At 39.8% G+C, this 144,179-nt stretch overlaps 2 protein-coding genes across 4 annotated transcripts; one reads left to right on the forward strand and one right to left on the reverse strand.

Annotated features, from left to right (window-relative positions):
* Window positions 1–27,865: 27,865 nt before the first annotated feature.
* Window positions 27,866–87,080, reverse strand: CUNH10orf143 (chromosome unknown C10orf143 homolog). Of its 2 annotated transcripts, XM_063244953.1 has the most exons (5): window positions 86,736–87,072; window positions 47,866–47,905; window positions 42,850–43,014; window positions 42,676–42,738; window positions 27,866–28,348 (listed from the first exon to the last, which is right to left on the reverse strand). In XM_063244953.1, exons 1-5 carry the CDS (start codon window positions 86,738–86,740, stop codon window positions 28,319–28,321), a joined length of 303 nt encoding a protein of 100 aa, XP_063101023.1. In that variant the 5' UTR covers window positions 86,741–87,072; the 3' UTR covers window positions 27,866–28,318. The 2 variants fall into 2 exon arrangements, with proteins under 2 accessions (XP_063101023.1, XP_063101022.1); XM_063244952.1 differs by lacking the exon at window positions 47,866–47,905 and having other exon boundaries at window positions 86,736–87,080.
* An 18,127-nt stretch (window positions 87,081–105,207) lies between these two features.
* Window positions 105,208–135,498, forward strand: Glrx3 (glutaredoxin 3). 2 transcript variants are annotated; one of them, XM_063244954.1, is made up of 11 exons: window positions 105,208–105,363; window positions 111,875–111,983; window positions 118,768–118,842; window positions 119,932–120,133; window positions 124,713–124,885; window positions 125,243–125,304; window positions 127,940–127,997; window positions 130,536–130,588; window positions 131,616–131,655; window positions 131,742–131,834; window positions 135,240–135,498. In XM_063244954.1, exons 1-11 carry the CDS (start codon window positions 105,275–105,277, stop codon window positions 135,288–135,290), a joined length of 1,005 nt encoding a protein of 334 aa, XP_063101024.1. In that variant the 5' UTR covers window positions 105,208–105,274; the 3' UTR covers window positions 135,291–135,498. The 2 variants fall into 2 exon arrangements, with proteins under 2 accessions (XP_063101024.1, XP_063101025.1); XM_063244955.1 differs by lacking the exon at window positions 105,208–105,363 and adding an exon at window positions 118,521–118,609 and having other exon boundaries at window positions 111,869–111,983.
* Window positions 135,499–144,179: the final 8,681 nt, after the last annotated feature.

Raw genomic sequence — 144,179 nt, forward strand, 5'->3', positions numbered from 1 at the left:
TTTGTTTGTAACTTTCATTTGCAAGGCGTTCAGGTCAGGTCATCTTAGCCACCATGTCTCATAAGCTTGCTTTTCACTCTTGGGTGTTTTGTCACCTGTCCCGAAGGTGGGAGGCCTGTAAGATGTGACTTAGGGGCAGGGAGAAAGGGCAAAAGAAGAGGTTAAGAAATGAAGGTCCAACTCTAGGCTGAGGGTAGAAGAAACTAGTCAAAGCGGCCTGTGCAGGCCCCTCCCCCGCCCCACACAACCACAATGATGTCATGGTTAACCAAGATAAATTTATTTTTGCACAGTTCTGTAGGCTAGACATCAAGATGAAGGTGTAAGCAGATTTGGTTTCCTCTGAGGCTTCTCTTCTTGGCTTGCAGATGGCCATCCTTCTGTATCTTCACAGAGTTATCACTTGGTATGTGTTGTATGTGTCCTGATTTCTTCTTATAAAGATACCAGTCAGAGTAAATTGGGGCCTATCCCAATGACCTCATTCAAACTGTATTACCCTTTAACATCCTATCTCCAAATAGTCACAATCTGCCTAGAACTCCAACGTGGAGGACACAATTGAGCCCACAGTTCTCCCTTTGACAGGCTGCAAGGAAAGAAGCTGCCTTGGGATCCCCATGTTGTGGACATTCAAGCAGCAACCCCCATAAGTCTGGCCTCTTCTGTCTGTGTGAAGCTCAGTGAGTCTTGTTTAATTTAACTTCCTCACTGTACAGAGTGACAGTTACCGTGACTCTCATTTTGCAGATGTGGGAATGATCCAAATGACACCTGGATGGTTGGGAGAAAGTGACTAGGTTACCATACACTGAGTGCTTCTTCCAGGGTAGCTGGTGCTTTATAATGCAGGACTTTTGTTGTAGGCTGACTCTGTCGACTTACCCAATGGTTCCCAGCTTTATCTGTTCAGGCTGTCATAAGGATGCCACACACTGGAAAGCTTAAACTTATGGTCCCCCACTTTGGGAGACTAGGAGTCTAAGGTCAAAATGTCAGCAGGGTTAGGATCAGTGAGGACTCCCTTTTTGACTTGCAGTCTTGTCACTGTGTCCTCATATTGGGGAGAGAGAAAGCAAGTAAATACTCCGGCATCTCTTCTTAGAACGTAAATCCTGTCATGTCAACACTCCAAGCTCTGTCCTCGCTTGTCTCTCATTACCTCACTATTAGTCTCTGTCTCCAAGTACAGTCCCACTTGAGATTACAACTTCCACATATGAGTTTGGGACACAATCTGATTCATAGCAGTTCCCATGTTTCTCTTGTGTTCTGATAAGGAAACTGAGGTCAGGAAAATGTAGGCACAGAGACAATGGATAGCATGGTTGAGTGTCCCCTACCCACACTGGGAATCCAACTGGGGTCTGTCTAGTCTTAAGATGGACATGGACCTCAGAATCTGCTGTCTAGAATGATGATAAGTACTAGTCAGGACAGTCCTGTCATCTGGACAGTCCTGACTAACAGTCCCCTGGTGTGTCTAAGACTCCTGCAACCCTAAAAGCCTGACCCCAAGGCAAGCAGCTCCCTCTCAGGCTCTCTAGGACCAAGGGCCGGGAACAATCCAGGTGCCCTGAGAGGAACAGCACCATTCCAACCCCTGTCAGATACTGCATAGCTGTGTGGCCCTCAAGAGCATCCTATGGCTCAAGGGTTGGTATTTAACAACCCTTGCAGACCCAGTGGGGTCTGCAAAGTGTGGCTTGTTTTGCCCTGATGCACTTCGTATCCCTTCCCACAGCTTACCCTCCCCCACTGGCATCCTGTTGGAAACGGCAGCCTCTAGGGCCTGTGTCTCATATGGAGCGAGAAGAGCTCTTCCCAGGTGCAGAGATTAGTCGGTGCTTGGAATGAGCAGAACTGGGTTTCAGACGTTTGACCTCTATGCCTTGTTAATGAGCCAATAATATCAAAGAGTGTCCTTGAAGCCACCAAAATGTCTTGGTGAGTGAGACATGAGAGGAAACTGCTTACCATGGGGCCAGGCTTTGGGGGCTGCAGGAACCTTAGAGACAGGGCAATGCCCTCTGTACACTGAAGGGTAGACAGGTAGAAAGGCTGCATGACATTAAAAATCTCCAGTACCAGGCTGCTGGCTCAGTGGCATTTATTTACATGTCAAGGGACATTTTAACTGAGTCCTGCTACTTTTTCCCAGCTGTATTCAGTCACTATTTGCCTCAGTCACACTGGAGAACAGCCTGTGGACCCATTAACCTCTGATAACGTATTCGATAAGCAAACAAGTTTAGGAAGGATCACTCAGCACCCTGCCTCTCACAGCTCCCTGTGTTGTGAGGGGACCAGGGGCTTCAGCTCCAGGGAGAGGCAACTGGCTTTGTCCTCAGCAATGTCACCCCATGAGGGAGACGCCCTCTGCAAGGTGTACACACCCTGAGAAGAAAAGAGGGGTGCATGTGCCTTTTGGCATCTGTAACTGTAACTCAGTTGCATAGCCAAGGGTAGAGTCACAACAGGGTGAGGTGCAATTATAGGGACAAAAATACCCCAAGGAAATCAACATGGGACTTATTAATATCGGACCTGTAGGTGACAACTGTCAGACAATTGGTCAACAAGGGCCCTCGTGTCTGCATGATCCCAGCTAACCCGTTATGATCTTTATGAAGTGTCCTTCTGGGGGGTCCAGATCTTCAAATATGAGGGAAGACCCTTCCCTTTTATTAGCAGCTAAGCTCTTTATACTTTTACTATATTGCGGCAGGTTAGAAGTCTAAGCTTTATTGTCTTATGTTATTGAAAATCCAGATTCCGGCAGGCTTCTCCCTCAGGTCAAGCTTTGTCTGCGAATACATTCTCATTTTTCCATGTACAGAGACCGTCTGGAGAGGGGCAGAAAAGATTATGACTGTAATATACTTAAATCCAATTTATTTGCCTGGCCAGAAACTTCCACCCTCCACTATTGCTTCCTACCCAAGATGTTGTCTTTAATTCTTTCATGACAGGGAGAAATATGCGTCAGCGACTTCCAGCAGATGCAGACACAGAGATAGGCATAGAACCTGTGGTGGCAGGGCCAGTGATGACAGGTGGTCCTGGGAGAGGGGTCCAGCCACTGATAAAAGTTTCCCATTCAGAACTTCCCATTTGTTTAGATGGCATAGCTCTTCAGCCACCTGTTGTTTACTGGAAAAGAAATATGTTAATGAGTAAAGACAGGGTGCTGTCCAGGAAAGAGTATCCTCAGCTTTTGATCCTTGCTGCAACCTCTCGGGTGTGTGTATGTGTGGATGTGTGTGTGGGGGGGGGTATTTGTACCAGAAATCAAACTCAGGACCTTGCACTTGCCAGGCAGTCACTTGTGTCACCGAGCTATATCTCCAATCTCCCTTGTGCTTTGTTTCATCTGGGAGCATCTGTCTCAGTGGCCAACTGGCTCCTGCATGCTGTCTGTATGGGTCAGGGTGGTCCCCACCAGTTATGGTCTTTCTAAGTCTGCACTGACATTTCCATCCAAGACTTATTCTGGACACAGGCTCAAAGCCTTGGAGGGAAATGATTTGGGGGATTATTTTCTTAGTTGGCATTTGCTCATTTTAAATGATGACACGCAAAGACACTCCCAGGGCAGATGGAAAACATTGGGGCAGAGCTGCCAAGAGGGTGGCTGCTTGTTGCCCAAGCTCATTCCTTACCCCACCCCAGCTGAGTAGAGTGATGCTTGGTAGTTTGACTGACTTTCAGCTACTCAGCTAATAAACTTAGGACTGCACTGCCCTCTTGAATTTTATCTAACGATCCTGCCTATGCCCATTTCAGTGAGGCAGAGAAGACAGGTATTATGCTATAATTGTGTGAATTTTTTTCTATTAGATTAGAGAGGGAGAAGGTGAAGAGGGTAACCAGACAAGAGTAATGAACTGATGGGCTCAACTCTCAGGGTCCCAGATGCCAGGAAAGGACTTGAAAACACTACGTAAAATGATCAACTCACTCCAGTTTGCCCAGGACACTACAGTACTTGCAGTGAATATTCCATATCCCCCTAGAAAACCCTCCATCTCAAAAAGTGTGGCAGTTTGTCACCATGACAACCAGGAATGGGACATAGGTCCAGGTCCATGATGTTCTCTGCTTCCTGGGTGACCTCTTTGGAGAAAAAGAAAAAGGAGACGTACAGATATAGAGAAAGAGAGGAGTTGGCTCTCATGATTATGGGGGCTGAGAAACCCCATGATCTGCCATCTGACAGCTATATAGCATGGGTGGAATGGTTCCTGTCCAAGCCCTGTGGATTAACTGGGTGGTGAGAGGCAGCAGTGCATGTATAAGCCTTAATCTGGGCAGAAAGCAGTTGACCAGGAGCAGCAATGACTTAGAAAAAAAGGGTGGAAGTCTTAGTTTATACAGAGAACATATCTGTCCCCCCCCCCAAATTTTCTCTAATCAGGCCCTCTATCAATTAGATGGCACCTACCTGTACTGGTGAGGGTGGATCTTCTAAGTCCACTGAGTTAAATCTTTTCCGGAAATACCCCTATACTCTGTGAAATGATCAGCAGCTCTGTAAAGTTGATATAAAATTCACCATCACACCCTGCAAGACAGCTCAGTCCTTATTTATTTGTTTGTACTCTGCAGACAACAGGGTGATTTCTACCTACAGGAAGTCTCTTTGGTTTGGGTACATGACCCACCCCATGGTGCTCTGGAGCCCTCTCAGAAAAGCACTGTGGGTGCCAGTGATATGCTGCCCCCAGAGAGCCAATGGACATAATCCACTTACAGATGTGGCGAATTGCACCGCCCCATATGGTTTGGGGAGTGAGATGCTGCTAGGGTGAGGAGTTGTGGAAACTCCAGTTTCTTGCATCATCGAGTGTAAAGGCCTAACAGATTGCCCTTCGTTATGTTCACTTCCATGGGTGAACATGAGAGACCACTAATCAGTGGAAAATATCAGGAGCTGGCTCAGGAAGTTTGAGGTCAGGCAAGAGGTCTGGGGTATGTGGCCCTAGTCCCCAGTCTCAACTGGGTTAAAGGACCCCATTCCACAGAGCTTGTCATCTATCAGTTCAGAAAGACTGCAGAACTATAGCATAACATCTGTGTGTCCCCACCTGAGGACAGAGAACCCTGATCCTCAGCCTAAAATGGCAGGTCTCCCTTGGTGTGCTTCAGTTTCTCCAAGGAGAGTCACAGCAAGCCTCCTCTCCTAACCAGCTGAGAATGTGGGTTATTTTGTTCATGGACTCCGAGTACTGGCATCAGGACCTTCCTCTACATTGGAGTAAGTATTCAGTGATTCTCCCCTGCCCTGCACTACCCTGCCTGCTTCTGGATGGTGGAGTGCCTTATTCAACAGAATAGGGGAAGAGCCCATCACAGGAGGGGTCGAGGGCTCCAAGGACCACTGAGCTTCAGGAGGTAATGCTGACCTCCTTGCTCAGAAAAGTGTCCCTGAGCATGAGGCAGCATGCAAAGGGATTCTTTGGCTCATGGAGAACTTCACCACCACATCCAGACCTCAGCAGATCTCAGTAGGTGGGTGGCAGATGTTGAACCGTCTTAGTTCTATCAATGTTTTCTTTTCTCCCAACGCATTCAGTGAGATTTGTTCTACTTTTACTGAGGCCAGATTCCTAAACTGACATCTTGCCTGAGATAAAATGCAAACCAGCGATCACCTCAGTATTGATGCTCTGCAGCCGTGCTGCATAATGCAGGTGGTTTCCACCAACTTAAACCTTTAAGGAGCTAATGGTTATGGCCAGCTTGACCCTAGAGGGAAGAAAACTGTGTTCCCTTCATTAGGTCTGGGAATCAAGGCTCAGAAGATGGCTCTAGGAAAACTCCAAAACAGAATCACTACTTAGGAGGGTAATGAATACATAGTCAGAAGGTACATATCAAATATTTTAATAGATTTTGCCAAATTGGCCTCCAAAGCAATTGAAGCACTTTTTTCATTGTTACCATGGTGTTGAGTGTCTATTTTCCAACATCTTCAGTAGCATACTTAAAATATTTTTGCCAATGTGAGAGTAAAATGATTTTTTATACATTTGATTTATATTTTAACATATGAGTTTTAGCATCTTTTGCTGTAGCAAAAATTTGAGAGCAACCCAAATACCTGTCAAGAGGATACCAGATATGTAAATTATTGTTTATCTATGCAATATAATACTGACTCATCCTGATAAGCTGTGTCCACAGGAAGACCTCTAGGATATATAAATGAGCGAAGTTGCAGGAAGTTACTTACTGTTTTAATAGGTTCTTCAACCACATACATGTATATACACATGCACTCATTGGGCACACTCATACATGTTACATACATATACACACATAATCACAGATGCTCATACTTATACATGTATACTGGTGTGCACATACATGTATGTGCACACATGCAGTCATATGTGTACACAGATGCGCACACTACATGTGCACACACCTACACACATCACTAGGACTAATACTGTGGGCTAGAAATAGGAAGATTTAAGATCTGCTATCCTGCATGAGAATAGCTATCACTTCCTGGGTTTGGAACTATTGTATGAGCTGTCATGTAAGCGGAGATCATTTTACAAATGTCAACTACCCTAGGACATTTTGTCTATATTTAAAAGCACCTAAGGAAATATAGCAGAAAATGAAAGAATTCTTTAATTTGATTAAATTTACATTTTTAGAAGAGTTTGTGGATGGCCAAATACATATAAGTAAGTTCCTTTAACTCATTTTTTCAGAAGAAACTGTGATTGACGTCATCACCTGTTTTATAAAATCAACCTAGACCTGGACAGCTGAGCCAGCTTGCTGGAGTCAGAGTCCTGAAGCTCCACCACGCTGCCCAGGCCCTCAGGCCAAGCCCCAGGATGAAGCCTCCTTCAGCACCTGCCCCTCTGCTCTCTTCTCTTGGCCCCATCCTGCTGCTGCTGAACAGTAGACACTGGAAACCTATTCTTTGCTGTTCACTTTGTATCTGCTTCTCAAAGCCAAGTGCTTTGCCGTCATTCCAACCAACATTTCCCAAAGTCCATGAGCAGCCCATGTGAGAAGCCTGGAAACAAAATAGGAGCAGGGAAGAAAGTTACAGGAAAGAAGGCAGACAGGGGGCATTACTTGGAGGAAAACAGAACTAAGGGTTGATAATTTTGGTAGGTATAATAATATGTAAGTGTGTTAAAACATCTTTACCTGTAAAAACACATTCTAAAGTATTTAAGGGTGAACTAAAACAATGCCATGGATTTGCCTTAATGCACTGAAGGAGAAAACTCCTACTAAAGAAAGCGAACAAGGTTGGCAATACATTATGCTGTGACTGGGTGAGGTCACACTCTCCTAGGTTGTGGCTCACTCTCTGTTATGGTTTGATAACTAGTGGTTAACTTAACGCCAGCTGGATTACATCAGCATGCATTGAGAGAAGATGCTCCACCTGAGGAGGGTTGCCAGGATAAATAGGTGGAGAAGAAGAGAGGTGTGGAGAGGGATTGAGGCGTTAAGGAGGGGTTGTGGGTTCTCCTGGAAAAGCTTTGGTCTTCACATCGAGCATTGCTTCCTGGCTCTGGAGGGGAAGACATGTGCTGCCTAGTCTCCAGGATGAACTCGTCACACTGCTTCCTGGCACATACCCGCCTGTGCTTGTCATCAGAGGAGCTCGGGGCCTCTGTGTCGCTGAGGACACCTGTGGTGCCTTTCAGGACAGCCCTGGTCTTTGTTGTGAGTGTGACTTCTCGGCTCCAGTGTAGAACCCTCATCCCACTAGCACAGCTCCTTCATCCTGCTGGCATAGACTTTCTGGCTTCCACCACTGACCCTTGGGTCTTCCCAGCACGGATCCTTAAAAGAGACTGGCATGAGTCCTTCTTGTGGGCTTGGACCTCCAGTTGGACTCGTGGGAGGCATTGTCCTGAGCTCTGGGTTTTTATCTGGACTCATGTGGGACATTGCCATGGGGGTTAGATTCTTGACTAAATAATCTATGTCGTTGGTGTTGCAGATAGATTTCCTGCATTCTCCTGTGTTAACTTCCGGTGACCATTATAAAAATATTATAAACTCCATGTCCTGATCTGAATTGTTCTCTGTGTACAACCCCTGACTACAACACTCTCCTAGTCTCTCTCCTCTCAAGAGTGTTTGAATTTCCCATAATATCTCTCCATAATGAATTTTTTTATAGTGAGAACAGTTAAAGAGTTGGTCTACTTCAAACAAAATAGATTATAAATATATATATATATATATATATATATATATATATATATAGTAGAAAAATCTAAGAATTTCTTAAAATATTAAAATAATTGAAAGAGTTATCATCTAGTGAGATAAAGGCACATCAGCTCTAAAATGCCTCCCAAATGTAGCCATAGCCCACTGAAAAATGAATGTTTAGATGCCCGTTACCAAGATGGGCTGGTATTCTGAGTGGCAGAAGCAGCCCCCGACCCACCTAGCTCACTCAGCTCTCAGTGTCCCTCAGTGGCTCTGCTCAGGACTGTACCAGAAAGTCTATCCAACCAGGTATGGTGGCTCACACCTGTAATTGCACCACTCTGGGAGGCTGAGGCAGGAGGATCACAAGTTCTAACCAAACCCGGGCAACTTAGTGACTTAGAAAAACTCTGTAGTGGATATAGGTGCTTGTGAAGGCCCTAGGTTTAATCTCCAGGACCACCCAAACTAAAAAGTCCCTCTTGGACAATTTTGTCAGTTTCTAGCTCCTTTCTTTCACCCCTGATCCTGGCAACACACCAAGACCAATGGGCAGGCTGGCAAGCACACCTAGTGTGCACTCCAAGCTGGCCACCTGCTGAACGAGGCGTGCTCTCTGGAGGCACTGTCTGGAGAGCTGGCCACTGGTCTGAGGCCTCAACATGCTCCCTACAATGGCTTGACCTTTCAGGAATGCTGTGTCAGCACATCTCTGTTCTAGAAGGTACCCTGCAGCTACCTGCGGAGAGTAAAGGGCACCTAGCCTTCTAGGGTTGAACCAAAACACAGACCCAAGGAGCTTGGCCTCTCACAAGCAGCACCTACTTGCAATGGATGAATTTCTCATTTCTTGTGAATTTGATTGGGACTTAGGCTGGGCAGGGGAAATAGATGGAAGTGGGGAGAAAGAACTTCTGCACAGCATAGAGCCAACTATGTTTTCTAGTATGATACCACACCTGGATGAAGAATGCTATGGGGTGGGGTGGTGAATCCGTTCTGAAGAGCCACCAGTGCAGGCTGTAGCAAGCAGAGACTTTATGGTAAGAAGGCCAAGGCCTTAGAGGACAGGTTGCCCAGGGTAGTGCTGAGAACTGAGCTCAGAATCAGGCCACCAACTGCAAGTGGGCAAGAGATTCCCAGTGACACAGAAATTCCAGAGGAGTGTGGCTAGAGGGGGACTGTGGAGTAGTGTTTTCCAGAGCTGGAAAGAGGTCTACAGCCCAGGATGATACCTCTATCCAATGCCCTGTGCTTTCCCTCAGTCTCTGGCTTTTTTCCCCTTCTTTTGTGCCTTTCTTACATTTCTGCCTGCCAGGTAGCCTGGCCAGGCAATGCCTGAGGACCTTGAGCAGGCTCAAAAGACTAAAAGGATTTTGTGGCAGCTTAGCTAGTACTGGGCTCCTGCTGAGGACTGGGAAAGGCTGCTGTGTGTATGTGCGGAGGTGGTTTCAGATTGCACCCAGCTGCCCACAGGCAAACAGGGAAACGGCTCTTCAAATCCAATTTGGCTTCTCAATAGAAAAGGCATATGAACGTTGCTAGCATAATCAAGAGTCCATCTTGAACCAGATGCCCAGGCTCAGATCCAGCTTTGCCACTGACTACTTGGCAAACTCCCTCTGATGATTTGCCTTTGGCCACCTCTGTTCCACAGGAAGGTTCTTTTATAGTGTGGACAGCAAAGCCGTGCTACCAAGCACTGGGAGAAAATACGAAAGCCAGAAATACTGAGCTGTATGTACAGTGCAGAAGGCAGGCAAGGTCTTCACTCAGGGGAGAGAAAGCTGAGGGGGATGCTCAGCCCACTCACCACTGTTCTATAGCAACTGATCCCAGAGCCACCTCCTCAAGGTTTGATTTTTCCTACCGTCCTGTGGACCTCCAGTCTTCATCCTCCTGTCCTTCTCCTTACAGGCCTCCAGGGGGGCCATCAAGACATCATGGAATTCCTGGAGAAGGTTCTGGCGTGGATTTGGTTTTCCTGGATGTAAAGAACAGCTGGTCCTCAGTTCTGGTCTGATCTCCGGGAATTCTGAATGGCTTTTTCCTGCAGGCCACCAGGTGGCCACTGGCTCTGGGGTAACATTTTCCAGGCACTAGGTGATCAAGGTGTTTCTCTCATGCATGCAGTCTCTGTGGAGGCTTGCTTACCTCACCTGGGAGATTCAAATCCTTCCCAATTTAAGTTGGCTTCCAAGGAGCCAGGCCCTTCTAGAAGAATCTCTAGAAACAGAAAAGGAAAACCATGCAGACCTCAGATGCCTCTAGACTGACATTAGTGTAATCAAAATTGTAGTGCCCTAATTGCCCACATCCACCTGTGTGTGGCACAGACAGAGAGAGTAACAGCCCAGCTCCTCCAGCACAGCTCCTGCATTTCTGGGGCCCCTGTTCCTCCACCTTCCTATATATGCATTCACTTGAAAACCTCTGCAGGTACTTTTGGTGGCCGCACTTAGACCTTTATTTCAGAAGCAATTTCTCCCTTTGGCATGGTCATTTGAAATGGAAGTTCCAAAACATAATGGAACCAAGAAACTGTCAGGCAGTTACCACATGGCTAGTCATACCACGCAATTGGCCATGAGGTCACAGCTCAGAAAGTTGTGTCCATAAGATGTGATATGCATGTGTATCACTTCCCAGGAGAAATGTAGTTATTATGTATTGGAAAAAAAATTAAAACCAAAGTTATATCCATGTCTAGCCCACAGGGTAGGAAACTATGGGCACAAATATAGGTAGTAGGGAGGTGGCTCATCAAGCTTCACTAGAGCTTGCAATACTATCAAACCATTTCAGCCAGTCTGAGGCCGAGAGTGGTTAGGTACTCAGCGACTATAGATTAGAGTTTGGAAAGCAGTTTGCTAGGAAATTGGGTTGCACCTGCTTTGGTTTCTGGGCTGGAATTGGTTGTTTGATGAAGTTACCTGAGGTGTGCTAAGAAGGGGTGCTCCTTTCTTCCTTGGGCCAGCACACCCTTGGGTTCCCTGCAGAGGGGACAGCCCTATCTGTCCTGCCTCTCACCTCCAATGCCGACTCTCTTGGGACCTGCTCTGGAAGCGCCAGTCACAGGTTGGCACACTGAAGGCAGTCACTTGGTGGATCTCACTGCAATTCATTTTAATTATGTGTGACATAAAAAGACCACCTACGGATGAGACAATGCTGCCGTAAGAGTCTCAAGGTTACTGTAGGGAATACTTCATAACGGAAGTGTGTTTTCCCCAAGGAGTTATACCACCATTTGATTTAATTTTTAATTTTTACATTTTAATCAAAAATAGATCAAATGGTGGTGGTCTCTCCAGGGAAACATACTTCAGATAGGAAGCCGGCCATGCTCCTCTTAAATATGTAAAGCTGCCATCTCCCTGTGAGGTACAGTGGCAGTGGCGCTGCTTCTAGCCACCCCCTGCTGCAGCTGGGCAGGTGGTTTTGAGGAGCTCAGGCCCCCGGCAGCCAAACCTGCTGCAGGCCCTCTCAGCCGCTGCACAAAGCCAACAGGAGGTTTGGTCAGTGCAGCTGCACAGTGCACTGGGCCTGTGATCACTCCAGGCGTGTGGTTACATCTCCTAGAAGGACGCCCTTTCCCCTCCAGGCAGGGTGGAAAGCTGTGCAGCTGGAATCTGCCTCTCAGGCCTGTGTGCATCTCCTCACATGCTCACTTTTTGTGACTCTGTGTCCTAACTGACAGTCAATACACACATTCAGTGGCAAGGAAAGGCACACATGTTTGTTTTGTCCAGGTGCCTGCAGGGAGCAGACATATTTTGCATCCACAGGTGGGGATCACCTGGCTGTCACACCAAGGTCAGCCTAGAGTCCTACTGATGCACAGGTGGGTTCTGAGAGCAGCCATTCACACCACTGTGTGACTTTCAGATCCTCTGGGATTTGTGTTCTCATCCTAAAGTGGAGACCAGAATGGGAGGAACCCTACCACACTGTGGCAAGAAGGAAGCATTCATCAGAGTGAAGTGTCGCAGGAGTGCCAGCTGCGCATGAGAAGTAAGTGCTCCATAAGTGCCATTTCGTTCACATTGTCACCGTTGCATGGCAAATAAAGGTGAACTGTTGTCTTGTCCTCTCATCCTGAGCATCTCCGTGAATCATCAGAAGAACTATGCAAGTCGTGGAGAGGAATGGATGCTTGATGGGGGAGCAGCTGGTCATTGGGCAGCTGCTGAGGCCCTCCTGAGGCTGCCCTAATGCCTTGTTGGTGCTCACAGCTCCCAATCTGCAGGTTCTTTCTATACCAGGAAGCTCAGGACCCTGTACTCCAGGCCCTTCAAGACCTGTTACAGAGGAAGGCAGCTCCTGACAAAACTGGTGGCGTTGAAAGATAGGGAGAGAGGGAGATCAGTGACACCTGGCCTTGTCAGACTTCCCCTGAGATGCTTTCTGTATTTACTTGCTGATAAATGACCTCAGCCTCTAGGCCATGAAGAGGCCCAAGCCAAGGATGCTCACCTATCTCCATCTTCCATCAGTGTCATTTACCTAAATAGATACCACAAGGGTTTCCTCTAACTTTTCTCTAACATAGCATGGTTTCTCCCAGAGAACATGTGTGCTTCCTAATCTCAGGACATCGAATTATACATCAGACCTTTTCTGTTTGTGTCATGGAAGCCTAGGGATAAACTGAGTGCTTAGTCTTCCAGCTTAAGTTTTGGCCAGTTACTTTCCTCCTTTGTTAAGAGTTTACAGCATTTCCTGCCTCTACCTCTGTGGATCATCATATGATCATCATAGATATGGCTTGCTGTCAGCTGGCCCACACCCCAGAGTTCTAAGATGGCACCAGGCAAAAGATGTTCTGGCATGTTTCTTTTTGTCTCTACCTTTCATTGTCAAGGTAGAGCTGGTATCTGGACATTCTGCATGCAGGTTATATGTTGGTTGGGAGAAGATACCCCTTTTTCCAAGGCTCAGCACCCTCCAGTACCACCACATCCACCCTCTTATTACATAGGTTGTGGGTGGATGGACACACTAAGTTCTCATTGCCTGTTAATGGAAGATGACCTCTTCCATTTACCCAAATTGGAACTATGAGACAGCTCTGCAAAGTCTCTCAACTCAGGAGGCAGTTTTAAGATTCCTAAGAGGCCAAAGAAGTAGAAGACTGCAGGGACCTGAGTCACTTTCAAACTCCAAGGTCCAGAAACCCTGTTTTACAGCTTGTGAGTAAGAAACCTTGTTTTAATATATTTCAGCCCTGATTTGGAGGCCCTGGAAGGCTGTACCTACCCTTGAGCCTCTAGGAATTCCCACCTTGGCTGTACAAACGATGTTCTGAGGATGTCGCCAAGGACAGCGTTGGACATAATGCTTGGCTTGTGTTCTGACGGATCCCTGCCTGGACTTCACTTGGCAACTTTGGATGTAGCATGCTCAAGCTCAAAAAATGTACCTCGCACATTTGATTTCAACCCACAGGAAAGTCACCCAGGGAAAGGATAAGGAGCAGAAGTGTCTTGCAGCAATGTGGCTTGGGCAAACTCCTCCCCTGACTCTGGAAGGAACTGCAGTGCCATGTGTGGTGGTACAGAGCCAGTGATAAAGCACAGCACATGAGGGCTTCCTTTCCACCATTATGGATCCTTTATTTGTTTTAGAGCAAGATCAGCTCATGTTTTGTTTTGTTATCAAACCTATACTTCTTTCACAGGTAACGCGCAGTAAGTGTGCCTTCCAATCCCAGGGGGAGTGCTCTGTTGGCAGGGTGGAATATGGGTTTTCAGAATTTGAGGACGTCTCAAAAACAAGTGGCAGAGTTTTGAAAGTCATAGGAGATACTGAAGGGATTAAATGAAAAAATTCAAGATACTGCATTGTATGTACAATTCCCTCAGGAATCAAAAAGAAAAAGGGGAACACAGTGACACTTGCAAAGCAGCCCTCTCTCATCATCACACGGCAGTGAGTGGCTTTAACCCTCACCTCATTGTTTCCAGAGATTCTACAGGAGAAAGTCCTCACCTACAAAAGAGAAAGTGAGGCTGTGGGGAGGATTCAGAAACAGGATCTGCCTCAATTAGACATGAAGGGAAGCCAAGCAAAGGCCAGGGAGCAGGAGGACCCTGTGCCCCTCACCCCACATGCAGCTGTCCCTGGCCAAGGCACTGCCTGCTGAGGGGGGCTGTGATTCCTGAAGTGCTGGGGCCCATTAAAAATCAGGTAACGGGCTGGGGATGTAGCTCAGTGGTAGAGCTCTTGTGTAGCGTGGACTCAATTCCCAGTATATACACAAAAAACGTACCAACCCGCTCAAATAAGCACAGAATTTTCCTAGGTGCTGGTGAACTTTGCTCAGTGCTGGGCTCTTGATTCCCACTCAAGCCCTCAAGCCCAGCACCTCAAGCTCTACAAACCTCACTTAGCACTGGTTTAGATCCTCATCCCCAAAACTGATGGCCACGCCTTTGCCAGAGACCTGGGGTGGCAGAGGGCCTCTCGGAATTTCTGTAGGTAAAACACTCAGGACAATGCTTCTAGGACCACTGCCAGTGTAGAGCAGCCTCCCCAGGAGTGTGGAAAGAGAGGAGGGAGCCTCAGCCCTGTGTAGACAACAGGTCCTAGGCTGACCAGGCTGAGGGCAGAGCCAGCATGTCCGAATGGGAGGCCATGCAATAGTGATTTTATCACTATCTCATGTGTGTTACTGTTACCAAAGAGAAACCCTTTGGTTTTGCTTGCTGTTGGTGAACTAAAAAGTCACTAAGTTACACAGCTTGGTTATAGATAAAACCTATGAAGTGTGAGTTAAGATAATAACGGTCACCTAGGTTACTTTTTGGGCTTGACGTTGGCTTTTACTGAAAACAGTGATTCTGCACTTAAGCCTGCATCTGTGTGATGGAACCAGAACAGAATGGAAAGATGTGTAACTCTGTCTTCATACTGTGTCTGAGTGCTTTGCTGCCTTAATCTTTGATCAGAACCTACTTAGTTCTGCATGTAGATGCATTGGTCATTTGAGAAATGTTTTGTCCTGACTAGGCCCTACCTTTACCTAGACTTGTCTTGCATCTCAGTAGACCATGAAGGAGGGAAACGAAGTAACACCCAAGTTCCTGGTGGATCTCTGCCAATTTCATGGAAAGACATAAACATTTCTTCTCCTTTATTACCTCTCTCCCACATTATTTCTATCCTATACCTCCAACTCCTCCACCCACCTGGAGCTGAGAAGTTGATTTGCAAGCAAAGTTCCCATTTCTCCATTCTCCAGCTATTGCCTTTCTCCCCAGCACTCACATCTTACATGTTAGTTTTTCTACAGCATGAGCCTCCAGACCTGGGTTCATAATACAGTATTACATTATTCAAGTATAAACATGACTATGGTCATAAGAGCAGAATAAAAATGAAAACAAAGTCCACTTATAGGAAAATTTTAAAAGATAAATTGTTTTATGGAGCATGGTGGCACATGACTATAATCCTAGCACTTGGGAGGCTGAGGTAGGAGGTTTGTTATGAGTTCAAGGCCAACCTGGACTGTATAATGAGTTCAAGGCCAGCCTGAACTGCACAGAGAGACTATGTCTCAAAATAACCAAAAAAATAAAAAAATAAATAAAATGTAAGCTTTTTTTAAAAATGAAAAATTACACATGACAACTATCTGCCACTATCTCAAATAAGATAAAAGTCATTGGAATTAATTTCACATAGTCAAAAGAAATATGAGTCAGCTCTCAAGTCCTATTTTGGAAAATGTTCCAAGAAATTGTTTCAAATATAGAATATACAGCAACCACAAAATTTTGGAACATAGACCCCAAACTCTGGAGCCTCTTGGTCAAGGGTCAGCCTGTCATCTCCCAAATGGATGATGATGTCTGTCTCAGGGGACATCCTGAGCTATGTGCAAAACTGCAGGACACTGCATAGACAGAGCCCAGACTGGCTACAGAGACAAGCCTTAGATTGTATTGTCACACCAAGTTGCCTGTTATTCAAAGCTGATTTTTGAAAAGAACAGTTTAAGAAACACACAAACAGCAAAATACTAACCAACTTTCAAAACTCTGCCACTTGTTTTTGAGATGTCCTTAAATTCTGAAAACCCATATTCCAGCAAAATACTAATCAGCATCTACTTTCTCACCACAATGAACTGTTAACACTTGGTCATACTTGTTATTTTAAGGAGTAGATCATAACAGCTGCCACTGAGGGTCTTACAACTTGAGCATTGCACACCATCATGGGGCCTATAATTAGCCTTCTCTACAAAAGAAACAGAAGGGGCTGGAGATTTAGCTCAGTGATATAAGCTCCTGCCTGGCAAGTGCAAGGTCCTGAGCGCAAGAAGCAGAAGCCAGGGTGACCCACACTCCTTTACAGAGGCTGAATTCATCAAAGAAAGAGCTATGTGTATGTGGATGGGGTGTCTACCCAGCCAGCAGCCGGGTGCTGCAGTCACTATGGTAATCTCTGGAGAAGGTCTTGTTAGGGCGGGGAGCAGCTCTCTGGCACTCAGAATTTCCCCGTGATATTTACCCTTCTTTTCTATGCCCACAGGAAAGCAGGATGTGGAACCAGGTCCGATACCCAGACTACTGCAGGGAAATGGACCAGCACATGCAACCCTACAACAGTAATGCTTTGAGTTACACAATGGAATCTCTGCATCTCTCATTGTCATGGAATTTTTTATGCCTATCTAATCACAAATATTAGGAGCTGTAATTTTAATACAAATACAGGATTAACATAAGAACTTAGATCAAGATGCATTGGATGGCCAACAAATCTTTCTTGTTCTTTTGTGTACCTCAACAGCCTGATAGATAAATAAAGTTATTAGTACACCGTTAACTTTGAGGTGAAGAAATACACTAAAAATGTTTTCCAGACATTGTCCGCTGAATGTAGTTGACTGTTGGCATAGGAAATCTTTGCAACCAAACACAAATGCCACATCTGGGGTATGATCTTACCACTTATATGAACTGTGTAAACAGAGAAAATACGTGGAGGTGGTGATAAAGTCTTGGGATCTTTGTTATTCTGGAACTTAAACTTTCTAAGACAGATGGGAAGCATGCAAGAAAATAAGTAATAGTCTAGCTGCTCTAGGAATTCTTTAATCTGTTAAGACTAGTCAGATCTCCTGGCTCTCACCTCTGTGTCTGTTGTGCTGCTTTCCTGAATGAAACTCGGCCTATAAAGGTCTCCCAGGAGTTACTCCAAGTTGTGTTAGGAGTTTGCTTTTGAACATGGGAATTGAGGGGACAAACGGTTTACCGTGGGTTTCAGTGCAGCTTGGAAGGAACCCAGCAGCCAGTGAAGCCTTCCCTAAAGCCTCAACTTTCAGAAGAGAGATCCTGAGTACATCTATCAATTACTCTGCATGCCAGTGAAACCACGTTGTAAGTGGAACCATCTGGGGAGACAAGGCCCCTTTGTCAAGGTCTCCTCCCACTGTCGCAGGATGCTGCCCCAACACCCATTCTAGAGGGAACTGCAGGCTCCAGGAGAGGGAGAAAAGACTTCAGCAGTTACTATGGGGTGGGAGTTCTCATGGCAGAGCAGTAGAACTGAACCTAGATGGAAAGAACTAGGGACAGTATGATCTCTGAGTGTGTTTTCTGGTTTTAATTTTGTAGTAAGAAACCAAGCTGGGATACAGCTCAGTGGTAACTTGAGGTCCCAAGTTCAGTTCCTGGACCAAGGGAAAAAGAATATACTTTTGGCTCAAGAAATCTTGCCATGAGATCTACCTTTTCCCTGATTTTTAAGTGTAAAATATGGTATTGTTATTTACAGGCATAATGTAAGGCACTATGAGGCTTTGGGGGAACATTTAGACACAAACCATAGCAACCATATATGTATGGACTTGTTGCTATGCTCTCTGTTCTGTTCTACTGGTCTATATGTCTATCTTTATGCTAGTACCATGCTGTTTTTTAGTACAGCAGCATTGTGATTTGTTTTGAAATTAGGAAGTGTGATACCTTCGATAGATATATTAAAAGATGCTCAACCAGTAATCATCAGGGAAATGCAAATCAAAACCACAATGAGTTTATTTCCTTTCACCTAATAGGATGTTGATTATTGAGAATATAACAAGGGTAAGAATATGGAGAAACATTGTGAAAATGGCCATTATCCCAAAACAATTATAAAGATTCAATGCAATCCCAATAAAAATACCATCAACATACCTCATAGATCTAGAGAAATCACTCCTAAAATTCATCTGGAGCAACAAGAGACCTAGAATAGCAGAGATGGTTCTAAGCAACAAAGGCAAGGCAGGAGGCATCACAATCCCTGACTTGAAGTTATACTACAAAGCAACTGTAGTAAAATCAACATGGTACTGGAATCAAAACACAGCTGAAGATCAGTGGAATAGATTAGAAGATACAACCACAGCTACAAACACACTCAACCACCTTATCTTTGATAAAGGGGCCAAACATGTTCACTGGAAGAATGACATCTCTTTAATAAATGGTGTCGGAGGGGGCTGGGGATTTAGCTCAGCGGCATAAGTGCCTGCCTTGCAAGCGGACAGTCGTGAGTTCGGTCCCCAGTACCGATAAAAAGGAAAAAAGACAAAATAATAATAATAATAAAAAAATGGTATTGGAAAAACTGGCTCTCCGTTTGCTGAAAACTAAAACTAGACCCATGCCTATCACCATGTACTGAATTAAAATCTAAATGGATTAAAGATCTGAGTATTAAAACAGAAACACTAAATCTTTTGGAAGACAAATTGGGTAGAAACCTTGAAGACATAGGAGTAGGTAGAGAATACATGAACAGGACTCAAACTGCATGGGAAATACTTTCCAGAATCAATAACTGGGGCCACCTCTTATTAAAAAATTTCTGCATGTCAAAAGAAATATCCAGCATAGTGAAAAGAAAAACCTACAAGCTGGGAAAAAATCTTAGTGAACTGTCCCTGAGACAAAGGACTTCTGTCTAAAACATATAAAGAATTAAAAAAAATCAGATCCCCAAACTTCAAAGATCCAATCCAAAAATGGGCATCTGAGATGAATACACACTTCTCAGATGAAGAAATACAAATGGCAAATAAATACATGAAAAAATATTCATTATCATTGGTCATTAGAGAAAAGCAAATTAAAACCACACTGGGATTCCATCTCACTCCTGAAAGAATGGCCAGGATCAAGAAAACCAACAACAACAAATGCTGGAGAGGCTGTGGGGGAAAAAGGAACTCTCCTACACTGTTGGTGGGAGTGTAGACTGGTGCAACCATTGTGGAAGTCAGTCTGGAGATTTCTCAAAAAGCTGGGATTGGAAGTCCCATTTGTTCCAGCTATTTCACTTCTAGGCATATTCCCAGAAGAACTGAAAGCATCATACCACAGTGATATATGTGCACCCATGTTTATAGCAACACAATTTGTAATCGCTAGATCTTGGAAACAACCCAAGTGTCCATCAACTGAGGAATGGATAAAAATGTTGTGGAATTTTTATACAATGGAGTACTACTCAGCTATAAAGCAGGATCACATTGAGATATTTATAAATAAATGGACGCAGCTTGAGACCATACTCATAAGTGAAATAAATCAAACTCACATGTATGAATACTGAATAGTTTCCCTATTATAAGAAATGATTCAAATATATAAAAGAATGTGGTAATCATGATTTCCCATTATGTGGCTTTGAAGCCTTATGAAGTTTTCACTCCTTAATTGGAATGACTTTATTCTGGGCTGTTTGATATTATTGCCTGTGATGAAACAAACAGCTATTTCGAAGAAAACAAGACATCATAATAGCTAGTGCTGATTTAATATCATCTGGTTTTGAAGTCCCACCAAACTGTTGCTTTTCTGTCTCCATTGGTATTATCATGTTGTATCTTACTGGATTTTATTATATGTGATAGTATAAACAAAAATTTTTATAGGCAAAGAGATAATATAGAAACCATTGTTTGTTTTCCATTAGCTGGTTCTAAATACCCTGTAATACTTTCATCCACTTGAATGGTTTCACACTGTCTTGATATGCTTGATGCTATAGTATATGAAGTTATATTCAAATATTTCAAGGAAAGAGACACCATGGAACTACTATTAAGTCAGGTTATCTTGTGGTGAAGCACTAGGTTGCTGAAATTGTCATGTTTTGACCTGTATTGTTATGTTGTTATGTCCTCTTTTATCTCAAACTCCCCCTTATTCATAAAAAAATTATTTATTTTTTTAATTAAGGGAAAAAATAAAAAAATTATTTATTTTTTATTTTTTTAATTAAGGGAAAAAATAAAAAAATTAGCAGGATATGTTATAGTAACTTTTTTGATTTCCTATTAACTTGATTTGAAGCCCTGTATGATTCCCACTATCTTGTTTTGACTGATTAAACTCTGTTCCGTTCTGTTTGATAGTATCAAGTTTGAGGGTATAGGCAACTACTTTGAAGGCAATAAGATTCACTATGATTCCCATTCTGGTTTGACTGTTATCTTCTTTTGAAGTCCTATAATGTTTCCAATGTTTAGGTTTTATTGGTCTTGTTCTGTACTGTTCTGTTCAATTTTATTATACCTAATGATATAGGCAATTCTTTTTAAGGAAGCAAGAGGCATTATGGTAACCATTGTTGATAACCTTTATTCTGTTTTTACATCATGTGCTATGTCTATCCTTTGTTTTGACTGATGCTTTGTTTTGTCATATTTGGTTTTATTCTCTTCCAAAAAAAAGTAATAAGAACTAAGGAGTAATAAAACCTAAAATGTGTAAATTTTGTTGTAAAAAAGAGAGGGAAAAAAGTGCTCTGAAGGATACAACTGCAAGTGTGTTTAGGTGTGTTAAGATAGATGACCATATTACTGAGTTTTTGTTAGATCATTGAACACAACTGTTTTTAGTCTCACTGTTTGAGTGTCCACTTTGTATGCTTTAATCCTGTAACTTGAACAACTATTTCTAAGATGACAATATGTAATCTATTAACTAGTGATTTCTTACCTTTTTTTTTTTTGTAATTCTGTATTACTTGTACCCTTATACTGTTTTGGTTTTTTTCCTTTAAATAAAAAAAAAAAGAATATGGAGAAACAGGATCTTTTGCACACTGAAGATGGGAATACAAAATGGTGTTTCCACTATTGAAAACAGTATGGAAGTTGCTGCAAACATTAAAAATAGAACTATTATTTCCACCAATCCTACTTCTGGATATTTATTCAAAAGAATTGTAATGAGCATCTTGAAGATATGTTAGCACTTCTATCATTGCAGTACTATCTACAATAGCCAAGTTTTGGGAACAACCTGAATACCATAAAAAAGAGGAATCAATAAAGAAAATGCAGTATATACACATGATGGAATACTAGTCTGCCTTTAAAAAGGGGAAATTCTGACATTTCAATAGCAGAGATAAATCTGAAGAACATTATTGCTGAGTGAAATAAATAAGTCACAGGAAGACAGATACTGTACTATGTCATGCGCATGTGGAACCCACAAAGTTTGAGCTCAGAGAAGCAGAGAATTGAGCAATAGTTGTCAAGGAAAGTGGGGAGGTGTAAATGAACAGGTACCAAATAGCAGTTTTGCAAAATGAGTGAGTTGTAGAGATATGATGTGCAACATCGGAAGTGGCTGAGTCTAGACTGTGAGACTGACTCGTAGTGCAGTGCTGGAATTAAGGGTGGGTGAGTGATCAGTCCACTGATTTGGATTGGCACCACCTTCATCCCAGTAGACTGCATTTGCTGTCTTCCGTGACCGTGAACTGTTGCACCTCTGCCATGTGCCACCCTACTTTGGAGCCAGTCAATTATGGATTGAAACCTCTACAAACCTTTCTTTCTTTAACTTGGGATATCGGGTATTCTGTCTCAGCTATAAGAAAAGTAAGAAAGATGATGACCAACTTACTTTTGACAAAGGTGCCAAGATAATTAAATGGAGGAAGACTTGTCTGTTCAGTTGTGATACTGGGAAAACTGGATATCCACATGAAAAAAGAAACTGGATCCTTATCCTACCCATGAAGCTAGAAAGTCTGTGCCAGCAGGATGAAGGATATGTGCCAGTAGACTGCAGGTTCTGCACTGGAGCCAGGAAGCAATCTCAAAGAACCACAGCTCGCCTGAAAAGTACCACAGCCATCCTCAGTGATGATGAGATCCTGAGCTCCTTCAATGATGAGAACAGTCAGGAGGGGGCTGGGTGTTTAGCTTAACAGCACAAGTGCCTGCCTGGCAAGCACAAGGTCGTGAGATTGAGCCTTAATACCAAAAGAAAAGAGAGAGAGAAACAGAGACAGAACAGAGAGAGAGACAGAGAGAGAACAGCTGAATTTGTATCAGGAAGCCAGTGTGACAAAACTTGTAGAGATTAACCAGCACACCATCTTCCCCTCTGGAGCTAGGAAGCAATGCTCCCTAAGGACCAAAGCTTCCCCAAAGTGAACCACAGGGGGTCATGCTCAGCAACAAAGTCCTGAGCTCCTCTAAAGACAGCAACCGAGTTCCTGCAGGGGAGCCAGCATGACAAGCTCCTCCAGAAAAACCAGCAGCTCCAAACAACACTTCGGAAAACCCACAACTCTACTCTTCCTCTCCAGGTCGACTTTTTATGCGGCAACTTTCCTCAGCACCACACTGGGGCCTCTACATTCAGCACTGCACTGATTCAATTTAGCTGGTGTTTAAGTTGACCATCCATTTTCAATCCACAGTAAGAACCAAAACAACTTTCATGTGTACCAAAATGCTCTGAGCTTAAAAAAATGAAAGACTGACTCTGCTCAATGCTAACGAAGGGCCTTGGATTCTTGGTATCTTTCCATAGGGCCCGAACCCATAAAGTTTCCTTAGGCAATTCAACTTCTGAAACTCACAAAAATGTATATAAGGGTGTCTATGCAGCAATTTTTCTAATAGCAAGTAAGCAGATAAATAAATATAACCCTATATGCTCATTGAGTGGAATACTGTGGTTTCCATTGAGTGGAATACTGTGTGACCATTTAAAATGATAATTTAATATATATTTATTGCCATAAAACATTTGTATATGACAGTAGTAAAGTCTATGCTTATGGGTATGTATGTTTGGGCAGAAAAAGTTATAAGGATCAAGTTATGATCTGAAAATATGGTGAAAGTTTAAATTTTTAAAAATTTATGATACTAAGAGACACATTGACATTAATCCCCCTAAAAACACTCCCCCAACTTTGAACACACTTATTATCCCATTGTTCCTGCCACTTTCTGAAGCAGTCCTGGCATTCTTCTTTCATGTCTTTAGTTGTTATGTTTTGGCTACTTCAATGTCCCGAATTGATATAAAACATTTACCTCGCATGATCATTTTGACTTTGGGGAAGAGCCAGAAGTTGTATGTTACTGCATCTGGTGACTATGTGGATGAGAACACACCACAAAGTTTTTATTTGACAGAAATGGCCACAAACATCTGATCAAAGAGGAGAGATCCAGAAACACAGTATATGTTTAAATTTAAAGTTTTATTACAGTAAGTGGTATTGCCATTACTCTCCCTCAAAATACTTCCCCTAGCTTCAAATACACTTGTCCTATTATTCTTGAGAATGTGTCTTACTGTAATAAATTTAAAAAAATGTATTGCTGGGTGTGGTGTACACCTATAATTTCAGTACTCAGGAGGCTGAAGCAGAAGGATTTCTGTGAGTTTTAGATCAGCCTGGGCTACAAAGTGAGTTCAGTACTATTTTGAACTGCATAGGGAAACCCTGTCTCTAAAAGATGAAAAAAAATTAGCTAATTTTGAGTAATGAGCTATGGCTGATTGTTATGGCTTGTGTCTAGATATCCCTTCAAAGTCTCATGTGGACTTTACAGAGGTGGCTGAATCTAGAATGTGTGATGGCTGGGTGTGGGGGCTAGAGTGTGTGATTCCAGCATTCGGGACACTAAGCTAGGAGGATTGTTTAAAATTTGAGATCAGCCTGGGCACAAGGAACCTGAACTGCATAATAAGATCTGTCTCAAAAAGACAAAAAATCAATCAATCAATCAATCAGTCAGTCAGTCAGTCAATAGAACGTATTGTGATGCTGGGCCTAACTGTGTGATGCTGGGATCAAGTTTACTAAATTAGTCCATTGATTGGTTTGGTATAGTTCGGGGTGGCATTAAGGGTGCCCCACCCTAGATGTGAGTGCTACCTGCCCTAGGGTAGGCTGTGTAAAATATAAGGGACAGAAAGAGGACCAGTGTCACTGCTTGTTGCTTGATGCTGCTTGTCTCCTGTCGGCCATGCACTATTTCCCCCTTGTCATACTGCCCTGTTTTGAAGCTAGTCAACTATGAACTGAAACTTCCATAAATTGTGAGACAAATAAACTTTCCTCACTTAACTTTGGGTATTTTATCTCCGTTAACAAGAAAAGTAACCAAGATAGTGATTTTTCATTTATACTTCACTTTTAAATTTTTCTTTAATAAATAATCAGCCTGCAATATAAGCTTTAATGTTTTAAAACAAATTTAGAAATAAACAATTTTAAAAGGAGGCAAAATATTTTGAATGTATGTCTTTTTTTCTTAACAATTTCACATGCTTTTGAATTTTCTGAAAAAAGTCATAATTTGTTAGTTTAGAAGCCACTTAAATACTTACTTTGTGAAATCAGTAGAAGGTATGTATGCTTCAATATTTTTAGCCCCTACACAAAGAAATGGTGGCAGCTTATAAAGAGAAAATTGAAATTTTGTGTAATAGACATGTGTACAATACTGTTTAGTCTGTTTCCTCAGGGTATAAGAAAATATCTTTTTCTTCCTCTTTTGACAAGAAAACAAAGAGGAAGCACTTTAAAAGGATAATCCCATTTCATGCTCATCACAGCGTGTGCCAAAATCCGGTTTAGCAAAATCTACGAGGGTTTTGCTGATGAGCTAATCTGTTTCAGCACCTCTGGTCAATCTGGCAGGGAAAACGGGTCCTGCAGAGGACAGCTGACTTGGTCCTGTGAGCAGGTGCACCCACCTGGCCTTTGCCAGCCTGCTCCAAGTTAGAGACGTCTCCACAGCTCCCTCTGCGACACACAGCCTGGTGAGAAGAGGCACACTCAGGGCTGCCCAAGAAGGGCCATCCCAATGATTATTACCAGGCGGAAGCTGCTGTTGCCTTTATGATGGCATTTGCTTATGATGATGGGGGAGGACATTCGCAAAAACCAAAAAAGTTTGATTTCTGGAAGAGCACCTGCAGCAGGCCAGTGGAGCTCATCGGGATGAATAAGTATGTGTTCCTTCCTGTATTTTCCATGTTCTTCTACATGAACAACGATCACTTTTATAATCATGAAAAGGCTGCTTAAGATCAGTCCTAAATGTTCATATTCTTCCTAACTTCTCAGCTATTGGGGCTAGAAGGACTGGGGTGAAAGGGTGTGCTTGTGGCTAGGGATGGCTCTGGAGCTGGAGAGATGCGGAGAGAGGCAGCAGTGGGGGGACATCTGAGATAGTGGGGAAGGTAAGCGTGGGCTGGAGTAGGGGTCCCTATCCCCTGGATCTGGGACTGGCCCGGGTCTGTTAGTAAACGGGTCACACAGCAGGAAGGAGTGGTGGGTGAGCAACCCCGCAAGGCATCATCTCTATTTACAGCTTCTCCCTGTTATAGCTTGTAGGGAAAGTGGCTGGATTAGGGTACGTGAATGTGGATTAACGGTGTGATACTGGGTGTAGATAACGAAAGCCCCACCCTGAGTATGGGTCACACCAACCAATAGGTTTGTAGCCTGGCTGGAATATAAAGAAGGCAGGCAGACTGCCACTTACTGCCCCTACTTGCTTTGAACGGATCATTTCTATTCTGTGATGTCCCTTTGCCCTGCTGTCTGGCTTTGGAACCAGCCGACCATGGTGTGAAATATGCTGAAATAAACCTTTCCTCCTTTAACTTGGGGTGTCAGGTGTTTTGTCTCAGCAATAAAAGTAACTAAGACACCCCCCATCGCTCAAGTCACTACCTGAGCTCCACCTCCTGTCAGATCAGTGGTTATATTAGATTCTTATGGTTCAAACTCTACTGTGCATTTGAGGGACCTAGTGTGAGTGCTCCCACGAATCATCCAGAAACTATATTCCCCTCCACCCACCATCCCTGCCGCTGCCTCCCCATCTGAAGAAAAATTGTCTTCCATGAACCTTGTCCCTGGTGCCAAAAAGGCTGGGGACTGCTGGGCTAGAAGACAACCGCCAGGCTGTGCCATGGTCTAGGACGGCATGACCGTGTGTGGATCCCTGATGGGCAAGAAGGTGAGACTAGGGTGGGTGCTGAGATGCGCACAGCTACAGAAAAATGGGCAGCAAGTCTGGGGTGCCCGAGCTTTCTCTTTATGATGCATTTATGACTAAACTAAAAATGCTGAGAAGTGCTGATGTCATGTCTTTGAGATGCCCGTGACAAGCTTTCTCTATTCAGTATTTTCTTAATAATTTGAAAATTTGTGCTAAAACTGCTGGTTCTCAAATTCTTGCCAGCATCACTTCACCCTTTAGGTCATGTTTACACTTTTGTGACCTTCTGCCGTTCCAGGAGAGAAGGCCTGCTCTCGATCTGGAGGGAAAGTGCAGTGAGGGGAAGGATTCCACGGAGGATCAACACTCCCCTGTGGGTGTGCCCATTGTCAATGCTGGTGACAGTCCTTGATCACTACCACTGTACAGAAGGGGAGGATAAGGCTTAAAGAAGTTAAGTATATCATCAGTGTCTCATGCAAGACATCTGGTGGCAACAAAATTGAACCTCAGTCTGCCTGATTCAAATGGGGGGCATCTTCCACAGGATAGGATCATGCCCAGGAGCTGTTCAATGCCCTCCAGATGATTCGTGTGCAGCTGAGATCACCAAAACAGCCAGCCATAAATACATGGACATCATCTCTCTCCACAAACTTTAGGGAAGAATTTATATACAAAGAGATTTGTTCGCTTAACAATTAAGGTATATATCTCATTTTGAAAAGAAAACTACAGCTTTTTTATGGTTACGAACCCTAATACTTTCCTGCTTTTGACGATTGGTTGTTTGAGCATGGGCTAGCACTAAGTTAGTCACAGACTAGCTTATTGCTTAGGCATCTTATTTGGAGTTCACTACAGTGTGCACAGTGATTCCGGTGAATCCCTATCACAGAGCGCGTTGTGCTAGTTTCCTTCCAACATCATGTCTTTCTCTGCTTGGCTTCCCTGGATAGAGCTCCCCCATATGTACATACCATGTTCATGTTTGGACCATGTGGGTCTTCTAAATGTCAGTGCTAAAGACATCCATGGCAGGGAACATGGCCCCTGTGATGTAAACAGAATACGCAGGGGACTCAGGCCTTCCTCTAGTGTTAGAAGGTTAAAGGATCTAAGATCGATTTTATGACTCTATGATTTCTTTAGAACTCTGTCTACCATAAAACAGGAGATCTTGGGAGGTCTTCAAATGCAGGGAAAATAACACATTTTCATAGTTAGACCAAACACTGAAAAACCAAGAGAAAATAAGCAGTTTCCATTTTAATTGAAAAGGGTCCAATCCCTGATGACTTCAGTTGGAGGACGACACAGAACAAACTGGACAGCAATGTTTAGTAAATTTCACTTCAAGTAATAAAGCATTCATTGTATGATATAAAAATAAGTCTTTAATTAAAAAGAATACTTGAGCAGTACAGGATACATCCATAAAGCAATATGAAAGTATAAAAACACGGCAACATCAGGACAGGATTCCACAAGCCACAGGGTTCCTAAATCTTGTAGGAAGTTTGATGCAGAATTTTTTAAACTTTCAAACAATGCAGTTGATTTTTCTCTCAGGTAAGACACACCTGAAGGGAGGCTGTAGCAAATCGTAATAACCTGGGGGCTCTTTGGAAGTGATGTGGACTCTCCTGGTTCTCCTGTGGAGGCCAGTGGGATTCCCAGAGTGACAGGACGACTCCCTAGCAGAAGGCACTGTGCTGCCCTCTGAACAGGTGGTTGCCCAAACCCATCCGTAAGGGATTTACATTTATAGTCACATTGAGGGGTCATGATCACAACTGGAATCTTCCCTTTGCACATTTCCATCTTCTAACGATTCTCAGTATGGTTAAAATGCCCCTATAAAAATAAAAGAGCACATTATATGAATTCATTTACCTTGGCCAAATTAACATACTATGAACATACTATGTTCAATAACACAAATCACTGCATTTAAAATGACACTTGTAAACACTATTAATTTCTGAGACAAATATTTCTAGATTTATTACTAAATAGCATACTGTAATTACAATATTTGAAGAATTTTCAATAGTACCTGGCACACAGAATGTTCTCATTAAATGCTATATCCCTTGTACAGGAAGAATAAAAATGGGGCTGGGGATCTAGCTCAGGGGCATAGCGTCTGCCTGGCAAACACATGGTCCTGGTTTGATCCCCAGTACCAAAAAAAAGAGGAAGAATAAAAATGAAAATATCATTTACAGTAGGCAGACAGGGTGATACAACTAAAGCCCAATATACACATATATTGAAATGTCACAGTGAAACCTATTGATCTGTATAATTAGTAGGAGTATTTATAATTAAAATAAATTAGAAATTTAAAACATTCACCTACCCATGAAACAGTTTTAAAAATAATGCTATCTAAATACTGAATTCAGATTCAAGACAAGGGGTGTAGCCTGCTCCTTATTGGGGACAACTAGAAGTAGCCCAGGCTCATAAAAATCACCACCAGAAGCCTCTGCACTCCCCACCTCCAGAAGCAGGCCTCCCATCGCTTCACCTTCCCCTGCAGAAATAGAACCAGATGGCAGGACCGACAGTGGGTCACACAGCACACTGAGAGGTCTCATTACCATCTAGAAATCTCTGTCCCATGAACACCAGCACACAGCAGGGTGGCTCTGGGTCCACGGCAGAAGCAGAATGGCACCCTTGCCCACAAGGACTACTCAGGACAGCAACAAGATTCCTGGGCTGGCAGAAGGGCTAAGAATGGTAGGACAGGCTAGATGGCATGGATCCAGTCCATATACAGCCCAGTCCACAATGAGTTTCCCAGAAGGCAGACATAGCCCTGAGTCTTGGTGACCTAACAGGGAAGACTCAGGTCTTGCCTAGAGGTCTCATGGGTGGCTGCAAACGCATTTCACATTGACGGCTCACTTAGGAGAGCAAAGTGCTACAGCAACAAGGGAAGGGAGCACCTGAACCTGATGAAGCCTGGTATCTTGGCCCGACACAGGGAGGTATCTTGGGTGGGCCACAACAGAATAAGGTCCCAGGCAGTAAGAATAGCATGAAGTCAGACCTGGAGAAGCCAGCTGTGATGACAGGGGCTAGGATGCGAGCAGCACATTGGCAAGGAGGAGGTCTGTGTCAAAGGTCAGGCTCACTGAGGCTGCAAGGACAACGTTTATCAGGTGTTGAGTTTACTTATGGAGTGTTTTCTATAACTGTCCCAGAATTATACATGGAACAGACTTCCCTTTATGGAAGGTGTTATGGTTTGTGTCTGGGTACCCCCCTCCAAGTTTCATGCAGTCATGGAGGTGGCTGAATCTAGTGTTTGTGATTGGTTTGTTGTCTAGCACTGGGATTGGCAGTGTGGGTGCTGTACTCGCTCAGGGATGGATTACTGGGCATACAATATAAGGGAGGGAAAGAGGCGTGCTATTCCCTTTTTCTTTTCTTCATTCGTTCTTGTCGCTGTGGCTGCCAATGCATGGCTGCCTTGCCTTAGAGTCAGCTGAGTATGGACTGAAACCTTAAAAAAAAACTGTAAGCTAAATAAACCTATCCATCCTAATTTTGAAGATCATATATTTTGTCTAAACAATGAAAAAAAAAGTAAGACCAAAGGAAATAAGTTTGTTTCCTGTAGTTCTTAAAATCATCCATAGTCCAATGGATATCAAGTCTCCAGAAGAGTGAGTACACACGCCCTGGCTTTCTCTGCCAGGACTCTTCTGCCATGAGGCCCCTCACATGCTGTAGGAATAGGTCAGCAGAAGCTTGGGAAGCCACTGGGGTGCTATAGCAGAGGACTGGGCAGGAGCCAAGGGGCACTCTTAGGGGAGACAAGCAAGGAGGGACAATGTTTTTTAAACCAACAATGCTATCATCACTACCTCACAGATCTATAAACAAAAAAATTAAATTACAAAGGCATTTACTGAGATACCTCCTGCTCCCTCCCTGTTCTAGGAGGAGGTACATTAGAAAAACATGCTGGAGGCAGAAAGGAAAGACGTAGGTAGGGGTCAAGACCAACAACCACATCAACAGGAAGACAGAGCCAAAGGAATGACTTTCAGAAATTACTTGTTTAAACTTTCTGTGCTCTGCTTTCTGACAAGATGCCAAGTCCCCACATCCCCTTATGCACTCTCCCCTGTACATTTCAATGTGTCACTGTCTCTCACAGCCTACAGCCTACAGTGATACCCAAAGAGGGTCCCAGTATGTCCCTGACCTATACGGCAGTAGGTCTGAAGTTCTGGGACACTGGGACTTACAGATGACACATAACAGCCACTACAGGCACATCTGACCATGACTGGGCAATGGCTCTATGATTTGATGAACTTGGGCAAAGAGCAGAGTTCTCTGTGCCTCGATTGTAAACCTTATCATAGATGAATAAAATGCCTTATTTCCTGTTTGGTTAGACTTGAAATGTGACCTGATAAGCAATAGTGGGGTAAAACACAATTCTAGTATTTTTTTTTAATAAAACAAGAGATAAATACAGTTTTGAAGGAGTTATTTGCTTCTGATATTGGGAAGGAAAGTGACTTAGGTCCAGCTGTTTCTAACTGCAAAACATATTCCTCATTGTTTTCTCAAGGGACAAGTCTTCACACACTCTTATGGTCCCTTCAACCTCTTGCTGTAACCATCCCCTCATGGGGCACTTGTCACAACTCATGTCCCTTTTGAAATTTTCCATGTTGCTTTATACAGTAGAAACCTGCCTCACTGGGCTCTACCTTACTGTCTGAAGGATCAGTAGAACCAGAGGCCCGAAAGGTACACACCTCACTCCACTTGAGGTTGTCACATGAAACACCATACTGATACTTTCATCTGCAGTAAATCTAGTTACAATGCAGCCAGTGCATAGTGGGGGAAGAAAGACTTTGGCATGTATCATTTTGCCTTTTTGTGAAAACTATTTTTTCATTAATGTGCAGAATCCTGGCTTTGTAGGTAGCTCTGTGCCTGTCCTTGAATAATTGTGACATAATAGCAGCGGCCCTTTGTGAGCTAGAGATGTCTATGATTCCTGACATTGCCTGAGGAATCATCTTTAAGAGCAGATTCATCTTTACTCCCATAAAACAGAGTCTTATCACAAAGGCTGAGTTCCTTCAAAGGCCTACCGTGAAAGCAAGGACTTCTAAGATAATCAACCTTATTTCACTTGCATGACTGTTACTCTAATGAAGTATACTTATGTATGCCCCATGCAAATTTAACATGCCTTGCACTTAGCCCACCTTCCTTCCTTTCTTCTTGGAAGTAATCACTACTCTAAGAGAGCATATAGCTTCCTGCATTAATTAGCCTCAATGGGAAGTAGGTGGTATGTGACAACAGAATTCACAAAAGTGATGACTGCAATGCTGTTCAAGGGAGCTGCAGAGGACTGTGTAAGACCAGACTACGGGATAAGAGGAGGAAGCAGTCCCAGAACCTGGGAGAAGCATATGCTATGGAGTTTTGGCTTATTGGAAGGAACAGAGGCATTGACCAAGAGTCTCAAAGAGTACCCACTTGCCCTCTCTCTCCAATCTCTTGCTGTCTGCCCCAAAGGCTAAACTCAGAGAGCCCAAGGCATATCAGAGAGCCCAAGCACCCCACAGATATAGACCATACAGCTCTGGGGAGGCAAACAGAGGGGAAAGTTCAGAAACTATAGGCTTACTAGACAAAGACTTTAAATCAGTTACTTTAATTATGTTCAAAGAACTAAAGGAAACCATGACGAAGAACTAAAGGACAGCCAAGCATGGTGGCTGTACACACCTGTAATCCTAGCACTCAGGAGACAGAGGTAGGAGGGTTGTTGTGAGTTCAAGGCCAGCCTGGATTTTAAAGGGAGTTCAAGGCCAGCCTGAACTGCATAGTGTGACCCTGTCTTAAAGACACAACAAATCAACAACAACAACAACCTAAAGGGCAGGGGCCAGGGACATAGGTCAGCGGCATAAATGCTTGCCTGACAAGGGCAAGGTCATGAGTTCAACTCCAAGTACCCCTCAAAAAGAACTAAGGGACAATATGAGAAAGATATCTTGCCAAACGGTGTATATCAGTAAAGAAATCATACATACACAACAAACAGAAAATCTAGACTTGAGAAGTATAATACTGAAAAAGTTCACCAGCACACTTAAGCAGGCTGAAGAAAGAACCAGGGAAGCTGAAGTGCTGAGATGATCTAGTTTGAAGAACAGAAAGACAAATGAGTGAAGAAAAATGAGCACAGCCTTGAACACCTGTGGAACTCCATGAAATATACCAATCCACACATAAATAAGAGTCTCAGAGGGAAATGAGAGAGAGGAAGGGGCAAAGAAATATTTGAATTATGCCCATAAACATTTTCAAATTTATTGACAAATAGTCCATATATTCAAGAAATTCAGTGAACTCAAACTAGAATAAGCTAAAAGGGTTTCATACCTAGACACATCATAATACAATGAAAGGCAAAGAATCTTGAAATCAGAAAAGGAGAAGTGATATATCATAAACAAGGATCCACAATAACACTAAGTTGATTTTTCACTGGAAATCATGTAAGTCAGGGGCAGTTAGGCGATCTAATCGAAGTGCTAAAAGGAAGACTCAAAGAATTGTGTTTACAGCACAACTGTCCTTCAAACTGACGCACAAATTAAGACCTTCTTAGGCAGAAACGCAAAACTCACCTCCACTAGACTTGCCGAAATATGGAAGTCCACAAAAGGACACTAGATAATAACTCACATCCACCTGACTGTGAATGAGATTTGTCCTGCTACAGTACATACGAGTGTATCTGTCTTTACATGTTCCTCTTCAAAACTTTGCTGAATATTAATTCAGAAGTTTTTTCAGAGATTCCATTTAGATAATAGTATCATCTGGAAACAATTTAGGCTCTTTCCCTTGCCAATTCTTATGCCATTTTTTTTCTTAAGTTGCTAGCTAGAACCCTAGTGCACAGGGCAGAAGCGGTGATAGCAAGCATTCTTGTCTCTCTCTCTTCAACATTAGAAATGCTTAGGCTGGGGATTTAGCTCAGTGGTGTAGGTGCCTGCCTGGCAAGAGCAAGGTTGTGAGTTCAATCCCCAGTGCAAAAAAAAAAAAAAAAAAAACAACCCACATATTAGAAATGCTTTTATTAATTATGAAAGTACCTTAACTGTGACCAGAATAAACCCTATTATTTCTGACTTCTTGGGGTTTTAAAATTAGGAAAAGAATTTTGATCTAACTCTATGCTATTTTTGCATCTGTTAAGATGATTATCTGGGGTTTTTTTCTCCTTTGATCAGACAATGTAGTTTTTTTCTAACACTAAATCATTTAAGAATTCTTTCACATAGTGTTTTAAACATGTAAAACACTGACAAGGATAATTTTTTTATAACTTCGCCATCTTCTCCCATTGTTATTGGTCTACTGGAGTCAATTTTGATAACCAGATTTGGGGATGGAAGTGATAACCACACTGCTTTGGCCCTCCCAGCTTTAGGGCTACAGCAGCTGTTCAGATGCTTCACACAGCTGCAGGCCCCTGTACATTACAGAGATGTTATTCCAAGGTGTTCTGGCACCTACCATTACTAATGAGAGGCCTGTTGTCAGTCAAATGATTGTTCCTTCACGGACCATCAATCATTTCTCTATAGCAGCTCTACAGAGTTTCCTCTTTGATGTATTTGAATTTAACCAAGATACATTTATGTGCAGAAACATCATGCCACAAACTCACAGTTCTTCCAGCAGACAAGAAAGGTACAGGCACCAGTGTAACAAATACTCATGAACCATCACATAATCTAAAAGATAAAACATTACAAATCTCACTGAAATAAATACCTGTTGTATCCTAAGTCTTTACTTCCAATAAAAATAGACTCATTATTCTGAATTTGGTGTTTATCACTGTTTTATCTTAATAAGAGATATGTATATTTTCTATGTTTAATATTGTATCTAAACGGTGTCATTCTACGCATATCCTTCTGTGACTTTCCTTTTTGTACATTTTACTGCCATCTGTAATACATATTGAGTAATACACCTCAATTTATTTATCCTATCTCCTACGAACATACATTTAAATTGTTTCTGGATATTTTTTACACAAATAATGTTACAATAAAATTTTGTATACATTTTCTTGGACTTCTACTGGGACATAGAACTGTATGCTCTTGGCCAACGAGAAAGCCCTCTAAAAAAACCCCTAGCGATTTGTTCTCCAAGACACTGGGTCAGTTTTCACTGTCTCCAAGGAAGTGAGCAGATCCTGTAATCCACATCCCTGCTCATGTATATCACTGGACATTTTTATTTTTGCTAATTTGATAGTTTAATTTGCCAGCCCTTAAGTTACTAGTGAGGTCGAATATCTACTAGTATTTATTGGCTACTTGGGTTTCTTCTCTGAATTGCCGGTTTGTATACTTTGTCCATTTGTCCGCTGGACACTGAATTTGGACAAAGATACTGATTTTTCTATTTTGTGCAGTGCCAATGGCTTTCCTTCTTTATGGTCTCTTCTTAAACAATGATGTAGAGATTTTGATATGCATTGCAGTCCTAATGCATGTATCTTCTGCATTTTCTGCTAAAGGTATAATAGGTTTCTATTTTCCTTTTCCATTGGCATATTTAGGCTCTTTAACCTTTCCTGTATCTCCTAGAATTGAGCTCTGTAGAAGTCTTTCTTGTCATTCCCAACGGATTTGTAAGGCCTTCAAACTTCAATACACTCATGTTTAAAGGTATCAAATTTGTTTCATTGGTCAATTTCTCTGTACCTCAGCCCATAATATATTGTTTAATTATAGCAACTCTGTAATGTATTCGATAGAGGATGTGTCACTTTGTTCTGCTTTAAAATTGCTTGGTACACATGCCATTTTTCAATTCTGGAAAATTCTCAGATATAAGCTTTCCAACTACTTTTCCTTTCTTCTGAGTTTCCCGGGGACTTCCCTATTCTTTCTCCTAGAACTCCTAATTACCTTTCTTTTCTCCCTCTTTCCCTCCCTTCTTCTTCCCTCCTTTTTTTAGAACTATCTTCTAATTCACTAACTCTATGTATAACTATGCCTAATCTGAGTTTTGTTTTAACATCAATGCCTGTATCACTGACTTCTAGGAATTTGTTTAAATCCTCCAAATCTTTTTATATTGTCTTCTTTAATTATTGCTCTATTTCTTCTTTCATGATTTTTTAAAATGTAAAGTATTTTATGGCAAATTTCAGATCATTAATTCAGACCTTGTTTAGGTTTTCTTGTTTGCTATACTTCCTGACTTCCTCCATGACATAGATTTATGTGGCTCCTATTTTTGCGGGATTACCACCTCAGTGAGGTTGTCTAGCTCTGAATCCTGTAAAAACAGGATGGTAGAAACACACCTGTAGGATAATTGCTTTCACTACTATCCAAATCTTAAAGACTACATGGCCTGAACCTATTTTTATGTTAATGCTTTGGCTTCTGTCCTATACCACTGAGATAGAAGAAGCCTACACCTGGGCACTGATTTTGACTTTTTTTTTTTTTTTTTTAGACAAGGTCTCACTATGTAGTTCAGGCTGGATGTAAACTTCCGGTGGTCCTCCTGTCTTAGCCTCCTAAATTCTGGGATTACAGCCTGTGCCACCATGACTGGCTACTGCTTGTTATTTTAATTTCTAATCTCCTTTTAAGGCACAGTCAGATCTCCAAGCATCTGAACTTTATGTAAGGGCCCAAATCTTAGCTACCACATATCTGGATATTTGAATTCCAGTCCCCAGGGCTCAGGTTCATTCTAGGGCTCAAATAAAGGCTAAGACCCTGTAATAATCACTCAGGAACATACCTACTGCTCTGTTTTTTTTTTTTTTTTTCCTCTCTCATTTATTGTATGGTTATGCTTTTTGTCTTTCAGCAGTTAACCCTACTTCTCTGTAGCAAGAGGGGGACACTTCTACATTAGCTCCTTCTAAATTTTCAGGAAACTCCAAATTGAAATTCTGGGTTTTTTTTTCTTCTAGTCACTTAATGCCCTTTAGCATCTTTGGAACCTGGAAAGGACAGTTCATTTTTAAAGTCATTTTCTGGTAGCTGTATTCCAGAGAAAGCACTCACTTCCATGTGCTGTCAGAAGCAAGATCTAACGATTTCAGTGGCCTATTCGACTCTTCTGTGGGGTTCACCTTTGGCAGCGCTGAAACAGCCAAACTCCTCTCTTGGCCAGTTTGTTCTCACAGTCTACATCAATCATCCTGTATCTTTGCCAAGAAGCTTTTGCTGGTGTAGGAATGAAGTCCACGAAGACCCAGGACATCACTGCCAGTCTTCTCAAAGGTGCATGACAGGTCCTTGCACCACTAGTGTGGTAAGGGATGCTGAGGCCGGCACACTTACTGCAAGGAACAGGCCAGCCAAAAGGACAGCTTAAGCCCTTGGCTCCCTGTGGACTACTGGCAGGCCAATCACTGCATGTCATGGGCTTCATCTTCCTTATCTGGAAACTGGTGGGCTTAGACTGATGGACTAGGGGAAAATGTGTGGAGCACAATTTGATTCTTACAAAATGATCAATGAAACTCCCGCTGATCCCTCCATGATTGTGCTTTCCGCTCTTAGTACACAAGAATAAAGGACTGACGAGAACTAGCTGTTGCTGAAATAGACACAAAGAATGAACTACTGTTCATTGATCTTTACTAATCTATGTCAGAAAGCTACGTTTTCATCTCTGGCCTCTGCCCCTGACTTGACACTCAGCCCTGCTGCACCCAATGCAGGCAGCATCTCTCTGCAGCACGGGAGGAAGGCAGGAATCACCGGTGAATGGACAGTTCTTGTTCCAGCTCAACATTTGGAGAAAATACAGCTGGAAGGTGTAATTTACAGATAGGGTTATAAACACAAGTATTTTACAGGTCACTCATTTGGAAATAAAAAGGAGTGTGAAAAAAAAAAGATACCCATTCAGAATCAAAATCATCACACTTGGTTTCTTCTCTGTACCCACGGGAAAAGCTGAAGCAATAGTAGGTTTATATCAAACACCTCCCATCCCACTGCCTGTCTTTCTCCACACATACACACCACACAAAAACACACAAACCTGCACTCACATCACACTCATGCTCTAAACCACACATGTACATCATGTGTAACACACATACACCACACACACATACACACACACCATGAATACACACAGCACACACACACATTTGTCAGACAATAGATGTCAGTGTCAAAATACAAATAATATAGAGGTTAAGACTACTTTCTTAGTATTTCCATTTAAATGAGAAAAAAAATTGATAATGCTAACGAATAGGCTGGTATCCTAATTTGACCAGGCGGTCCACAAAAAACGTCATGTTTTCATGTTGGCTTTTTTTTCTTCAGTACTGGAGATTGAACCCGGGGCCTTTGTACTGAACTACCCCAGCTCTTTTCTATCTTTTGTTCTGAGACAGAAGTCTTGCTAATTCACTAAGATGACCAGCCTGGGCTTGAACTTGAGATCTTCCTGCCTCATTTTCCTGGAGTGCTGGGATGCATGTTGGCTCTTGCATGGCAATTCACTACCAGTGTGAATAATAATTCTGATAAAAGACAGCAAAGGAGTATAGCAACCCCAACAATGCGAGCCTAACTTACCTCCCCACAACAGTATGACTCATAACTAGGATGCCAGCACTCCAAAATTACAAGCTTGCTGAACTAATGACCTAAGCTTTGAGGGTGAATGACAAAGGCCTACATTTAAAGCAATCTTTTTGTCCCCCAGGAAAGATTTAGATTTGTCCATTCACTAAGTAAAGCTTCATCAGAAAACAGAAGCCAAACCAGGTATGTTACAGGTATGTTAATTAGGATTCACTAGAAGAACAGACTATATATATATATATATATATATATATATATATATATATATATGAAAAGATTTACTAAGTAGGTTTACAATGGCTGTCAATGGAATCAGAGATGGAAGAATACAAACGGCTGCCTGCAAACTGCAGCACCTGAGGATCCAGTGGAGGCCTGGAGTTCACTGTAGTCTGGTGCGAGTCCTTGTCAGAAAGCCGAAGGGTTCCTGCTGGAAGCCTGCAGGAACTGCTGAGGAACCTCCAAAGCTAATGGCAAAGACCGGAGCGCTGAAGAGGAAGAAAGGGAGGACTTCATCTTTCCCTTTTAATTCTGTCCAGGCCATGGGTCTTTCAGCCATACGTGGGGTAGGTCTTCCCTCCTCAGCTTGTGGCCTATGTGCCAATCCCCCACGGACACACCTGGGGTGTCCCTGATGTGCTAGGTGGTTCCTACTCAAGTTGGCACACCGTAATTGGAAGTTCACACCTGCTATTTCCAACAGAAGGATATGACCACACAAATGATGGAAGGGATGAGAAGCCACACAGGGGAAGGGGTCAACCAATTCTTTATCACCCTAATAAGGGCAAGGACAAAGGGAGGTGGCAGCGCACTACAAGGCCCAGCAGCTATTGTCACCAGTCCCTCCAGTGGGACTCCCATCAGAAACGGGGTCTCTGGACGGAGAGTTGAGGGGAAGATATAGTAGAAAAAGGGAACTGCCCCAGCCTCCCCATCTTCCGCACTCTGCAGTGTTCCTAGTGGACTGAAGGGCTGAAGTCAGAAGCACAAAATGGGAAGAGAATTGAGAAAAAAAGATAATTGACCAACCTTCTTACCAATAAAATCCCAGAGTGGGTGGCACATATCGTCACCCCAGCACTCTGGGAGGCAGAGGCTGGAGGATTCCAAGTTCAAGCCTGGCCTGGGCATCTTAATAAGACTCCATCTCAAATTTAAAAAAGGCTGAGGATATAGCTCAGTGCAAAGGTCTTGGTTCAATCCTCAGTAACATACACACACACACACACACACACACACACACACACACAGAGAGAGAGAGAGAGACAGAGACAGAGAGAGAGAGAGAGAGAGAGAGAGAGAGAGAGAGAGACAGAGAGAGAGAGAGAGAGAGACAGACACATGTACTCATACATGCAAGAAGAGTACTCCCTAAGAAGGGATTCCAGTGCTGAGGTGGTATGGCACTGGAACATCAAGGATCAGATGCCCCTTGGACAACTCAGTACTTAAGTATTATCTCTCCATTCAATACACATCCAAGTCATTTCTTACTACAGTTTTCTGCCCTATAAGCAGAAATAATAATCTTTTGATTATTTTGGAGTCCATCAGCAACCTTGTTAGGTTTTGTTTAATTGGTTTGAATTTGTTATAATTTCCATAGCTCAGACAACACCAAAGAGGACATCTTCTACTCTGGCAATGGTCCACCTTCAGGGGCATTTATGAAAGGAAGGGAAGTCTGCTGGTGACAGCCTGCAGAACTGGATAGAGCGGGCAGTGAGCACATAGCCCCACCCTGTGTGGGAAGAGGAATCCAAACACTATAGACCGTGTTCCCTCACGTTCATTCTGACAGTCAGTCTCAGTTGGCACAGGGCTAAGAGGACAGGGTCCTAAACAAGCACATGTGCCATGAGTTGAACCATGATAGCAATTACTGAAGAAACCATTTCAGGGACCCCAAAATAAAAACCATTGCAACAATGAACTAGAATGTGATCACACACAAGAGACTGAAATGAAACCTTGGAAAATGGCTTGCAAAGGTCTACAGAAAAAGTCCTTGCATGGGTGAGAAATGACTCAATGATTTACAATAAGGAACAGAAAAACCACAGGAATGCAGGCATCTAGCTGAGACAACGTTATTGAGAATTCAGAGCGGACCTGATCCGATCAGCTGATATCCCCTTGAGGTTAGAGATGTGCTAGACTAAGATCAGAATAGTAAGGAACTTACTGGGAGAAAGTCCCCAAATACTCTGAGAATCACATGCGAGTCTCCTGTTAGGAATTCCACACAGACTACCACTGACATCATCTTTGCTTTTCTTGAATCCAAGGGAGCCACTCTGAGTCACCTGAGAGCTATAGGCAGGAGGGGACACATTGATGTGCAAATGGGCAAGGGATTGTGAATGGAACCTCCAATATGATAAAGTCTTCTGAAATTTGGAATTGTTGCCCATTGGTGACTTACTGTTAAAGTTCTATTCCCTGGGATCTTGCTTGCATTTCTAAAAATACTATTTGCTTTTTATTTAACACTGAACCTTTGGTGTTTTAGAATATAAAAATAGTGTCTTATTATTTTAAAAGCTTAGGAGTGAAACTAGCCATATTATTAGAAAAAGAAGATATATGCAGCTATAGTCTGTTCAAATATCAAGAAGTGTGACTTTTCAAATTCACATTTCAATCTTTATTTACATAAGACTTTTAGAAATAGTAGGTGTAAATATTAAAACGCCCAAGCCTGGGTGAAATTTTATTGAGAATAACTACAAATAAAAGGAAACTGATTTTTTAAAGTCAGTTTCTGAAATTTAGATGAAAAGAATATTGAGCATTAACAAAAAATGATATTTACATATCAATGTAGGTTTTCTGCTCATAGATTCATTTCCTGTGAAACTAACAGTGACAAGCTTGGGGAATTACAAAGGAAGGAAAAACCCTAATCAAGTAGGTACTGTTGTTCAAACAGAATATTAGCCACAATGATCCAATCAGTTGCTTGAGCTAAATATTATTTTTTTCTCTAAGCCATTCATGCCAGAACACAACTTCTCAGAACATTAGAAATTCACATTACATTTGAAGTGTCTGCCTCCGACAGAGGAGGGAATTTGGAAAGTATATTCCACTGAAATGGTGTGGGAAAAAGAAAGGGTACCACAGCCAGGTTTGGTTGCATATGCCTGTTTCCCAGCACTCTCGGAGGCTGAGGCAAGAGGATCACAAGTTCAAGCCCAGCCTGGACAACTTAGTAAAACTCTGTCCTAGAATGAGTTCCGTGCAAAACCCTAGATTCAATCCCAATACTGGGAAAAAAATAATAAGGAAGAAAAGAGAAAAGGATAGTAGTCAGTCACTAGCAAACAAGTAATTTACACCTAACAGGACCATCTTTCTCAAATTAAGTATTATTTACAGTATTTGTATTTCAGGACACAACTGGCAGGCATGTGAATCAACCTAAATATATTCAATTTAAATTGTTGGATCTTTCATTTTAGTACAGTTGAGAATTATACTGAAGAATGCAATACAACTTGTAGAAATTTTTCTGATAATAGCACACATAAAATAACAAGGTATAGTTTTGTGGAGCATTCAATTTTGTTTTCATATTTATCTGATGACTTTAGATAATGAGATTCACATGAATGACAGATGTCATGGTATTAGTCTTTATTTAGGACAGAATCAGTGCCTATCATAGTAAAATCACAATAGCCTGCAATATGTCAACTGAATGTCTCTGTAAATTATGGACTTAATCTTCTACTTATCAAAAACAGCAATATTCTTTGCTGAATACCTTTAGGGGGCACTCTCAGAAACACATATACATATACGCACACCAATTCTTGGTTTCTATGTGGAATTTAAATACAATTCGATTTTATTGCAATATCAAGATTTCAGCTTTAACATAAAAAAAACCCCAAGAATTACAGAGGTTATCAAAAAAATATTAACTTGTTCTTAGAGTAAGTTCAAAATTAATAACAAAGGTATTATTATGCTAATATATACTTTATGATATTCTGCCCCATGCAGCAGACTGAGAATTGACTCTGGTGGGGTTTTTTTTTAACCTCCCTTTCCAGTGAATTGACAATGTGAATACCGTGCTTCCTTCTGAAATCTAATGTTTATGTGACATTTGTGGAAACATGCAAGGAAAACTTAAATGGGAAAAATACAAAAATAATGTGGATTCCCAGTTAAGTAATTAAATAAGATCTGGTCTTTTCCCTAAGATGTCTTTAAAGCAGTTCTCTTTCTTCCCCAAGTAAAGTGTTCTCTTCCTTTCCTAAAAATCACTTTTTAGGAAGAATATTTGATGTATTTATTTACAATTTCTATTTCTGATCTGAAGCTGGAAACAAATTAATGTGTACTCCCACAGAATGCTAAGCAAAGCTCAAATCAATCTTTACCTTTATTTATGTTACTCATTCTTTAGAAATGTAATTGCAGTTTTTATTAACTTTGGTTTATGGATCTAATATTTAAGAAGAAGTCTATCTTTTATGTCACAGCAAGACAGAATGCACTTACAGATTCCCCAGCAACACATCTTGGGCAAGGCTGAATCGAGCTCCTTCCGCCGTTTTGAGGAATCTAACAAACCACAGGCACAGATGTATTAGAACAAAGATTATTTATTCCTAGTATTTTAAAAATATGTAAATAAGTTCACAACTGCTTTGGCAGCAACAGGAACTTACGCACCACTGAGCTGGGCCTTCCCTGGCTGCCCAGTGGCCACGCTGCAGGAGAGCCACCTCTTGGCAGAGGCTCCATGTCCTCTGTGCCCCAGGACCCCAGAACAGTGGTGTTCACCTGAGGGCTGCCTCTCTCCTGTCCACTGGCTTCTGCTATCCTGCATGCCCGTTTCTGAGGGAAACACAGTATCACATTAGATGTCTCATAAAGCGCACAATACTCTAATTGAATCTGCTTTCAGAATACTCAAGCTCCAAATACAAACCCCTGTGGAGCAGGAAAACTTTATAGGACTTTTGAGTAGATGACTTTAAACTTATCTGTTCAGGAATAACGACCATCAATTACATTTAACCTCATTATTTCTAGCACTGTCTGATAGTTACTTAACTTTGTAGATTTAAAATAGTCATTTTAAACAATTTTGGCTGAAACTCTATAATAAACTACTGTGACTGGTTTATTGAAAATGTACAAATCTATAAATTTTGTTCAAGAAAGTAGTTATATATTTCAACATATTTTGCTCAGTATTGAGTTACATACTTTCTTAACACAATATGAGTAATTCACATGTGAATAATTCTCTGTCTTACTGGCACTGACGAGCAAATTAATTTTATTGATTTCAAATCTGCACGGTCCATAATGGGTAACTTCAGGGAAAGCCAGCATTTGGTTTTTGCTTCCACTAGAACTAAAGAAAGTAATTATAAAAGTAATCCTCCAAAATGTGAAAGAAAAAAGTATTCTGTCCCCAAATCCCAAGACTTAGTGTATTTCTAGAGTTACAATGAATTGACTGACACAGGGTTCTGGTGGCAGACCAACCTTTGGAAAGGGTCACCCAGCCCCTCTCTGGTATGGTGGCACCATATCCCTGGAAACGTTGTGCTGCTCACCACAACGTCTGCTGCTATTTAATTCCCAAGGTGAAAACTCCTCTGCCACAATCTGTTGACATCACCTTACCTTCTAGAGTCATTTGCCACTATCTTGGCCAAACTCGACTTTTAACAATTTCATTTATTATCTGTATTATTTATTTAATATTTTCTCAGTTGAATTTTTACCATAATGGATTTATTCAATGTTGAGATCTTTTATCACGGATTTACAGTACTAGTTTTATCGTTCTCTAACACAACTTAAAATAGACACTTAAAGATTAAAATAAAATGTGTTAAACACTGGACCATTTGGAAATCACTTATAATAATTTCTTGGGGTAGAGCCTGGCTTCCAGGAAGTTGAGACAAGGGTAGTTGTGTCGCTGGCTGACCTCCCTACAGTCCTTACCAAAGGACATTAAGCAAAGCATTCAGCCACATTCTTGTGATAATTTAATGACAGGGTATGCTGGAACTTAAATATACATTAAGCAAACGAGACCATCATCAAATTCAGCATGAGAATCCCCTCAAGCTCCTGCAACAGCACAGGCTGAAGGAGAGCCCAGAAAAGGGGCCTCTAGCCTGAGAGTGGCCTAACGTGGCCCCCATAGGTGAAAACTATGAAAAGTGCCTGCACTCACCAGGCTATGGGTGTGGGGAAGGGACATCTAAGTCCACACAATGAAGCAGACAGACACAAGTTACATAGGCACTCTTCAAAACTGACTGCTTCTGGAGAAGAAAAAGATGAAAAGGGAGAAGCACCCTGTGGCAATTGAGCGGTGCAGGTAAAAAGAAAAAGAGAAACACCCGGGCTAAGTCACAGGAGGCCCACAGCAGCAGAGGACTGTCCCTCCCCATCAGTCACCCCAAATGGACAAACTGCTGCCTGCACTCTTCCCACTAACAGAAGATGCCCCTAGACCAGTGTTGGTGAACCTTTTAGAGTTTCCAGTGATAACAAACATCCAGCCACGGCACACATGCCTAAGTTTACCACTGCTGCCCTCGACTAAGAATCTTTAAAAATACCTCATGCCACAACCGTAAATTAAACCATAATACTCCAAACATAATTAAACATATTATCCAAGTGTTTGAGGATGTGAGAAAAAATACCCCAAATCAGAAATTTTTACAACAAATACTGAAAAGGGCACAAACAAGGAGAAAGGAAAGGAAGGCTGAATAAGCTCCAGAAAGCAATGGAAAGCTGAGTAAACTCAGAAATGAGAAAGCCATTAAGTGCCCAAAGGAGAAAGAGTTAAATGGAAATAGAGAGCAGTGGAGAAAAACACACACAACAAAGAAAGAAATGACATTAGAGAAGAAAAGAGGAGGGGTCAGGAATACAGGTCAGCAGCCTAAGTGTCCCTCTGGCAAGCAGAAGATCCTGAGTTCTATTCCCAGTAACCCACCACCCAAACAGAAGGCAAGCAGTAAGAATAGAAGACAAAGAAATAACATTTGTACAACTATAGTCTCTGAAAAAGGAAAACAGACCAATGCAACAGAGCTAATGTCTGAAATTACAATCAGCTAGGTGCAGTGAAGCAAGTTTGTAAGTCCAGCACTCGGGAGGCGGAGCTGGGAGGGTCTCTATGGGTTTGAGACCAGCCTGGACTCCACAGCGAGTTTAAGGCCAGCCTGAACTACACAGCAAGACAGAAAGACAGAAAGACAGACAGACAGACAGACAGAAAGAAAGAAAGAAAGAAAGAAATTAATTACAACCTATGAAAACTTTCTGGAAACAGAAAAAAAAATGGGGTCAGGGATGGAGCTCAGAGGCACAGCGTCTATCTGGCACAAGTGAGATCCTGAGTTTGGTTCTGGTACCTCCTCTACCCCAAAAAAGAACAAAATGAATCTTAAAATGAATGGCACCTTGGAAAACTAACCTAGACGCTCAACTGAGACACATTCTAGTAAACTGCTAATTTCAAAAATCAAATCTTCAAGGCCTTGGTATACAAAGATCAATGAACTTACAAAGGTAAAGAAATTAGACCAGTGGTATGCTTTTATGCTTTTCAAAGTCATAAATAAAACTATGGAGAAATATTTTAATAAACTCAATGAAAGAAATTTTGAGTCAAGATTTTAAGAACTAGCCTAGCACTCTTTTAAATATCAATGCTATAGAAAAACGATTTTCAAGATGCAAGAATTGTTCTACATTCATTAATTATACTGGAGGACTCTATGAAGCATAAACTTTAATTTAACTAGGAAATAACTGGGAAAATTCCAGCAAAGAGCTTAGAGCAAGCATTTAGATATATATCTGACTAAAACAAAGTAATCAGGCTGGAAGGTTAATTAACATACAGTATTACATACTGTGACAAGCCAGAAATGATGCATCTAAAATGGGAAACTAAGAGAAAAAAGGAAATTTTTCATTATTTTATAAGTAATAGGTGAATATTAAATGGTACTAAAAGAAAGTAAAAATCAGAAAGTGAAGGGTTAATACAAGAGGGTGCAAAGAACATTAAATAGGTTTATATACAACTAACAACTAGGAAATATCTTTCTAAATCTAAAATTTTTAAAAAGTGTATAAAAGAGCAAAAAATATACATTATAGAGAAATAAACAGCAAAATAACTAAATATAGCTATAAAATATTACAGCAGAGTTGTAAGTCAATAAGTAAGTCATGTCAATAAATTGAAATGGGCTTAACATGAAAAAAGTCTTCCATTTGGCTCCCATACCAAAACCCAAATAAATGCTATGTCCAAAGGGATACCCAAAATGCATTGATTCTAAAAGGCTAGAAATTAATAGGAAGACAAAGATTTACCAATTAATGAACAAAGAAAGGGTAGCATCAGCTCAAAAAGAATTCAAACCACAAACCATTAAACACCAATAAGGACTTCTTTAATGCTAAAACTATGATTCACATGAAGATCTAATAACAATCACAACCTTTATGAAACGAAGACTGTAAAGAAATAAAAAGAGACAGAAACACACTAATAACAAGACATTTAATACACCATTTTCATATAAGGCAGATAAATATACAGAAAATAAGGCTGGATGTAGCTCAACAGTAGAGTGCTTGCCTAGCATATGTAAGACCCTAGGTCAAGCTTCAGGATTACAGTAGCAACACCGACCAAAAGAAAAACAAAATAAGTAAAGAAAGTTTAAACAACAGGTTCAATCAACCTTACATATCTGTTGAACTTTATACGGTGGCAATAGAGAAACACTTGGATATATGTTGAACTTTATACCCTGAGTCTTCAGCACATTCACAACTGATCACATTAAAAAAAAATCAATAGTTGCCCTAATGTAGAAATATTGCAAAACACACTTTCTGATTATAGGAAAAGTGTCAATTATTAACAAAAATAATAAATGGAAGGGTATTTCCACCTGGAAATTTAATATCCTTATTATTAACTCTTAAGTCAAAGAGGAAATACAAACTGAAGTGTGCAGAATAAAAAACAAATAATTACAATGAAAACATTGCATATCAGACTCTCTGAGATGCATTTAAAGCACTACTCAGAAAAATTCATTACACTAACTTTTTAGGGGGATGGGGGGCAGGGGTATGTAGTTCAGGCTGGTATTGAACTCATTATTAAGTCATTAAGCCCAGGCTGGCCTCAAACTTGCAATGATCCTCCTGTCTCAGCCTTCTGAGTATTGGGATTACAGGCATGTGCCACCATGCCTGGGTACTCTAATATTTTATCAGTAAAAATGAAGAAAAACTAGTAAAGTAATAATCCCCAACACACAAAAACTAAAAACAGGGGGAAAAAGTAAATATAAGAACAAAGATAACAAAGAGACAAACTTAAACTAATGAAGTAGGCAATAGAAAAACAGTAAATCTAATGAATATAAATTCTGATTTTGAGGGAATTAACAAAATGGACAAATCACTAGCTGATCAAGAAAAAGGACTCAAAAATAAAAATACAGAAAATAAGAACTGCCATGGAGAAAATAATGAAACAGAAAAAAATGTAAAAATCACAAGAGAATACTTGGCAGAACTATGCAAACAAATCTGGAAATGTAGATGAAATGCACAATTTCTACACAGAAAGCATCAGAACAGACAGAGGGCTAGAAGAGGCAACACACTAACCTTCAGAGAGACCCACTCTGTACAAACCATTCCGGAGCACCTAGAAGAAAAGAAAACGTCTTACATCCTGCCATGAAGCAATATGACATGGAAACTACAAATAAATTATTGTTCTCGAGTATTAGTGCAAAAATATTAAATGAAATATGAGACTGAATCTAATATCACCTTAAGAAAAACATCCCACGACCAAGTAGGACAGCTTCCACAAATGAAAGAGTAGTTCAGTATTAGGAAACCCATTAAAATAATTTACCATGTTAGTATACATAAGGAAAAAATGCAATTATCTATATAGATGCTAAAACTTTGTCAAAACTTAAAATCTAGGACAAAAATTTTTAAAAATTAGACTTGAGGGTTATATTCTTTGACATGATAAAATACATATATCTTAATCCTAAAAAGCTAGTATGTCATTAAATAGGGAAAGACTAGTGGAATTTTTACTAAGACCAGGGAAAAAGAAAGATATCTGCTGTCTGCATTTTTGTTTGGCATTTTACTAGGGTATTACAGATATAATGAGACAAGGGAAATCAATAAGAGGCATAAGAAGGAGTAAAGTACTAACACTATTTCTATTTGCAGATGATATCATAATACATATCTGGAAACCCCAGAGACTGGTGATAAAACAAACTCAAACCATAAAGGAATTTACTAATACAAAATTAATATATAAAAATCAATAGCTTTCAAATACAAACAATATGGCATTAGAGAAAGCTCCGTTTAAAATAATTTTAATAAAGATCAAATATTTTAAAATAAGTTTAACAAGAATTGCACAAAAACTATACAAGAAGAATTTAAAACATTCCTGAAAGACAAAAAAGTAGATGTGAATGAATGAAAAGACATCTTTTATTCTTGGATATGATGACTTAACATTAAAAGATGATGGTTCTCCCTAAGGTAATTTGTAAATTCATTGTAGTCCTAGTGGGAAAAAAAAACTATTTTAGAGTTATACAAATTGATACTAAGGTATACATGTAAAAACAAACTAGAATAGCCAGGAAAACTCTAGAGAAAAAACACTAATTGATATTAAAATATACCATAAACACTCTATAATTACACAGCGTGGTACTTATGCACAGACAAATAACAGACCAATAGGAGAATATTAGGAGTCCAGATGTAAGCCTGTCAATGGAAATTTAGCACCTCAAATCTCTAGGTTAAAGAAGTACATTTAATACAGTATATTACCCTGTGACAATAGGGTAACCCCTAGGAAAGGTAAAAACTTAGGTCTGTATCTCAAACCATATGCAAAAATAAACCTAACAGATCAGAGAACAGACTACTTTAATCTAAGAATATATATATATATATATATATATATATATATATATTACATATATATATATATATATTTGTTAGAAAAAAGCATGAGTGAATTCCCTTCTAACCTGGGTATAGGGAAATATTTTCTGTGGCTGAAAATCCAGAAAAAATAAAGCAAACACTGACAAATTTGACTACATAAAAACTTCTGCAGTACAAAGCAAAACAGACAAACAAAATTTTTTAAAATTCTAAATAAATATAAGAGATACCTGAAAAGGTCAGAGGAAACTATTTAGAACATATGCCACAAGAAAAAAGCTAATAACTAGTAAATGAAACTCTCATAAAAATTGAACATAGGATAAAAATGTGAAAAAAATGGAGAAGACAAAATGGTTCACAAAAAGTTATTAAAATTTTCCTCAAACATAAGAAAAAGTGTTCAAAATTGCATTTAGAGAAATGCAAATTAAGACATCATCAAGATATCCCCTGGCACCCATCAGACTGGTGAAAGTTTAGCAATGTGTCACAGCCACTGTTGACATCGCCACAGGAACACAGGCATCCCTTTCACTGCTATGGGAAGGAAATTATCTAACAGGGCTCTGTACATTATTTTTTAACCTAGTCCCTTCCAACAATGTGAAAAAAATTGCATGAGTTTAACCACTGGAGCATTAAACTGCAATACATTAGAAATAACCTGTGTGCCTCTGTACAGAGGATGGTTGGTAAACTAGGGTACACCTGAGCAGTAGGGTACTGTGCTGCTATAAAAGGGGGAAGAAAGTTTCTATGGGCTTGTCCAGAGTGACTTCCAGAATGTATTGTTAAATGAAAGGAACCAAGTATAAAAGAGCATCCAAAATATGCTATCCTTCATGTGAGAAAGAAAAAGTACACATGTTCCTACTTATGTATGCAAAAGAGATTATGGTAACAATATTTTAGAAATTAGAGTGAGTGCTTTTCTATAGGTAGTGGGTAAGGAAAGGGACACGGAAACAGGTATGAAGAAGGAGCACATAGCTCTGTAATCTTAGCACCATAGTAGTGTTTTATATACCCAAACAATAAAAAAAATTTTGGAATTAACCAGGATGTCAGGGAAAAGGGACCCCAAAAGGAATCTAAGCAGTAACAAATGAATCTAGCTACATTACAAATGGGTAAGTCAGCCGCACTGAAGAAAAGAATTACCTTTAGTAACTTTGGAAAGTACTGCTTTCACTGGAAATGCTAAATGTGAAAAAGGCTAAATATGAAAAAAATTGCATAGACTGTAACTTAGTAAATCTGTTTTCTATAGGGTCAGCAAATTTAAAGCTAGCTTACTATAGGCACTGAACAAGTAAATATATCGTAAGTAATGAGGGCCAAGTTTCTCACATATACTCGTGTAGCAAGAAGGCTACAATGAGCTCAGTGGCGGCAAATGTGAATTGCAAGTATTGGTCTGAATTCACGTTTTTCATACATATTGACACACAGCTATAGAAACACATGCATAGATGAGTGTGCCCATGTGGATTAGAGTGTGTGTGCTCCTGCATGTCTACCTCTGGTAACAATGGCACCTTAGTGGCAACATGACTCCCAGGACCTAGACATTAACTTCTAAATACAGTGGTACCCCGTTCATCAACTTAATTAACTTAATTTGTTCTATGATTTTAGAAAAGAAAGCCACTTTTGTGTTTGTGTGGGAAAGATGGCTGTGGTTGTGCTTGTCATCACCACAGAGCTTGCAAATGAAATCATTTGCAATCAAAAGCATTTATGAACCAAAAATTTCAAAAGCATTTATGTACCGTATTCCCATAAAAGGAATCCAGGCTCTGTGGAATCAGCTGATTCAGGGATAGAGGAGGAAAAATACATGACCAGCGTGAGACATTCTCCAAAATCAAAAACATAGGAATTCTTTATAAAGTCAAAGACACAGGAAAGGGACATAAGTACCAACCTGAAGGATTTCCTAATGGCCAAAGCTGGAACAACTTAAGCAATAATGTAAATAACAGTACAGACTGTACTCTACAGAATAAAACATATACTTATGATTCTACCCAAAATAAAAACACTAAATAAAAGGGGACAGGATTTTTATTAATAATTATTAAAGATATGAATGAAATACAAAATTACCGCTAAGTAAATACTACACTGAAAATTATTTCAGACAAGATGTACTAATAGATGCTAAAATCTATAGGTAGAAGATTAAGGAAAAAACTAGATTATATGCCATCTCAAAGATATGTATTAATTACACAGTTACTTTACAGCAGATAAAACCATCTTAACCAAATTCAAGGTTAATACCACCAATAACAAGACACACTGACATCATGCACTGCCAACAGTTACACAATGAGAACGCATTACAGATGTAATATTTGTGCCAAGAATGTGTGACTTTACTTGAATTTATGAGAAAATGCTAGACAACAAAAAACCTGACTCATACTCATGACAAGTGTCAAGGTACTGACAAAAATACTACAGATTGGAAGAGACAAAGAAAACACAACAAATACATGCAATGTGGGATCCTAAAGTATATCCTGTAGATTTTAGTGAGAAAAGTGGAATAAGGTCTATAATTGATAGAGTATTGGACCAATGTCAATTTCAAGGCTAATGATGATACTATAATTACTAGCATGTTTAGGGAAGATGCACATGAGGTGTCTATACTATTCTTTTGCAGCATTTGTGTTAGTCTAAAACAATTTTATCAGAAAAAAAATAAAATTTCAAAACAATAAGAGGGTAACAACAGTTAATATGTTGTGTATTGTTATCTTTAAACTAGTTACTCAGAGTACAAGCTATTGGCATTTAACTGTCCAAGCAGTATTAATACAAACTTTTGTTTTTGATGAACTAAATACTGTAAATATATATATATATATAACTTGTGTTACACATGTGCATCTGTTTTATTTCACTTATGAGTGTGGTTTTGAGTTGCATCATTTACCTATAAAAGGCACCAGTTTATTCCTTAGAGCTGAGTAGTACTTCATTGTATAAAAATACCACATCTTTTTTGTCCATTCCTCAGTTGATGGGCATTTGAGTTGTTTCCAAGATCTCACTATTACAAATTGTGCTGCTATAAACATGAGTACACATACATCACTATGATATGATGTTTTTAATGCTTCTGGAAAGATGCCCAAAAGGAATAGGTGGGTCAAATGGGACCTCCAATCCTAGTTTTTTGAGGAATCTCCACACTGATTTCCACAGTGGCTGACCAGTCTACATTTCCACCAACAGTGGAGAAGGATTCCTTTTTCTCATACTCCCTCCAGCATTTGTTACTGGTTGACTTCTAGATAACAGTCATTCTTTCTGGGATGAGATGGTATCTCAGTGCTGTTTTAATTTGCATTTCTTGAATGACCAGTGATGTTGAACTTTTTCATGTATGTATTTGCCATTTGTATTTCTTTATCTGAGAAGTGTACATTCATCTCAGATACACATTTTTGGATTGGATCTTTAAATTTGGGAGCTTAGGTTTTTTTGAGTTCTTTTTATGTTCTTGATAGTAATCCTTTGTCCGGGGAAACTTTTCCCCACATTGTGTATTGTCTTGTCACTCTGTTGGTGGTTTCTCTTGCTGTCCAAAAGCTTTTTGGTAAACTCTGTTGTTGATTCTTTGTGATAGTTCCTGTGTGATTAGGGTTTTATTCATAAAGTCTTTCTCTACACCAATGTCTTCAAAAGTTCAACCTATTCTGTCTTCCAACAGACAATGTTTCTGTTTTAATATTTAGATCTTTGATTCAGTTTGAATTTAGTTCATGGTGAAAGGTATGAGGCCAAGTTTATCTTCAGCATGTGCAGAGCCAGTTTTTCCAGCACCATTTATTAAAGAGGCTATTTCTCTCTCAGTGAATGTGTTTGGCACCTTTGTCAAAGATAAGGTGGTTAAGTATGTTGGGAGTTGTTTCTGTGTCCTCTAATGTGTTCCATTGATCTTTGGGTCTGCTTTTTTGTTTTTGTTAGTACTAAGCTATTTTTTATAATAGCAGCTATATAGTACAATTTCAAGCCAGGTATCGTCCCTTGTCTTGCCTTTGTTGCCCAGAATTTTGTTTGCTATTCCGGGTCTTTGCTGAATTTTAGGATTGTTTTCTCTAATTCTGTGAGATATGCTATTGGAATTTTGATTGGAATGGGATTAAATTTCTACGAGAGGAGGAGACCTAAAATGGCAGAGTGGTAAGCAGCAGACAAAGAGCATCTCTGGTACAGCCACTGTGGAAATCAGTGTGGAGATTCCTCAATAAACTAAGATTGGAGGTCCCATTTGACCCACCTATTCCTTTTGGGCGTCTTTCCAGAAGCATTAAAAACATCATACCACAGCGATATATGTGCACCCATGTTTATAGCAGCACAATTTGTAACAGCCAGATCTTGGAAACAACCCAAATGCCCATCAACTGAGGAATGGATAAAAAAAGATGTGGTATTTTTATACAATGGAGTACTACTCAGCTCTAAAGAAGGATAAACTGGACACTTTTAAAGGTAAATGGATGCAACTTGAGACCATACTCATAAGTGAAATAAATAAGATTCACATATATAAATACTGCATTTTCTCACTAGTGTAAGAAACTGAAGGTAAATATGATCCAAAAGTTACAATAGATATAGTGAAGGGTAAAGAAACTGCTCAAAAGGAAAACATATTGTTTGATCAAATTTGCATACCTATATCTGATAACCTGAGCATATATTTTGAAGATAACAATATGGAATATAACAACATTGCTAAATTCCTATCATCTTATTTTGAAATCCTGTATCATGACTTTGTTGTTGCTGCTTTCATCATGTGGCTTTTGTGGTTATTTTTTTCTGTTTATTCATTTGATTTTTTCTGCGGTTTTTTTTCTCTTTAAAATAAAAAAATTAAAAAAGATTGACTGGAGTCAATAAAAAAGCAGGAGATAGTACAAATGATATTTTTTAAAAAAAATGTTCACAGACATCATGGTAGAAAACTTCCTTGGTAGAGAAAAAGAATTTGACATACAGATATGTAAGGTATATAGAACTCCAGTTAGCCACAATCAAATAAAGTCTACAGCCAGGCATATCATAGTCAAGATTCCAGAAATTCAATGCAAGAATAGAATCGTACAAGCTGTTAGAGAAGAGAAATAAATCTCCTATAAAGAAAGGACCATCAGAATCACAACTGACTTAGCATAAACCCTCAAGTAAAGGAGAGTTTGAAGTATTTCAACTTCTAAAAGAAAACAACCTTCAGCCCAGAATGTTATACCCACAAAACTATCTTTCAAAACTGATAGAGAAATAAGATACATGACAAAGAACATCTGAGGAAATTTATGACCACCAAACCAGCATTCCAAAAAAAATTAGAAATTAGACAGTTTTTACAATTGAATGATAATCATACTGAAACTTATAAGGCACAATGAAAGCAGTTCTTAGAGGAAAAATTTTAGTAGTAAATATCCAAATCAGGAAAACAGAGCAAGTGCAAATAAATGCATTTAATGATGAATGTCAAACTTATAGTGGAACCTCAAACTTCTAAAACAAGAAGAGCAGGCTAAGACAAATGGGAGGAAATTATAAAGATCAGAGCAGAAATTAATGCATTTGAGACTAAAAAAATACAAATAATCAATGACTCAAAAAGTTGGTTCTTTGAAAGACTAAATAATAATCGACAAATCCTTATTCAATCTTATTTTTAAAAAGGCAAGAAAAGACTCAAATCCCTGCAATTAGGAGTGAAAAGGGTGAAATCACAATGGACCTTGCAGAAATCCAGACTATCTATACCTACTTTGAAAACTTGTATTCTAATAAGAGGAAAATGCAGAAGAAATGCACAGATTCCTAGATACATTGAATTACCAAGCTGAATCAAGAAGATATAAAAATCCTAAGTAAATCGATGTGAATCAACTAAATCAAAGATGTAGTAAAAACCTACAACAAAGAAAAAGGTCCTGATGAATTCACGGCCTGGATTCTATAAAAAAATTTAGAGAAGATCTAACATCATTACTTCTCAAACTCTTTAATGAAGTTGAAAAGGATGCCGTATGCCCAAATTCATTCCTTGGAAGCACTCATTACACAGGTACCAAAACCAGACAAAGGCTAAGAAAGAGAATTACTAGCCAATCTCCCTAATTAACACAGATGGCAAAATTCCTCACTAAGATACTGGACAGCAGAATGCAGCAAAATCACAAAAAAGATTATATACCATGACAAAGTGGGGGATGCAGGGATGGTTCAACATACATAAATCAATACATGTAAAATACCATATTAAGAGAGTCAAGGACAAGAATCACCTGATCATCTCAATAGATACAGGAAAGCTTTTCACAAAGTCCAGCACCCATTCATGATAAAAAAAAAAAAAAAAATCCCTACAGCCAGGCATAGTGTAATCCCAGCACTTGGGAAGCTGAGGCAGGAAAATCATAGCAAGTTTGAAACCAGCCTGGGTTACAAAGCAAGCTCAAGGCTAGCCTGAACTACATAATGAGACCTTGTTCAAAAAGACAAAAAAAAAATACCCTACAGAAAATTGGAATAGATGATCTTTATCTCAATCTGATAGACACCATCTATGACAAACCAAGAGCCAACATCATAATAAATGGACAAAACAGAAAGCTTTCTCTTTAAAATCAGGAACAAGACAAGGATGGCTACTGTCTCCACTGTTACTCAACAAAGTCCTGGAAACTTCAGCTGGAGCAATTAGACAAGACAAAGAAAGAAAAGGAATAAAGATAGGAAAGGAAGAAGTCAAATTATCGTTATTTGCAGATGACTCGATATACCACATAAAAGACCCCAGAAACTCCACTAAAGAACTGCTGAATTTATAATCGAATTCAGTAGCATAGCTGAAGACAAAGTTAACCCTCAAAAATCAACAGCCTTCTCCTTCATGAAAAACAAACTCACTGAGAAAGAAATCAAGGAAACAACACCTTTCACAATAGCATCTAAGAAAGTGAAATACCTACAAATCAATCTAATGAAGGATATAAAAGACCTCTATATTTAAAACTGCAGTACTATGAAAAAGGAGATTGAAGAGGGTATCAGAAAGTAGAAAGATATCCTTGGCTCTTAGGTAGGAAGAACCAATAGAGTGAAAATGGCCATACTTCCAAAACTGTTATACAGATTTATTGCTAGTATTTACAACCCTTAGGTAATGACTTCTAGTCTGAGGTATCTTCCAGGTGTAGCTGGTTTTTTGATTTTGAGTCTGTTGTAAGATCCTATTTCTTAGATTTGCTGGCCATGAGAGGTTGCTGCCTATTGTGCCCAGCCTCTGGTTCTTTGCACTGTGCCACAGTGTTTTCTGTGACCCCTTAATCAGTCTCAGTCTTGGAATACCAGGAAGAGCAGCTATTTAGAACAATTATGTCACTTTTGGCTATAGTCGTACCAATGCAGTCAAACACAGCCTAGAAGACTGCAAACTGAGATAACCATTAATTTGCCACTTTTAACCATATGAACTAGATTTGTGGTCACACAACAAAATCTAAAACAATCCAGAAAATTATATGCAGTATTCAAGTCCTTAGTATGTCAATTTTGCCCTCAGGGGTTAAAATTTAAAGTGGGTTAAGAAGAAAACAGACAAATGGAAGAGGAAGACATTAGAAGTAAGGTTGGAGGACAAAGGGGGATAACACTAACTTTGGGAAACTGGTGCAGAAGACTGGAGGGAAAGAGAAGGAAAAGATAAAAAGAATACAACTACAACCACAAAGAGACTAGACCATTTTCACTTTTCAAACATTTCAAACACAGACATTTTCAAAGAGACTATAGATCATTATCATTTCATAATAAAAACATGGTCAAACTATGGAGAAAAAAAAAAAACCAACATCACAAGAAGAGTAAGAAACGAACAAGAGAAAAAGAAAAGAAAAAAGTTCACTTCCAGGTTTGTCACTGCTGTGACTGGTAGTCTATGTGTGGAGACAGAGTCCCAGTCTATCCTAGCAAGACAGCAGTAGCTTTTTGGCAGGGTAGTGGCTAACAGTGAACCTGTGCTCTCTGACGGAGACCAGACTCATGAAGCATGCAGCCATCAGTGCCCCTTAGGTGGCCTGAGCCCAGCCAGGGCTCAGAGGAAACTGGCAGCTGTCCAGAGTTCTGAGCAAGTGGGCCCTTCTCCTAGATGGGTCCTCACCAACTGCTCTGTCACGTGGGACGGCTGTGCCCTCAGCAATCACCGCCAGGTAGTGCAGTCCTTCACATCCACTGCTCCCCTCCACTGCTGTCTTTCTCCATGGAGGCCTCTTGGGTCACCAGCCATCACCATGTGTCTTTGAATCACTCCTCTTATGTAGTGAGTCCTGTTTCAGGGAGAAGGCACCACCGGTTACCTTCTTCTTTGTTGAAGTTTCTCTCTTCACTCTCTCCATGGGCTTCAATTTGCACTTCAGATTCTTCCTGGGTGCAGGGGACCCACTTCCCTTCTTGTCTTCCTCATACTGCTATATTCCAGCATCTGCATGGCGACTCTCAGAGAGGATCTTTCTCTGCTTCTTGCCACTCTGCCATCTTGGTGCTCCATCTACCACCACCTTAGTTTAATCTTTCCATTTTGTGAGGAGGAACAGATGCCCCCACATTACAGATAAGAAAGTAGAGCCCCAGAGGGAAGAAAGTTAGGTAACTTGCTTCAATCCATCATAAGGAAAAGGGCCCCACAGTGCCCCAGCAGCAGAAGCAGCCTAAAGGTCTGTCTTAGAAATGGTTGGTGATCCTTTTCTCAGGGTGATAAGAAAGAATCACATTTGTTTTCCTGTAGTGGCAAAGTACATACCACACTAACCTTGAGGCTGGTTGCTGCTGACCTCATCCTGTTGGACTAGAGGGATGTACACTTGGATTTCAGATCTTGGATGGTGGTGCCAGGCAAGATGGTTGAGCTAAACCCCAAAACTACTTTAAAATAAAAAATTTTAATGCAGCTAAATCCTTCCTGTCTTAGTGGTTTATACATACTTTGAGAAATGCTGATTTAAACCACACTGCTTCTTACAACCTCAACCCATTGATTCTAATTTTTCCCTCTTGAGCAACATAAAGTAAACACAGCTTCTCTTGTGTTCAAACATTCTGTTGGATGTCTGAAGATAGCTCTCAGGTACTTGAGAGGCTTACTTTCTCAACCAAGCATTCCTAGTTTCTCTCACTATTCCATTTACAAGATGTTTCTCAGGTCTTTCCATCCTGGACACCCTTCTTCAGAGTGTTCCTAGACTGTCCAACTGCACATAAAACAAAACACTTCCAATGCCACGAAAACACTGCAGGGTAAAGCAGAATTCATTTACCATGATGTGACCACTGCCTTTCCACAACAGCAACCTCAGTAGCTCACCTGTTTCAGCAATCACATCACACAGTGGCCCAGACCAAATTCACCTCTCCCTACAATGCCCTCTGCTCCTCCACACGAACCAACTTTCTGACTCCTGGAACTTATTAAGTCATTGTGGTCATTTTCCTTTCTTAATTAAACTGTATGCTTTTTAACCTATACTCATTAAATTTGAGTTCCATGTTGTATACTGGCATATCAAAATACATTCAAATTTTATTCTGTCATGTGTTATAATAATCATGTGAACTGTTTTCAGGATTTTTGCAAATAATGCAGCCTTCTATGTCTTCATCTAAGTTACAGGAAAGTCCAAATGAAAGACCAAAGCTGTGGGACTCTGGCTGTTTAGAATCTGTTCAGTCTTTATACTGAAAAAAAGAATTATGATATGAAAATCAGTTTGTTGTTAACTTTCAATACTAGTTGGGTTGAAGGGAAAAGAAGTGGAAATATTAGATTCTCCTCATACTATTTAATGTATGTTTTAATTTCCCTCTTTGGTAATACTGGTAAAATGGTAATATTTCCCTTACTCTCTTCTCAACATCAGACTTACTTAACAGAAGTAGAGGCTTAGATAAATACAAACTAGAACCTGTACTTTCTGAATGGAATTTCAGATACTTCTGCAACTATGTTCTAAATCATTTCTGTGGGATGAAATGACATTTGGTACAAAAATTTTAGCAGACTTGTGACTATCCATGATGAAGAGCTGACATTCTTTGGAGGTGCCACTGGCTTAAGTGACCAACGCTTCAGGGTCCTGTACCCTGGTGTAAGGTGAAGCAATGCTCTGATACCCAGGTGGTCAGGGATGCTCCCCTAGGGAACACGATTAAATGTTTGGTAGCCCTCAGACAGTAGTGCAGATTAGCTACACTTTCTACTACTTACTGTGGATTGTTGAGAGATGACAACACATGACACTTACTTATTTGGCCGATACTCCAGTTATCATGGATTGACCGAGACCAAAGGAAATGAACCACTGTAGCTGCATTTAACTCTGGGACTGCTTGTGTTAAATGCTTCATTCCCTTCCACTCCCTTCAGGAGAGGATCTGTCAGCCTTCATATAAAGGCAGATGAAGATTTACTGCCAAACTAAAGACACTTGGACTATATAAACAAAATTAAAATCCTGACTATACACAAAGACTCTATCACTTAACAATAATTGAAGCAGATCAGTGAATAGCGGCCTCACAGAGAACAGCTGAAATGGGAGGGTGGCTGAGGAGATGCCACTTTATAAAATGCATAAAATAAAAAAAGGAATGTATTCTGTTTCTCTAATAACAGGAACAAAGAGAGAGGTGTAGCTCTCAGAATGAACAGCTGCTCTGCCCTGAGGAGGCAGGACCACCCCTTTGTTGACCTGGGCTTTCTCCTTTATTGGAAGTGATAGGTCCCAGTGAGCTTAATGAGTGAGGTGTCCAAGAGGCACTTGGGTTAAACACTTAATAACTGACCAGAAATGAGACTCAAAGCTGTGGCTTCCATGCTGATGAGAGTGAGCCCTGCCTAGTTTCTACAAGAGGAGACATTTCCCTGGAACACCCCAGAGAACAGAGACTCCAGGATAAAGACAGGCACCAGCTCCATCACCTGTGGGGCACAGCCATGCCAGCCATTTCTGGAAGTCCACCTCCCCATTCTATGCTCTAGAGGGATAGAGAGAATTGTTTTTTAAATCCATGCAACCCATTAACTTCTTCAACAAAAAATCACTGTGTACTCTCTTTAATCAACAGAGCAATGAAATGGCACATTCTTAAGCACCAAACAAGCTGGATTAAGACAAGCATGCTACCACAAGTTGGCAGCTAAGAATATACACAATATACATCAGAATACTAATGTAAAGCACTAGATCTCAATAACGTAAATGATGGTTACGTCCACAATATTTTTTATAAAAAATTTAACAAAAGAAAAACAATCTCATCCTTCATATTGAATGTATTTGGAGAATTTCATTGACAAGTGAACTTTATCTTGAAGATTGTTTGAACTGCAAATGTATTGTGCTGGTTAGAGCCCTTGTTATTGGAAACAATTTCCTAAGTGAGGGTTTTTTTTTTTTAAAGTTTAGTTTCATTTTAATCCTATCATAATAAAGAAGTTTATTAAAATTGCTAGATATGGATGAGCATCAGTCTAAAACAGAAAATGCTAGGTGGATCAAGACTTATAAAGCCCTACAGACTGCCATTTAGAAAGAAAGTATAGTTTCTATCAAGCAAAGTTTACTTGTTGGTGCTATTTTCATCTAGAAAATGACCTTATAATCATGGGAGATTTGCTATAAAGGAAAAAAATGCCAGAAGTTAGGGTTTTCATTCAGCTCCTGCATTAAAAGGGCTTGCTGAGCTCCACCCACACAGACCTTAATAACCTGATGCATCCTTATTCAGCCATAACCATTGATTGGATACAAGATTCCTCAACTTACTCTGCATGACCTTTAGTCCACACTCTTGACCAAGCCTAGCTTGGCAAACAGGAGGCAAGATATGGGATGAGCAAGCCAAAAGTTAAAAGGGCCAAGTTAATGCTAGGAGAGCTACTTAAGTACATAATGTAGTAAAGCAAAAAATCCTTTCATTTCTAATTTAAAACAACAACAACAAAGACACAGCCCTTTCCTCACCTGCTTTCTTTTTTTTTTTTTGGTCTTTTTTCTTTTTATTGGTACCAGGGATCGATCGTCCTCACCTGCTTTCAAAGATACTCAGACATTCTGAGGATACACAGACCACACTGGGTTGAAGCCTTCACTTCACCTGGCACCCAGCACTACACCAAGCAGTACAGTAAAGCCTCCACTCCCCAGCTTATCTGCATCTACTCCGCCCTCATCCTATGTGATGAGGATCACAGAGATAAGATCAATGCCCTTGTTAAAGGGGACTGTGTAAATGTTGAACCTTTTCACTCTCTTGTTTGTAAAGGCCCTGGTCAGTGTCAACACTGGGAGGAGCTTCAGGGACTGCAGGCCTATGCCAGCAGCTGGTGATGCACCCGGAGGTGGTCCTGCCCCTGCTACCCCAGCTGCCCCAGCTGGAAAATAAAGGTAACAAAAATCTGAGGAGTGTAATGATGGTTCTGATGCTTTCATTAAACTTCTTTTGTAACAGATTCAAAAAAGTTGAACTCCTAAAAAAGAAAAACCATAAACATATACACTGGTCTTACTAAGGATTAAATTTAAGCTGGCAAGATTTACCAAGGACAGAACAAGCCTCAGTCATACTTCTGATAAAAACTGAAGATCTTAAAGAAAACAATTATACATATTTATTGACAACAAATCCTTCCTGAATTTATAGAAAACTATAGAGTATTTTCACATTTGTAATTTCATTTGAACCTTACAACAATTCTGTGTAGGGGTTTCTGTTTTTATTTTGGGATGAGAAAAATGAAATCCAAGGACCTTAGGCAACTTGTCTTAAGTTTAGTTATTTGAAAAGACAGACAGAGCTGGATCTTTGGTGTGCTTTCAGACATAGTTGGAGAGACAAGACAAAGTGACTGACAGGTATATGTCCATCAACAGGTGAATGGGTAAAGAAAATATGGCATTTATACTCTTCCACAAAGAAGGATAAATTTGGTCAGGCGTGGTGGTTCACACTCATAATTCTAGTACTTGGGAGGCTGAGGCAGGAGGACTGCTTCGAATTCAAGGCCAGCCTGATCCTGCACAGTGAAACCCTGTCTCAGAAAGAAAAGTTAACTTAAATCATTTGTAAGAAAATGGATGTACCCTGAGACCATAATATTAAGTGAAATAAATCAGAAATATCACATTGTTCCTTTTATATGAGAAACTCAAAATATAAATAAAGAGCAAAATAAAAGATAGATATTAGGAAGCACAGAGATAATTTTTTTACAAATGGGAAGGGGATCAAGAGATAGAGGGTGGGAGATGAAGGACAGAGAAAGGGGAAAAGGGAAAGAATCAAGATGTGTTATGTACATGTACCAGTTCTCCACAAGCAATGTAATATTTATGTAAGCAACATGAACTAATAAAAACTGAAAAAATTTTAATGTAAATTTCATATAGCTACTGTAAATTTCATACAGCTACTGTAATCAAGACAGTATACATGGTACTAATGTAAGGATAAACAAATAGATCAATGAAACAAAATTGAAAATCCAGATACAAACCATTATAGTTATGGTCAAGTGATGTTTAATAACAGTGTCAATAGAGAAAGAAGAGTCTTTATAAAAAGTTCAATAGAGAAAGAATAGTCTTTACAAAAAGGCATGCTGGGATGACTTAGTATCCATAAGTAAAAACTTAATTTAGGGCACTGGCATGATGGCACATGCCTGTAATCCCATCTATTTGGAAAGCTTAGAAAGAAGGCTCAAAATTTCAAGACCTGGGCCAGGGATTTAGCTCAGTGGTGTAAGCATCTGCCTGGCAAGTGCCAGGCTGTGAGTTCGACCCCAGTACCAAAAACAAAACAAAGCAAAAAAAATTTCAAGGCCAGACTTCCCAGAAGATGAGATAGAAGTAAGCAATAACAAATCAGCCTCTCCAAGATTTAGAATACAGAACCTGGAAAATAAATTGGGGAAAGCAAGGAGGCGGGTCCTCGGGCCTCACAAAGGATGTGAAGGGAAATTGGAGCCTACAGAGAAATTGAAGAACCAGACCATAGATACTGGGGATTTAGCTCAGCGGCACAAGCACCTGCCTTGCAAGCATGCAGTCGTGAGTTCCAACTTACAGAGATACAGTGAAAGTGTTTCAGAACAATGGACACTGTATACTGTGCAACAGTTGCTGAATGACTCCAGTCCAACTGAGTGCCATGGCCCCTGGAAAGCATGCTTGGTCAGACACCACTGGAGGGAGCGACCAGTTGAGCCTGGGACTCAGAGCAGCTGTAGATCACGTCACCTCAGGGTTCCCCACAGTCACTACCACAGTGACTGGATGAGGGACAGTCCAGAAGACATTCATGGTCAAGCAGTCATGGACAGGACCTCAAGAGACACCCAGAGTGTTATAAGCAACCAGACATCAGGGTCAGCTTGAACTTCCATGGATTTCAAAGTCTGAGAACAACACCATACCCTAATCCTGGCATGTGCTTGCTGGGATCACCCACTACAGCTTTGAGCTCTGACTACTTCCTTTGTTTATCAGCAGAGTCACAATTTGAATTGGACACTGCCACAAAACTATAGACCCCAGAAGATAACCACAGGCTTGAAATAACAGAGAAGCAATGACAACTACCACTTCCTCTTCTCCATTCTTCTCCTCCTCCTCTCCACATTTTGTTGTTATTGTTGTTTTAACTTTGTTCATTTGGTTTTTTTCCTGATTATTTCTTTTTGTATCTTTCTGAAGGTGAACATTGTTTGTGGGTCTTCTTTTCTGTTTTGCCCGTTTTTGTTTTTTCATTCTTTCCTTCCTTCTTGTCTTCTTCACAGGTTCCTGAAGCTTGGGTAATATTCTGTGTTTGATTTTGCTTCTTATTCTTTCTTCTATTTCTCTATTTTTTCCTCTTCCTTTTAATTTTCTCACCTTAGAGTAAAATTTCTCTGTTGAGTACTTACTATATATAATTTTCTATTTGTCTTAGATTTTACAACAATAAATCTTGTACATATGGCTGAAAATGACAACTTATAGTTATCATAGTCTGTCATTTTGCAGTGTTTGATGCTACTGTTACAGTTGATTATACTACTTTACAAAAGGTGATGTAGTTGCAGTGATCAACTGATCTTCCTTGTGTGCCAATACCTAGATTGTCTGGGAGATATAAATGATACTACCATCCAGTACCAAAGATCTATATGCTAGGCCAAATAGGCTGCAACCTCTGATTCCTAATAAACAGAAGATGCAGGATCCTAGGAAAGATTTGGCCAAAAGGCAGCTACCCCTAGAAGATATCTCTGGAAAATAGTCATTTCTTAACAAGGTCTCAATACTAGGAATGAAACTACCTATTATAAGCAATTTACAAGCATCAACACAGAAAACCACAAACAGACAAAAAATTAGAAAACTGAGAAAATAAAGAAGCAAGATAAAATCCCAGACCTCAAACTCATGTGAAGCAAGGCCAGGAGGCATTGTGGTAGAAGAAATCAAAATCTTCTCAGCTGAACTTTCTGGAATGATAACAGCAGAAGTAATAAAGCAGATGAATGAGTCTCTGGGATGGGGGGGACCCACAAATAATTATGCAGAAAATTAAATAGATGATACCGTAATGAAGGACACATTTAGTGGATCTAGAGTAGATACAGATGTTAAAAATAGAGGTGCTTAAGAAAATGATGGAAACTGTCAATGCCCAACATACACAACTGGATCCGATAAACCAGATACAGATATCTGGTTTATCCAGGAAATTAAAATTTCTATTAAAAATACATGCAGCAAAATCAAACAATGTGAAGATAGAACACCAGATCTATAAGACAGGATTGTGGTTAGCAATCATCCAATGAAAACTTCTTAAAAATAGCAAGGACCATGAAAAATAAATCTAATAGCTGCTAGACAATGTAAAGAAAAAGAATATAAGATTCACTGGAGTCAATAAAAAAATCAGAAGACAGCACAATGGACATTAAAAATTTGATCACAGAAATAACAGCAGAAAATTTCTCAAGCATGGAAAAAAAGGATTTGACATACAAAAAAATGAGGCACATAGAAATCTAATTAGCCATGATCAGAATAAAACTATACCAAGACATAAAATAGAAAGAGTCCAGAAATTCAAAATAAGAACTCAACATTAAAAGCTGTTAAAGAAAAGAAACAAATCATCATTAAAGGGAAATCCATCAAAATCACAGCAGACTTCTCAACACAAACCCTTAAGGCAAGAAGAGTTTAGAGTAAAGTATTACAAGCTCTAAAAGAAATCCAGATTGATGTATCTTACAAAGTTATCTTTCAAAATTGATGGAGAAATAAGATACTTCCATGATAAAGAACATCTGAAGATATTCATGACACCAAAAGAGCAGTCTAAAAAGTTATGAAGGATATTCTAGAAAAAGACAAGAAACACAACAATTCTAAGAATCTCGATAGAATGAATCCACTGGGCAAGGGAAGGAATTAAATAGAAGGGAAAGAAAAGGAATTAACAACAAGAAAATAATATGCTGACAAGGACAAGTCAATACCTATCAGTTATAGCCATCAATGTGAATGGTCGCAATCCAAAAACAAAACAAAAACAAAAACAGATCGGCAGAATGGATCAAGAAACAAAATCTAACAATATACCATATACAAGACATACATGGAAATGAAAAGGAATCTCACAGAATGAAAGTCAATAAATGAAACAACACTTCATGCAACAGGAATTGGAAAAGAGCAAGAAAACCTATGCAGGCAAAGTGCATTTTAAGGCAAGAACAAATCAGAAGAGACTAAAAAGGTCACTTTACACTTGTTAAGGGAACAATCCAAGAGAAAGTGATTTCAACCATAAGCATATACATGCCCCAAATACTGGCCCCCAAATATATTAATAAAAAAAAACTAATGGATATGAAAAATCTGATAAGTGCTAAAACAATTGCTGCAGGGACCTCAATATTCCATTGTCACAAACAGACAGATAAAAAAAAAGACCAAAACTCAACAGACACATCAGAGCAGAACCAAACCTTTGAACTGATTTAGTAGATAGCTACAGAATGTTCCACCTAATAACAGCAGAATACATATTCTTCTCAGTTGCACATGAGACTTTCTCCAAAACAGTACACATACTAACTCACAGAACATGCTTACATAAGTGGGAGGAATTGAAATTTCCCAAGCATATTAGATTATAGTGCAATAAAATTGGAAAGCAATGACGAAAGAAACCACAAAAACTACATAAACACATAAAAATTAAATGATATCCTGCTGAATAACCAATGGGTTACAGGTAAAAAAAAAAATTTTTTTTTGTATTTTTACCGGTACCAGGGATTGAACTCATGACCACATGCTTGCAAAGCAGGCGCTTATGCTGCTGAGCTAAATCCCCAGCCCTGATTACAGGTAAAATTAAAGAAGAAATTAAACAGTTTCTACAATTAAATGATAATGCCAGTATGACATACTGGAACTTATGGGACACAATGAAAGCAATGCTATGAAGGAAATTTTTAGCAGTGAATTCTCACATCAGAAAAACAGAGCAGGATCAAATAAAAAAACTAATATTAAATCTCAAGGTTCTAGAAATAGAAGAACAAGTTAAATCCAAAGCTCATACGAGAAAGAAAATTATAAAGATCAGAGCAAAATTAATGCAACTGAGAATAAGAAAACAATACAAAGAATCAATGAATCAAAGAATTGGTTCTTTGAAAGATTAAATAAAACAGACAAACCCTTAGCCAACCTTATCAAAGGAAATAAAGACCCAAATCCATGCAATTAGGGATTAAGAGGGTAAAATCACAACACATCCTGCAAAATCCAGATGATTTGAGAACCTGTACTCTAATAAGATAGAAAATTAAAAATGACAGATTCCTAGACACATATGAATACCAGAGTTGAATCAAGAAGATATAATAATTCTAAATAAGCCTGTATCAGTTAATAAAATTGAAGAAGTAATAAAAATAAATACCAACAATGAAAAGCCCAGGTTCCTGACAGATTCACTGCTGAATTCTATGAGAACTTTTGAGAATATGTCGTGCCACTTTTCCTCAATCTCTTTAATAAAACTGAGAAAGAAGCAAAACTCCCAAAGTCGTTCCTGAATGCAAGCATTACCCTAATACTAAAACCAGAGAAATATTCAACCAAAAAAGAGAGCTACAGGCCAATCTCCTCAATAAAACATAAACACAAAATAATAAGAAACTGGTGAACAAAATGCAGCAAATCATCAAGAAGATGACCATGACCAAGAAAGATTCATCCCAAGGACTCAGGAATGGTTCAACAATAAATGAAATACATCAAACAAATGGAGCCAAGGACAAAATCCACATGATTACCTCAACAGACATAGAAAAAACACTTGACAAAGTCCAAAACCTATTCATGATAAAAACCCTAAAGAAAATTGGAACTTAAGATATCTCAATCTGATAAAAACTATTTGTGACAAATCAACAGCCAACATCATATTAAATAGTCAAAACCTGAAATTAAGTGAAATAAGAAAAATGCTTAAATATCTGTCCCTCTAGTGTGAGAAATTGAAAGTGTAAATAGGAACCAAAATGTAAAATAGGGGATATTATGAAATAGGAAGAAATTGTTCAAAAGGAAAGCGGACCTACAGAAGGGGAAGAGGAAAAGGAAGGAAGAAAAAAACTGAGAAAAGAAAGATAAAATAGAAACCAAAAAAAAGCTTTGTAAATAAGGAAGGGAAGAGGCACTGAAGGGATGGGAAGGGAATGAGAAAGAAAGAGAAATCAAGATATATTAAATATAGATACAAATTCCCTTTGATGAATGTAACCATTAAGCATATCTAAATGGTACCAATAAACTTACTAATAAACACTGAAAGTTTTCATTCTAAAATCAGAAACAAAACAAGGGTGCTCACTAATTATCTCTCCTGTTCAACACAATTCTGGACATGTTAGCCAAATCATTTAGGCAACAGAAAGCAATAAAAGGACAGAAAAGGAAGAATTTAAATTATCATTATTTGTGAATAACATGATACTCTACATAGAAGATCTCAAACACTCCATCAAAAGACTCTTAGGATAAACAGAATCAGTAACACAGCAGTATACAAAGTAAACACTCAAAAATTAATAGCATTCCTGTACACAAATAACAAACTCACTGAAAAAACAGACAGGGAAACATCTCTTACAATAGGATCAAGAAAAATGAAGTACTTATGAATCAATCTAATGTAGGAAGTAAAAGACTTTTACACTGAAAACTAAAAAAAGGAGATCAAAAGTATCAGAAAATAAAACTAATAGGCAGGCCCAATATTGTGAAAAGGGTCACACTCCAAGAACAGATATATAGATTTAATGCAATCCCAACCAAAATATCAAAAGTATTACATCACAGAACTATAGAAAACAACCCTGAAATTTATATGGAACCAGAAGAGAGCCACAATAGCAAAAGCAATTCTGGACAAGGCAGGAAGCATCAAGGTTATAATACAAAGCTACCATGATTAAAAACAACATGGCATTGGAAAAACAAAAAAAGGCCTGATGATCAATAGAACACAAAGAAAATACAAAAGGAACTCTATGCACACTTTGACAAAGGGGGCAAACACATTCACTGGAAGAAAGCTTCATTAATAAACGGGGCTGCAAAACTGGCTTTCCACATGCCAAAGATTAAACCTAGCCCCATATCTTTCTTTATGCACTAACCTAAAATTAAAATGACTCAAAGTTCTAAATATAAAAACAGAAACAATCTAGTAGAAGACAGAATAGGTTGAACTCTTGAAGACACTGGTGTAGGCAAAGATTTCATGAAAAGATTTCATGAATAAAACCCTTATTGCACAGGTACTATCACAAAGAATCAACAACTGGGATCACATCAAATTAAAAAGCTTTTGCATAGCAGAAGAAATGACCAACAGAGTAGAGACACACCACAGAATGGGAAAAGTTCTTTTTTTTTTTTTTTTTACCAGATAACATCTATATAATATATAAAGAACTAAAAGAAAATCAGACTCCTCAGATTCAAAGACTCAGTCCAAAGATGGGCATCAGAAATGAACCAACACTTGTAAGATGAAGTACAAACACCAGATAAATATATATTTAAAAAATTCGGGGGCTGGAGATTTAGCTCAGCGGCACAAGCGCCTGCCTTGCAAGCAAGCAGTCGTGAGTTCAATCCCCAGTACCGATAAAAAGGAAAAAGACCAAAAAAATAAAATAAAATAAAAAATTCAGGGTGGGGGTTGAGGATTTAGCTCAGCGGCATAAGCGTCTGCCTTGCAAGTGCGTGGGACCAGTAAAAAAAAAAAAAAAAAAAAAAAATTGAGGGTGAATGATTTGGGGCTGACAATGCTCAATGCATGCACCATTGCTGCCCCAACTGATGTGGTTTTGAAATTTTTTTTTTCTCTTTGAAATAAAATGGATTTGGAAAAAAGAAAAAGAAGAGGAAAAAAAAGTTCAACATCACTGGCTGTTGAAGAAATGCAACTTAAAACCCTGAGAGTTGGTCTCACTTCAGAAACAATGGTTATCACCAAGAAATCAACCAATAACAGATAGTGGTAACACTGAGGAGAAAAGGAATCCTTCTGCACTGTTGGATGGAGTATAAACTGGTACAATCACTATGGAAATCAGTATAAAGATTCCTCAAAAAACTAAAACTAGAGGTTCCATTTGAAGCAGCTATTCTCCTTCTAGCCATCTTCCCCAAAGAATTAAAAGCTTCGTACCACTGTGACATATGAATACCCATGTTTAGAGCAACACAATTTATAATAACTAAATCTTGGAAACAGTACATATGCCCATCAACAGATCAATGGGTAAAGAAAATGTAGCTGTATACAATGAAGAACTGCCATAACAAAGGATAAACGTGAATCATTTGTAGATAAATGGTCACATCTCGGGACCATAATTTTAAGTGAAATAAATAAGATATGTAAGTTTAAATATTGCAATGTTTCTCTTGTGTGAAAAACCCTAAGGGTAAACAGGGAGCAGAATGGAGGAAAGATACTGGGAAATAGGAAGAACAGGTTCAAATGGAAAGGGGAATAAGGAAGCAAGAGAAGAAAGGGCAAAGTGATTTAAAAAAGAGACTGGAAAGAAAAACTGAGAAAAAAGCTTCTACAATGGAGAGGGGAAGAAAGGTCGAAGGAGGGGAACGGAGAAAAAAAGAAGAATTAAGATATATTGTGTACATGTACAAATTCCCTATGATCAATGTGAGCACTATATATTGCAAACTTGTACCAATAAAAAAATCTTTAAAAAATAAAGTGGAGAATCACTAAAAAAAGTTCACGGCCAGTCTGGGCAACTTAGCAGGACCCTGTTTTAAAATAAAATAAAAAGCAGGACTGGGGAAAACTCAGCACTCCCTAGGCTTATTCCCCAGTACTGCAAAATAAAATAAAATAAAATAAAATACCACCACCAACAACAACAACAACAAATCCTTACCATATGTCACATAGAAAAATTAACAAAAAGGTGGGCACATTAGCACATGCCTGTAATCCAAGCTATGTGGGAGGCTGAGGAAAGAATATCACAAATTTGAGGTCAGCCTGGGCAACTAGTGAGACCCTGTTTCAAAATAAAATTTTAGAAAAGGGTCAGAAGTATAGCTCAGTGGAAAGCACTTGTCTAAAATGTATAAGGTCCATGTTCTGGGAGAACATGGTGGATAGATAACAGCAGCTATGGAGGCTCTCTGAGATAGCCAGATTAGAATCCAGGAATGGGGTGGTGTGGGGAGTCCTAAGCAAGGGGAGATATATCCTGCCAACCCAGGAATGAACTAAGCTGAGAGAAACCAACTGGAAATGCAATCCCAATGCTATGACCAGAACAAATAAAATCTCAGTACCGAAGCTGGAATCCACGCCTGTGGAAACCACAATTTGAATTTCTTGCCACCACTGCTGCGTCTGAATCGGCACAGCAGGGACAGAGATGTGAAAGCTTTGAGAGCAGCGAACAGAGTTGAGAGTGGGCCTGGTGGGGAGCCCTGCATTGACCTGCGGGGAGTGAGAAAAACAGGGACCCCTACACAGATAAGGAGGCTCCAACAGAGGGCATTCTGGAACCAGGCAAACTAGCCAGAACAGGGCGCTGCAGTGACTTTAGTCACATATTCCTCTCTCAAGCGGGTTTGGTGGGGACTGCCTGACCTGGGTGAAGCTGTGGATTAAGATCCAGTAGGCTAGCCCAAACCAGGTCCCTACGCCTGGCAGTGCACCCTAGCAGTGAAGCCTTCAGTAGGTTGACCTGGAGGGGTGGGCCGAATATATGCTGCCCCCAGTCTGTGTCTCCCTAGTACACTACAGTGGGTGGGAACGCCTGGCTGGCGCAATTCAAACGAACTGTAACCAACAAAGAAAGAAACTGGGCCCCCTATATACACCTGTATGGAAAGAACAAAAAATATGAGAAGAGGAGGCAACAACAAAGGGTCCTCGGTCCCCAATTCTGAAAACACTGATCTAGGAAAGGTAAATGCAAAGGAGAATGATGAAAGAAAATGTGCAATATCAGACACGGCACCAACAGACATAAAGTGATATCTCTGGAACCTCATAGACGAGTTCAGAAGTGAAGTATTTAACGAAGTAAAGCAAGATATAAGTAGAACAGCTAGAGAAATGCTAAGCACCACCCAAGAAAAAAACAGATAGTGGAATGGAAGAACAGAAAAAAGGGGGACAATTGTTTGATGGAGAAAATAGAGAAAACATAGAATACGTGAAGCAGGTTCAAAGAGATTACCAGGAATCTAAAAACTCTATTGAAAGCTGGCATAACAGCTTGAAAGAAACTAAGGATAGATTATCTGAACTGGAGGACAGATTTGTAATGTGGGAGCATGAAATGAAAAATTTCTTAAAAATAACAAGAACACAAACAGCAATAATACAAAGGCTAGAAGATGATAAAAAGATCTATAACTTAAGAATTAAGAATGTAAAGGAAGAAATAGAGACACAAATAGATGAACTACAAAGACTGTTCACAGAAATAACCCAGGAGAATTTCCCTAATTTAGCAAAAAGTAAAGATACTCAGATGTATGAGGCATACAGGACCCCAGCCATCTACAACCCAAACAGAACTACACCCAGGCATATAATAATCAAAATTCCAGAAATCCAATATAAGAACAGAATATTAAAAGCCATCAGAGACAAGACACAGATCACTTACAAGGGAACACCCATCAGAATTACAGCACACTTCTCAGCACAAACCATCAAATCATGAAGACCATGGGGGGGGAAATAATTCAAGCTTTGAAAGATAATAACCACCAGCCAAGATTGAGATATCCTGCACAACTGTCCCTAGAAATTAATGGAGAAACAAGGTGCTTCCAGGATAAAGAGGAACTAGGGGAATTTGCAACCACCAATTCAACTCTACAGAGAATACTGCAGGACATTCTAAAAAAGAAAAATACCAAGATTCCAAAAACAGTGGCAGAGAGGCCACAATGAATGGAGCAGAAAGCGAAATGAAGAAGACAAACTGACAACTAATGACAGAAAAATAGCTCAACAGAAATGAGGCAGAGAAGGTTGGATGGTAGGAACAGCTACTTTGGAGAAAATAAGACATCATAATAGCTAGTGCTGATTTAATATCATCTTGTTTTGAAGTCCCATCAAGCTTTTGTTCTTCTGTCTCCATCAGTCTTAACATGTTGTATCTTATTGGATTTTATTATATGTGATAATATAAACAAAAACTTTTATAGACAAGAAGATTATACAGAAACCATTGTTCATTTTCTGTTAGTTGGTTCTAAATACCCTGTAATACTGTCATTCTCTTGAATAGTTTTACATTGTTTTGATATGTTTGATGCTACAGTATACGAAGTTATACTCAAAGATTTCAAGGAAAGAGACACTATGATAACTACTTTTATGTCGGGATATCCTGTGGTGAAACACTATTTTGCTTAAATGGTCATGTTCTGACCTGTGCTGTTTTGTTGTTATGTCCTCTTTTATCTCAATCTCCTTTTTTATTATTTACTTTTTTATTTTTACCTTTTTAATTAAGGAAAAAAATAAACAGCAGGATATATTATAGTACTACTTTGATTTCCTATTAACTTGATTTGAAACCCTGTATTGCTCTCACCATCTTGTTTTGACTGATTTTCTTCTATTCTGTTTTGCTTGATAGTACCAGGTTTGAGAGTATAGGCAACAACTGTGAAGATAATAAGATTCACTATGACGCCCATTCTGGTTTGACTATTATCTTCTTTTGATGTCCTGTAATGTCTCCAATATTTTGGTTTTATTGGTTTTGTTCTTTACTGTTTTGTTCAATTTTATTATAACTGATGATATAGGCAATTCTTTTTAAGATAGCAAGGGGCATTATGGTAACCATTGTTGATCACCTTGTATTCCGTTTTTACATTATATATTATGTTCATCCTTTTGATTTGACTGGCTCTTTTGTTATGTCACATTTGGTTTTATTCTCTTCAAAAAAAGTAATAAGAACTGTGGGAGAAATAAAACCCAAAATGTGTAATTGTCACTGTAAAAAAGAGAGGAAAAGAAAGTGCTCTAAAGGATATAACTGCATGTATATTTAAGTGTATAAGATAGATAACCATATTACTGAGTTTTGTTGGATCATTCAACAGAACTGTCTGCAGTCTCACTGTTTGAATGTCCACTTTATATGCTTTAATTTTGTAACTTGAACAACTATTTCTAAGATGACAATATGTAATCTATTAACTAGTGATTTCCTATTGTTCCATTTTTTCTGAAATTCTGTATAACTTGTAACCTTTTTCTGTTTTTTTTTTTCTTTTTCTTCTTAAATAAAATTTTTAAAAAAATGTACAAGGTCCTGAGTCCAATCCCTAACACTGCAAACACAGACACAGACAACAGACAGACAGACAAGACAGACAGACAGACACACACACACACGCCCTAAATGGAAGAACTAAAAGTAAACTGGGTCTTGTGGCACACACCTGTAATCCTGGCACTCAGGAAGGCTAATGCAGGAAGACAGAGAGTTCAAGCCCAGCCTGTGGAGCTTACTGAGGTCCTGTTCAGATGGACTGGGGATGTAGCTCAGGACGAAAATGCTAGGTTCAATTCCATGTACTACAAAAAAAAAAAATGAGAGGAAAATATAGAATAAAAACTTTAAAATCTTGGAGCAGGCAGAAGTATCTCAGCTACTGATCAACAGAATAATCCATAAAGCAACTAAGTGGAAAAAGTGCATTTCATCAATATTCAAAGCTTCTGTGCTTTAAATGATACCATAAAGTGAACAGATAAGCCACATTCATGGAAAAAATATTTACATATCTTTCATATGATAAAGGTCTTACATCCAGAATATATAAAACATTTTTCATGTTCAACTTATTTTAAAAAACACACTTTTAAAAATGGGGCTAAGGATGTGAATAGAAATTCCTCTAATGAAGATATATGAAAAGATGTTTGACAACATTGGTCACTAGAAAAACACAAATCTAAACCACAGTGGGATACCATTTCTCACTCACTAGAATGGCTGTAACCAACATGACAGATGGGGCTGAAGACACAGCTCACTGGTAGAATGCTTGCATAGCCAGACCCTGGGCTTGAGCCTCACCACCACAAAAAAACAAAACCCAGAAAACCAGTAATTAGTGATGACAAGAAGATCAAGAAACTGGAGAACAGAACCCTCGGACATTCCTGGTAGGAATATAAAATGATGCAGTTGCTATGGAAAACAGCTGGATGGTTCCTTAACACATTATATGCAGTTACCAGATAACCCTGCAACTCTAGGTAACTACCCATGAGGAATTAAAACACATGATCATATGAAAACTTGTATGTGAATGTTTGTGGCAAATAACTTGAAGAAATTCACAGTTGCAAACTATGTAAATGTCTATCAACTTCATCATCAAGTGTGAGGCGTCATCATCAAAACAGTCAACGTTAAAAAAAGTTTTAAAATTATTGTAGTAGAAGACAAATTGCTATCAATCCCCTCAAAATATTTTCCCTCACTTTGAAGACACTTATCCCATCATCCCTGCTACTTTCTGAAGCAGTTCTGAAAGTCCTCTTCACGTTTTTAGTTGTACTGTCATGGCTGCCATGATGTCCTGTTAACCTTTTACCATCACTGAGACTTTGAGAAAGAGCCAGTGTTGCCAGCTCTGGTGACTCAGGTGGATGAAAACAGTCCACAATGTTTTTACTTGAAAGAAATATTTGTAAACACTTTGAATTCAGATTCATGCAGCCACAAAAAGACACTCATAGAAGAGAACTTTCAGAGCTGCTTCACCAAGTGGCAAGAAAGATGGGGTAAGCGTGTTCAAATAGAAGGGGACTGTTTTGAGGGGAAGTAATGGCGATGTGCCTTTTACTACAAGTCAGTTTTAGGGCTCACCTTATTTTGGATTATACCAGTAGACTGGTGATGGCTTAAGGTATAGGGGTGGAGAAAGGAGGAGTAATGTTAATGGGTGCCAGATTTCTTTTTGGGGCGATAAAAATGTTCTGAAATTAGATTATGGTGATAGCTGTTCAATTAAAAACCACTAAACTGTGCACTCTAAAAGAGTGGACTTTATGGTATCTATAAACTCAGCTATTTTTTAAAACGGGCAGAAGATGGGAGATGAAGTGATGCACAGAGAGCATTGTAAGTTTGAAGCCTGTCTGTCTTCATCTCAAAATTATAAATTATTTCAGTGACAGAACACACCTGGACCACAAAAAAGAAAATAAAAGGGCTTTTGGGGAGTTTTTTGGTGGTACTGGGGAGTCAAGCCAGGTCTTCTGCACAGTTACATCCCCAGTGTGTCCCTCAACCTCTCTCTCTTTCTCTCTGTCTCTGTCTCTCTTTATTTTTGAGAAACTCTCACTCACTACATTGACCAGACTGAGTTCAAACTTGTCATCGTCCTAACTCAGCCTCCGACTGCTGGATTAAACTATGCCCAGTGGCACAATATCCAAACAATTTACCAAAACAGGTATGAATCATCAGTAAGCACATAAAATAACACTCAACATTATCAATCAGGGAAATACAAATTAAAACTTCAGTGAACTATTACTTCAGTATCCACTAGAATAACTCAAAGCAAAGAGAGAGGAGATGAAGTAGACTGAAGTCCTTATACACGGCTGACAGGGATTGTAAAATGGTGTAGCCACTTTGGAAAACAGCTTGGCGGTTTCAATAAATTTAAAGAATAATTCACCATAGAAAGCAGCAGTTTCAGTCCTAATATCTAGAAGCCATGAAAACATACAAAAGTCCACCAAAAAAATACAGTGAAAGTTTAAATTATGAAACAATTATTATAGCAAAAGCCATAGCCCAAAGTGATAGGATAAGTATGTTTGAATTGAGAGTATTTTGAGTCTTTTGAGGGGGTTAATAAAATTTTTTAATTTATTTGTTGTATTTTTTAATTCATTTGTTGTATTTTTTATTGTACCTTATAAAGGCAGGAATAGGATTTCCAAAACCACAAAGGTGACAAGAATGGTAGGATAAGTGTGCTGGAAGTGAGAGAGAATTTTCTGTAAATGAGATTAATTGCAATATGTCTTTTACTAAAATAAATGTTTAAAAATGTAAACATTCACCACACTTTGTGATCAGGCCTCATATATCCACACAATAACTTGTATATGAATTTTCAGAATGTTTGGCAGTATTCATGACAACCAAAAAGGAAAATCATTCCTAATGTCTATCATTTTATGAATGTAAGTATAAACAAAGCATAGTATATGGGATATTATTTAGCCATATAGAGAAATACCCTACAGAGATAGCCTTCATCATAGCTGAAACTCAAAAATATTATGCTCAGTAAAAGTAGCCAAAAAAAAAAAAAAACCCACCACATATTGTATGGTTCCATTTACATTACGTTTCCAGAGAAGGTGTACCTGGAGAGGTAGAAAGTGGACTATAGACTGCCTAGAGCAGTGGAGTGAACCTACAGCATACATGCTACGGTGGGCTGTTTATTATCACTGAAAACCCTAAAAGGTTTGCCATCACTGGCCTTGAGCCAAGGATGGGAATGCAGCCACAAAGATCTTTCTGAGATTAATGGAACTGGTTGCCTAGTGGTAAATTTACTATGAAGTCCTTATTTGTACATTTAAAGAGACAGTAAGCCTAAACAATATGGTCTGCAAAAGAGAAACCTAAAAAGACAAAAGCTACAGCGATGACAAGGAAGAATGATCTCACTGGCATACTGATGGCTTTCCCAACTGAATTATAATTTTCCCTAAATGATGCTTTGAAAATGCCAACATTCATAGATTTCTCCCTTCATTTATTTCCAGTTAAATATATCACATTCTCACAAGTCAGTCAACTACGAGGTATTTCCTGCGTAACTCACTGTGTGCCTCGCTTGGCTCTGAGCACTTGATAATTCAAGAAGACAAATCTCAGTCCTTCCAGGGTGGTCGCCGAAAACAGCAAACATATAAAAGAGGTAGCCAGAAGCAGGGAAAACAACCTTCCCACCGACCTTACCCTCATTTGATTTTTCTGAGTCACTTATAAAGAAATCTACAAAAACCAGGAACAATCAAAACTACATGTAGGGCCGGGGATATATTTCAGTGTCATAGCACCCGCCTGGCAAGTACAAGGTTGTGTGTTTAATTTCCAGTACCAAAAACAAACAAATAAAAAAACCCATAACAAAACAAAACAAAAACTGCATGTAGCTGTCAGGGTGGATATACACATTAGAATTTTAAACTAAAGACGAATTATTATTGATCAACTTCCCTTTTTCAAACAGGAGAATGGGGTGAAAACTGGTTTGTTTGTTAAAGGATGGGTTACAATTATTTAGAACCAAAAGAGTGATCACAAAAAGGCAAAATACAAGATTTGTTGGAGGGTGTCTGTCATTGCGTACATTAGGTTTTCACTGGGATCTCAGTCAGCACATGAGCTATAAAAAGTGCATCCAGAGACAGGGATACAGCTCCATGGCGCAGTGTCTGCCTGGCAAGTACAAAGCCCTGAGTTCAAGTCCTAGTACCAAAAAAAAAAAAAAAAACAAACCAAAAAAACCATTCAATATGATAAAATAACTCTCAGTCCTCTTACTTTATAAATTACACCCCTTAGGGCTACTTAAATGGAGTTAAAGCCATTAAATATAGCTGGTTTTGTTGAGAAGGACTAGGACTAGTAGCTTTCCTAGAGCATTTCCCAAGAATTAGCACAAGCAGGACTACAAGTTACTTACAGAGCAACATGGATATCAAATATCACCAGTCTCTACAGTTTTTCACCAATATACCAAGAACTGGTGACAACTGGCAGATTAAAAATTTATAGTTTATGCACATCAAAGTTCACCCAAAACTCAAAATTACCTGCCCTTTTAATAGGCTCGTTTATTCCCCTCTGGATGAAGGTACACCTTGTGTGGACATCAATGAAAGGGAAGGCTTGTCTGACAATAGAGTTTGTATCTGGGAGGTGACCACACAAGATTAACAACTGACCAGATAAGCTGCAGAAATAATAATCACAGTGCTAGTGGTTGTGGTTGCTCATGAAGTTGCTGCTACGGTGTACAATCTACATGACCTTTCTTTTAAGATGAATTTTAAAATATTCTAAGTCACAAGGTAAAAAAATTTAGAAAAATTCTTGATTTATTTATTTTTATATATTTATTTTTTAGTGGTACTAGAGATTGAACCAGCTTTTTAAAAAAAATAGTTGGAGACACAGCAGCTAAGCTCAGTTATCCAAGCTGGGCTCAAACTTGCGATCTTCTTGCCTAGTCTCTCTGAGTGATAGAATTACAGTACTGTGCAACCACACCAGTTTCAATCCTAAACTTTTTATGAAACCCTTCAACTGGAAATGGTGGTAACACGCCTATAATCCTAGCACTTGGAAGGCTGAGGCAGGAAGATTAGCATTCAAGGCAGCTTGGGCTACCTAGTGAGTTCAAAGGCCAGCTTGAACTACATAGTGAGATCCTGACTTAAAACAAAAAGACAAACCAACTCCCCAACATACCTTCAAACTGAAGTTTATTGAGTATATATGTATGAGTACATGTTTCATCTTCTTCTAAACTCTGAATCAAACTGTATTATCTTTGATCAAACTGAAGCAATAAGATTTACCCTCCCAAGAAACAATCAAAACCCTGAACAAAATAACAGATTTTAAGACACTGACCAGCCAGTGACAAACAGCACTAATTCTTCAGATATGGGACACCAATGAGGTGACCCCTACAGCTACTCTGTTTTACAGCCTTAAATGTTTCCAGCGAACTCCTTGAGATAAAAAAAATACTGTTGAGACCCGAGAATCAATACAACAGCTGAGAAGATACAGAAATAACTCCAACTTCTTCAGTAACCCTATCTTTGACAAATGAGCCAAACACTGAAAGAATGGTAACCTCTTCAATATGTGGCACTGGGAAAACTGCTTTCCACACACCAATCATTAAAACTAGACCCGTATCTTTCACCATGAACTAAACTAAAATCAAAAAGGATCAAAGATCTAAATATCAAAACAGAAACATTAAATCTGCTGGAAGATAGAACAGGTAGAACTCTGAAACACACTGGTATACACCAAGACTTTATGAACAAAACCCCAGTTGCACAGGAACTATCACAAAGAACCAACAAGTGAATCTCACCATATTAAAAAGCTTTTGGACAACAAGAGAAACCACCAGCAGAGTAAACAGACAATCCATAGTTTGGGAAAATATTTTTGGTGGCTGTTTCTTAGACAAAAGGCTACTATCCAGAATATATAAAAAATTTGAGAAAAATCAGACACCCAAAATTTAAAGATCCAGTCCAAAAGTGGACATCTGAGATAAATACACACTCTATAGATGAAGAAGTACAAACAGCAAATAAATATATGAAAAAAATGTTCCACATCACTAGTCATTCAAGAGATGCAAATTAAAACAATGCTGAGATTCCATCTTACCCCAGAAAGAATGGCTATTTTCAAGATACCAACCAATAACAAATGCTGGAGGGTTTATGGGGAAAAAAGTAATGCTTCTTCACTGTTGGTGGGAATACAAACTGTACAACCACTATGGAAAGCAATGTGGAGAGTCTTCAAAAAACTAAAACTAGAAGTTCCATTCAACCCAGCTATTCCCCTCTGGGTATCTTCCCAGAAGAATTAAAAACATCACACCACAGTGATATATGCACACCCATGCTTATATTGGCACATTTTAGAACAGCTAAATCTTAGCAACAACCCAAATGCCCATCAACCAGATAGAGAAAAAATTTTTTATACAATGGAGTACTACTCAGCCATAAATAAGGACAAATTTAAGACATTTCTAGGTAAATAAATGCATCTTGAGATGATACTCTTCAGTGAAATAAATCATATGCATTTGATGTGAGAAATCAAAAGTGTAAATAACGACCAAAATGTATAATAGATATTGTGAAATACGAAGAAAATGTTCAAATAGGAAGGGCAACTTTATGGGGCAGGGAGAAAGAAACAAAGGGAAAATAAAAAATGAGAAAAGTAAGAAACAGAATTTGACTTTCCTGTGAACAGTGGCAGCCATGCGGGACCCAGGTGGAAACAAGAAGCCAATCTGTACTTCCTGTGAGCCAGTGGCAGCTACTCAGGGCCTTACTGGAGAAACAAGAAACTGATTCACCCTTCCTGTCAGCCAGCCAGTACGCAGGCTGGGAGACAAGAAACCTCCTCCTACCCCATCAGCAACTGGCTGATTCAGAGGAACACAGGCTGAACTGATAGCAACTGAGGTGCAAAAACAACTTAATGCTTATATTGTTTGACTGACTTTGTAGGACTAAGGCTGGTAGTCTGAGCATCTATTTAGAGAATAACAGTATGCAATATAGCAATGATGGGGGATTTCTATCTTGTTTTTGAAATCCAATGCTATTCTCACTGTTTTATTTTGTCCTGTTTTATTGTTTTGTTTTATTCAGTGTTCTGTTTTGAATGGCTGTACTCTGTTCTGTTTGATTTTATTATGTCTGATGCTACGGGCAGTGATTTTGAAGATAACAAGACATTATTATTGTTGATTTCCTATTATCCTATTTGGAAGTCCTGCATTACTTTCACTGTTTTGTATTGATAAGTTTTATTCTGTTTTATTTTGGTTTTATTCTCTTTAAAAAAAATTTTTTTAAAAGGAAACAATGGAAACAAAGCTCTTGTAAATAAGGAGGGAAAGAGAGATTGAAAGGAGGGTAGGTGAATGGGAAAAAAAAGAATCAAAATGTATTATGGGGCTGGGCATGGTGGCCCCTTCCCATAATCCTAGCACTCAGGAGGCAGAGGCAGGAGGACTGCTGAAAGCTTGACGCCAGCCTTGCTTACAAAGTGAGTTCAAGGTCAGCCTGAACTGCATAGTGAAGCTCTCTCAAAACGACAAGAAACAAATGTGTGTGTGTGTGTGTGTGTGTGTGTGTGTGTGTGGGTTATAGGGACAAATTCCCTATGATTGATAGTAGCACAGAGAGAAAAATAAGTATTCAGCTGAATTTGTTTTCTCTTTTTGGTCTTTTTGACACAGGGTCTCACTACGCAGTTCGGGCTTGCCTTGAACTCACTTTGTAGCCCAGGCTGGACTTGAACTCATAATTGTCTTCCTGCCTCAGCCTCCTGAGTGCTGGGATTAGAGGCATATGCTACCACGTCCAGTTTATTCAGCTAAATATTGATCAGCATGTGTAACAAAATTATCCAATAAATGCCAGGGAAAGAACTACTTGGATTAACAGTAACAGAATAGCTCACTCATGGCTGGAAATACTGCCTGACCTTACAGGAAGACCTCATGATTCACAGAGCAGAAGGAAGTATATATAGGAGTCTGCCTTAGGAGTAGGGAAACCATTAAGCCTTAGACTGAGCCTTATTCCAGTACCACCTAATAAATCTTAAACACAGCCCCAAAGAGCTTAAACTGTTTCCAAGTAACTTACCTGTGTCCCAGAACAAAGTTCAAGAATATTTACAGGAACTGGAAAGTGTTGAGCACCCAGTAAATAAAAGAAACAATATCTGACATCCAATCAAAATTACCGAGCTAGCAAAGGAACAGAAAAACATGATCCATAACGAGGAAACCATCCATGATAGCTGGCCCAGAATTTATGCACTAGAATTTGCAGAGAAAGACATTAAAAGAAATGTTATGACTGCATAATTTCAAATGTTAAACAGAAGCATTATATGTGTCTGTGAACACATAAGACAAATGTTATTAGATCCAAATCAAATACTATAATGTCTGAGATGAAAAATGCACAGGATACAATTAATGGTAGATTCAACACTATAGAAGAAAAGGTTAGTGAACTGGAAAACAGCAACAGAAGCTATCAGAAATCAAACACAAAAATATTTTTAAATACATATGATGATTTCAAGAAGCTTACCAGAGTTTCAGAAGGAAAGGAGGTAAGTGAAGCCAGAAAAATCTAAAAATGTCTCAAATTTGATGAAAACTATAAAATCCTAGGTCTAAAGGTCTCAACAATTCCAAGTACAAAATCATAAGAAAACTATGACAAAGCACATATAAGCAAATTACTCAAAGCTATTGGGAGAGAGAACATTTTAAAAATAGCCAGAGACAAAAGACATCTTCTGTACTGAGAAAGCTGGAGCACTGCGGACTTCACATTGTAAACAATGTTAGCAAAACAGAAAACATCTTTATATAAAGGAAAAGCACTGTTAATTTAGAACTCTAAAAAGTATAATTATCATTCAAAAATGAGGGTGCAATAAAGTCTTTCTCAGACATATAGAAGTTGAAAAAATCATTATTAGCAGATCTCACCTGAAAGAAATTTAAAGAAGGTGCAAATCTAATCTTCAGCACACACACAAAAAAAGTTAAATTTCTTTAGGCATAAAAATATGCCAGGCATGGTGGTACATGCCTATAATCCCAGCACTCAGGAGACCAAGGCAGGACGATTGCTTCAAGGCCAGTCTGGGCTACAAAATGAGTTCAAGGCCAGCCTGAACTGCATAGCGAAATCCTATCTCAAAAAGACAAAAAAAAAAAAAAAAAAAAAAAACCTGATATTAAAAGGAATTATAGACCTACACAAAAGACAGAACTGCACTACAAATGAAAACCATAGGAATAATATACATTGTTTTTTCTTGAACCCTCCTTAAAATACGATTATTTTAAAAAATAGTATACAAAGGGTTTCCACTATATGTACAAGTAAAATGTAGTTACAATAGCACAAAGTTGAGAGAAAAGAAATGGAAGTTTCTTTATATAAGTTATATACTATCATCTGAAGATGATTACATAAAATGCACATTCTAAATCTAAAGCAAATAACAAGACTATAGTTAAAAAGCTAACAAAGGAAATAGCATACAATTATTTAAAAATCCCATTAAACCCAAAGAAGTGAGAAAAGTAGAAAAAAATAAAGAATAGAAAACAGCATGATGATGGATTATAACCTAACTATAGCAATAGTCACATTAACTAAACTAAGAAACATAAATAACCAATGCATCAAAGAAAAAAAATGGAAAATTATAATTTTGAGCTGGAAAAAAATGAAAAAAAAAACCTCAAAATCTATGTTAAATCAGTACTTAGGAGGAAATTTGTAGCACTACATCTTACATTAGAAAAGATAAAGTCTAAAACCTCAGCCTCCACCTTAAGAAATAAGAGCACGGAGTTTCCTTCAAAGTTCCATTGATTTATCTCTACTTACTATCTATATTACTTTCACTTCAATCTTCTACTCTTCTTACTTTATGTCTGTCTGTCTGTTTCTCTGTCTGTCTGTCTGTCTCTCTCTCAGTTCCAAGCACTGCTAGAGGAAGTCTAATCAGGAGCCAGAGGGTAAGTCTAACCAAGGACTTCATTCTTCTTGCCATTCGTCACATGTCCAGTGCCTATCAAAATTCCTGGGACACACAAGGTGCTCACCCAGGTTGTCTGCCCAAGGGAAATCATCGAAACTACAGATATGTAACTGCTACACCTGTTAGCACACTAGCTAACTGCACTGCAAGGAAGCTTAGTGACTGGGATCAGTGCACTCAGCATCACAGCAGGTACCTGCTGGAAGCTGACAAGCAATCAGACCCAGGTAAATGGGCCCTGGTCGCTGGGCCACTAAGCTGCAAAAGAGTTAGGAAACTATTTACAGGTCCTAAGTAACCAAATTCTGGAGACCTGTGTGTACACACACAGACGTGGGGTATGAGAAGGGCAGCCAACTTGGTACAAGAATCCAGATACTTTATTGAACTCAGTCTGGATTGCTAGATCAAAGACTAGGACACAATACAATATAACGAAGAACTTTATCAAATTAAAGGCAATACACACCATGGCAATAAGATACCCAACTCATTATTCTTTGGTAACAGGATGTATTGCAACCTCACCTTATTGCTGAATTTCAGCAGTTCCAACCTGATGCATTATTCAAGGACTCTTCCCTTAAGCCTTCTCTGTTGCCTCTAACCAACAGTGACCTCTAGCTTCCTGTCCCTGACAGCCCTCCACATCACACTTTATGATGGCAAATTTAGGACATCACTTTTCTAACTCCACAAGCCCCACATGGGAAGCTGTGCCGCACAGTGGTTAAGAGGGCAGCCTCTACAGACATCTGGGGTTTAAATCCTGATTTTACTGGCTGTGAATCTGTAAATCACTGAATTAATCTTTTTATACCTCAGTTTCCTCAAATGTAATATGGGGAACAATAAAAGATTACCCACGTTATCCAGGGGGTTAACTACCCAATAACTGGCAGTATTTTTCACATCTCTCCTAAATGTCCGAAAAGACACAAGAAACCTAACACAGCCTAACAGAACTCAATTTTCTCCCAAGTTTCACAACAACCTTCTCTCAGCAGCACTGTCCTCTCAGATGCTTATGTCATAGCCAGTGAGAGATGAAAGAGAGGAGCCATTCTGGACTCAGCCCCTCACATTACCCTGCACTTCGCTTTATTCACTACCCTCCGAAGTCTAGAGCAAGTCTGCCTGCCTACTATTCTCGCTGGTGCAAAGCTGATTGACATACCAGCCCTGCCTCTCTGCCTTCACTATCACCACCACCCTTTTCCCACTCCGCAGCCACAGCAAGCTCTTAAAATGTAATTGTGGTTATTTTGCTTCACTATGTAAGCACTACTGTGATGAGCCAGCTTTGACAATGCAGGTCTGTGGGTGACCTTTGACCTAGATGCCAGCTGCTCTACACTTCAGTTTAGGGACTGTCAGTTCCAGCTCCACAGCGCTGCTCACCGTCACACTATTACATGCAGGACCAACTCCCATCTTGTCTGAGCCAATATGGTTTAAAGTCTCTCTTCTCTCTTACCAAAGCGAAGCTGTACCCTAGTAACATAGTACTTTGAGGTACCTGGATGGAGGTGGAGTACTATTATAGAAATGTAAGGTGGCTTTATGGTAAAAAATTAGTGATGTATAAATCCTGGCACTCTTAATTTATTATTTCATGACGCTGAGGATTGAATACATGCTACACCTGTTTTACTCCTGATCTACATGTCTGGCTCTCTAGTCATTCTCCCCCCCCCCCAGGCATTTCTGCTATCTGAAAACATCGGACAAAGTTGCCCGTTGTAACTTCGGCATTTATGAAACCTAGAGCTCTACAAGAAGCTAGATAAACCAACAAAAAAAGCAAATGTAAGCAAATGTTGGGTACATTGGCTGCTCACTACTATTCTTAGCAAAATAAGTAAAGCTGATTTCGAACAGGCCAATCCATAGCAGGGGGCGGAAGAAGAGTGTTCTAAGAGGCTCTGTCTTTCGGATCCAGGAATCCAAGATTCCTTGAGTCGCCCTGCAACTGCTGAGTATTTCCCCTCGCTCCCTGCCTGCCTCCCTTAACCATCCTGCAGCCTCTCACAGACCTGCTTCATCCCTTGTCAACTCCGCTTACCCCAGCGCCCTCCACCTAAGTGACTCATTTGCCCCCAGTGACTCAAGAACCGCAGATTACGCCCGGCAGGAGCTCACTTATTGGTGACGTGGAGCACCCGAGGTGTTGGGGGAGGGTGTCTCAGGGCATATTTTAGGAACTCCTGGGCGTGGAGTTCCCAGTAGCTAGCGGGTCAGCAGCTCTGCGCAAGCGCACGCCGAGGGGCAGGACTCTGCCACGGCCCCGCTTAGGCCCCGCCCCAGTAGGTGTGCTCAGGCCGCCGGGTCAGGACACCCCTCGGTCAGGAGTTGTGCCAGGAGACGCTGGGTGGGGATCCGCCCAGGTCTATCTGCAGTCCAGTTCCTAAAGCTAGGCCCCCGGGCTCACCGCATCGCTGGAAACCAGCACTTCCTCTGGCTTCCGCCGTCGCCACCGGCCCAGCGCCAGGCTGTCCATGCGGCTACAAGTTTGAAACCGTTTGGCTTCTCTTGTCTATCTGGAGGCCGGGCCACCGCCGGCCAGCCTCGCCCCGCCACTACCCTTTCGCACGTGTCTCGAGGAAGCCAATGAGGTGGCGGAAGGGGCGTGTCCGCTGAGGAGGGCGTGCGCCGGGTACAGCCAGGCGGCAGGGACCAGCGGAGAGCAGCGTCTTCTGGGTGAAAGGTCGTTTGGGCTTATCTGACTGTCCCACCTCGCTGTTTGGCAGAGTGGTCAGTTGTTCACTTCTCGATTTGCAGAACCAATTTGAACCCTGGAAGGGCCGTTTTCTTAGGATCCGCCGCGCTTGATTGCAGTATTTAAATTCTCTGGAAAAAAGCCCGCCTCTTCTTTCTTGTAATTGGCCATTTAGTGCCGCCCTCACTTTGCTGGACCGGTAGGGTGATTGGTGGTACAGCGGGCCAATTAACAGCAGCAAAATTGGGGTGTGGCCTTTGCGACTCAAGGTCCCCAGATCCCGCCTTTTGGAGAGCGGGGCCACTCAAAAAGCCTAGAAATTGGCGCACCGCAGAGTTTCACTTAAGTTTAATGCGTTGCTGTCTCCTAAAGATGAGCTCCAGGAGCTTCCTTCTCCTCTGCAAAGCGTAGTGCTGCAGGCTCTGGTCTGCCTAGGTTCTCGGGCAAGCCCAGAAAAATGGGGCCAATGTCGGCGCAAGGGTCCTGGTGTCCCTAGCCGCCGTGGGGTACTCCTCGGTGTTCCCTCGAGGGGAGGCCCTTGGCAGCGCGGAAGACTGGGATCAATGCCGAAATCTCTTAACTGCTTTACCAAACTCCTGCCTCCCACACCCGTGCCTCCTCAGAGCTGCGGGTGATTCTCCCAAGGTTCTCCCAGAACCTGAACTCTTTTTTATTTTATTAAAATAGGTTGGCTCATGCCTGTAGTCATCACTCTGGGAGGCTGAAGCAGACTAGCAAAGTCGAGCCCAGCCTGGACAGTTTAACTTTTTAGCGAGACTCTGTCTCAGTAAATTTTCACAAGAGCTGCCAAGGTAGCACAGTGCTGAGACTTGGAGCGGGATTGAATGGGTGGGGCTGCCGCCTTTGCTGCTGTTCCTGGTGTTGCTTTCCTCTGAGCTGCTGCAACTGCAGCTTGTGGTCACCATGAAGCTTTCTGGTGGGAACCTAGGGGACAGTATTACAGGACAGCCCCATTCTGTTTCTCGAATTTGTCCTTAGCAAAACAGCTTTCACCCTCTTTTCCTAATCCTTTAATAATCCCTTCCTTTTTCCTGGCATTCTAAACTCAAGAAGAGGCCTCTAGAATGGTATAAATCCTGAGGAGGAGCCACTTTTCTTTAGACTATCAGCACGCCCTAACTCGACCTTTGTTACACTTTAGTAATTAGCAACAGGAGGTGGAAATCCACTGTGATGAGGCACACACTCTTGCCCAGCCTGCACCCTCTCAACCACCTGGCCTGCCCAGCAAAACCCTCCCCACCCCTGACTGGCGATACAGCCTACAGGAGCTACCTGGTGTCTTCAAAGTTGGCTCTCACATTGATACTCGAAGTAAATACACCTCAGTAGGGAACTGTGTTTACTAAATGAAACATTTCCATACAATGCCTGACACAAATTACTGGATAAATGAATGGTATGTTACTATTCTGTAACTATCTTAAGCTTGTAGTAACTGTTTTAAGATTACTCCCACCACTGGTTCACCAGAATCTGAGAATTTCACAGTTCTATCACCCAAGGTAAAAAAAAATCTCCCACCAAAAACCTTTGGGGCCAGATGTGGTTTTGGAATGCAGAATCTTTGAAAAGCAGTGTATAGTATATTATGAAGCTCCCCAGAGGAATCTGGTGCAATGTCTTATAATCAATATACAGCATCTTCAGCATGAATATGTAAATTTTCACGTATACCTGGTTCAAATGAGTAGTTTCAAACGTGGAGAGGGAGGGCCTAACAATTTTCAGAATAATTTAAATTTCATAGGTGAAACTAAGGTAATTGTGGACTTGTACTACTTCCTTTCCTTTCAAAGCATTTGTTTTGTTATTTAGCCTAGATGACTTACTTTGTCATCCAGTTTCACTGCCACAAGGCTTTATAGTTATGGCTACTTTTCAGATGTGTCATAGAACAAGATTTCAACAAACTTAGTTTCAGAGATCTAAGTGGCTTTTATTGCCAAGTCATGAATGAGGCCGCACCCATCTACAAAATAGATGTACCAGTGAAATAGAGTAGATCTTCTAGGCAGACATATGGTAGAGGACATCAGGAATGGTGAGCAAATGGCAGACTGATTTCTTTCAAAATTACATTCCTTATAGGGCATAAGTGAAATCTTGACAGCTTGATGGGATTTGATCTCTCAAAGTCAGATCTTACAAGTGTTGAAGTTTTTTGTCTTTTTCATTTTTATCGGTACCAGGGATCGAACTCATGACTGCCTGCTTGCAAGGCAGGCACTTATGCCGCTGAGCTAAATCTCCAGCCCCTTGTTGAAGTTCTTGTGGGTGATGTAGAACCTTGGCATGAGTGACTCCATATTGAGCTTCTGTGTTTGCCTTACCAGGTGCTTAACACAAACCCAGGGCCATTTCTCCAAGTAATGAAGGAAGAAACTCAGCCCATAAATTTGATATAGCAGTAAGTGTATTTAAAAAGATGCAATTTAGGCCAGGGACACAGCTCAGTAGTAAAGCATCTGCTTGGCATGTGCATGGCCCCAGGATGAGCCTTAGCAACACACACACACACACACACACACACACACACACATACATGCTCATGTGTGTGCATAATACAGTTCAGTTTAGTACAGTATTTACCAAACATCAGTCTTTGGAGATCTAACTGCAAGATGCATATATTAAATCTCTCCTATTAAAAAAGATAAATCGCTTCTATTAACTTACCTAGAATGTTTATTTGAATTCTCAAAATCCTCAAATTTTAAGAGGTTTAAAGTAATATTTATAAAGTAATGGCTTAAAATACTCATTAAACATGTTAAAATGAATACATTAAGTATCAGAAGAAAACACAGGAATGGCTTCATGACATCGGATTCTTATACAGGACACTATAAAGGTCAACGAGCTACATTAATTGGGTACATTAAAATTTAAAATGTTTGTGCATTGAGTGATACCGTTGGTACAGGAAAAAGGCTAACCATGAAATGGAACAAATATGTATCTGATGAGGATAAATTTATAAATAATGCCTACAAATTAACAAAAAGATTTAAAAATATACAAAATAAACTACAGTAAACATTTCTCTAAAGATACACAAGTAGCAAACAAGCAGATGAAAAGGTGATTGACTTTATTAGGTTATTAAGAAAATGTAGATCAAGACCATTTTGACATACCACTTCATATCCAAGATGGCTATCAAAAAGAGAAAATACAATTAACAAATATATAGGATATAAAGTAGTTGGAACCTCCTTTATGTATCATTGGCAGGAATTTAAACTGTTATGGTCACTATTAAAAACAGTATGTTTTTCTTTTCTTTCTTTTTTTTTTCTTTCTTTTTTTTTTTTTTTTTTTTTTTTTTTTTTTGTCTTTTTGAGACAGGGCCTTGCTATGCTCAGGCTGGCCTTGGGCTCACTTTGTAGCCCAGGCTGGTCTCAAACTTGCAACAATCCTCCTACCTCAACCTCCCGAGTTCTGGGACTTCAGGAATGCACCACCATGCCCAGCTTAAAAACAGTATGTTTTTCCTCGAAAAATTAAAATTACTAGAAGAGCCACTCATTGTCTTTCTGAGTATATACACAAAATAATTAAAACCTATGTTTATAGCAGCATTTTTCACAATATCTGAAACAGTAGAAGTAAGCCAAGCATCCATTAATGGATATATGAATTTACAAAATGTGCTTGAGTCACTGAGTTGGAATATTATTCTGCCTTCAAAAGGAAGGAAATGCTGACAAGCTACAAGGTGAGTGAACCTTGAAGACATTTATACTAAGTGAAACTGGCCATTCACAAAAAGTCAAATTTTGTGTAATGCGTATCTTACCACAATAAAAAATCTCATTTATTATTAAAATAGAAGTCATTTGTATGTGTGTCACTAACTGTACTTGCATAGCACCTTCAGGGAAAGCGGCTCACAAGAGGAAGGTGACTCAAGTTGTGGCACTCTCCATTTCCAGAAGAGGGCAAACTTGTAATTGCTGAATTGCCTTCCCCCTTTTTGCAGTATGGAAATGGAGTGATAATAATGGTGCCTACCTCAATGGGATGCTTTTAGCTCTAAGGGAGCTATATTGGGAGCAGTAAGCTGTCACCTGATGGTAGCTGCTGTGACTATCATCTCCAGCCTACTCCCGGCTGAACTTTGGTCATGAAGTATCCAGGAAATTTCCAGAGAGTTTCAGTTTGCTCATGGCTGCAGTGATGTGTTTTGGGATGGAGTATTCATTTCTGAGCCTCATTCCCTCATCTCTAAAGTAGGAATAAAACAGCTTCCTGCTATTGCTTGCTCCCAGTGAAATCCAAGCTTCAAAGGATGCCACTAATTTGCCTTGGTTAACACGTTTAGCTCTGTCTTACCAAGGGAAATGTTTCTCTCTCTACTCTCTCTCATGCACATGTGTAGAGAACTGAATAGTACTTTGATGTAGCCATTGCAAAGCCATTACTTCTATTCCCTTTCCAACTCCCAATGACTTCTTTTAAAAACTCACTACTCGTGTCCTTGTGTGTAGGCTCTAGCACAGATCCCGGTATAGACACAGGTGACTAATAATGCTCTTTCCCTTCTTTCTTGCCCTCTTGATAAAAAATGCCCAGTTCTTCTCTAGGTGCTAATGTAAGTTTATATTTGTCTTTAGAGGTCACAATTTATTTGGATATGATAATTTCTATAATGGTTATCATTTTTGCACAGAGATTCTTCCCCCTACACTGTACCTTGTTTGCTCTTTTTTATTTTTTAGATTTTGACTCCAATGACTCACCCTAGAGGAACTGTGGTCAATTAGCCTAAAGGAGCCACCCTGGTCCTCTCTCAAGCATCCCATTCTCAGTTCTCTGGCACTCATTCCCGCATGCCTAGTTTCTTTTTTTGCTGATTGATGTGCTATATCCCATCCCCTAGAATGCTGCTTCTCTACCTTCCAGGTCCAGGATCCTGTAGGCACCAGGAAACAACTGTCACAATGAGAGGCTTGCTAGTCAGTTGGTCATCATTTTTGTCTCACATTTTTATTAGTGCATATTAGTTACACAAGCCAATGACAGATTTGTACATGCAGGTAAGATACTTTATAATCATGTCCTCCCCATCATCCCTTAACTTCACTTTACCCCCTTAGTTTCATATATTTTGGGTAGTTCAATGTATCAAATATATCTTGATCATAGATAGTCATGCTCCCTACTTTCTAGTCACCTTTGATTTCACTTAATCCTCATAGTGCCATTGCAGGGCAGTCTTTATGTTCAGACAGGCACAGAGATGTTGTCAACTATATTCAGGACCACAAAAGCAATCAAGTAGCCAATCTGAACACAATCACACCGTCTGCTTTCCCACACTTCTGCTGCTCTCTGAAGTTCGGGCTCCTGTGGGATGCTTCCTTATTAAGCTTTGGATCTTCTCCAAAACAAGAAGGGTTAGATTTAAAAAAATAAATAGAAAGAGCTCCAACTCAATTACCCCAAGGGTGAGAAGTTCCAGGTGCCTTTCTGGGAGTTCAGATGAGGAGCGACTGTCTAAAGTGAGCCTCTGCTATAGACTGTGTGTTCCTCATTCTGCACACACACCTTTGATTTTGAAGTGGCTTGCACAAGACAGTGTGCAATTAGCAGCTTTCGCCTTCACAAAGGTCACGCAGGCCTCTCCTCCCTCCCTTCCACTTTTCTGGTGTTCATTTACCAGCCTGAAACTGGCCAGAGGCCACAGGGACAAAGAACTCTGCATCCCACACTTTTCCTCACTTGTGTTCATCTCAGGTTGTCGCTACCTTTTCTTTCCATCTATCCTGTTCTCATTGCTCAAAGTCTGGCTACTATCTTTTCCATAGGTGCTTCTCTTCATGGCTCAGATTTACTCTTCTGATGGCTTCTCAAACTGGATGCTTCAATGAATCTACCCACTGTCTATCATGCTGTCCAGGCTTGCACATTCGTTCTTGTTTAGGGAGCGAAATGATGTGTGTTTATTCCTCTGTCCAGGTGTCAGAAGCCCAGTGCAGGTGTTCACACAAGGTTAGGAAATGAGTGTGGTGAAAGCTCTGCCCTGCTGTCCCTTCTATGCCTGCTGGTGACTAAGGAGGCTCAGAGGCACCCTGGAGAGAACACAGATTGGATGATAAATGGAAAAACAAAACAATGAAGATGCACACACCACCCATGGTCCATTTCTTCTTGTCTTTATAATTGCATCTTAGAATTACCCGTTCAAACCAAAAGATAGCTAAAGAGTCTTCAGTGTCTCTAAGCTTTGCTGTCTCTTGTCCACATTTAACCTGGGCTTTGTGTTTTTTACTTACGTATTTATTTCTGAAGTACTGGCAGTTGAACCCAGCATTTTTGCACATAGCTACATCCCTAACTCTGCCTGTTTTTTAGGTTTTTAAAAAATGTTTATTTTGAGACAATATCTCCCTAAGTCACTAAGTTGTTCAGGCTGGGCTTGAACTTTTGATTCTCCTACTTCGATCCCAGAATTCTGGGATTATAAACATGCTCTACCATGCCTTGCTTTCAGCCTGCTCTTTAGTTCTGTCCTCTTACTGTGGACAAGCTAATTGTTCTATCCCAAGAGCAATAGACCTGAAGAACCAGTAACTTTCTCTTCAGTCCCAGGGTGCTGGTATTATAGGAGTTTGTCACAGATTCTGGCCTGGTCTTTAGCTCTGTCCTCTCACTGTGGACAGGCGGATTGACCTATCCTAAGATGATCACATCTGAAAAGGATAACTTTCTCCCTAGATCAGCTATATGCTTGTGTTAGTGAAGAACATGGTTTTGTTCCAATGTCATTTTAGTTTAGTCTGTATTTTCTCTTATGGCAAGACAGTACAAGATTGTTCTAGGCCTGGGTGTGTAGCTGAGTGACAAGGTACTTGCCTGGCGTGTGTGAGACCCAGGGTTTGAAATCTAGCACTACCAAAAATTAAAAAAAACATTTTGGTTCCCTAAAATACTTTTTGATATTATAAATGTGCTCTGTAAAGATGACCCAAACAATATATTAAATATAAATATTAATTAAATATTAATATTTAATATTGAAAGACTTTGACTCAGGCAAATTACTTATCTGATATTATTTAATGTATGTACTAATATGTATCCCATAATGTAACTGTAAATACTTGTTACATACAGAAGACAAGGATTTCGTAGTCTGTTATTTTGCATTTTCTTCAAAGGTATTGTAGATAAATAAAAACATTAATATGTCCCCAATGTACCTTCCAAAATTGATAGTTTCATGTTTGAGTGGAATACATTAATTGTATCTCATAATTTATCCCTCTTTCTGATAGTCTGATAATGTTTGCTAAATACTATACACTAATGTACTTCCTATATAACTCTTTGTTTCAACAATAGATTAAAATTTTAGCGTGATATTGTATACTTCACCATAAATTTTTTATTTTCAGGTGTATGAAATTACATTAGTTATGTCTGATAATCCATTTTTGTGGTATTTTTACATAAATTATAGGATTTTTTTGTCTTTCAGCTTTCACAGCATATTAAGAAAAGAAACCCCCAGCATGTGGAAATATGACTGATGCCACATTAGTGTATGGGTTGGAAATAATAAGGATTATAAACGGCTCACTAGGTATAGAAAATAAGAGAAAGAAGACTTATTGGGGAGAAGTAAAAAAGCTTGCTCTCTTTATGCACAGCTGAAAGAAGGCACTGTGAAAGATATATTACTACTCACCTTATTTTTATTTCCAAGGGGGTTTTATTAGCCCCCTTTTATCAATCAAAATAAATTGATTGCCAGTGAATGCAGTATTTCCTGACTATTTCAAATTATAAAACAAAAGCAAAGACATGCAAACTCATATACCACATCTTTTGGTAAATAAGAAATCAACCCCGTCCAAAGGAATTGCTAAATAGAATTAAATGTTTTATAACTATCTTTTAAAACAGAACATTTTATTTAAGGATAAAATTATACTTTGAGATTCATTAGGAATTCCACATCACCAAGCTATGTTAGTGACCAGGTATTTCAGAGCACTGTTATTTAATATTTATATCCCATCATAAAAGGACATATTTCTGTAGGGTAAATACAGTTATGTCCAATAATAAGTTGGCTCTGGTATAATAACCCAACTCAAGAGGCGAGAAAGCTAGGTGGCCAGAAATACATCTGGGAATTGCTTCCTTAGAAGGAGTCTGGTTACTTCGATGTCACTATAATGCAGTTATGTGCAATGTACAGAAACTAGAAAATAAAGATTTCCACCAGATTGGTGAGAATATGTCTCTTGGTCACCACAGGCCTGGGAAGGAGGCCAGAGAACTTGGGGCAATAGGAATAAAACAACAATTTAGAAGATGGACACCAACTGGGCTCCCATTTAGAGGGGCTGAGTTAGGTGGCAGGCCTCTGAAGAATTCTGACACTGAGGGCTCTCGGCCTCACCCCAGCAGCCTCTGGGGCAGCTGCTGTTTGCTCCAGCCCAGCTTTTGATGGGATCAGTGGCTAGCAGAGATGTCACTGTCCTGCCTGTGCAGAGTCAGCTAGACCTGCCTGAGCTCAGTGCTCTCTTTCAGCCCTATGGAGCAAAGGACTACACATTCTGGGTCTTACCATCTCGGTCTTATCCGAGGAAGATGATTGTCTCCCTGGATCATTTTGATAGATGTGAGCTGAAAAGTGAATGTTATAGAGGGGAAGTCCAAAGGTAATGGTGCCACCAATGAGCTTGAAGGCGATATTTCTTCTGATGAAAATAAATCCTATTTCATGCAAATAAGCAAGTAATAGATACTAACCCAAACATAGGCTCATCTTGGGATCATCACTGAGTTTTTGCTTTACTTTCATGAAATTAGCAACTTCATCATGATAATATTATATACTGACTCATTCATTTATTTATTGGGTCCATATATCCCTTAAAATTAGGTAGCTTACTTTTTTCCTGTCCTATTTGTTTGTTTTGTTCTAGGAGTGAGGAACTAAAAGGCAGCCATCATTGTACAGAAAAATTGTCCGTCATTTAAATCAGATGTAGAGGATCCAGTTTGGACAGCATCTGTGTTGGTTCTTTTCTCTCACTGCTGGGACAAAATGCCCAACACCCAAAATGAAGGCAGGAAAGGTTCATTTAGCTTAAACTTTTTGGAGGTTTCAGTCCATAATCAGCTGGGTCCAAGGCAGGGTGGCATGGCACTGAGGCAACACTTCAAGCAGCAGCCAGCAAAAGCAGCCAAACAAAAGTGGGCTTATGGGCTTAAGTTGTATGCAGGCCACCACCACCATCACCCCTCAAGGGCAGAGGTAAGGGGAGGATATTTACAAAGTAAGAACACTGGATCCCTGCTGGGTCTCTTAGTTAAATTTGTAAACTTCCCAAGTTGACAAGATATGTATCAATGATAACACCAGCCCATCTATGAAGAGGCAATCAAAATGCCTTCACATTATCCATTTTCCCATGCCCCTGAGCTACTCACACTGCCATGGGGGTTCCTTTGTTGGATAGGGTCGGGGGGATGCCCAGAACCACACATTTCAGCTCATTTTCCCCCCAGACTCTACAGAGGCCAATTTTAGTGGACCACCATTCACACAGCCCAGGGTGAGTACCTCTGGAATAGATGCCAGAGTACAAATCCAGCTGACAATAAAGAATTACTGTTCCTTTCTTGCACTAAAATGATAGTCTGTCATATTTTAGAAGACAGAGAATAGGAAACCCGTATAAGTTTGACAGACATTTGAGGAAATTTGGAATGTGATCGAGGCATTAATTTAATTAAACTTCAGTGACTTAGCTCTCTAAGCTGGGACAGCAATTGCCATACATAGCCAGTTACTGACCCTACTTTAGCTCCAGAGGAACTGTGTCTTTATAATATACATGTCTATGCAGCATGCACTGTACATGTGTGTGCGTATGCTCAATGTTTTCCAGACTTCTGTGAGTTCCTTCTCTAGGTAGTAGGGGCCAAGTGTACCTGGTTCCTGCTGGCCACTCCAGAGGATCACTCAGAGACATGGCTCTGCTGCCAAAGCAGCTGGTAAGAGGACATCCAGGCACAGGGCAGAGTTTCCTTGTGCTCAGAGGAGGAACCTTGTGCTCATGAGTGGGACCCTGTGTCTAGAAGGATCCTGGTAGAAATGTCAGCCCTTGGAACCACCAGCCTGAGTTTCACTTGCTAGAACTTCATAGATCCCTAAGGAATCACTTCTGATTTTACAAGCAGTCTTGCCTGTAACACAAAGCAAATGCATCTGTGCCCTTAATTTGTTAGCTGTGAAACAGGAATTACAAATAGGGCCAGAACATTAACTCCCAGTGGACTTGGAGAATACACACACACACACACACACACACACACACACACACACACAGATACACTTTACTTGTAAAATAATTTGACTACAAAAGAAGGAGCTAGGTGCCGACCTTGGATACCATAATTTCAGCTACTCAGGAGGTTGAGGCAAGAGGATGGCAAGTTTAGGGACAGACTGAAGCAACCTGGTAAAGGCCCTGCCTCAAAATAAAATAAAATAAAGAACAATGGCCTAGCACTTGCCTAGCATGCTTGAGGCTCAAGGTTCAATTCTTCATATCACACAATCGAAAATAAATACATAAGAGAGAATGTGCTATTGCATATAAACGTGGTGATTCTGTACACTCAGTGCCAATGTGGTGTCATAGAAGGTGCGTCTGGGGTGATTGCCTGGGGAACTGCCCAGGTGAGTAATGACCCACGTGGAAATGTGCAGTGCTTGCCCCAGAGAGTTCTCCCTTCCCTCCCTTTCCCTACCTCTCATGTTTTCATACGCACAGTCTCCACTTGGTGACATTTACAGGATTTCAAGTAGACAGCTGATTGGAATGAGAAAGACAGGAGAAAGTGTTGAAAGTTTGCAAGTTAAGGAAAAAGCAAGTGTTGGGGTGGATCAGCAGAGCCTCTCCAGGGACAGCACCAATTTGTGTTAATTCTCAGTAGTGCTCTCTCTACACAAGTTAAAGAAACCACTCAACAAAGACAGTGCTTCCAGCCTGGAGAGGCAGCTGATGCCACCTGCAGCCGGAAACCTGACTCTGCAGTCGCGCCCAGCTCTTGTCTGCTCCTTTGTGGGAGATTAGAATTTACAGGGGCAATAGAAAATGGTCGTTAAACTCCTATAACTAATTTTGACCTGATAAACTAGAGGCAATTAATAATATGTTTAAAATTATTTTAACTAAGAAATATTTGGAGACTATAACAATTGGAATAAGATTTATGAACTATATTTCTTTATTCTTTTTTTCCCCCAGTGCTGGGAATTGAACCCAGGACCTCATACCTGCTAGGCAAGTGCCCTGCCCATGACTGACCTACTCCCCCAGTTCCTTCTATACTTTAATTTTTTACTTTTGAGACAATCTCCCTAAATTGTCCAGGCTAGTCTGAAACTTTGAATCTCCTTGCCTCAGTTTTCCAAGTAGCTGAGGTTATAGGCCCCTCCAAACCTAGCTGAAATACCTTTCTTACAAATGCAGTCTTACTGGAGGGTGCCTTGGGGGACATGAGTACCCTCCCATTTCATAGCAGCCTGACTGTGTTCAACCCAAAGCTGGAGCTAGATTTGGTTAGCGGGTACCTTTTATCCAGCTAGTCTTATCTTCTTAAGGGAAAGCAGATTACTGCGAAGCCATGAGATACACATACTTCTGAGAAGAAATGGAATGTGTTTTTATTGGCAGAGCCAAGATGAAGTATGCCTCGAAATCTGTTTTACAAATAAACTTGCACATAAATTGTCCATTCACTGCTTGAAAATCTTTTTTTGTGTTTGAGGAGCTGTCAGAGGTCCCTAATAAACAGTGAGTCTTATTTAGTTTACTGGATATGTAATTCTTCTTTTCTTTGAAAATAATTATTTTTCAAGCAAGTGCAGCAAAAATACAACCAATAAAAATCTGGCTATGACAGAATAAACAACCTTTATAGCAAGTGTATGCATCAAGTTCTTCAATAAGCAGTTTCTGGTAAGGAAGAGAACACAGAAAATTGGCTGACGTGTCCCCGGATCAAGTTCTACTCCTAAGGATTGAGAAAGGAAACTACACAGCCCATTCCTGCTTCCCAGATTGGCCCTCAGTTATCAGAGTGACAGGAGAAAGGTCTCGATTGCCAGGGTGGCTCTAGGCTAAGAAGGCATAGGCCGATTGTATGGTTGGATCTAGTGTCTAGTTCATTTCAGCATGAGTTGTAAGACACATTTCCCAAGGTCCATTTCTGGGGCCAGAAAAATTGATGGACAGTAGGGTGAGATTCCTTGCAGGATGGCGAGGATGCAGGTGGAAGACTGGCCACCTTTGGGGTTTTCTTGCTTGTTCAGGTTGGCTTTCCCACAGGTAGGGCTATGCCAGGTGGGTGACATGGCTGGGGGATAGGACAAAAAAGTAGAGCTGAGTCAGTATATCCAGGGAGGTCAAGGACTCATAGTGAGGCACATTTTTTTCCTGGCCCTATGCCCAGACCATGATCACTGTACCCTTTGTCACTACAGGACCCAAGTGGGCAGAGTGGAGGGTTGGGTCAGGTGTGCTCCAGGCTTTTCCTAAGGAGCTCTGTGTCAGCCCATTCTCAGCAATCATGTTGGGGCTCATTTCTGCTTTTATAGTAGCTCAGAAGATGTTATCGCAGCTTGAGAACTGAAATTAAAACATGTATCCTTCAGGTGCAAATCTACTGTACTTACAGCTTTACTGTTTCTCTGCAGGGGGGCTCCATTAATCTTGAGCCAGTGAAATTCCTAAGGAAATTAATTCTCTCTAGTTGGGGTTACTCTCAAACTGATCTCTGGAGGTGGAGTAATTGGAATTTAAAAGTTTCTCTTAAAAAAAAGTGTTGGGGGGGGGAATGGCCATTTTACCTGAATAATATCACTTTTTAAGGCGTTGTTATCTCATTCCATCCCTTCCATACCCCTTTGTGTTTCTCAGCTTCTCCTAGCAGGGTTTATAGAGATCCAGTCAGGGGGAAGTTGGACCCCTAGTTTTTATTTAAGCTCACCAGGTATTCCTCTCCATGACAGGCTGTTTGTCCTTCTGGCCCCATTAGTACCCTGCACTGTCCCAGTGAGTAACAGCCACCAGAATGTAGTCTCCATGGTTAAACCTTGACTATTTAGGAGCAGTAAATATTATCTGTTGTTACACAGCAAAATAATTATCTTACACATACATAAACCTCTTTAAAACATGAGGTGAAACTTTGGCTACCAGCACCCCCATCTGGCTCCTCCCATTGCACTGGGGATTGAACCAAAGCCTACACATTGAGTTATATCCCTATCTCCTTTTTATTTTTTATTTCCAGTCAGGAAGTTTTCTGGGCCAAACTCATACTTGAGATCCTCCTGCTTCAGCCTCAAAAAGTGCTGGGATTACAAATTTGCACCCCCCCCCCCAGCAAAATCCTGCATATTGACTCCCCCACTGGGGATTTAGCTCTCCCAGGCCAGAATTTCAGACCCCAGGGTGAGATCCCCTGGTCCTGGTCCCTATGCCCTAGGCCCTTGAAATCTCATGCAGCTCTCTTGTAGCAGCTTAACTGTCCCTTCTGTAGACCACTGGAACCTGTTGCTGGGCAGAATAGCCATTCATGACCAAGAAGAGGCAGGCAGCCCTTTTTGTATTTAGATCAAGGTCAATCTCACTAAGTTGCCTGAGCTGGCCTTGAGTTTGTGATTCTCTTGTTTTAGTCTCCAGAGTTGGTAAGGCATACAAACCACCTTAGGCCATCCAGAAGTCAGAGCTTTTTAAAGCCAGGAAATCATATGCTATCCCCTCGGCCAGTTACTGTAAACAGTGATAGCTACAAAAAGAGCAGGAGGACAAGTTGGAGCTGCCGGCCTAGAGTTTCTGTAGCATCTTTCTTTACAACTGTTATTTGCTCTTTTCAGTTAATTTTATTCAAGGGAAAAAACCCCAGGATTTTTAAAGCAGCCCTGTTAGTGGAATGATGATTCCTTTTTCAGAGAAAAATTTTAATGAGACATATTTCCTCCATGTATTATAATTTCACTACTTGTAAATTACAAAGGCAGTCTGTGCTCTTTGAGAACATATAAATGATCCAAAAAGTGAATAACATGAACAGTAAAAAGACTGCTTTTAGAGTCTTCTGTTTTCACTCTTTGTGGGCAAACTCTTCTAATACTTTGGGGAGGTCTTTTTCTATAATACATTCAGCTTTGCCATTATGTTTTTTTTAAACATTCAAAAATAGGTTTATTGGAATGTTTGTAGTTATAGTCGCAAGCAGGAACATTTAGTTTTTGTTACATCCATAAACATGTGGAAACTGTTTACAAAGCAGTCATATTATAAAAAGAATATCCTATCAAACAATGGTAGAATAGTTATGGATCTCCCTTAACATAATGATTTGGTACTCTACATAGGCTATCGGATCCCTGGTTCAACTCTTATCTTTTTTTAAAATTTTTTTGTCCTTTTCATTTTTATTGGTACCAGGGATTGAACTCACAATGGTGCACTTGCAAGGCAAGCACTTATGCCGCTGAGCTAAATCCCCAGCTCCCAACCCTTATCTTGATGCAGTGATGCAAAATCTTTATGCCACTAACATATTTGTAAGAAATATTGTCACACTGTGTTCAGTGATATACACAATGAACTGGCAAGTATCTACCTTCAAATTAGATCCCTGGAATACATCAAAATGGTTACCTTTGCTTAATACAATTATTCAAAGTACATTTTGTGGGAAAAGAAGATTATTGGACATTCTCAGTGCTCCAATCTGAAGTGATACCTGCCTCTTAGTTTCTTGAAGAAGTAGTTTTGAAAGTTATATACATAGATTTCATTTAAATTATGCAGCAATCTTTTATAGTTACTAATGTCCCAGATTATGTATAATGAGGAGATCTGTCATCAGATCAAGTGTGGTCTTTCACAACTATAAGAATGACGATCATTAGCAAAAGGATAGCAGCCACCAAAGCCATGATGGCTTTTATTTTGCATCCACACCACCACATTTGCCTTTGAAGTTGTTTGGATCTATTGCTGAAAGCAGTAAGTTTTCTGATTTGTCCCATAGTTCATCTGTTCTCTTCCCTCTTTCAATTGCCTTTGTAATATTTTCTTGCATGACATCAATAATCTCATCCACTTGATTCTGAACATGCTTCATTTTATCATTTCTGGGTCCAAATCTTGGTCCAGATGGTCCTCTTAGAAAAAAGTCCTCAGGGCTGGGGATTTAGCTCAGCGGCATAAGCACCTGCCTTACAAGCAGGCGGTCGTGAGTTCGATCCCCGGTACCGATAAAAAGAAAAAAGAAAAAAAAATGTAAAAGAAAAAAGTCCTCTTCTGCATTGCAAACATCTTCCAAAAGATTACTTTTCACAGAACCAGTGACATCATCATCATTTAGGTGGTGCTTAAACTTGGGAGGCACACTTTTTATTCCTTGAGTACTTTTTTATTTGCCAGTAGAGTAAGTATTCACCACCTGAAGCTCCAGCAGAGCTCTGGTGGTTGGGTGGCTGGGGAAAGGAGCAAAGAGTGGGGAGCCAAGGAAGACACAGGGGAAGAGGGACAGTAGGTGTGCGCCTGGCCACCACCTGTGCCTGAGCTGTGCCCCTGCTCATCCATTATGTTTTATTTACATATAACTTTATGCCTTAAAGTGGTAATTGGAATAGATATCCATTTTACCGTCTGATTTTATTTTCAATTTTTATTTTCTGTGAACTAATCTTTTATTTTAAAATAGTTGTAGAGAAAATTAAGAATGGTTCTATGTATGTGAGATGATGGGTTTATTAATTTGAGTCTAATCAGTCTTACAATAGATGTCTCAAAACATGTACAACTAGATGTACATGATTTAGTCAATTTTACCTCCCAAAAAGAATTGTAGGTTTACGTGCAGTTGTTAAGAAGCAATGATATGTAGTGGTTCCCTGTATACTTTCTTTTAGGGTAACATCTTCAATACTGCAACACACTATCATAACCAGGATGTTAATATTTGCACACAATTCACCTATCTTTTTTGTATTTTCCCAGTTTTTACTTGTACTAGTGTCTTTATTTGGTGGGAAAAATTCTTGTCTGGTGGTACCAGTGATTGGACCTAGAACTTTTGCACTTAAAAACATCCCTTTTATTTTTAATTTTTAGTCAGGGCCTCACTAAGTTACTAGCCTGCTCAGGCTGGGTTAGTATAAGACTCCTGACTCCTACAATCTCAGAGTGCTGGGATTCCAAATAACCATGACATAGTTTATTTCTGTACAACTTTATCTCATGTGTAGGTGTGTGTTCCTTACTGCCACAGCCAAAGCATTTGTTTCTCCTGTTGCATTTTGAACAATATGACTTATTTTTAGTAATATCTACTCTTAAGTGAAGCACACATGTAACAGGTGTCCTAAGGTCACTTTTAATCATTGAAACAGTGCTGCCAGTAGGAAATATAAAGTGAGCCACAAATGAGAGTTGCTGGTATAATTAAATTATACAATTTAAAATGTCCTAGTAACCAAAGGTAAAAAGAAGTAAATTTGATTTTAATAATATAGTTCCCAAACTCAAATATCTAAAATATAATTTAAACATGAAATAAATATAAATTATTATTATTTTTTTTTTGTCTTTTTGAGACAGGGTCTCGCTATGCAGTTCAGGTTGGCCTTGGGCTCACTTTGTCCAACCATCCCTCTTCCTCAGCCTCTCAAGTGCTGGGGTTACAGGAGTGCGCCATCACATCAATATAAAATTATTAGTGATATGTTTCATTTTCTTTTGTGCACAGTCTTTGAAGTCTAGTGAGCCTAGTCCTGCTTGAGCAGCTGGCACAGAACATAGATCTGTGGCTGGTTCTAGTGCAGGCCTTGGAATGGAGACACAACCACTGCCTTCCCAAAATACAGCCTCTAGATGAGACTAACACAGTTTTAGGACCCGAATATATTCATAGGAGAAGCAAGCACAGGGTTCCCTGGGATAACCAACCAGCCAGTAGTTAAGCTTCGGTGAGACACAGGAGGGGGGATCTTCCATGAGGAACCTGAGTGTCCTGGAGGGAATGATTGTGCCGCAAGGTTAGAGTCACAGAGGAGAGATGCATTGGTGTGGAGGCCTGGTGTTCTTTGAGGACACCCTTCAAAATCTAGTCCCCTTCCCAAAACAGACGGATACTGGGTTCTGGGGAGCAAGGAAGGATTTGGATTTTCTAGTTGAGGTTTCCAGGGGTTGAAGAAACTGGGGCACGGGGGCAGAAGAAATTACCCAGGCCAGAAGGTATGCAGAAAGCATGAAAAGAAGGGTGCAAAAGACACCACCTGGCGAGTCAGTATTAGGTCGAGGCCAGAGGGAGCAAGGGAAGCCAAGGGAAAGTCTGAGGCAGGAGAGCCCGGGGGCTTGGAGGTCTGATTGGGAGGGAAGGGAGGTACCAGTCCTGAAAAGATGTAGGCCCTGCTGCACCCAGGTCACAACTGATGATGGGTTCCCACTGGATTGTCCCAAGGGAAGGCACTTACAGGTGTGTGTGTGTGTGTGTGTGTGTGTGTGTACACACGGGGGGGGGGGAGGAACCAGACGGGCACACAGTTGACTTAGGATTCTGATATTCCACGAAGGAACCACAAATCTCTTGGCAGTGTTGAGGCTCTGAGACTGCCACTCTCTGTTCTCAGACTTTCCAGTTCACTCCCATCTTTTTCTTTCTCCTTTTTTACTCCGCTGCCGCCCTCTTCCCCCTAGCAATGATTGAACCCAGGGTTACTTTACCATTGAGTTACATCCCCAGATCTTTTTATTATTTTTTATTTTGACACGAAGTCTGGCAGTTGCCCAGGTTGGCCCCAAACTTGTGATCCTGTGCCACCAAGTCCAGCTGCATTTTCAGTTTTGATAGATTTCAGTTTGCTAACCTGATTTTACTCACACGTCTGGTACAAACATGTATCTTTTACAGGCAGTGGGGTTGGTCCATAAAGTATAGGAGCTGCAGGGAAGCTCAGGGTCCAAGCAGCCAGAGACTCACACAGCGATCAGATCATTATCAGCTCTGAGAGCGGAGTGTAGCGAGGCTTCAAAGATTCTCGGCGTTTGCAGCTTGTTCGCAGGCAGGGCGGGGGTAGGGAGTGGGGCGGGGCTTCCGCCACGCAGCCGCTCTACGAGACAGACCCGCCCCATCGACCCTCCCGCGCTCGGCTGTTCCTGTCTGGCTGTTGCAGCATGGCGGCGGGGGCGGCTGAGGCGGTGGCAACGGTGGTGGAGGTCGGCTCGGCCCAGCAGTTTGAGGAGCATCTACGCCTCAAAGCCAAGTAAGCGGCCGGCTGCCGGCGGGAGACCGGCGAACGCGATGGAGGATTGGGCCGGCGCTTGAGGCCCGGCTGGCGTGGCGTGGCGCGGCCGATGGCCGGGCTGGACGGCTCCTCGGCCTGGGGCCGGTCTGGGCCTCGGGGACCCTCCCCGTAACACCTAGCGGTTCCCAGGAACCGGACCCAGCGTCGGAACGCGGCCAGCACCGGCAGTGAGCAAGATCGGGGGCAGCCCCCGACCGACCCCGTTGACCCACCCCGGGCGTCCTGAGCACCCAGCGGTGACTCAGCTCCGTGGGGCTGCGGCTGGAGAGACCCGGGGGTACGCCGGGGCTGGAGCTTCTTAGTCTGCCGCGCCGCTGCGGATCAGGCCGCAGCGTCCTACTGTTAGGCCTGGCCGGGTGGAGAGCCTTGGCCACCAGCCTCTGTTTCCCTCTCTGAAGAGTTTTTGGCTCTTGACTCGTTTGCCAGTAGTGCCTTCGTCTTCAGACTTAACCTGGTGTAGACAGTGTAGACAGGGGTTTCCTGTTTCGACAACAGAGGGTGTGCTGTGGTGTGAGGCACGTGCTTCTTGGCCTTGACAAGACTACAAAAGGAGATCCCTGTGAATGCACTGGGAACGATTTTGGGGGTGGGCTGGGCGTTAGAAGCTCTTGACTGCATTAAGTGCTTGGGAATCAATGCAGGTCAAATGCAATTGGACGCGCAGTGATAGTTCAACCACAACTCATGGAGTTCCTCAATACTGAGCTTTCTTAGCTGTGGTGTTAGTAGTTAAGGCAAAAGCTGTAGTTTGGGATTGCCTAGAGTCCAGTCCTCACAGCGCCACCTAAAAACATATAAACCTTGGGTAAGTTTCATAACAAAGGCTCAGGTGGATTACTGCCAACCTTCAGGTAGTTGTGAGGATTTATTGAGACGCTTCGGGTAAAGTGTCTCCTTTCTTGCTGGAGACAATACCTGTTGGCCCCTGGTACTTTTAGTAAGGAGCAGAGTGGGTGGTTGGGGAGGTGTGGGAGTTTACTGGTTGACTTCTGCTTAGTTATGCAGCATGGAGGTGATGAAGTTAAAGTGTTAATTAAAACAGCACTTTGAGGCTGGGAGTGTAGCTCAGTGGTAGAGCTAGTTAGCATGTATGAGGTTATGTTCAATCTCCAGCCCTAAAAAACAAAACAAAACAACAACAAAAAACCAATCCCAGCTCAGGTTTATCTAGGAAGAAGGTGTTTTTGTTTTTGGAGGAGGGGTGGTGTTCACTCACTGATAGCGCTGGATTCTGACTCACCCACGCTAATCCACACATCTTTAGGTAACAGAATTGTGGACAACAGGAGCGGTTTCATGACATGATTAGGACTTGTTTGGGGCTGCCCTTAATACTGGTTTTTTTTTTGTCCTTTTCCTTTTTATTGGTACCAGGGATGGAACTCACAACTGCCTGCTTACAAGGCAGGCGCTTATGCCGCTGAGCTAAATCCCCAGCGCCCCTTAATACTGTTTTGAACTTGTCATTTGAGAATTTTTTTGTGTGTTTTACTTATTTTTTTTAAATTTTTTTTATTTTTGTCTTTTTGAGACAGAGTTTCAATTCTGCAGTTGAGGTTGGCCTTGAACTCAGTTTGTAGCCAAGATTGACTGGGAAGTCATCTAATCCTCCTGCCTCAGCCTCCCTGCTAGGATTACAGGCATGTACCACCATGCCCAGCCTGACCTATTTGTTTTTGTGCTTTATGCTTTAAACAGTCCTTAATGAGTAAAAGTTTAAATTCCTTTCTTGCCACTGGCCTGTACTTGAGATAACTGGAAACATTCCCTTCCACAGTTCCTAAACTAATGAACACTTGGAAAATGATGTGTGGGACCTGGAGGAGAGAATCTGCTTTCTGTTAAAAATAGGAGTATTTAAGAATTTTAAGTAGTACTTGTGTTAATCATTGCTTCTCAGTTTTAAAATTTGATGGATTAGAATTTTTTCTTTGCTTAGGTCATTTAATCAGATATATGTATAAATTGCAGAAACCTCAGCTGGTCTATACAATGGAGATACTCATCTCCATTTTGCAGAGTAATTAAGAGGCTTTGCCCATTTGTAAAGTACTTGAAAAAGAGTCTAGTGTATGATAGTGTTTAATGAATGGTAGTGTTATCTACAGCTGAATAACTGGAGGAACAGAACACTGTCATAATAGAAAAAGTATTTATTCAGTAGTAATTATTTTACCGATGGGGAACCAAAGTTCAATTTGCTGTCTGAAATCACCTGATTGAGGATTCAACCTAGTCTTTCTCTTACAGTTTTCCACAAACAATGCACTAGTCATATTGGGATATCCCAAAAAATAAAGAGAAATGCTGCTTCATATAATCCAAAAGATCTTAGGCATCATATGTGTTTGTGTCAGATATGTTCTTACATTCAGCATTGTATGATTAATTGAAAAATGTCAGTATCTAAAATTGACTGGTGTGATAATTTAAAATAATAATGTTGCAATTATGCTTTGAAGCTGTCAAAGAACCTTTATATTTTTGTTTGGTCTTTCAAACATCCCAGGATGTTAGATATTACTATTCACAGATGTGGAGTTCAGGGGATTTAAAATTATTCTTCAGAGTCATGCTAGTGGTAATGGGAGCAGAAATGTGATTTCTAACTCTGTGTGCATATTTTCCTCTTTTGTGTTTTGTGTCTCATATTGTTTCAAAGCCTGGTAACCCGTTTTGTTTTATTTGTATGTTTTTGTGGCATTGGAGATTGAACCCAGGCATACTTTGCCATGGATCGACATTCTCAGCCCTTATTTTTTTAAGATGAGGTCTTATGTTGTCCAGGCTGGACTTGAACTTGGGATTCTCCTATCTTGACATTCCAAGTAGCTGGGATTACAGACATTGAGGTTATATCTAACAATCAAGTACACAAATCTTGATTGTCACATGAAATGTATACACACTAGTAGCCATCATTTAAAACAAGAAAATTGAACTCCAGGAGATTCCTTAGCTTCTTTCTCCAGCCACTGATTTGCTTTCTGTTAATATATGTTAGTTTTCCATGGTCTTGAACTTTATGTGAATAGAATCATATATTTCTTGTCCTCCCTTATTAGTTCATTTTTATTAAAGGAATTTCCATTTTATAATTCTTTTTTATAAAGTTTGGGTTATGATATATCTCAAGATACCCTTGCCACATTTACCTTCTTTTATTTCTTCTTGGAATTGGACATTCTGACAGTTTCAAAAAATATTTCCCAGTAAGGATATTTGGAATCTACTTTCTCAAAGCAGTTTACTTTAGGGTCATTTTTAGAGTAGGTGGATCTGCCTGTTTACCAGTTTCTGATATCCCCTCTAAACGTGAATGACCTACATGTTTGTTCCTAAATGATCACACTTAAGAGTAGTACTGTTTCATGGGATGTTCTACTAGTTGTGTTCTCAAAGCAGAAAAAATTTTTTAAAAGGTCATTTTAATCTGTGTGCCTGTAAGCCCAGCACTTGGGAAGCTGAGGCAGGAGAATTTTGGGAGTTTCAGACCAGTATGGGCTATAAAGTGAGCTCAAGGCCAGCCTTCACTGCATAATGAGAGACCCTGTTTTAAAAAGACCAAAAAAAAAAAAAAAAAAAAAAAAAAAAAAAAAAAAAAAAAAAAAAAAGGTCATCAGTATGAAAATTATACTAACTATAACTGAGGTTTTCCTGAAAGGGAGCTTATTAATTATCAACTGGTTTGTTTGAAACTAACCTTTATGGTTGTTAAAAGTCCCCATCACTTTTAGACACCTTAATTATAATGATATTCTTCTGCGTTACAAAATTCAAACAGAACAATGATTTCTGGGTTGCAGAATAGAATTGATTTTTATGTTGGTCTAGATCTTTTATGTGTAGCATTTTAGGCTCAGTATTTTTAAAGATTGTCTATGCTGGGCATGGTGGTACACTCCTGTAATCCCAGCACTAGGAAGGCTGAGGCAGGATGATGGTTGCAAGTTGCAAGTACAAGAGCAGCCTGAGCTACAAAGTGAGCCCAAGGCCAGCCTGAACTGCATAGCAAGACCCTGTCTCAAAAAAAAAAAAAAAAAAAAAAAAAAAAAAAAATGTCTATGCTGTATCTGGTGAGAGTTCCTTTTTTATTACTGAGTTGCACTTACTATTATATGAGTGTATGAAACTTTTCCCCACTTGTGGGATTTTATTATGAGTTAGACTGTGGACCCTTGTACCTGAGAGAAAATGATTCCAGGTATCTTCTGCCTGAGGACACTTCTCTCCCATGCTTTTTCAAATTATGCCTCCTTATACTAAGTAACCTTAGGTAGCTTTACTTCCTATGCTTGGGACAGTGCCTTCTCTGTTCTAGATTCCTGCTTCCTTGGTAGTCTGGCATCCTTAGTCATTTCTGAAGTCTTCAGCCTCTGTTTTCCTGTTTTTACTGTCTCTGTACAAAACAAGCATATGAAGAGTTCCTTGAATTTTTTTTTAAAAGCCCATCCCTTGATCCTGTCACTTTTTTCAAGTAGATTTTTAGCACAAGTTTCTTCGAGTAGATACCTACCAGTGTGTGCTTCCTCACCTTTAGTTCACTCTGGTGTGCTGCACAAGCCTTGACATCACTTCGACATCATTTCTCGTAGTGTTGCCCGTTTTTGCTGCTGCTGATCATCACTCCTTCCTTCTTGACACTATTCTCTTGACTTCTGTGAGACTTTGGTTTTTTTGTGTGTGGAAGTAGGGGTTGAGCTACGGGTAGTCCTCAGCCCTTTCTTATTTTTTATTTTGAGATGCGGTCTTGTTAAGTGAGTAAGTTGCCCAGGCTGGGCTTGATTCAGGCTCCCAGAGTGTGGGGAGTATAGACATGTACTACAACCCTGACTCTGAGATGCTATAAGCTTTAACCTTCCTGTTCTTGTTAGGCCCTCTTCTCTCTTCCTCCTCCATCTGACCTACTTGATGATGAGTCCCTATGGCATTGGTCACGAACCTATGGCACCCATGTTATTGTGCTTTTCTTTTATGATGAAAGATGTTAATGTATGAGGTTTTTTTTCTAAACCAAAACCTTAGTATTGAGACTTAATTGCAGTATTGGCAGGCACATTGTGGTAAGTGGGTTTAGGGTTGCAGCTTGGGCATTCTATCTCTAACAGATTTGCCATCACTAGGTACTGACCAGGTCTCTGAATGTGTAAGGTTCTGTACTTCTTGATTTTTAGATCTATAGCCATCTGTAGGCCAAGCATAGACATCTTCTCTAACCTGTAGCCATCATACTCATATTAATAGCCCACTGGACTTCTTTTCCTCCCAGGTTGACAGCTTTTGTGCTAGGATTCCAAGCTAGTGTCACTGCTAGTTACTGATCTCTAGGACAGAACATGGCACTCAGCCTTCGACTGTGCCTCCTTTGTCACCAAATTTTGGCCCTTTTATCTCTGAAACACTTCTCAGGTCCCTCTATGCTTCCATATTCCTGACATTTTATTGTAGGCTCACTCTTTTCACCTGCATTATTTTATTGGCTTTTAAGGTTTGTTACTACTTTCCTACCCCTCAGTTAGTTGTCCATTTTCTTTCCTCAGTGTAATACTTTTTTCTCTGATTTTTTTGAGGAGGGTTATGTTGAATTTAAAATTCCATAAAACTGAATTGAACTGCCAGGTGTGGTGGTGCACACCTGTAATCCTAGCACTCTGGAGGCTGAAGTAGGGGGATCGTTGCGAGTTTGAGACCAGCCAGGGCTACATAGTGAGTTCAAGGCCAGCCTAGACTATATAGTGAGACCCAGTCTCAGAAATAACAACACCGAATTGATTCATAAAATTTAGTAAAAAATTTATTACTCCATATTATTTGGCCATACTGTAAATGTTTTAAAATCATGGCATTATATGGACAGTTAAACATGTCTCTGTGAAAAGCAGTTCCATTTTTTTCTTCTAGTTTTCTATTGGTGACTTCACTTTCATTTCTTTTCCCCTTTCCTTTTTTTCTTTTCTTTTTTTAATACTGGGGGTTGAGCTCATAACCTCGTGCTTGCCAGGCAGGTACTGCTGCTGAGCCACATCCCTGGCTTCATTTTCAATGTTTTATTAGTATTTCTTTGTCACAGTTTTGCCCCTTTATCACATGCCATATTTAAAAAGTAAATACATTAATAGTAAGAGTATGTCTAATTTTTTACATTGTGCCCCTTGTATAGAAATTTAGTTTTTGTTTTCCTCAAAGGTCTGAAAGTATAGTTGGTAAACATGTGTATTATTAAGATGGTTAGATATTCAGAATCACTATACATGAGCTAAGTTTTGACTCAGGAAATTAACTTTAATTCATCATAATGAGTCTCAAGATCTTGCACAGTATTTTTGTATTTCAGGCTGCTAAAACAACAAAATTTTAGCATAAAATAGTTCAGTTCTTATAAAAAGTTTGTTGACAGTAGAATTTAATCCATGTCAGTATTTTCTTTATTTCTAAAATTAAAAAAAAAATGCACTTTATTGATTTACAGGTCCCTCCTTGTGGTTCATTTCTGGGCGCCATGGGCTCCACAGTGTGTGCAAATGAACGATGTAATGGCCGAGTTAGCCAAAGAACACCCTCAAGTTTCATTTGTGAAGGTATTGTATTTTTAGTGTTATGTATTTTATGAATTTCTGATTTGGACTAGATTTTATTAATGTAAAGAAGTGAAGTAGAACTCCACATATTTGTATTTGAAGTTGAAATCTGTTATTTATATGTTAGTCATTAAAAAATCGAGTAATTTTGTAATTTTCAGATAGTATGAAAATCACTGTTTAATGTTTATGTGGATAGGAAATACTGAGATGAGCAAAGGGCAGATAGGTTTGAGAGCAAAAGTAGACTATGGGTAATTGTGGATTTGGAACATAGTATTATCAAGACATCTCATTGAAAGGCAGAGTATGATGTAGAAGATGATTTTAGAAGAAATTTGTATAAGATTCTAGATAATGGGGGAAAAGAAGACATTGCTATAATGGACTGGGTAAATGCAAACCTATGGGGGAAACTGAAAATCTTTCTAACTGGTTTAGAATACAAAGGAAAAGGGAAGCCTGAAAATCTCTTTTGATGCTGGGAGTTGAACCCAGGGCCTTCTGCATGCTAAGCACATGCTAAGCTTAACATTGGGCTGATCCTCAGTTTCGTTTTTTACTTAGTTGGCATACGTGTATATCCAGGTGTCTTGAGTGGATAGGTATTAGGAAAGCGATGGCTGTGACTAGGGTTGGCTCACTTTGATTTAGCACTTTTAGTATTGTTATTCAAGACTTAGTACAGTGATATCTTGGTGTTCACCATTAGCTGATTCCAGGAGGTGTGTGAGAAGTCCCCCAAAGCAAAGTAGTAAACAGATTGTTTTGGCTGGAAAGGATAGCTGCTCATAAGGCAATTGACACTAACAAATTCTAGCTTGGTTTTAGAGTACCAAAAAATCATGAGTTTAGGGATAAAATTTTTATGTTAAAATGCATTGAGTACCAAATTCAAGGTTCAAAGCAGTTGAATACCAAAGCAACAAGCTTAAAATAGGAGTTGAAAATAATGAATTATTCAGAAAAGAGGTACACCCTGTATTCAGAAATCTAAATCCTATGATTTAAAACCAACAAAACCCAAAACCTTGTTTTATAAAACCAGAATTTGTGATTTAAGAGTACATGTTGACAAGTATACTTGTCATATGGGATTAGATATGTGCCATAAGTATACTTTAACATGGGGTTAAAAGTGACATGAACTGTATGTGCGTATGCCTCTTAATGTACTAACTGGAAAGCACAAAATTCTGACAAGCTAATTCATTTGTGTAGTAGGCGATAAATTTTTAAAAACAGCTGCTGTGTAAATGTTTATTTTAAATAGGTACTATACTGTGATAGCTCAAATCCAAACAATGCAGAAGGGTGCACGTCTCCTTCCCTGTCAACTCTGTTATCTTTCCTCATATATAGCTAGTCACATGAATTATGTATGAATCTTTTCAGTGTTTCTTTATGGAGATAGAGAAAATATTAATAGTTAGCTTTTTAAAATTTAAAGGCTTATTTAAGATTCTAATGAAATGTGTAATGTAACCTTAGAATGTAACCCTAAAATGTCCAATATAAATAATAGAAAGGGACATTAAAACTGCATGTTTGGTGTGTGATAAAAGATAATGATTACAAGTGAAATGAATGATTAAACATTTCAATCATAAGATTAATCAAGGTGATGGTAATTGTTTGAAGTCTACTTTATATGTATAATGTTACTGGTTTAGGTAACACATTGTTCTCAGCTGCATCTGAATGATTTATTTAAAGTGACTATAGAATTACTGTTCACACTGGTACTAGACTTGATAATGAGATTTTAAGTTGTTCAAATAGTTGTGTCTCAGTGAGCCAAGGATTGGAAGCCCTCAGTGTCGTCGGGGATATTTGACCCTGACTGCATCTGCTGTTCACTGGGATAGCAGCGGTGCTAGATTGGTTATTCTTCCAGGAGTCCTCACTTTCCAGAAATTTACTCTGTGATGTTTCAGTAGACATCATCAAAGGAAAAAGATGATTTGTGTGGAGCTTGTAAGATGGGAAATCAAAAGGCACTTGACAAACTAGAGAGCAAATGACAAAATATTTGAGAAATCATTGACCTTTTCCAGTAAGAGAGCCTTGCACTTTATTTGAAAATAACTTTTTTTTGTATGAGGGCATGTAGATACTTCCAAAGTGTAAGACTAGCATCATACTATCCTTGCCTTTTTTTTTTTTTAAAGACAAAGTCTTGCTGTGTTCTTTATGCTGCTCTCTAATTCATGGATTTAAGTGAGCCTCTATTTTAGCGCCTCAAGTAGCTGAGACTACAGTATAGGCATGTCCTACCATGTCCATCTCCCCTGTTTATGTCTCTTAATTTGATTCTTTTTAAATGATCCAGTAGTTTGTTCTTTTTGAATTATGAAGTAAAGATTTAATTTTGTGACTTGAAGTTTAGTCATTCAAATAAGGAATCTGAAGATATTTTAAGCAAATTGTAAGATGTAGTGATTACTAACAATCTTATATTGTAGGATGCAATAAAATACCAGCTTAGGAAAGTTGATCACACATTTTTGGTCTGAGTGCAGAGTCTGAGCTCATTGGAATTGAGTACGGAAAGGCAAGCGTTTTTGTATTTACTGCATCTGAGTCCTTTGCAGCTTCTCTGGGTGCTGTATCTATGATAGATGATGTCCCCACTGCCTGAATTGCTGCCACATATGATTGGATCCTGAAACAGTGGTACTTTGGTTTATGAACTTTCCACAATTGCAGTTGCAAACTGAGTTGGATGAACTGGGTCAAATTCAGTGGTAGATTCAATGTTGACCTTACGTGGAAATTTGATTTGGTTGTCATCCAATTTAGTTTGCTAGCAGAATCATGGAAAGAATTAAGTTTGTGAACCGAGGTACCACTGTACTTGGGCCCTCGGCTTGCCTACCTCCAAGGAATTAAAAGAGATAGGTGAATTATTTTTGTTGCTAAATGTTGTGTAGAGCCTGGCATGGTGATGCATGCCTGTGATTCTAGCACATGGGACTGAGGCAGAAGGATTACAATTTCCAGCCCAGGCTGGTCAACTTAGTGAATTATTGAGACTCTGTATGAAAAAATACAATATAGTACAAGTGCTGGGTGAATAACTCAGTGTAGAGGCCTGTGTTCAATCTCTAGTACTACCACGGGGGAGGGCAATGGTGTCTAGAAACCATATGTTGATTCAGAATAAAATTAAATAGCTAATAAAATGTCAAGTGCCTTTTCAAATACTATAATCCAGGGCTGGGATATAGCTCAGCAGCCTACCCATCTGCCTGGTAAGTGCAAGATTCTGAGTTTAATTCCTGGTACAAACAACAAAAACAACAACAAAAACAAACCAAATAATGTAATCTTTTTGTTAGTGATACTTAAAATGGGAATACTTATCATTTAATTATTTGATAGAATCTTTCAGAGTATGGTATCTGGTAGAGGCGATAGGAAGAAGGAAAAACACCAGTATATGGATTTTACCATGAAGAAAAAGTTGAGTACCAGTGGATAGATCTGAATCAAATGCATTCTGTATTGAGTCTGTTCTTTTTTTTGCCATTGTTGTCATTTATGTACTTCAGTACTGAAATTCTCAGTCAGACTTATCAGCCAACTGATTGGTGAGATTTCATATTCTGTATCTAGTGTTAATTTTGTTTATATAGGAGCTGCTGTACTGTCTCATGTCGTAATTTATAATAAAGGGTAAAGAGTGTAGATGATTTGTATACTTTAAATTACAATTTTTGCTTCTTATAAAATAGGAACCTATATTTTATTATTCTGAACTAGGCAACCATGTTAAAAGGTGCAGTTCATGCTGTTTAATTTTTTTCTCATTTAGTAATTCAACAAAATATTTGTTGTACATTCAGTATAAGATAGGGTTTTGGTTTTATTTTTATTTCTTACTTGAACATGTTTGCAGTCCTTAATGTTTACATTTCTTCTAGGGAGTTGGTGTATGTACATAACACATCTAAATTTTTTCACTCCCTTCCTCTTCTTCCTGCCCTTCTCCATCTGTCGATCCCCATTTGAGAAAGATCTCCTTAATTCCTATTATCTGTTACCTTTTATTTTGCTCTTTATTTTGAGACCTGACGCATGCTGTTTAATTTGTAAATGTCTCTGCAATCACCCTATATAAGGTGGGTCTAAGGACAGTACCTGTTATTGTTCTGAAATAATGGCAACAGTGTAGCCTGGAGTAAATCATAGCTGTGAGCCGTTACTGTCTTCCAGCTTTTGATGACCTTGCTAAATTGAAGTAGAGAGAATCTCTACCTCTGGATTTACTGTATGCCTCCTCCTGTCTTTAACATTTTTCATAGACACATACATGCTATGTAGTAACCACCAGAATTTAAGATTCTTGATATGAGAAGCAAGTAGTATCTATCAGAAGCATTCTGTATGGGTTCTATTCTGGAAATGTTTGTGTTTAGGTTGTATAAATCCAATCCTTAAAAATAGCCAATGGGATATATAGAATGAGGTAGAGCTGTGAGAGAGAGGATTTACTATGGAAATCAGCTCACCTGATTATGGAGACTGAAAAGCCCTGCCATCTGTTCTCCAGAAGCTAGTGGAATCATACAGTTTAACTCTGGAAGCTGGAGGACCAAGGAGCTGATGGGAGTAAGTCTTGGTCCGACACCAAACCCTGACCACCAGAGGGTGCACGTACTGGAGTTTAGAGTAGGCTTTTCATGGCTGTCATTGATCGTTTTTGTACCCTTATGAATGCTGACCATTTAAAAATATTCTTTATTTTCATTGCTAAAACTGTTATGCTGTTTTAGATCCACTATTTCCAAAGGAATCTAGTGCTGCAAAGGCGTTGGGTATTGTTTTGTTTTTGTGTGGTTGATGCTAGGGATTGAACCCAGGGCCTCACACCTGCTAGGCAAGTACACTACCAAGGAGCTATATCCTTTTTTCCTGCATAGGTCTGAGATTTCATGTATACTTGATGCTCTCTCTGGATTCTGGAGAGTCTTAGGCCATTAGTATTAATCCTGTCCCTTGTTGTAGAGAATTTGTCTGTTACCATTGCTTTTGTTTTAGAAAGATCTGTTCTGAGAGCTGAGTTCTGGCTTCATCAGGAATTGCAAGGCATCAGATTCCAAGAAAAGTTAGCTGTAAGGGACCCTGTTGGAAACCAGCAGGAATATGAGAAGAGATGAGATTTAAAAAGCATATAGGAATTTCTTTTTTTGTTTGTTAGGAATTTCTTGTACAAGTGAGGATGCTAGCTGTTCAGTTTGATTGAAGACCATTGTTACCTTGTTTCTACTTTATTGCCTGATTTTGGATTTGTATTACTTTTCTGTTAGACTCCAGTGATGCTAAAGGAAAAGATCTTTACTGAGCCTAGCACAAAACCCAGCGTGTAAAACACACTCATAGATGTTGGTCAAAAAGAAAGAAAATAATGAGCTGGAAGGTGACGTTGTGGGCTTGCTCTGGTCATAGCTTTCATGATTACTTTTGGTTTTGAGTATGGGAATTATATATGTGAAAGAAAATAGAATAATCATTTCTAAAACTTTAGAAGTCTGTTCTAAATAGTTGTCTTTTTTTTTTTTTTTTGGCCTTTTTAAAGATTATTGGACAGTTGATGTTCAATGCTGTAGTTACAGAATTTTTAAATAAATACATTTTAAAAATGGAAATAATGAAAAGCATTATTACAAATAGTCCTCTCACGAGAAAAGCAAGTTAGTAAAATAGTGCCTAAAAATACATAAGGTACCTGAAGACACAAACCAAAGACAAATGACTGCCTCCTATTGTATTGTCAAACTTAATTCCGACAGATATAACCTGACTGGGTAAGACTGTAGGTAAAAATAGTATTTCAAGCCCAGTGGAAATCTTTTGCTCTTGGAAAAATTCAGCATATATACTTAAAGTACTTTTAACAATATAATTTATCAATAAGTTTTATTTCCTATAGGTATAATGTGAATACAGATTTTTATTGGTTTCAAAAAGTTTTTATTAAATTGACATCCTGTGAGAGAAAAATATAATAAATCTTGGTCTTCTCAAAGCATATTGTTTATCAGGCTACATAAATTGCTTATAGTAATTGTGTCCTAATTATTTAGAAATTGTGTTTTTAAATATATTCTAAATCCATGTGTCAGAACTTCATATCTTATCGATGGTTTTGAGGAAAGTGTCCGGCAGAACATGGTCATCTTAAAATGGTTTACGTGTATGAATAGACCTGAAAGCAGGTAACTTAGCAAGATATCTACTTAGTGTCCAGCAGCATTGCAGGAGTTAAAAGTAAAATTTATCAGACATCAATAGTTTATTGAAGAAATACTCCTTTTTGCTTCATAATTTGCAGAAGGCTGCAACTGTCAGTCATGATGTACTGCCTCTTGAAATTAGTCAATAGAGCAAACAGCAAGAATTGCTGTGGGCAGAAAATAAGCACTGTAATCATGACATAACTGGGGTCAGTGATTTATGGATTTCAATATAGTAGTAGCTGCATATGATTGAAAATTTACTAGGTCACTAGTGCACCAAAAATTTTATTCACAGCCTCCAGGCATCTTTTGAAATGTGCAACAAAATAAAAACCTCTGAACCTGTTTTGACACTGCAGACTCCATGGATGACATGCCAGCCCAGTGAGTCTCATTTAAATGTAAATGTGTCATAAACTTTTGTGCTGTGCTCTTTGAAGACACCAGCTACTTGAAGGGATAATGCATGTGGAACTGATTTACATATTGAAATAGTTAAAATAACTTTATAATAATCAAGCTTGAATTTTTCTATTTTAAAGTTGGAAGCTGAAGCGGTTCCTGAAATATCTGAAAAATATGAAATTAGTTCTGTTCCCACCTTTCTGTTTTTCAAGGTAAGAATAATGGTGGTACAAGAGACCAACCAAATCTAGTGGGCTGATTTTGTTTCCTATACCCTTTCCTATTCCCTGAATTTGAGTCATTTGTTTGTTTTGGCTGTGTACTTTTTTTCTCTCCCTCCCTGTTTTTGTGTTTCTTGGAGAGTAAACCCAGGGCCTTTGTACTGAGCTATATCCCTAGCTCTTTTTCTAAAATTTTGAGACTAGGTCTGACTAAATTGTGTAGGCTGGGCTTGTATTTGGCAGTCCTCCCTCAGCTTCTCAGAGTGCTGGGGTTATGGTTATGTGGTACCATGTGTGGCCTTTTTTTCTTTTTCCTTTTTCTTTATTTCTTTTCTTTCTTTTTTTGCACTTTGCTCAGATTTTATTTTGTTTTGTTTTTTGGTACAGCAGTTGAACTGAAGACCTCATGCTTTTCGGGCAGGTGCTGTGCCGCTGAGCTATATCGCTGGCTCCCGGCCCCTTTTTTTCCTGCCAGTCTTATTTTTGCACTGGTGCTGGTGAGGAGGACTATGTCCATTGTTTACTGTGGATATTGGGGAACTGGCAGCTAGGTTTGGAGCTTCTTGACAAAATCAAGGTCCCTGATTGTAGACCCCAGTGTTCCCTAAGTCGAGTCGGAAGTTTTTGTTTAAGGCATGTGCCTGAACATTATGAAACATCTGGCTGGTTCTGGTTTGATTAATGACTTGTTTAGCAAGCCAGTGCAAATCTATGCTTCAAGGCATCCATGGGTGTTACCATAGTTCTCCAAATTCCTCATTTATATTCAATAATAGATTCATCCCAGCTAGTGTAGGGGAAATCTTTTTTGTTTTAGCTTAGACTTTCATCTGGATTGACTTTGAGATATTGCAATGTTTTTCTAATACGTTCTCAAGAGAAGAAAAAAGGAAATCTTGTATTTCTAAAATGAGATGCAATGTAGACAGTTGGTAATCAGGTTTTCTCCACTTCTTGAATAACACTATTGACTGCTTTAGAAATTGACTAGACCTATGTACTTTTTACAGTTTTAGAGTCTGTAATACTGAGATTATGAAGGAATGTCACCTGTATTCTAAATAACATTTTGAACTTTAGAATTCTCAGAAAATCGACCGATTAGATGGTGCACATGCCCCAGAGTTGACCAAAAAAGTTCAACGACATGCTTCTAGTGGCTCTTTCCCACCCAGTGCTAATGAGCATCTTAAAGAAGATCTTAATCTTCGCCTGAAGAAGTTAATACATGCTGCCCCCTGCATGTTGTTCATGAAAGGAACTCCTCAAGAACCACGCTGTGGTAAGAAGCTACTCTTGAGATAACATAAATCAAGTTGGGTACTCTACTAGTATGTGGTGCAGTTGAGATGGGCTTACCCTTTCCAACCTGTCCTGTGGTTCTAGATGAGGACCTCCATTTTATGTATAAATTTTCAGACTTAAAGAAAGGAAGACTGCTTGCCCAAGGTTACCTGGTAGTCGGGTTAGGACTGGATTCCAGCTATCATATTGCTGTCTCTGCTGATGGACTTTTTGCCAATGCAGTTTTGCTCTTAACACTTTTCTTTCTTGGTACCTTCCTTTTCTTCACCTCGTTCAGATTTAGTCATTTAAAAATTTGCAGAATCTTCATAGCGTTCCTGTGCCTATCCTATGCACTTTCGCCTTCTCTGTTATCATTGTCTAATGATTGCATTACTCACTCATTGCTATCATTTCCAGTTTATAGTTTCTAGTAATTTAGAGATTCTTGATTCTTGGGTTATAGTTATCCTTATTTTCTGTATACATGGATGTTTGTAATTTTGTCCTTAAGTGAGTTTTAGAGTTATTTGACCCCTCTGGTATTGAGTTTATGTTGTTTTCTTTTTACGGTTCCTAGTACAACATTATTATGCTGCATAATTGAGCATTTATGCTTTTTGATGATACTATTGAGACTGAGAATATTTGTTTCAACTATACAGGAGGGAATTTATTAAGATAGGTGGCAGTAAAATTGAATGAGCTATTGATATGATTACCACATGTCCAGTGTGGCTTTATAAAAATAGCCAAGCTTCCAATATAAATTTAATTCTAAATTCTTCCCTATATGGTTATGAAATTACATATTAACTTATGAAAAAGCCTAGTTTTTGTAGTAAAGTTTCATGATAAAGTCTATCTTTAAAAGATGAAGAAATTATTACTTTATTTCTTAATTCTGCCTGAAAAATTTCCTGGCTAGTATCTTCCGTGTCAAATAATATGCACTGCTTATGCTTTGCAGGGCTGAAAGTCTGTACTAGAGTTAACTAATGTAGCAAAAAGCAGTCCAGGTAGCTTTGTATGTGTTTGTGTTATTTGGTTTTTTATGAGGGTTTCAAGTGTTTCAAGTTTATCCTCTTATTAGGCATGAAAGTTGTTTCTGGTGCTTTATAGAGTAGCCTAATACCGTCATTCTAGTCTCTAGTAGTATAGGAAAACTGGCTATAAAATGTGGGTGAACCTTTGTGACAGGTTAAACACAGCTAACCCTTAGTAAATTCAATATGTTCTCCTTTTGGGATCTAAGAACCATATTGCCTTTATCTTTTCAAAATGATAACCTAGTGAAATTGGCAAGTAACGGAAATGAGTCTTGAGGAAGGTGTGTGGAAAGTATGGTAGATGAAATGTCTCATGAGTGAGGTTAAGCCTGGTCTGCCACTATGGTCATTCCGTGCTCAGTGACTGGGTACAATTCAGGTGTCTCCTTGTGCCTTTAGTTCCTCCTCGGGTCTTGAGTGGAGGTACATTTGGATGACCTTTTCCGTGTAGATGAATGATTATTCAAACAAATTAGAGGTAAATTTAGAAACAGTTTTTGTTATATCATTAACTGAATTTCTGATGTATTTCTAACCATTTTAATATTAACTGTCTGAATGACATTTAGAAAACTATACAAATAATGATGACTAAATAAACTAAGACATTTCAGAGCAATCCGAAGAACTTAGTGTTAGACATACAGATAATAAAGGAAATATTTTGGGATTAAAAAAGGTTTTTAAATAGATATGATCTAATAGTATCTAGTATCACTTCTTCTGTTCGAGTACTCATTTTATTTATAACTTATAACTGTATCCTAATAAGCTTTTGTTATGTTACCTGGTATTTTTTTTTTTTTTTTTTTTGTTACAACATGACTTCCTACCTAGAATAAAGAGCAGACAGATTGTTGTAGGGTGTTCTGTTTCATAAAGTATCTACTTAGAATTAATTGGAAAGTATTTTTGTTGAGACCTATCCTTGCCACTTCCCTGGTTCTCTGATTCTGTTTTCCCTTTCTTTTTGTGTGTTGTTGTATAGACTGTCTTTATCTGTAAGCTGTTCTCTTCTGGGGCATAAGTGGTTTTCCCCTTTTGCCATTCCTTTAGTTCTGCTTACTTGTTTTTGTTCCTCTATTGACACTTTAAAGAAGAAGTATACCAAGACCCCTGTATAAAAACAAAGGTCTTCTTGTGGACTCAAAAAGTGTCTACTCCTCATTTTGCACAGAATTCTCTTTGAAAACACTGGCACCAGTAACACGACTTTGCTTCCATTGGATGTCCACTGTGGAGTGTGTCTATGCTTGATGTTTGACTTGCCAGGCCATCGTGTTTTCGCTTAATCAGAGAAACATGTATAAATACCATTTAGATTTCATATCCATGAAAGCTGTGTCCAGATCCTGCAGGCCACTGGTCTACTTTCTTACCTATTTTCAAATCTTTTTTTTTGAACTCACGACCTTGCGCTTACAGGGCAAGCAGTTGAGCCACTGAGCAAAATCCCCAGCCCTGTTTTCAAACTCTTAACTACGGAATCCTACGGTGTATCATGAGTCTGACCTGTTGACAGTGTCTTAGTAGTCAGAGTTGGGTTGTCCCTATCTGTGTTACTTGTGAGGATAGGAAAAGGAGGGTGCTTATGTTTGAGGAAGTTTCTAGAGCACTGAGATGTGTAGCTTTCTAAACTGAATGTTAAGATCTCTAGCAGGTTGGTGAAGTTATTGGAATCCTTGTAACTGTTGCAGTTAGAGCTTGTAATAAAGCGGGAAGTGTTTGACCATAGACATTTCTGCTGCTGTGAGAGTCATCTTCCTGGGTTCAGAATCAAAAACACATCAAGTGTATTGTTCTTTAGGGGTTTATTATTTGTTATTAAATGTGTTAGTTAGGCTTCTTCCTCATGTCATGAGTAGAAATTATTGTGGTAGAAATGGTGATTTTTATGACAGTTAAACACAATTTTTAAACTTTTAAATAGTTTTATAGTACGCATGCATTTTTCTTCAGTAGTGTATTTTGTTATTAGAATAAAGCTTTTTACTACTTTATCCTTAAGCACAACATTTCTAGTCTGCCACTTTAACCCTTAAAAATGAAACACTACCAATCAATCTTTCTAGTCTGCATGTAATTGCCTAAAGCTAAAATCAAGCTTTTTCTCAGTAAGTTGGCGTAGAAATGAGTTAATATTGGCAGCAGAATAACCATCAGCAATCAGCCCTTAGCTGTTTACTAATGAACTCCCAGATGAATGAAAGAATTTTAGAATCAGTGTTTTACTTCAGGCTGTACATGAACTTAACACTTCAGTTGTAGGAAAAGCAACTTATATGCTATACAAATAAATGCTAGTGCTTCAGCTCAACAAATTGCAGATCTAGAAAACGTTTGGAGTTTAGTTGGATCCATGTTTTATAGTGAATGTGCTTTTGGGTGACATGAGGTAAAGCTTATTATTCTTGAAGTTGATCTGATGCTGAATTTTATGACTTGGTTTTATTTAAAAATAATTACCGATGCCGTTAAGTCTCATAGGAATTTCAAATTTGAAGAATAGGTTATTTCTGAAAATGACTGAAAAGAATTGTGAGGTGTAAGAGTGGGACAGTTCAAACTGGAAAAAATGGTTAGAGTTCTTTTAGAAAGATCTCCTTTTTCCCCCTGACTGAATAGACTTATAAAAACCATATTCACACTCTTATCCTTCAGTACTAATGTCATAATAATACGATGATGTCAGAAAAATACTGAACAGAATGTGTCACAAAGGTATAATACAATCATGGAACATAAAATTGTCACTATAGTAAAAAATCACATTATATACTTTAGGGAATGTAAATACTTTTAGAAAAGAAACTGTCAAGTGATGAGATGACAAAAGAATACTGTCAATCTATTGACAGTTCATATATAACAAAAGAGAAGATAGCTTTAAAATTGAATGTGCGCTACCCATTTTAGACTGAAACAGCACAGCCCTACTTGATTTCTCATTTATCCTCCTTTCTGATGCTAAGGACTCAGAACTACTGAAGTGGGTACCCAGAAGTAGTAAAATAGCACAATTGAGTTTTCAGTGTGGTTGAGTAATGATTAAAAATAATTGTTGTAGAGTTTTCTACCTACTCAGTTGACTTTCCTAGATTCACAGCGTAGGAGAGATGGGAGGGGCCATTCAGGGTGTCCAGATCAGTCCCATGATTGAGAGGAAACACAAGGAGATGGCCGTCCAGGGCCTCATGCCTCATCTTGTGTTCCCATCGTTCGAGGTCTTGGGGCTCTATATTTTAACCTCCCCCCACCTCCCAGTTGTCTAATACTGAAGAGCAATTTGATAAGTACACAAACACATCAGTTTTTAAAAGTTGTGTATGAATACTTACAGTCAAGATCAAATGAGAGTTTTTTGGAATTTATTTTCTGTTCATATACTTACTATTCAGCTATGGTAATTAAATTGCTGGCAAAATAGAGGCGGGCATCTGTCCACTGGATAATTTGTTCTATGAATTAATGTAGAATTGTGTGTATGAGAGAGATGCTAAGTTCTTTATTTTCTTTTTCTGTGTGCAGGTTTCAGCAAGCAGATGGTGGAAATTCTTCGCAAACATAATATTCAGTTTAGCAGTTTTGATATCTTCTCAGATGAAGAAGTTCGGCAGGGGCTAAAAACCTTTTCCAATTGGCCCACCTATCCTCAGCTTTATGTTTCTGGGGAGCTTATAGGAGGACTTGATATAATTAAGGTTAGAAGTCTGTGCCTGGTAAAGAAATTACATTTAGAGCAAAACTTAAAATGTTTCAACAAATCTAAAATACATATTTCTTGTGCAATTATACATTTAGTAAAATAAACCTGAAAAATAGCATTTCTGATCAGTATTCTACATTGTGCTGGAAGAGATTTATGTTAATAAATAAATGTTCCTTTTTTTTTTTTGATCTTTTTGAGATAGAGTTTTGCTGGGCAGTTAGGCTGGCCAGGCTGGTTATGAATTTGCAATGATCCTCCTGCCTCGGCCTCCTCAAGGCTGGAATTATAGGTGTGTACCAGTACACCTAGCAATAAATGTTTCTTAAGTTGATGTGTGTGCTTATTTCAGGAACTAGAAGCATCTCAAGAACTAGATACAATTTGTCCCAAAGCTCCCAAATTAGAAGAAAGGTAAGTATTTTAAAATTTCAAGCAGACTACCGTTTAATATTTTTATTTTATGTTTTTTGTAGTACTGGGATTTGAAACAAGAATTTTCACACTGAGCTATATTCCCAGCCCTTTTTTATTTTGAGACTGGGTCTTGATATGTAGTTTAGGCTGGTATTGAAACTCATTATGTAGTCCAAGCGAGCCTTGAAGTCATTAAGAAACTCCTGCCTCAGCCTCCTGAGTTTGTGGTTATAGACATGTGCCACCATGCTCAGGCCCCATAATGCTGTTGTATTTTAAAATAAACTCCTTTTTTAAAATCTTTTAAAGTTTTTAGGTATTGAAATAAAAGTTCCTAAAGTCTTCCTGTGCACTAAAGTCCAAAATTTCCCTATTTTTAAAAATTTATTTTTTGAGACAGGCTCTTGCTAATTTACTAAGTTGCCCAGGCAGGGCACAAACTTTTGATCCTCTTGTTTCAGCCTTGGGTTTATAGATGTGTGCCACCATTCCTGACCCATTTATTATTTTAAAAATGTTTTTGAATAGCCGAATTTTACATTGTTCTTTCTATATGTAAATCAAGGAATTGATATTTGCCTGCTGTGAGTCATAATTTTGTTCACAGGTCATGCAAACTTTTGAATCTCTAATTTGAGCTGGAGAAATTTTAGGACAAATTTAGTAGTTACATGGAGGTTATTCCTGCTTTTATGAAAATACTGTTTTAGTGGATTGACCAAGTTTTGCTTTCCCCTCTGCACTTGAGAGTGAAGAGCCCATGTTTCGGTTATTGCTCATTGGCATAAGCACAGTGCACCCATGTTTTCTTGTGTATAGCCTCGATCCCACATTAGAACCCTAAGTGTGAAAAACTGATGTTATCTCCGTGTTTCAGTTTCCAACTGCTCTGAGTACTGACCTTGTCTTTTTAAACACGGATTACTTAAAATTCAAGCAGATTTTGAAGCTGTGAAATATCTACTCTTTAGTTCTTTTATGACATAATCTCAGTGAAGTAATCTTTTCGACTTTGGTGTACAGGAAGACTTTGGAACTTTTATTGTAATACCTACAAATTCAAAGATTTTTTTATGGTACCAGGGATCGCACTTATGACCTTGCACTTGCTGGGCAGGTGCTTATACTGCTGAGCTAAATCCCCAGCCAAATTTAAAGATTTAAAAAGAATTTATTTAAGGATACATCAGAACATATCAGTCTTTCTTAGTTAAGACTTGGATTTGTAACGTAAACCTCTTTAATTTTCTTGGTATTTAACATTTTGAGGATTTCTGAAAGTGTTTAATAATGAGTACCTCATTTGTCTGTCCTTAATTAATAAAATAGTCCTAGAATGTCAGACTGACATTCAGTGACACAGTTTCTCTCATGATTCGTGCCCAGCCTGCCTTTTGAGTGAGCAAATACAGAATGAGGACTCTGTATCCTCACTTGTTCTTTTCTGTAGCCTGTGATGCCCGTGACACACAGAGGCTGTGCAGCCTGAAAGCCAGCTGTGCTTTTTGTATGCCCAGATGTGCTATTCAGTGTATTTTCTTCCTTTTTCCTGAATATATTCTTACTGCTGTTTATGTTTTTGTCTCTGTCAGACTTTATGTTTCCTTAATATGCTGTCTAATAAATCTCCTAGGTTTTTAGACACCAAAAAATAGCCAGTGCTGGAACTTGCTAGGATTATATGAATAAGAAAGCACAGTATATTTTGAGTGCTCATGTAAAAGGTTCCTGTAAGCAGTTTGTCGATGTGTGATGCTTACTTTGACAGGAGTGTGGCCTGTGGTTTTCTGGATCTGAGTAGTTGGGTCACTGGGTGAGCAGTCAGGGCCAGCGTCAGGTTTCTGTGTCTCCTGACATTTTCTGAGAACAGCTAATCATCCTCTATTGGGAGTGTAAGAGCTGTAGCCTTGTGTATGATCTCTACATTTCATTTGTGGCTACTTTATAAGGAGATTAAGACATGAATTGTCCATGACACTGGCGAAATGGGAATGTGGTGCCGTGACCTGTTGTACCTACATTGACCTGTCCTGAGATTTGTGACTAGAGGTTAAATATGGAAGATTAAAATTTCTGAGAGGAGTTAGATTGTGGTATTTGAAAATGGTAGGAAATACTGAGTATACGGTTAAAATGGGAGCTTTTGACTTCAGCAGCTAGCATTGTGAGTTGATGTTCTAAGATTTAATGCTTTAACCTTCCAGGTCTGCCTTTGTGAGCGTTAGGAGTAGAGGAGTGCAGGAGTGTAGAGCAGTGCATAGCATCATGACTGGAAATGGAACTCATGGAACTAGTTCTAGAAATTTTGGATGGGCTCGATATATAGGTCCCCTATTGAACAATTCCTTACTGAATTGGTTATTATTATTTTTTTTTTAGTACTGTGAGTTGATAGACTTAAATTGCAACTTGAAGGAACATTCGTTGCCTTAAAAGCTATATTGTGTTTTACAGTGGCTTAGGGAGAGAATGAAATAAGGAAAATGTCAATGCATTTGCTTGTTTAATACCACTCAAAGCTGTGAACCATCATCCTTGCTATCCCTCAAATATGCATGGTACTCATGAAGTGGAGCAAAAGTGGTGCTTAATAATTGAGCTGAGCCATTTTATATCAATTTTCTCTCTTTAGGCTCAAAGTGCTGACGAATAAAGCTTCTGTGATGCTCTTTATGAAAGGAAACAAACAGGTAAAGAACTCAAAAATGGTTTTATTTGTAATTTCTTTTGATGTTAACATCTGCAACAAGGGGACAGTTAAATCTTTTTTTCCTAGCTTTAGCTAATGAAGCTGTAGTGGTATCAGGAAGTTATCCAGGCCTTAATTGGTGCTTATGGAGATCAAACAAAGTAATCTGCATTTTGCTTGACTTCATCATCAACATCTCAGCAGGGTGCATTCTTTCTGCTGCCAAACTTTGTCAGCTAACATGGTCAACAGTATTAACACTTTGCTGGTTCCACAGTATTAGTTGCTGTTCCAGTACCCTTTGTTTTAGTGTGTGGACTACTGTATGATACTTTCTAAGTATAGGGGAACCTGGTACTGCTTTGGTTTTTGCCTCTCAGTCGCTGGGTAGAAGCATTCTCACTGGGATATAAACCCTGGATATGACATGTGTGCTCCCTGTGTATTCAGGGAATGAATAAAACTATCCATAATTCTCATCTGTCATTGGGTGATTCTTGTAGCTTTTTTGATGAAAGTACATATGCTGATTTTGCATCAGTTTGAGTATCAAGTTTGATAGATCACTTCCACTGATAGTTTGAATAAAACTGTCTTTCAGAGTAAGATTGGAATGGAAATTTCCCAAAACTAGCTATAGTCATTTAAATGTATTTTGTTTCATTCTCTGCTAGGTTTTGTCTGCTGGACAAAACTGGGCAGGATTTGGCTTACTTTGCAGATTAGGAAACTAATAATTTGAAAGTTGAGGCTGATGGAATGAGGAAACCTCCCTATGTTAAACAGATGCCTTGGGCAGATGACTTAACTGAAAGGAGCTTCAATTTGCTCTTTTTGTAAATGGATTTAATAATACTTCATAGGGCTGGTGCAGGAATCAGGTTGCCATAATGCGAGTGGAAGTTAATATGACTAACCTAATGAAACTCATTAATTAACATAACTGATGTAAGTAGTGTAGTGAAAGTAATAATAACAAGAAAGATAGTATAAATTTCAGCAATCACTGTTGAAATCACTGTTAGGCCCCAGATTCTTTGACTGGTTCATTGTACAGTGTTTTTTAAAAAAATCAGTAGAAGAAAGCTGAGTGTGATGGAGCACAGCTAAAATCAGTGTTCTGAGAAGCTCAGGCAGTTCACTGGGCAATTTAATGATTTAGTGAGACACCCTGTCTCAAACTGAAAAAAATAAATAAATGAAGAGCTGGGATTGTAGCTCAGTGCAGAGGTCCCAGGTTCAATCCCTAGTATCTAAAAGAAAAAAAAAACAAAAAACACGTTTCTTTATCATTACTGCAAATTATAATAAAGTATGTAATTATATATAATTATAATCTATAAATTACAAAATTTTTAGTAATGATATATATGTATATTTTTTCTTTTTTGGGAGAGGTACTGGGCATTGAACCTGGGGCTTTCACACTGAACTACATCCCCAGCCCTTTTTGAGACAGGGTCTCACTGAGTTCCTCAGGTTAGGCTCCAACTTGTGATCCTCCTCCCTCAGGCCCCCAAAGTGCTAGGATTCCAAGTGTGTGCCACCGTGCCCATCCTGTTTTTCTTCTTCATGATTGTTAAAAGCAAATTTTTATTCTCAACATTTTACTTTTTTGTGGAAGCCCAGAAAGACTTCATGTATTTTGGAAACCACATTGTTGGAACTTTTGAAATGTTTATGTGATATCAAATCATTTCCACAAGATTGTTGGAATGAGGTTTATATGGCATGAAAAAATACATTCCATAACCTCAAAAAGTTTTGCTTCATCTATAATCTAGTATACAGATAAAATATAAGAAGGAGAGTTAAAGTCCAGTTGGGGACATGAAAACTTTTAATCATTGCAAAAAGACTAAGTAGTTAAGATCATTTTGTATAAATTAGGAATGGAATTAAGTAAGTTTTTTTTTAAAATTTTTTTTTAAATTTTATTTGAGAAAAAAACAAAAAGGGTACAAGTTATACAGAATTTCAGAAAAAAACAGTAGGAAATCACTAGTTAATAGATTACATATTGTCATCTTAGAAATAGTTGTTCAAGTTACAAATTTAAAGCATATAAAGTGGACATTGAAACAGTGAGCCTGCAAACAGTTCTGTTCAGTGATCCAACAAAACTCAATAATATGGTTATCTATCTTATACACTTAAATATACATGCAGTTATATCCTTTAGAGCACTTTCTTTTCCTCTCTTTTGTAAGTAAGTTTCTATAGAAAATCTAGGTTTGATCTCAGGAACCTTTTGAACATAAAGATTATAAAGACACAAGTCATCTGAAGAGGTTACCAAGCGAGGTGAGCTGATGGTTTATGTCCGAGTTGAGGTCTATATAGGTCAGGCCTTGAAGGAAGGGGACGTGAAGAAGCATCAGGAGCAGGGTAAAGGCAGTGCAGCTGCACCACACAGGTGCTCTCGGGGTCCCCAGCAGTTGCTATGGGTGACGTTGGACAAGTGCTGTACTGCTTAACAAAGCATTAGCTGCAAACATGACAGTTGGACATACAAAATAAGAATTTTTTTTTAATTTAGGAAGCAAAATGTGGATTTAGCAAACAAATTCTGGAAATATTGAACAGTACCAGGTATGTAAATCTTGTTTTTAAATAGTGTATTTAAAAAATTTCAATACTCAGTTCTGCCACTGATTTATTTTTTTAGTTTTAATGTCTAGATTGGTTCATTATGTTAAAATACATGTTTTTGCTACAAGTTTTTTTTTTCCCCCCTTCTGTGATGTTTAGTGAATGCTTTGGTTTAGAAGATTAGAATGAAATGTAATTTTCTGGCCAGTGTTCTTGTCACACAAAGATACTGTATGAAGAATATATTATAGGTTGTTTAAAAAAATTTTTTTTAAGCACTTTTTAAAACAATATTTAAAACTGATGAGTACATATTAAGGCCCATAACCAAGATCTGAGAGGGGAGGCAAATGAATTTAAATTGTAGCAGATTTTTATTTTCACCTGCTTTTGATGTGCTTGGTGATGAAGCTGCCAGAATAGAACGTTGGTGTTGATTTTTTGTGGTTTAAAAAAAATTATTTAATTGGAGATAACATGTAATTTTGTTGTGTTTGTCAAATATTTTTCACTTATTTTTTATGTTATGATTGCTTTTTAAAACTATAATTTGCATTCTAATTGTACTTTTAACTAGATTAGATTTGCAAATCCATGAAGTGATAGGGCAAGTAATCTTCAGAGTATTTCATAATGGAGAGGATTGAAAGGAGTTGATTGAGCAAGATAGACTGAATATAGCATTAGGGATTAAAGAAAAAACAGTTAATTTCTTCAAATTATAATAATTTTATAGACAAAGGTATATTAATTGTAATTATGACCTCAAGCCTTGATCTCTTCTTACCCTTGTTGGTCTGGTGTGCTTTTGGACATTTTCATAGAGCCCTTTCTTTGTTCTTTAAGAAAAGTGTGCTAACCACCTCATTTTCACAGTATTGTGTAGGTAAAATCCAGCTGAATTTATGTCTTCAGATGATAATTAAGCAGAATTATTTCTATTGGTCCATGGTAAATTTTGTTAGCAATTGTTTACTTTTGTTGCCTATTTTAAAAACACTGTTAAAATGGCTTTTTCTTTTTGTAGTGTTGAATTTGAAACATTTGATATATTGGAAGATGAAGAAGTAAGTTCTGGATTTTGTTTTGCCTTTGTTTAGCTTTAATTGTAGGATGTGGTAGGAAGGTTTCAGCATTCCTGTGTTTTGTTCAGGTTCGGCAAGGATTGAAAGTGTACTCAAACTGGCCAACATATCCTCAGCTGTATGTGAAAGGGGAGCTCATTGGAGGACTGGATATTGTTAAGGTAAGGTCTGCTCATCTGCTGTCCTCAGGAAGTGAAAAGCTTGATGTTTAGGAATTATGATCGTGAGGTTGTCTGGCTCTTTTGTTCAGCCTCAAATCCAGCCTTTTCTGCAGTAGTTTCTGTGTACATAATAGCTCATCCTTCCCACAGTCCCTGGAGCATCAGACTGTTACACCCTCCTACCTAACCTAGTCTGGTCTCCTTCCCTGCCACTCTGGCCCTGTTCAGAGCCTCCTGACCTCCTAGCCAGCTGCCAGCAATGCCAGCCTCTGTAGTTGGATATTCAGGTGAGCTGAAGCTATGGCCAGGTTTATAGCATTTTAGTTTTATTCTCATTGTACTGTCTCACAGAAGAATTTCTTCCATATTTACCTGCTTTTCATCCTTTCTCTTACCTTTTACTCTTAGCTTTGGATTTTCTTGTATAGCCCATAATTAAATGTTTTCTCCATTCTTCAGGACCTAATTTGCCTATAAATGTATAGATTTTTCCAGCCAGAAATGTCTGCCCTTGCTCCAGAAGTTTTTGTATCTTTTTATTTTTACACTATTGTAGTTACTTTTTACTGTGTACCGTTTCCTTTTCCACCCTCACCTGCATGATGTTAATATATATACCATTGTGAAGAGTCCCAGAGGCCATTGCTATGGTGGCTGCCTGTCTCCCTGCCACTTCTGTGTCACAGTAGCTATGGAGTAGTAGTACTCTCCATAGTTCAGTAGCTTAGTGGATTTTGCTTCAATGAAAGGGCTTAATTTGCCACTTTGGTTTGCTCTAAATAAATTCTCAGGTGTGTTTTAAATGGATATGGCTTTTCTTATATTTAATGTCTAGAATTTAAGGCAGTCCCAACTACTTACTAGCACCTGTGTGCTGTATAGCTCTTTTGTAGTTGGCCCAGGCCAGGAAAGTGTACTTCCCACTGCCCCAGTGCTGTACATCCTGCACAGTGCGGTAAGGAGTTGTGGCAGTCTGTTCCCTAGGATGTGAGTGAACTGTCACAGCAGGTAGGCTGTGGAGGCTCCTTCAGAGCTGGAGATTGCCCTGAGGCCTCCCTCCTGCCTGCTCAGTTAGAGACTGTTCTCTGAGGATAGTCTTTTAATGGTTTTAATGGAGAACAAGTACAGTAGTAAGAAGTGCTACTTCTAGTTAAGTTGTAAAATAAAGTTTTTAACACACACGTTTATGACATGAAGGAATGCCAGTCTCACACTAAAGTGGCAGCCAGTACTTTGAACCAACATGTTTTATAGTCAGTGCTTGAGCTGTTTGACTCCAAAGGCTGTCTTTGTCCTGTGGGTGTATCTGTAGGATTCGTTTCCTCCCCAGTGCAGGTTGGATATCACTTCTGAAACAAGCCCAGGAGGCATTTTTCTTAGTAAATGGTCCTCAATTCCGAAGAGGGGAAAAAAGTTTAATAATGTATCTTTTGAGTAGCCTGGAAACAACAGAAATAGAGGTACATTTGTTATTTATGTGTATGCATGTAGAAAATTATTTATTTATTTTTAATTTTATTTAAGGAGAAAAGAAAAAAAAAGCAGAGAAAGGGTACAAGTTATACAGATTTGCAGGAAAAAAAACAGTAGGAAATCACTAGTTAATGGATTACATATTGTCATCTTAGATAGAAAATTACTTAAATAAAGATGTCTTATTTTTGTAAGATACAAACTGTCTTCAGGCTCCAAATACTCTTGAGCCTGTTCTCGTCTGAGTGTTTTATAGTCTGTACCATAGTCATTTGTAACTCTTGGAAGATACAATCAATAAATCTCATTTATTGATGAGATTAGCTCAAAAGCTAAGCTGTGCAGGTAACATCTTTTTAGATAATATAACAGGATGTTATATAACTTGATATTTGCTTGTAAAGAACCATAGGTATTGGAAATTTGTGGCATTATTAACATTTTTGCTTGAGATGATAATAGGGAACTGGTATTATGTTGCCATTTTGGCCTGTTTCTTGGCAGAGTGCAGTTTTTCATCTTGAGATCAATTAAAATATGTTCCAGATGGCTAATTCTGGCTGGCTTCAGTTGGAGCATTAAGTACTTTTTTTGTTGACTGAGTGACTAGATAAATGAATGAATTACTCTCAATAACTCAATGACTTGGTCAATATAGTGTCCTGAGAAAGATGGCTACTGTTATATACTCAGTAGCTAATCTTTCCTCTAAAGAGTGAGTAACTTACAGTAGTTGTTCAGAATGTTTGGACTTAAAAAGTTTGTTGAGTGCTTTGGAATGTTCAGATCAATCAGGTTGCTGTTTAAAGTGCTGGCTCACATGAATGATGCTGCTGAGACACTCTCGTGTGTTGTGTAAGTGACTTCATAGAATCCCCCAGCAGCCTAGGAGAGAAGGACTCTTGTCTTCATTTGGCAGATGAGGAAACATGGATGTGCATGGTGGAGCTATACACCATTGTGAAGCTGGTAGGATGTTACTAGTCCAGGCTTACCTGGGGGCTGCCCAGACTCTTCTGAGTTGTGAAGCCTACTTGCCTCAAGAAACTGCTCAAAAAATTTCTGCTAGGTCTGCTGGTATAGCAGGATGTCTATTGGTTTAACAGGTACAACCCAGGATGGGTCATCTGGATTTGTGTATGCTAGAATCAGCTTTACTGGTTTTAATACAAAGAGGAGGCTGAGTGAATTTTAGTGATTTTATTGATTGGTATTCATGTTGCTTAGTGAAAATCTGAAATGTTGCATCAAATTAAATACTTGTTTTGAACAAGAAAGTCTCATTTATCTTTTATTGCCATATTTTAGACTTGGTGGCTGAAAACTGTAGAATCTGTTCTGTAGTTTGAGTTAATCTGTGGAAACTCTTGGAGCTTGTCTTTTTCTGAATTATATATTGGTAATATTTTCTGGCCTTTACATTTTCCTGGTACTGTAGCTTTTCTTGAGGCACAAACAGAGTTCAGGTGTGTTAAAATAAAAAGAGTTTATTGTGTTAAAATAATCTGATAGGGTGCAGTCAACCCTTTGTATCTATAGTTCTATGTATATGAATTCAACTAACAGATTGAAAGAAAATATTAAACGAAATGAGGCTATGCAGGCCCTTTATTTTCTAAGCTACACAGTATAGTAAGTATTATGTATCATTTACATAGTATTAGGTATTGTAAATAATCTAGAGATGATCTACAATGTAAGGGAGGGTGTGTGTAAATACTGTGCCATTAGTATTTGATGACACTTGATGATCTGTAGGATTTGGGACCCAGTCCCCTTATGGATACTCAAACAACTGCGTTGTTTTTATATTTAGCTTGAGAATGTTGGGGTTTTAATTCAGTAGGTGGTTCTGAAATACAGACACAAGCTATGACAGTTTGTTTTCATTTTTGTATATGCATATATATTAATGTTATTTTTTATTTTTAGGAACTGAAAGAAAATGGTGAATTGCTGCCTATACTGAGAGGGGAAAATTAAAAATGTTAAATATGGTGTCCAGTTGTCGCAAGACATTTAGTTACAGTGGAGCAGTTCATGATTTGGTCCTCAGAAATGGACTAGGAATAGAAAAATGCTGCTTCTACAGTTAACGCTTTGTGTATTTCACAAGATTGTGCTAAATAAATGTATGTTACATTTTTCCACCAAAAATAGAATCCAATAAACATCTTAATTCAGTTACAAATATTTGTGTGTAAAAAGTGTATCTTTGTAATGATGCTAAATGTTACTGTATTTAATCCATTTGGAATCCTTCTTCTTAACACTGTGGTTGTCTTGTAGCACACGTTCAGAAAATGGAGCTGGTAACAGAGCACAGTGCAGGCTGGCGAGGCGTTCAGAGCAGCTCGTGTGCCAGCCCAATGGCTCCCCTCACTGGCAAAAGGTCTTTTTACAGCTCTGGAAAAATTCTACTGAAATTGTTCTTGCTGAGCCTTGGCACTGGTGAAATTGTGGAGGCCACGCAGGAAGCGCCTTTCAGATTCACTGTGACAGTGGCGGAAGTGCGTTACCAAGGAATATTAGGAGAAAAGTGATTCTTTATCAAGTGAAGCAAGATATAGCAAGCACTTTGGTTATAAAAACTAGAATAGTGAGTGTTGATGACAGAGGAGGAATGGGTGGTCCGTTTGTTTGAAGCATGACAACTTAATCATTGTAATAACCATATGACTTAGCCCTTCGATCAAGTAGGTCAAGAAGAGCCTGAAAATTCCAGTAGTGGTTTTGATCTGAATCTTAACATATTAGAGAAAGAGTTGCCTCACTGAGCTTCACTGGAGAGGCCATACCTCAGTGGCTGTCTGTGCCCCCTATGCCACATGTGGTCTTTATTAAATTACCCCAGCCTGTTGGTCTGAGCAGTGAGGGCTGTGACCCTGCGTGGTGGTAGGAACTAAGGGGTGCCTAGGTTGGTTAACTTAGGTAAGAACAACGAAGGAGGAAATGTGTGTGTGGCCCTCTCTGAAGCTCTGGTGTTGCCTCCTCACTCCCAGGCTATGTCCCGCTCTGGGTTTGTGGCCTGTGTCACCGAGGGTACTCTGCGGGGTTAATGAAGGGCACACCTGCTTGCTTTTTCTGCTAGGAGTTAGGATGCCCATGATGGTGGATTCTTTTTTTGCTGTGTGTGTGCGGGTAAGTCTTCCTTGAGACTTTTTTCTTTGGGGTACTGGGGATCGAACTCATGATCTTGCGCTTGCAAAGCAGGTGCTTATGCCGCTGCGCTAAATCCTCAGCCTAATTGAGACTTTTAAAAAATTAAATTGAAAATGATAAGTAAAACTTAAAATACAAATGGAAGTATAGAACTTTGGAATTTCATGAAAGCGTTGGTTTTAGGGGGATGAAAATAGAGGAAGGATTTATAATTATCTTGAGTACTTCTCCCCAAAATTATTTGCATACAATGTTTATGTATTTATTTTATTTGCTGTGTATTGAACTCAAGGAAGGCCTAACATGTACACATGTTAGGCAAGTACTGTACCACTCAGCTACATCCCTGGTCCCTAAGTTGATTTTTAACTTCACCTTATCCGAAGTAACAATACCTTTGCTGTCACAATTTGTTAAGCTTATTTCTCTCCCTTAATGTATGTGAGTAAACAAAATGCATAGCTGTTAACTGGTGTGCACCTCCAGTTTGCCAAACACCATCTTGGCCAAAGGCTATTGCTCTGCTGCTGTCTCATGACTTGTGCACTCAAGAAAGCTTCCCTCCCCTTGGTTAACTTGTGTGTGACACCAGGTATCAGTGCTGGCCTCCTTTTGAATGCCTAGTTAGGGTCACAGGTCTGGGTGAAAGTTAGTGGGTGTTCCACCATGTCTGGCATGGCGTATCCCTTATTCCTCATGGGTTGTTACTGGCCCCTTTTACCCCAGGTAAGTTGAGTGATGGTGAACCAGGTCAGAAAATCTTATTTATGCAAACTAATGGGCATTCCTACCCTGTTTTGATTAACAGTATTTTAGCAAGTCAGATTCTTGGACCTGATTAAATTTGCTAACAGAAATAGCTCGCAAATGACCTTGTAGTTAAGTCTGCTCTTCTATACTTGTTTTGTCAAAATTGAGATCTCTGATTATCAAATGTTAAAGACAGAGTTGCTTTGACATTTGAGAAATCCCAGAAGTTCACAAGAAAAGGGGACTGTCATTTTGTGTAGTGCTTTGTGGAGTGCTTTTTCAGGAGAGGGAACTTGTGAGGTGTGTTTACCAAGTTTAGTGGTAGCCGGGATGTATATAGGGTGGCACAGGGCTGGGACACAGGGAGCCTGGAGCTGACTTGAGAGCTTCCTCAGCCTCCTGGGCGTGATAGTGAGCTCATCATCACCCTCAGGGCGGAGTGAGAAGACAATTGAATCTGTGAAGCACTTAGAGCATCTGGCACTGGAGTAGGTGCTCTCTGTAGACATCTGTCTCTTTGGCTTCCTTTAGTTTCCTGTGTGGAATTAAGGTGCCTTATACCTGTGATAAGAAGTTGAAGTCCTTTATATCCCCAGGAAATAAAGCCTCCCATTGGAAGGATGATTGCTCTTCTAAGAGTGGCTGTTAAGTAGGAACCACAGGGGCCCTCATACAGGAAGGCTTTTAATGCCTGGCTTGTGCCTCAGGTGTAACTTCTTAGGGAAGAATTCTTGGGAGTTTATGTCCTTTTAGAGAGACTGCAGGAATGGAATTTGTTAAAACTTCAATTTTGTTTTGTTATCACAAACAGGGTAAATAGCCCAGTGAATGAGGCTAGGTAGGTAGGTTTGGCAGGTATGAAATTGAGGGAGATAAGTAACTTGCTCAAGTTACTTATCTGGGATTTCTTAGAGGTGGGATTTCTCTCTGAGATTACTGTGTTTGACTCCCAAATCTGATGTGCACTCCTTTCGTGAGGCCATCCTATCAGAGGTATGTGGAATTAAGTTGCATTTATATCCATAAAAAGCTAGTTGAGTCCCTTTTCAGAGCATTAGTCTTTCTGACTCAGGCAGGACCTCTTCTAGACTGGTTGACTTCCTGAAGTCTTAAGAGTTGGTTTGGAGCCTGCCTGTAGTGAACAGTTCAAAACTTGCTATAGTAGTGTAAAGTCTCTTGTTAAAAGGTTCAGGTGGGTTGGCCAGCTGAGCCTTGCAGAGCTGCCCTTGAGCTGCAGGTGTCAGCCCTCAAGTAGACACAGTCTCCATCATTAAAAGTCTAGGCCTTGTCTGGCCCAAGAAGGAAGAAAAATCATTTGCCATTTTCCATCTCTACGGAACTGCTTATTCCGTGTGTAATGAGCCTAATGCTTAAAATATTTTTTTGTAATTAAGGTCTCATTTTAATAAGACTACATTCTGCTCAAGACAGTAAGCACTTGACTTGGATAATCATTACCTGCCTCACTGGAAACAGTTGCACAAGACATAGCCCAGCAATCCACTTTGAAGTTAAAAGCCTGAGATTGCAGTATGGAATATGATTTCTGAGTTAATTTTAAAATTGAAATTTTAAATTTGATAATCGTAGCATTATAAAAATTAAAACATTTTCTTTCTAAATAAAACACTTGGTCCTGTGCAGGTAAATTCGTATTTTGATGCATGCTTCAGATGTTAAACCCTAGGAATGCATACAAGTTGATGTGGTTTAATGGTGCCTATTTACCACCTAAGTAATTGTACAGATGTTTGTATAATTGTGTATTCTGACGGGTGTTACAGTCTTGAGAACTTATTCTGCATAACTGGTAGTTACAGATGTACGGATTTGGAAGCTGCTTGAATTGAGTTTTAGGGCAGCTTGGCAGGGTGTGGGCTGGGCTCACTTCAGGATGCAGCATCCTTGGAGTCTTGGAATGTTTAAGTCCTTGTACAAGGTTCCATGGCCAGGCATTGAGATTTGAACCAAGACTCCCTAGGCCAGCCCCGGGTCCTGTGCTTAAAGTGCCATGTGAACACACAGGACAGCTGCATAATTGTAACTTGGAGAAGCAGCTTCTGAAATGACATAGCATGTTTATCTTTGTGTTAGGAACAGGGTCTTTACAAAAATTTCGTGACTTTGCAAATTCTGACTGAACTCCACTAATGCTCCCTCACATTTACCTAAATGGTTATTGGTATATCTAGTTAAGTGTATTTAATCTCTTAAAGCCTCACGTTTTGAGAAAGTTAGGTTTCCTACATGAACACTAGAGGGAGTACGTGAGTTGCTTGTTGGTTCTGCCTAGCAGACATTTTTTGCCTGCTTGCCAGCCAGCCAGCCAGCCATCTGCCCTGCCTCCCACTCTCTGGCTGGAGGTTTTGTATTCAGGACTGCTGTTCTTCAGATGTACAGCTTTGCTTGAACCAAAGCTTGTGACCTGGGTGTGGTGACATTACCTGAGAAGAGGGGAGGACTGTTAATTTTCATAGGGATTAAAGTACTTTATGCTCTTGCTTAAAAGGAAGAGCCCTGATACAATGAAAAGTTGGAAGGCGCTTAGATGCCCTGAGCGAACCCTGTCATCTGTCTGCCCCTCTCTTCATTCATTTTTCTTTCTGTGAGAAGGTTCCAGGGTGCTTGGCCTTGGTGATGCAGGTGGGAGGAGGTGGTGGTGAAGTAAGCCAGGACACTCCCTCTTTGCTTGCCTGCTGGTCCTCACTGGAGGAGGATCTTGTGGCATCATGAGGTCTTGGAGGGTAGGGAGCATGTCCCTCAGCGAGGAGGCTCAGGCTCAGGATGATCCTAGGCAGAGTGAGTGAGTGTGGAGGTAGTGTGGGTTATTGTGCCGTCAGGCTCACCTGTGCCAGCATTCTGTCTCCGTCTTTTCACTGTCTACCCTGAGGCCCACAGTCAGTGTATGTAGTTTCATAGACTTGGATGTACTGAGCGCAGTGCTGTTGAAGAAACTGAAGTGTAGGCTCTGGGGAGTAATGGGTCCTGCACCCCCTGATGCCTACAGCTGACCCATGTGCTTGGAGTCCCTAGTTCTGCTTTAGGACCGAGGTGCACCAGCACCACCACTGCCTGGGAAGGAGGCACCTGCATTGCTCCATGGAGCCTGCGTTTAGGGCCAGCTGTGTAATTGGGCATATTGTTGAGAAAGCAGGAATGGAGTGCCTTTAAATTACTAAGAAATAAGGTTTTCCCTTCATATTTTCTTGTTACTGGTGGACTTGATTTGCTATATAATGTTCTAAATGAATCACAAATATGCTGCTTTTCTTTGCAGTGTGCAATGAAAATTCTAATGCATTTAATTTGCATGTAGAATACCGGAGATGGCATGGTTGAATCTAAAATTCTACCAGAATGACAGAGACAGTCCATAAAAGAAAGCTACTTCACTTGTTCTGTGCACATTCCTTCAGTCCTCTCCCTCGGTAGGGGATGACTTAGGTGGCCCTATCACTGGCTTGTCTCTGGGCCATTCTCAGTGGAAGTGGTTGGTTAGCATCAGATTGGCTGTTCTAGTCTACTGGGTTAGTTGTATTTCATCCGATGCTCTGGCCCTCTGTTGGAAGCTTGTCATAGTCCGAGTAGGAAGTGTCTTGGCTGTCTGACACCTGCGTTTTTTGGTGGTTGCTGTGGCATTCTTGTCTTACACTTGCTTTGAGTCTCCAAGTTTCCACACTTTGGGGTTCTGTGCTTCCGGGATATTTAGAGCACCATATACCCACAGTCTGGCAAGGAGCATCCCAGATCTGCTCCTGTCTATGCTGTTGTCCCTTTAGACTTTATTTACAAAGTAATATTTCAAAGGTACTAGGTTTCAAGACAGTGTTGGCAGAACCTTAGAGTCGGGCACTTGTGAGGGTGTGGCCTGAATGGTTGGGAAGGGATCAAGCCTGCTGGGAGTTCCTCCTTGGGGTTCCTGTTAAAGGACCCTCTTGTTAAATGGCCTCCTAGTGAGTCTTCTCTGAGCATAAACTGCACTGGAGAAACTCACACATTAACTTACTACCCCTGTTCGGTGTGCACCTAATGCTGAAGTAGAAAACCCACACCTGGTGTGTGCCAAGTGTCAGGTATGTGTGAAATGATTTAATTCTGATAACCCTTTGAAAATCTCATTTTAGAAGGGAAACTGAGGCACAGAGGTGAAGCAAACTACCCAAGGTCACAGTACCCGGTGGAGCTGGGATCTGATTGTGTTCCTGGCTCGTATTTGTCTTCTTAACCCATGCAGATTCAGTCCATGCCTGTGGTGTGAGAGGGAAGGATGTGTTCTTCCGGGAGGCCAGGACAGAGGACACTGAGCCCAGAGTGGAGGAGATTTGCTCTTAATGGTAGGTAACTTGGTTAGAGGGCGGAAGCTGACAGAACTATGAAAGCCAGGCCTAGAGGAAGTGCAGCGTGGAAACAGGCCCCGGGCAATGGGCGTTCAACCTGGACTTCTGCTTGTGGGAAAACAGGCTCAAACAACTGGCCAAAGCATGCCTCACTGCAGAGATAAGGGACGCTGCCAGTGTTAGCAGGTTGGTACCCTGTTCAAGCTGGACCTGCATGGGCATTCAGTCCTGGGGCAGGGAGGCGGGATTCTCCTAGAAGGTAAGTTCAGCAATCAGCTGACCAAACTGCAGCTTCGAGGGTCTTGTGATTCCCTGCCTAGAGGTCAAGTGTTGCCTCACAGAGCAGGAGTTGCAGGGGATGCTTTGCCCAGGTGTCACACTGGGACAAAACCTCAAGTGTTCAGTTCTCTCACTTTGGCAAATAGGCCAGCCAGCGGTCTGGTCAGCTGCCTTGTGGATTTAGAACCATCAGTCCTGGCATGCTGTTGTAGGTCAGAACAGACTGCCTCATCTGTGCTGGTCCCCTCTCTCCCCAAACTTTGTTTCCCTCCTCAAGGGCCCTGGGGCACACAGGATCTACAGGTCCCCACGGCACCGCTCCTTGACCAAGCGCGCGCTGTGTGTGTGTGTATCTGCATCTGCACTTAGGGACACACAAGGGACAGTGCAGGCTCTGTGCGCCTCCTTCCTGCAGCGGTGGCCTTGGTGCACTTCCTCTGCCACGGGGTCGTTCGAGGCACACCTGCACCCCATGCTAGCTTCGCGGACTGTCTTGAGCCAGACCTAGCTTAACTGGGTCCCTGTCCTTGACTCCTGGGTGCCGTGGCTATGGGGACCTGCAGGGATCCCAGTTGCTTCCGCCCCTATTAAAGGAATCAGTTCCAACCCATGGCCGAGTGACAACAAGCGATAGCCAGATTTACCTGCCGGCTTTGAGCTTTCCTGCCGCTGTTTTCCTGGTCTAGCTAAACCTGCATGTGACCTTGAAAGGCCTAGACCAGTGTCCTGGTCGCTGCTGGATGGCGGGACTGGGCTGCATCCTTCGCGGCTGGGAGTGGCGGCATGTGTCCACACGAGGGCGCTGCACACCACACTCCCACCGGCGGGCTGCGGCGTCTGCAGGTTCGGCCTCTGAACCCAAGGTGGCGCAGAGGACCAGACCGCGGAGGAGCGGGCCGCCAACTTCGCTAAGCTCCCTGCAGCGAAAGCGTCCCGGATCCTGGAGGAGGACCGCAGAGATGAAGTGCTGTTTCATCACAACACATAAGGGGGACGCCTTGACGTGACATGTAACTGCTGATGCTGACCTTGATCCCCTCTCTGTCTGGCGAAGTTTGTCAGGTGTTCCCATCTTGGTGTGGCCCCTTTTCTGTTTCCATATTGCCCTTTTTGAAAGCCACAGTTTACAGACCACACTTAAGGGGCACCTTAGAGGGGGAAAACGTATATAAGTCACTTGGTATTCTTCTGTTGGAGACCCTTGGACACTTGTCTGTTCTCGTTTGTTCAGTCATTTATTCATATGAGAATGCACTGATGCATGTACACTTTATATACGTAAGGGGTAGAGAGTGTGTGGTTATACAGGGGGCATATACACTTGGAAATTTATTATATGAGTCTTGACTATTGTCTTTCAGGAATATTTCAAATGAGATGAAAAAAGGAGATGGAGTTAAAACCAACACTGAGGGCTGAGCCAGACGAGGATGGTCACCAGAACATGGCCCCTGTGGTGGAGATGGATGAGTCTGGGCCCAGCGGCTGCCCCAGCTGTACCCGCACTTTCTCTTTGTCCTAGCCCCTGTCTGTGCTAATCGCTGTGGTCCTGTCACAGATAGATGTGTGGCTCCTGGGAGCAACCCGCACCAGGCTTACCCAGTGCCCCTGCTCAGCTAACAGAGCCAAGCTGGGACCCACTGAGACCGGAGCCCTACTCTCCAGATGGCACTGTGGCCCCTTTGGGCACATGCTCTGCCCTTCCAGCCCAGTGTAGAAATGTTGTGGTAGAAGGTGTAACTTTGTACAGGTCTGAGCTGGAAGTACCAGCTATGACTGCCTTGTCTTCTGCAGGGAACTTCATGATAGGTCTGATGTGCCCCAAAGCATTCCTGCCTTGCATTTGGGGCCATGCCCATGGTGCCAATGAGGGGCATCTGTGGAGGTCTGGCTCCTTTCTCCTGAGCCCATCCCATCCTCCTTGGATGGCTTCCAGTATGGGGTGATGGATGCGAGCTCATTATGTTGTCTGTCTTGGGGAAGGTATTAGCTTGGCAGTTAACAAAGGATTTTAATCAACAAGGGAAGAATCATTTTGGCAAACTAGCCTTGTTCCCAAACTTAAATGGCCTGTCAAAGTTATAAGTTTGGTTAATTTCTACACAAGCCTCACTGTTTTTTTTTTGGGGGGGGGGCGGAGATTCCTCTGGCAGGATAGGGGAGACATAGCCCCAGGCTGGACAGCTTTGGAGAAGCTGGCTTTCTTTTCCCCCACTCTTCTGTGAAAGCCCCAGCAACTGTCCTCATCCCTGTCCTCCAGGCAGCCCTCCACCTTCCACCAGATCAACAGATTTTGAGGTCGCCTCTGACTCCTTCTGGTCCCTGGTTGGCCTTACTCCTGCAT

The sequence above is a fragment of the Cavia porcellus genome, unplaced genomic scaffold, assembly GCF_034190915.1.
Source record: "Cavia porcellus strain 051 isolate PalLab524CR breed Dunkin Hartley unplaced genomic scaffold, mCavPor4.1 scaffold_2, whole genome shotgun sequence".
NCBI lineage: Eukaryota > Metazoa > Chordata > Mammalia > Rodentia > Caviidae > Cavia > Cavia porcellus.

Bases quoted from the DNA above. Each gene is read 5' to 3' on its own strand.
- CUNH10orf143 (XM_063244952.1), bottom strand. From the start codon at position 86,804: ATGGACAGCCTGGCGCTGGGCCGGTGGCGACGGCGGAAGCCAGAGGAA. The intron at 42,739-42,849 runs GTGCGTAAGTTC...GTGGTTTGTTAG, and splicing joins AGGGAAGGCCCAGCTCAGTG to ATTCCTCAAAACGGCGGAAG. The intron at 28,349-42,675 runs GTAAGTGCATTC...TTATTTTTATAG, and splicing joins GATGTGTTGCTGGGGAATCT to GGGCATTTTAACCATACTGA.
- Glrx3 (XM_063244954.1), top strand. From the start codon at position 105,275: ATGGCGGCGGGGGCGGCTGAGGCGGTGGCAACGGTGGTGGAGGTCGGC. The intron at 124,886-125,242 runs GTTAGAAGTCTG...TGCTTATTTCAG, and splicing joins GAGGACTTGATATAATTAAG to GAACTAGAAGCATCTCAAGA. The intron at 127,998-130,535 runs GTAAAGAACTCA...TTTTTAATTTAG, and splicing joins TTATGAAAGGAAACAAACAG to GAAGCAAAATGTGGATTTAG.